The following is a 142020-nucleotide window of genomic DNA, read 5'->3' as shown; positions in this document are numbered from 1 at the left end:
CCCAGGTGCAGCGACTGCGCGGTGCACGTTGCGGGGAGCCCGGCAACTGCACGTCCTATGATGCACGTTGCGGGAAACCCACCAACTGCATTTCCCGTAATGCACGTTGCGGGAAGCCCGCCAACTGCATGTCCCATGCCGGAACGGTCCGGCAACGAGTATATGTTTTCGAGGCTCCAGCAGCCCCTTGCTCACAACCAAGTTTGAAAAGACACTTCCGTGCACCAAAAGCAGGAGACAGAAGGAGGAGGGAACATACAAATAAGCAAGTCAACCTTAGAGTTCAGGAACGAAATACTTATCTTTATTCACAATAACTAGTGGTTTACACACGGGGGCTGCCCGGCTACACTAGTTCGAGAGGTATGCATCGACGGCATCACCTGAGGGTCAGGCTCCGCCGCTTCACGGGTAGAACTTGCGCAAGTGCTCAATATTCCAACTATTTAGCACCGGCAAGCCGTCTTCGGTTTCCAGCCGGACAGCCCCTGGCCTGGTCACCTGCACTACCCGGAAGGGCCCCTCCCATTTCGGAGTCAACTTGTTCCCGGCCTTCGTTCCTTGCATCCGACGCAGGACAAGGTCTCCGTTCTTGAGCCCTCCGGGACGGACTCGCCTGTCGTGATAACGACGGAGTCCCTGCTGGTAGCGCACAGCTCGCACAGCAGCCCGGCATCGAAGCTCTTCGATGAAGTTCAGATCGTCGACCCGCTGCTCGTGTTGGCTGGAGTCGCCGTACGCGCGTACCCGGGGAGATCCGTGCTTGAGCTCGAGGGGCAGCGCTGCTTCTGCCCCGTAGACAAGGGCGAAAGGAGTTTCGCCCGTTACCCGACTAGGTGTGGTCCTGATTGACCACAGCAAGGGCTAGAGTTCTTCGACCCAGTGTTTCCCGTGGCCTTTGAGCTTGTCAAAGGTTCTTGTCTTGAGCCCCTGCAGCATTTCTGCGTTGGCTCGCTCCGCCTGCCCGTTACTCCTTGGATTAGCGACGGACGCGAAGTGCAGCTTAGTGCCCATGCCTTCGCAATAGGCTTGGAACACTGCGCTTGTGAACTGCGTGCCATTGTCGGTGATGATGCCGTTAGGCACACCAAACCGGCACACAATGCTTTTAAAGAACTTGATGGCCGCCTGGGCGGTCACCTTCCGCACTGGTTCCACCTATACCCACTTGGAGAACTTGTCGATGGCCATGAACAAATATTCGTAACCGCCAACTGCTCTCGGTAACTTGCCGACGATGTCGAGCCCCCAGACCGCGAACGGCCACGAGGAAGGGATGACATGCAGGGCCTGCGCCGGTTGGTTGCTCTTCTTCGAGTGAAACTGGCACACCTTGCACGTCTTCACCAGCCCCGCGCGAGCCCTGTCACGTCCCCGGGGTGGGCATTCCCGCCCCGCGCGGGGCTAACCGCGTCCCCCTTGGGGTTCGTCCCTGCCGGCACCATCGTCGGCTGGCTTTGGCCCCACTCTGGGGTCGTTTGGGCAGTCTTGGGAGAGATGCCCGATGTCGCCGCAGTTGAAGCAGGCGCCAGCCGCGCGGTGCTCCTCATGGCGCTGCTCGCGCCGCTGCTTGATCCCTTGCAGAATGCGGCAGTTCTGCGCGTCGTGGGTGGAGTTGCTGTGGATGGGGCAGTGGGGCGCGTCACCCTGCTTGCCGCCAGATCCACCACCCGGCGAGGCCTTCTTCGCGGGCCTCGCGGCAGGGCCTACTTGTGCGCCAAGGCGTACAGGTCCTGCGTCGTCCGGATCCGATGCGTGCTCAGCTTCTCGCGCATCTTGGGATCACGGACGTTGATGGCGAAGGTGTTGATGATGGCAGCCGCCTCCGCCTCCAGGATGGAATAGGAGAGATTAGAGAAGCGGTTGACGAAAGCTCGCAACGTCTCTGCCGGCTTCTGCACAATCGTGTGCAGTTCCGCCATGGTTTCCGGGTGCTTATGGCCGCCCTGGAACGTGCTGAACCTTTCAGGACCGTTGGGAACCAGGTTCGCGCTGGACCCGGCAGGCAGGTTGAGCAACCAGGTTCGCGCTGACCCTTTCAGGACCATTGGGAACCAGTGGGCTCTGACCTTGTCGTCAGCGCTGATGGCATGCATCCCCAACGTGTAGGTCAGGAGGAAATCCTTGGGGTTGGCGGTCCCGTCGTACGTACCCAGCGCGGGCGCTCGGAACTTACGGGGCCACGTCACCCGCCGCAACTCGCGTGTGAACGCGGTGCAACCGTCCTCGGGGCCCATGGGAGCATCTTCCTGCTCCTGTGGGCGTTGGCGCTCTACCTCGCGCCTGCGCCGGCGCTCCAAGCGCGGGCGCAGATCCTCCTGCTGGCGGGCATTCAGGATGCCGTGCGCGTCACCCCTCGGAACGGAGGGCGACGAGTTCGAGGACCCCTCCGGGCCCCCGTTTCCTTGGCCTCCTTGCGGAGGGGGAGGGCACGTCCCCGTTCTCCCCCTGTCGCGAGGCGGGCGGCACGTCCCCACGCTCCGGGTTATGTCCGCGGCCGGAGCCTACCGGGGCGCCCTCGCCTTGCGGCTGCTGGGCGGCCAGAGCGAGGAGCGCCTCCAACTCCTCGCCCCGCGTCACATGCGCCGGCGTGCCTTGCTGCGGTTCATACCGCACCATGACGCGTGCGGCGATGATGCCTTCTGCAGGGGTTCGCACGGGGGGCAGCCGATTCCCTAAGCGGCTGCTCTCCGCTCTGGCCCCGGACGCCTCCGGGTGCGCGGGGTGCGAGCCCCCGGGGGTTCACAACGCGGTGTGCTCCTGGTGCCGCTGTCGCTACGCATCCTCGACCCGCGACTCAACTCGCTGGCCGGCGCGGGCAGCACCATGCCCGCGCGCGCGACTAGCCTCGGCACTGGGGGCAGCCGATCCCCTCGGCCGATTGTCGGCAGACGGCCGAGGAGGCGGGGGAGGCAGCTGTGATTGCTGCACTCTCGAGTGCTCTGGGTTCTCTTGAGCCCCCGACTCGGGTCGCACGTCATGCGACCGCGTGTGCGCTGCTGGGGCCTCACGCGAGTCTATCCGGGGATCACACAGCCTGCTTGGGGGACATGATGGCTAGTCACGTCGGCGAAGAAGACGTAGCCAACGTTGAGGCAAATGGTGCTGCCGGCAATCACCAGCGAGCTCTACTCCCGTGCCCCCTACCTGGCGTGCCAGATGTCGTCGCGCGGGGCTCCGACACCGGGGGCGTGCGGTCACGGCCCCCTTTTTAGGTTCGGCAGGGGCGTCGGGGATCGCCCCGGCGATCGCCGGCGTGGCCGATGGACCTTCGCGACCCGCGAAACGATGTACTCGGGGTGCGCACAAATGAAGAACACATGCACGCACATTTTTACCCAGGTTCGGGCCACCCGGAGGTGTAAAACCCTACGTCCTGCCTGTCTGAGCTGGTATTGATTATGAATCAAGTGCCTACACCTTGCCGGGGAAGGTCCCCGGGCTCTCTCCCTTTCCTTGCTAAACGCTACTTGCTACCCTCGGATTAGGGCTAGTTGTGAGCTATCGGTCCGTGTGACCGTTGAACTATCCCACTGACCAACCTCTGAAAACGTGGAACCTGGAACCGGAACCTCCTGACCGCTGGCGGGGGTCCTCCTTTTATACTCAAGGGGATGCCACAGGTGCCACGGTGCATGAGCTACAAGTGTCGAGTGGGGAGACATACAACTCCCCCTCGGTGAGCTGGTGGCGCGCATGGGCGCCACATCCGCGGCTAGGGGTCTAAAACCCCTAGAGTAGGATTGGACATCCACTGTTTACTTTATTTGGACGGTTAACGCCCCTCCTGTCGGCTCATTTAATGAGCCGAGCGCCTCACTCCTCGCCCTGGTGGGGCCGCACACCCCACGCTCGCCATGCGCCCGCGTGGCGTTGTTGATCTGCTTGCTGGGTCCCACCCTTGAGGCGGGAGCCTGCGCCCGGGAACCCCTTCTCCTGGCAAGTTGCTTCCCCGGGAAGCGCCCAGGCCCAACTCACCGGGGAACCCCCCTCCCGGGAAGCGGCTTCTCGGGGGTTGCCCATGCGGGAATATCCCCGAAGCCCCGCTAGCCCTTCTGGGCTGATAGCTTGCCGGGGCTGCTCGTGGTCGCTGCCCGGGACGGAACCTTCCCCGGAACTCGAGGACGGGGGCCCACGCGTCGCACAGCGGTGGTACCCCGGGTGCCACTAGTGCGACAAAAGGAGATCACGGCCGGCGGTGCCGTTAACGGCGGGGCCCCCATGTCGGGCCTTTGCCGGCGGCCAGGAAAAAGGACGCCGACAAAAGCCTGACACGTGGCTCCTTTCGGGCCGGCCACGCGTGGGCGCGGTGGCCCACGGATCGGCGCCTTTGCCGGCGGCCAGCTAAAATGCCGTCGACAAAGGGAGGGCACGTGGCACGTCGCTAGCCGGCCACGCGTGCCGCGTGGTGGCCCCCCTGTCGGCCTTTGCCGGCGGCCAGGTAAAAAGCCGCGGGCAAAGGGACGGCACGGGGCATGCCGTGAGGCGGCCACGCGTGCCAGGTCGTGGCCCACCTGTCGGTCTTTGCCAGCGTCCGGCGAAAATGCCGCCGGCAAAGGGTGGACACGCGGCACGATCTGGTGCATGCCCGCGCTCAGCCTTTGCCGGCGGCCAGGACTGTGGCCGTCGGCAAAGTTTTTTTTTAATTTTTTTATCGCAGCAATTAGAAATATTTTGACAGCACATATATATAGATATATATTCAGACACATCACAACAATACACATCACAAGCATATAGACGCATACACATATAGCATTCACATCACAAGCATATAAACATCTCATGAAAGTCCGAAAACATCACATATCTCACAACAAAAGTATTACAAGTGTTCATCACATGGTAGCAACATATTACAAGTGTTCATACATGAAAAGAAGGTGACTCGGGCACCTTCAACATCCACCACCCATCGCACCAGTAGAAACCTATGAAATAGAGTTGGAATAGCATAATTAGATATAAATAAAGGCATTGAAGTGACAATTGTAGTATTTGAAGCGGAAATTAGCCATTTGGCTCAAAAATGATGCAATGGTCACATAAATAAGCCAAATGGCCCAGAATTGCCACCAAGGCACCATTTTGAAGCCAAATGAGCCAGAAATGGTTCCAAGGCACCATTTTGGAGCAATTATGGCTCATTTGACTCCAAGATGGTGCCATGGTAGCATAAATGGCCCAAAAATGCCACGAATGCACCATCTTGGCTCGAAAACGAGCCATTTGGCTACATTATGCCACCATGGAATCATTTTTGAGCAAATATGACTCATTTGGCTCCAAAAGTGGCACTAAGGCACCATTTTGGAGCCAAATGACCACTAAATGCTCTAAAATGGCACGATGGCACCATTTTGGAGCGAATATGGCTCATTTGGCTCCAAGATGGTGCCTTGGTCGCATAAATGTGCCAAATGGCACAAAAATGCCACCAAGGCACCATTTTGACTACAAACGAGCCATTTCGCTCCATTATGCCAACATGGCTCATTTGGCTCAAAAAGGTGCCTTAGTGCCATTTTGGAGCCAAATGGCCCAAAAATGGCACCAAGCCATTTGGCTCCAAAATGGTGCCTTGGTGGCAAAAATGCCACATGGGCACATGTAAAACAAAACATTGGTTTTCCTGATATTTTGCTATTACTTAGTGTTCTATTGCCACATGGGCACATGTAAAACAAAAAATCTATCCCAAGCCCTCACAGAATTCTTCTCCCTCGGTCCGAATTGCGTGTTTTCCTCACGAGGCTTTGATTTTAATGTTTCTTACTGTTTTGTTACTAGCTTTTCAACAAAACTTGGGTTTTCATGTCACTTTACTATATCATAGTGTTGTATTAGGACATGTCAACATGAAAAAGCAAACATCTACCCCATGGACTGACTAAATTATGTCCCGTCGGTCTGAATTGAGACTTTTCCCCTCAAATGTGGAATATTCATGCCCATTCGCTAGTATTGTTTGCAAAGGAAGTGTCACATCAAGGCTATCGATTTGATTTTACCATTAACACACCCTTCATTTATATATGCATGGCACACCATGCACAAGGGGAAAGCCGGGAAACCATTTGTTTCGTCATCTCATGCGTCGATGAACAGATCGTAACCAATAACTCACGGCCGCCGGCAAAGAGTAATTAGTTTTTTTTATTTTATAAGTGCAAATTGGGTTCAATCTAAACAATAATATATATTTGTCTATGTGTTTAAAATATGGTTGATTTACATCACAAACAAACAAAAAAAGGAAAAAAAATGCTTTGCCGGCGGCCAATCTATGCTCCTTCGGCAAAGCAATCTTTGCCGGCGGCTATTTATCGGGGCGCCGGCAAATAGTTATTTTCTTTTTTTTCGTTCGGTTCAATTCGAACGGGGGACTTTTGGGAAAAAAAAAATTTGGCCTTTGGCCGCGGCTTTCTATCGGGCCGCCGGCAAAGAGTTATTTTCTTTTTTTTCGTTCGGTTGAATTCAAACGGGGGACTTTTGAAAAAAATATAAAAAAATTGGCCTTTGCCGGCGGCCGGCCTCCAGCATAGATTTTAAAAGCAAAAAAAAAAAATTAGCCCGCCCGGCCTGACCGAGGCTCAACCTGGCGGGCCCGGGAGTCGACACGGCCAGGCTGGGCCCCACGGGGCATTTTTTTACCCGAGCCCACAATTCGAACCCACATGCAAAATACTGGGAGGAGAGGGCCCACTGGGCAGGTGAGTTGAGAGTGGGTCAAATTAGAAAGGAAGTCAAAGCATGGGGGAGGCTCACCTATTTATGTTGGTTGGCCTCCCCCTAAATTGGCGAGGTGGGACTAAAACCCACCCCGTCCGCATGAAGCAGTGCTCGGCCAGGCCGGCCCAGCTACACTGCTCACGAGCAGGCCGGCCTAGGAACAGCGCACACATCCGGCCCAAAACGCTTTGCCAGCGGCGGCCTTTTCTCGTGGCCGCCGGCAAAGGGTTATTTCTTTTTTTTTTAATTCGTACGCGCGCGTCTAAATTTGAACGGCACGGCGCGGGAAAAATGAATCATTTTGCCGGCGGCATTTTTTGGTGGCTGTCGGCAAAGATAGCTCTTTTTTTCCTTCCCCGCCGGCCGTTTCGCACGCCGTTAACCTCGCACGCGGGCCCACGTGCAGGGTTTCTTTGCCGTGGGCCGTCCTTTGCCGACGGCCTTTCTGAGGATTTGCCGGCGGCCCACCCTATGCCGTGGGCTTTTCTGCCGGCCCACGGCATACTGGCCTCTTTGCCGGCAGCCCGATAGAAAGCCGCCGGCAAAGAGTGTTGCTGCCGGCAACGTCATGTTTTCCCGTAGTGCGTCCATCTCGCCGAAGCCTTGAGGACGAGCCGAGGACACCACTGAGTCCGCGACGCCGGACTTAGAACCGGACGCCGGACGACCGTCGGCATCTTCCTCGTCTTCCTCAACTCCGTCGGAGGAAGGACGCCGCTGCTGTCCGTCTGCGCTGCGACCTCGACGAAATCCTTCGCTGCACCGAGCTGTCTTCCCCAGCCGTCGATTCCTTTTCAAGCCCAACGTGAGACGCCGTTTTCCCTTTCCCCTCTCTTCCGTGCGCCCTGCTCCTCGCCGCCGGCGAGCAGCAGCAGAACGAACGCAGCCCTCCTTCTGTCCTCTGGACGAAGGGGTACACGGCTTGTTGCTGGGCCTCCAGCAACATCGGCCCAAACCAGAACCGAACCTGCAGGCCGACTGGGCCTTTCTCCTTCTTTTCTTTTTCCTGGAATTTTGCCTACTGGACAACAACTAGTAAAATGCATAACTAATTGTAAGAAAATGCTATGAACGTAATTCCAGTGGCGTTAGTTAGATCTTTTCCTCTAGTTTCTGTTAGTAATATTTGTACAAGTTGGACAGCAAGATAATATGCATCTATAACTAAAGCTTGAACTATAGGTTAAATGGAATGGGAATACTTTAACAACTTCGCCAAATATTCTATGCACGTCCAAAAATTATGAAACCAACTTTGTTGGACTGGTAGTGAAGTACATGAACCAACCCCACTGTTTTTATCCATGATTGGTTTAAGTACGTATTAATGTGATGAATTGTTTGATAGAGATTATAATAGGAGAAACTGTTACTTCATGTACAAAAGGAGTTGCAAAACTCATTTGGAAAGTGTTTGTAAATCTTACATGAATGTACCGATGATGTGGTACTGTTAAGCATAAAATGGTTTCCATATTTTCTTATAAACCGTTTGATTGCAACGTCCTATTCTCAGCGGCATTGTGGGATTTTACAAAGTTCTGGCTCCCAGTGTTCAGTGCTTCTGTATCTGTTCCTGAACAGTCGGTCGCCACCCCAGGAAAGCTTCAGTGTCTTTGGGTCTCACTTTAGTTGGGAATGATTCTTTGCATGACGATGAGCTACTTTAATTTAAACCCTTGTCAAAAGTAAAAGTACTTACTCCTATATTCCATGCTTGCTACATTAACTCCTATATTTCATGCTTGCTACATTATATATGCAGTAGATGTATGAATAGGAGTTGAGTGCTTATTCATTATGTAATGAATTGTTGAGTTGATTTCAACGCTTCCAAAATGACCTGCCCAAATGAAATGGAAAACCATACCTAAGCCCTACGATTATTCTGTGTAGACGATTCTTCTAAACTATACTTTACTTGTCATCATCATGCCATGTTGAGTGTTGTATTCTTATTGTTATTCCTCGCATTTTCTGTATGTACGGTAGAAGTAGCTGAGGAACAGCAGGAACCTGAGCAGTACGAGGAGTACAACACCGAAGATCTCGTAGAGAACCCCGAGCCTAATCCAGGCAAGCAGCCATTCCTAAACTAGGACTCACCTTAATTGTGTGTTGTTAATATGCCATGGTGAATGATCTCGTTATTGCCGATGACGTGATTCCGGCTTAACATGATTATTCACGTACTGCCTTATTATGCCATGCTTATGTTGTTGTTGCCATTAATTCATACCTATGATCATCACTATCCAATAGGTTGGATCAACGATTTCACTCGGTCTAGGGATCCTTAGTAGTGGGCGTTGAGGTTCACCAGAAGGTGGAATTTGCAATGGGCTACTAGTGTGATCTGACGCGTAGTTGATTAATTAGAATTGCAACTAAAATGAATTAGACTTGAGCGGGTACCGTCATTTGGTTCTTCATCCCGTTTATGTCAGTTAAGGACCGAGACATGTGTGTGTTGATCCAAGCCATTAGCGTACTACCTCACGTGTTGTTATGGGCTGCACCTGACTGAGTAGCTTGACCTTACTTTAATATGGGAGCTGCATGTGTTTAGTTGAGGTGTTTCTGATTGCTATTGGAGTTGGCTTGCAGCCATGATTTGATTGATGCTCGCCGGTCTAGCCTGCAGTTTGGACTGCCGCTGGGTCGTTAAACTTCGGGTACAGATGCTGCCTAATGACCTAGGGGGCAGTACTCCGGCTAGTGCTCTTAGGGGTGGCTTCCCATGTTAGAGTCGGGTTCATGAGAAACGTCTTGTCATAGTTCCCTAGTAAACACTTTGTAGTGCGGCGAATCTGGTGCACGGATGGCGCCCTGGGGAACTACGTCGTGAGGGTAAAGTTGTACACCCTGCAGGGTTAAATCTATTCGAATAGCCGTGACCACGGTTATGGTCAGCTTGGTATGTATATGCCTGGTCATAAGTGCAAACAGAATGTGAGTCTGATGAGTCTAGTGTGTGCCACTTGTTGCAATTGGGGTTTGTTGCAAGACTGGTATGAGTCAGTTAGGAAACTGAGTTGATGACTGGATGAGTTGATGATGATGAGATGATGAGTAGTCAGTCTTGGTTACTTGATACTTGACACCTGAGCAGACACAGTGATGATTATATTGATAGCTTGTCTATATTGATATATTTGTTTAGCAATATCCTGCTTAGATATATCTATGTAGAAATAACTATGTAGACCTGCATGTGTAGAGATATATTGCTATCATTGTTATTATCCTGATTATAGTAGATCACCTGGGAAATGACCATTGTATTGTTATAGGCTTAACATAGTTGTACCTCATCTGGGAATACACCTATTTACTGTTGTGATTCATCTATCACCTTGGTCATAATCCCTTGTATTAACTATTGATGTTAATTGACTACTTTAACAATAAAAATTGGGCATAAGTCTATAACAAAGACTTATTTTGTTCAGTTTCTTCTGATTCTGTCCCCGAGGTTGAGTACTACGAAGACGATGTTCAGTAGATGTTTTACCCACGTCGGCTATGAGCCCTATGGAGTATGAATCTTTTGTGCTGAAGCCATCTTATGGCAAGCTGTATCTTTATTTCCGCTGCTACTATATTATGCAAGATTTGGTATTGTAATCACCCTGAATAATATTATCTTAAACTGGTTTTGTATGTATTGTGGTTTGTGATATGATTGCCATGCTGATATGTATGCATACTTGCTTATTACTGGGAAAGTACGATGAGCATATCCCGGTTCAGGAATACTTATTCTATATTATTCTGGGGTTGATTATCCTATTGCCCTTAATTGGACATTAGTATGGTTAAGCTTAGTATAATCTGGCGTACAGTAACCCCGTTCCGTTACAGGCCCCCAGACATCCGAAAAAACAAGTTCAAGAGGAGCTTTGACTACACGATCAGAAAGCGAAAAAGGGAGTTGATGACTTTTGCCTTGCTGACAGGCATCACACACGGACACATCTTTATTGGTAGACTCGACAGGAAGTGCATGCTGATGAAGAACATGACGGACGATGGGAGAAGCCGGATGACCAAGACACGAATGCCACCTGGACAGCGAAACATGAACAGCGCTGAAAACTTGGGAGACAGCAGGAACATCAAGCTTGTATAGCCCATGGTGGTAGCGACCTCTAAGAAGGGTGTCCTTCGTGACACGGTCCTTAACAAGAAAATCACAAGGATGAAATTCAACAGAGATGTTATTGTCACGGGAAAGTTTAGGAAACAATAAAAGATTACGAGTGACAGAAGGAACATGAAGAATATTACGAAGTTGAAGAGATTTAGAGGTGGCTATGGGAAGGGAAGCCTGACCAATATGAGAGATGTGCATACCTGCTCCATTAGCGGTGTGAACCTTGTCGGTGCCATGATAAGGTTCCCGGACAGCAAGCTTGTCGAGCTCGCCTGTGAGATGATCCGTGGCCCCCGTGTCCATGTACCAGCCCACATAAAAGGAGTACGATGGCGTCTAGCCCTGTGTGGCCATCGCAGCCTACCGCTCATTGTTATGCCCATCATTGCCAATGCCCAAGAAATCACGCTTGAAGCGCTTGTAGCATCGAGAGGCAAGGTGACCCGGGATGCCGCAGAGTTGGCAAACGTGGCGACCATTGGTAGTGACGGTGTTGCGAGGTGGCGCAGGCACCGGCTTGCCGTTCTGTGGTGGAGGCATGGGGAGAATCGGCTTGCCCCAACCCGAGCTCGGGGTGCCGCTATTGGAGCGGTTAGAGGCGCGATTGCCACCCCTATAGGCCGCGTTGTCCGACGGTGAGGCGTTGTAGATGTCGGCGGAGCGATGGGCTTCGATGCGCTGCTTGGTGCTGAGAAGATGGGCGTAGAGCTCGTGGGGCGGCATAGGAAGATCGCGCCCGTTGAGAACCTCGACAAGCGAGTCGTAATCGCTGTCAAGGCCATTAAGGACATAGGAGGTGAACTCCTCGTCACGGAGCGGCTGGCCGATGGAGGCCAAGGTGTCCGCTAGGGTTTTAACCTTGTTGAAGAAGATGGCCGCGGGTTTCTTCAGTTCGCCAAGATGTCGGTGGATCTGCATGGACCGGGCTGTCGACTGGGACGCGAAGCTGCTTGAGAGTGTGGTCCATGCGTCATGAGAAGTGGTGGCAATGAGGACCATGCCGGCAACACCCTCAGAGAGCGATGATTGAATCGCCGAGAGGATCGCTTGATCCTGTTGCACCCAGGAGTGGTGGGCGGGATTGGGTAAGGCAAGGCCCCCGGCCACGGTAGCAGGAAGGAGACCGGCAGGCAGGGGAACGTGCCGTCGACGTAGCCCATGAGAGAGTGACTACGGAGAAGAGGAAGCACTTGCGCGCGCCAGAATAGATAGTTGTCCGGAGTAAGCTTGATGGTGATGAGGTGCGCAAAGTGGAACGGAGCAGTCGGGGCAGGATCGGCCAGCAGAGCACTAGTAAGATGTAGTGCCCGGGGCCACCGTGGTGGCGGCGAAGACGGCAGGGACGTGGCCGCGGTGATGGCGGCCGTGGGGACGGCGGACGGGGAGAACATCACGCCGGCATAGTTTGTTTGGAGAAGGCCAAGGCCAAGGCCGGCGGTAGGGCCGAACAGGGCGGCGGTGGCGTTGGAGGAGGCGGCGGCTGCGGAAGACATGAGATTGGATCGCCTAGTCTGATACCGTGGAAAACTAGGGTTTAGAAATGTATTTAGGGAAACTGCTCAACGCTCCATGGCGTGGCTATCTCATATATTTATAGACGTACAAGGTGTACAAATACAGAGAATACAGAAGCTATACGAATACAATTCTAACAAAAGTCCAGCTTAAACTGTCCTAATTTAAGTTCAATTTGACTTTGACTTTGACGGAGAAAAATGACGTGAAAAAATACGCGACCGCTACCGTTAGAACAAAGCAGCACAACAAAAAGGTAAAAAATGAGAGAAAAGATTAGAAGTGCAAATATGATTCCAGTGCGGAAGTTAAAGGAAGGATCGCGTGAAGCAACGGCTCAACACTCTTCACCCCGAATCCATAGATTTGGAAAACCAACTGGTTTTTCCAAATCAGAACTATTCCCACATTTGAGTGCACGATTCCTGAAATTACGGACATACCTGTTTATGTCCAACATGGCATCAGAACTCTTGTGGCACGATGATACAACGGATGACGAAAACAGTAAGAAGCACCAGAGAAAAAACATAACACCAGAACATAGGCATGGCATCAGATATGTTTTTGGAGAATAAATTTCTATCGCCTCCATCGATTTAAGAAAACGAGCACAACATGATAACCAGAATGAAATTGTCTACAACTTTCGTGTTGTTATTAAAAAAATATTTCTGCCCCAACATAGAAAATTTCATTTGAAAAGGAATTTTCTTCTAGCAACAGATCCTACTACAGTAGCACTATTTTGGTGATAACTCTGCAACCATTAATCGGAATTTAGCAAACTCTGATCTATTGGAAACAGAATTATATATGAATTCTTATTTTTATGAACAACTTCATACGATCAATAGATCAATCCCAGGTTTCGATTTAGTGTAATAAATTTTTTCTAATCATGTCTCAGATTAGGGCTGGCTAACGAGCGCGCTCGGTTCGTTAAGTGCTCGGTTTGTTAAGAGCTCGGATCGTGAAGATCGTTAACGATATGATACATTGTTCGGCTCGGTTCGTTCAGAACTCGCGAGCGCTCGTTAAGTTCGTTAAAAACTCGTTAAGATAAATAAATGGCATTCTGATCTAATTTTTTTTGGCATGGCCTATTTATTTGGGATAAATTTTGACATCAAACAAAATAAATCAGAAACTGAACAGGGCTATAAAGATTGGAAATAACACAACAAAAGAGAAATAATAGCACAGTTCTAGCAGCAAAATAAGTTTTAGTAGCCACTCACAAATGATATACGAGACGAGCTCGTTAACGAGCTTAACGAGCGCTCGCCGAGCTTGTTCGTTAAGATCGTTAAGCTTAACGATCTAAAAAGGAATTTTGGTTTGGTTCTTTAGTTAACAAACCGAGCCCTTAACGAACCGAGTTAGCAAGCGTTCAATAAGATTGTCGAACATCCAGGCCTGTCTCAGATCACCAAGAATTTTCGGTTTCTGTACCTTCCAAGTACATCTAAACAGTTTGTCTCCAATTTGATGAAATTCGTTGATCCCTTCCCTTTCCTTCCAGGTTTCATCTTTCTCCTTCCATGATTCCAGGCTTGGTCAATGCAGCAGGAGGACAGCATCTGCACCTTCTATTTCCCCTTTCCTTGTTCTCTAATCTGTACCCCTCTCCTTGCTCTGCAGTGTGCACCTCCCGGAGCTCTCCTGGCAGCAGCGGCTGGAACAACCGATGGAGGCATGCATGGCTGACAGCAAAAAGGGTGGGTAGTGGAGCTCCGGCGACAGCTGGTCTTGCTTAGCGGCGGTGGCAGCAGCAGTAAGAGCGGGGATCAGGCGTGCGGCAGCAGCGGCAACATAAACTGGGGAGCGGCGCGCTAGGTTTTAGGAGATGGTGCTAGGTTCTCGACGTGGGCTTGCGGTGGCAACAGGGCCAAAGGAAATTTATGCTCGTAAATAACTGAATTGGATTTGTGTACATTATATATATCTAGATTCTAGACGCGTTTAAATGTATAGATACATTCAAATCTAAACAAATCTGAATCACTTATTTCGGGACAAAGGAAATACTTGGTTATCCTTGTTTGCATCAAGACACACAAACAAAGGTAGATTAAACTTTTTTCTTAAAAAAACAAAATTCATCCAAAGGCTGAGAATAAAAGGTGGTCCAAATGATTAGTCTGAACTCTGAATTTGACAAGCTTACAGTCATTTTGGAGACGAAACCAATGTCTTGGATTTTCCATACGGTTTACGGTTCAAAAAGTCAAATTTGGTGAACCCTTCTAGCTCATCCAAAAGTAACCTTTATAAATTTCAGGGTATTATAGATGTCAGGATTGGAGCTCAGTAAGAATAGTTGCTCCTTCATCTCCCAAACATGCATATGGTGTCATTTAAAAAGGGTGAAGACCTGCAACAGGTGATCAGCCTGAAGGAGCTCAGAAATCAATGAGTACTTCGAGTCCAACAAATTACATAGCATCCATCATATATTGTACAACCAAAGTACTTCGAGGCCAACAGATTACATAGCCAAGCCCGTCATATATTGTACATTTATTTCCCCGAGTAGTATACTTGGCAGAAAGACCAGCCAAGGAGGGCGAGCATGATGGGGAGTGGGAAATACTGGAGGAAAAGGAAACGAAGGACATGAGAACATGTTAGATGAATTGTGTCAGCCCATCCAACCGAGGGGGAGCGCTATTACCTGCGAGTTCTCCAAAACAACGCCGCAGGCGCCATGTCCTTCGGTGACATAAAGACTGTCGATGGAAAGATCCTGCCTGCCTGCCTTTCGGGAAGCTGCTCAGAAAAGGGGATTAATCGAAGGAGACAACACGTTAGATGATTCCCTTGCTGAATCTTCACAGTTCGAAATGGTATCATCTCTGCGAAGGCTCTTTGCAACCGTTGTAATATAATAAAATCCTTACATGGACCGGGCCGCGATCCTACTTGGCGATGACTAAGTCAACGAATTCCGAAAACCGGTCAAATCACCAACAAGGCATAGCCATGCCAACTAAGCACCGGTCAAAGGAGTCAAAGGGTCAAGCCCTCCAAGCCATGGTCAAAGGAGCTAGAGTAAGCGCCAAGAAAGATTTAGGAGCAAATTTACCACTTTACCCTCACTTTCCCTCTCCCTCAAGGGTAGCCATGGTCTTTTGTCATGGACCCCTAGGCTATAAATACCCCCAGGGTGGCATGTATCATTCACTCTCCATTGGAATAAGATCAAAGGGGAGAGGGCTAGAGCAACTCAAGGAGCCCGCTCTTGAGTGCTTGGATCGAGCCTAGTCTCGACTCGACCTCAGGGACGCGATTTGAGAAGCCTAGTTTCGAAGTTTCGGGCCGTCTAATACGACCACGACTCGAAGTAGAGGGATCGGGTTAGAGTCTCGAGGGTATCCCAACCTCGCTACCTAGGAAGATGAGATCGGCCCAGGTCCGAGGCGGCCCCTAGAGGTCTCTCGCTATAGGCGACTTGGGAAGACGAGTTCGGCCCAAGCGCTTGGCTAACGACCCCCTCGAAGCCTCTCCTAACATAGGACTAAGTCGTACCCGCAGGGTCGACCGAACCTATTCAAAAAATATCGACGTGTCAACTTGTCCAAGTGTACGGCGACCTTCGCTATAAGGCCGGCGTACACTCCCTACATACTATTCTCGCATTTGTGCCATCGTGCATTGGCACCCCGTACTCCTGTTGTTTTCTAGAACAACAACAGTGGAGCCGACCGTGGGGAACCCTCGCCGCAATTGAAGATTTGATGGCACCGACGAAGCCTACTTCATCGGGTGTCCAACTTGTCGCGAAATCTACACGGTTACAAACAAAGAAAGCAAGCACCTCGGGGGCTCCCGAGGAAGGAGAAATTCTCACCAATCTGGACGCCGCCGCAAGCATGGGCGCCACGACGGAGGTCGTGGCCGCACCCCCGCTCCCGGCCGTCCCCGAAGGAGCCGAAGCACTCGGAATTGACGTGGGCGGTCCTTCAACCCTCACCGACGTGGTGGCAAGGATCGGCGAGCTGCCTGCGGTTACCGCCCCCGCGAGGGACACGGAACTTGGTATGCCTCGTTCGATGGGCTTCACGCCACCTCCCCTGCGACCGGTGGTCACCTTGCCCTCGGAACCTACAAGAGGAAACAGTGTGGCCTCAGGAGGATCCGCGCTGGAAAACCAAGGAGTTCCGGTTTACGATCCCTCCAACCCAGAACTACCTCCATTAGCGCTCGCCGCAATCGCCAATGGAGCTCCTTGGTACCATCAGTATTGGGGGCTTCCGCCACATGGCGCTCTCCAAGTCGCACACGCTCCGAACCAACCTCGCTTTGCAAGCGCCCAACAAGCGCCCCTTGTTCCCCCCGCCGGGGCCGAACAAGGTGGCAACCAAGCTCCACCTCAAGGCGCGCCCCGCGGAGATCAAGATCCCAGCGTACACGGAAACGAGCAGGTGGCGGAGTCCGGAGCCCTCGCCGGCGGTGAAAGAAATCCTCGCCGACACTCCGACCCCCCAAGAAGACGCCGAGATCCCTCTCCGAGTGACCCCTCCAACAATGAAAGCGACCCCGACGAAGGAGGATCGCGTCACCGAAAAAACCGGAAGGGCCGACCATCTTGTAACCCGCTCACGCAGGAAATCCAAGACGCAGCTTTCCCACCAAGGTTCAAGCCGCCGACGATACGGCCATACGACGGAGAATCCAACCCTCTTCAATCCTGGACGTTTACTCCACCGCCATACGGGCGGCAGGTGGAGGCCCCACCGAGAGGTGCAACCTTTTTCCGCTCGTGATGAGGACATCCCAACTAATGATACAACCACAGCCCCTACAGCACCTACACCTTAATGTTGGAGATATGCCCTAGAGGCAATCATGTGATGATGTTATTTCCTATGTATTCATGAGTTATTGTTATTGTCCTTGAACATCATCACTGATATGTATCAATAAATACGTGATTTGTTTGTGAGACTATGTATTCTATGATGTTGTTCTAATGGTCCCTAGTCATTGAGGTTATGCGGACACATAATCTAGACTAGCAATGTGAATCAGTATGATGACTATGTTTCACAAGTCATAGGGCAAGGTGTTGCCGACTGATAGCATGGACTCGACAATGAGATTGTTGAGTCGGACAGACCCGCACTGAGACACAACGAGATGATTGTCATTTGTTAGTCTCAAGTACGATGTATATGCCAGTCCTAGACCTGAGGTCATCGTATGAGCTTGGGATGTGAATCGGCCTACTTAGGGGTTGCCAAACGCTACTCCGTAACTGGGTGGTTATAAAGGTAGCTTTCGGGTTTGCTGAGAAACATACTGCGAGTCATGGTTGATCAAGATGGGATTTGCCCCTCCTGTTCGGAGAGATATCTCTGGGCCCTCTCGAGTGATCAGATTCGGAAAGCATGGCCATGCGACTTGGGTTAAGTGTTAACCCGTTCGGGAATCTGTATCACAGGAACGAGAAGAGACTCGAGCTATCCACAAGGATGACACGCACTCGCCTTGAGCTCGACACACATATCGCGAGGCAAAAGGAATGTTGCATATGACACATTGTATGGTTCGTCAATATACCTTGTGGTTACTCGGGAGTTGGCACGTGCTGCTAGGCGCCGCTACCAACTATCGACTTGAGTCGGTGCCAGTGGACGAGTAAGGTGTTACTCGGGCCCGCAGTCCGAGCTCGTAGTCGTGGCCGACTGACCGCGAACCTGAAGGGTCACACGCTTAAGGGGTGGGAACCGAGTTGGATCGGATCCAACTCGTATCGGGCTTGGACTCCTAATGGGCCTCAAGTGTTGAGCCCACTAGGGACGTCTATATAAGTGGAGGAGACCAACCCGTCTAGGGTAACCCCAGTTCAGACGCGAGTTAGACTCGGCCGTCGCACCTCCACGCCCAAAGCCTTGCGATCGGATCTAGCAGTCCGCCGCACGGAGTTCCTCCCTGTACGTGTGGATACCTCGGAGGCGCTGCACCTGCGGCGCTTGGACGAACTGTTCGTGGGATCGGCGAGGAGGAGCAGGCTGTTCGACTACTCGGCATCGACGCGCTACATCGACTCTACTTCCGCTACGGGTCTGCGCGTCTAGTGGTAATCTCGTGATCCATTATCTACAGCATTGATCCGGGCGGAAGCGGTAGAAAATTTTATTTTGTGCTAGCGTAGCATACCGCGTTCCCCAACAGTTAAGTACCGGAGATACATAGACCAATTACTAGAGCTCGTGCATGACAACTAAATTATCAGGTACTTTCGTTCCTCGGTACTTGATTTAATATTAATGAGAATATGCTGCTGCCTAAGATGGATTCTTTTATGTGTTTTAGGAATGAAGGACCTAGCTTGGACCTCAAGGATCAGCGTTGGACAGCAAACCATGGAGGTGGCAGCAAGGTGGCGGGAGCTAGCTCAAGTGATGATTTCAGAACATTGAAACCGCCATAACGAGAGATGAGAAGAAGGCCGCATCTTCTTCATCAATGGGATTTCGGCCAAGTGGAGGATTCCCCCTCCAATGGGTATCTATGGGCCAAAGATGAGGGTTATAACCTTGCTTTATTGGGCCTAAGGCCATGTAATAGGGTCCAGCCAATTTTTAGATGTTTTCGTTGTGTTTTAGAAGGATTCCTAGGCCGTTTCGGAGTCCCTCAAGGGCCTGGCCGAAAACCACCTAGTTCCCCTCCTATTTATACCCCATGAGCCCCACTATGGAGCCTTGGGTTTTGATTAGATAAAGTTTAGCCTTTGCTACTTTCGTGTAATCACGTGTGTCGGTTAGACCACCTGTTTTACCGTCATCAAGACTCCAACTATATTGAGTATTCATATTCGTGAACCTTCATATCTCCTATTCGCAATTTCAGATTGTTTTTCATCTTGTTCTTGCTTGTTCTTCGATTGCTTGCAGGAACAAAGACCTTCGTGGTCAGGTTGATCGTGCCCCCACAGGATCAATAACCTTCTGGAGTTGGTGTATCGATCGCTAAGGCGCTGCCTCCTAGGTTGTAGTCGGATCGTCAACGTCACCTTCTACCAAATCGATAATTAGGTATCTCATCGAAAGATCGGGACACCCTCGAGGATATCACGTGGTATTAGAGCTTAAGGTTGCTCGGTGAGATCTTACAATTTATCCGTAGTTTAGATCTATTTTTTACCTATCGTCTAGTAAAAGCCAAAAAAAAAAATTTAGATTAGTTACCTTGTCCTAGAACCAATCTGAGCCTTGCAATTTTCACATTAGTTTTGCATTGTTGAATCTTTGCTGCATTAATCGTGTCGAGTTGCTGGATTAGATTGGATCTTTTTCATATTTTTTCTACTAGATCGAACTTGTTTTTGTCTTTTGATTTCGTGTGACACAGGCTTTCCATCAATCTTCTGCCACCAAACTTCCTGCCACACCACCGCGATAATCTTCTGCCGCCACCATTTCTTCCACCGAGTCCCTCTTCGAGTTCTACACCGAGTCCCTCATCGAATCCTACATCGAGTCGGCAAGTTATAGTTTTCAGCCGCGAGTTCGAGTCCGAGTCCAATCAAGAGTGCCTTTGGAAAGTGTTTCATAATAGATCAAATTTTGTTTAGAGATCAAGTTGTTCGGAAAGTTGTGAAAAAAATAGAAGGGAAAGAAAAAAAAGGAAAGAAAGGAAAAAAAACGAAGAAAAAAGAGAAAGAGTTCGAGTCAGTTTCGGACCCAAGTCCAAGTAGAATTCGCGTTTCGGGTGGGTTTGACCCGTGTTCACTAAAACGGGCGTATCTTTTGCATACGAAGTCGGATTTGGATGTTCTAGGACTTTTCGGAAAGCTCTCGACGAGGCGCATCCTCTAAAATTATCGGCTCCCTGACCCTCAAATTCGGCCTCTAATGTGGACTTTTCGAGCGCCGAAATTTCTGCACCCGTTTTTCGGCACCGGGGCAGCGCAGTATATCTCAGTTTTCTCCACCATCCGACCTCGGTTTCGAGTGATCTTGCACTTGTTGGAAAGCTTGTTTTGATACGCTGCTAACCCATATTTTCTCATATTTTTCTGAGTTTTCCTTACTACAGCCTTTGCTATTCTCCTACAGACCGACGTACAGGTTTCCGGTCTTAACTTCTTTTGCGTGAGTTTCTGGGGATTAAAAAAAAGAAAAAAAAAGAGAAAAGAATAATAAGCCAAATAGAAGGCCACAAAAAGAAAAAAAAATAGAAAAAAATATTCCCCAGAGATTTAGTTGTTTTACCTTTCATTTGATCTTTCCTTTCTACCTTTTTCAGTATCTACGCTTAGTTAATTTCTGTAATTCGTTCTTATCGACTCCAGCAGCTAGGACTAGCATTTTTTAGCATATTTTCAACTTTGCATTGCTGATTTGATTATTCGCTTTTTCTTGCTACTCACATAAGCCTCCAAGCTCCACAGATTCTACATCTAGGTTTGTTTGCCTCGAGGCATCGATATATTAATCTTCGGAGGGCTTGTTCTTGCAGGAACAAAGACCTTCGTGGTCAGGTTGATCGTGCCCCCACAGGATCAATAGCCTTCTGGAGTTGGTGTATCGATCGCTAAGGCGCTGCCTCTTAGGTTGTAATCGGATCGTCAACGTCACCTCCTACCAAATCGATAATTAGGTATCTCATCGAAAGATCGGGACACCCTCGAGGCTATCAGCTCATGCTCACCGGGATGGTGCAAACTTGGTTTTATAACCTGCGGAAGAATTCCGTGCATTCGTGGGAGCGCCTCCAGGAGGTCTTCATCGTCAACTTCTAGGGAAATTTCAAGGAACCCGTGCAAGCTCACGAGCTTTACGCCGTGGAACAAAGGCTGGGAGAGTCCCTTCGAAGCTTCTTCCATCGCTTTGCGAAGGTCCGGAGCCAAATTGCCAACCCACCGTCGACGACCGTGATCGACGCCTGCATGCAAGGCCTTCTCCAAGGAGAAGTGAATCGCGCTCTAAGTCGCAATCCTCCAAAGACGACTAAAGAGCTCTACCAAATCTTGCAAGAATATGCTCGAGGCGAAGATGGAAACATCGCCAAGGAGGATGCGCCGCGCGGCGCACCTGAAGGAACTCCCTCGTCGAATCAACCCCAGGCGTCCGCACCACCTTCCAAGAGGAAGAGGAGGCGGGGAAAGAAGGCGCCCGACAACCAAGCTCGAAAGATCTTCGCCGTCGAAGGGCAAAGCTCATCCCAAAGGACTTGGCAGCCCAAGAAGCCTCCTCGCCCCGCCGAGGGAGGCACCGGAAGATGCCTCATCCACAACTCGGCGAGGGAGTGCAATACCCTCATCGCAGCTCGTGAAGAGTTCCAAGCATGAATGCAGGCCCGACGCAAGGACGAGAAGGCGCCGAGGCCCCACGCCCCGCCAGCGTCATCCTTGCCGACCCTGTGCCCAAGGAAGAGAACAAGGAAGAGAACCTCCCGTTTCAAGAACCCGCTCACGATGTCGGGGTGATACTCGGGGGCTCCGCCACAGGCCGAGGGTCAAAGAGACAGCGCAAGGAGTATGCGCGCGAAGTTAATGTCGTCGGAACCTTCACTCCAACACCACCACCCAAGTGGGTGACTGTACCCATTTCCTTCACCGAAGAAGACACTAAGGGGATACGCTTCCCACACGACGACGCCCTTTTCGTGACGGCGATCGTCTCAAATTGCGACCTCAAGAAAATACTCGTAGACGACGGAAGCTCTGCCGACATCTTGTACCTGAGCACGCTAAAAAAGCTGATGGAGCCACAGGGAGGATACAAGAACGGTTCCTTGCAACCGTCGCTTTACCCTCTAACCGGCTTCGTCCCCGGCAAGTCCATCTAGCCGCTCGGCCAAATTGAGCTCCCCACGACCTTCGAGGATGCCGCTAATCATCGGACCGAGCTCGTACGCTTCGACGTGGTGGACATGGAGGCCTCCTTCAATGCCATCCTCGGCAGGACGACCTGAACCGCCTCTGCGCTGCCGTCCACCACAACTTCCTATGCATGAAGATCCCGGGCCCAAAAGGCGTGATCACGGTCCGTGGTGAACAATCCTCCGATAGGAAAACGCAATATCGCCACGAGACTAAGTGCGCCGAGAAGGGAAAAGCGTCCAAAAGCATCCACATGCTCTCGGGAGCAGGGGAGTCCAAGTCCGATCACTCGAAACGATACATCCCTAAGCCTCTCCCCGAGGGAGAGCTTAAGGAGATACGCGTCTCCGACAATGACGCCACGCGCATCGTGAAGATCGGAGCCGACCTCTCGATTGAACTCGAGAAGAAGCTCATCGACCTGCTCCGGGAGAACTCCGACCTCTTCGCTTGGTCCCCCTCCGACATGGGAGGAGTCTCGCATGATGTCATGGAGCATCGACTCGCCGTAAGGCCCGACAAGGCGCCTATGAAGCAGAAACTCCGGAAACTCTCCACGGAGCGAAGCGAGGTCATCAAGCAAGAAATTGCAAAGCTCTCCGAGGCCGGACTCATCCGAGAATTTTGGCACCCCGAGTGATTGGCCAATCCGGTCTTGATGAAGAAAGCCAACGGCAAATGGCGAATGTGTGTCGACTTCACCGACCTAAACAAGGCATGCCCCAAGGACGACTACCCTCTCCCGCGAATCGACCAGCTAGTCGACTCCACGGCGGGATGCGAGCGGTTAAGCTTCTTGGACGCCTATTCAGGGTATCACCAAGTCCACATGGTGAAGGAAGACGAGGAGAAGACCAGCTTCATCACTCCCGTTGGCACCTTCTGGTATCGCAGTAAGTGCGACTTTCCAACGCCTCGTCAGCCTTATCCTCAAAGAGCAATTGGGGAGAAACGCCGAAGTCTATGTTGATGACACCGTCATCAAAAGTCAAGCGGCGAGTACCCATCCCGAAGACCTGCAGGAAACCTTCAACAACCTCCGCAAATACGACGTGAAGCTCAATCCCGAGAAGTGTGCATTCGGAGTCCGAGGAGGAAAGCTCTTGGGTTTCCTCGTCTCCCAACGGGGAATCGAGGCCAACCTGGAAAAAATCTGGGCCATCCTGGAGATGGAGCCCCCTCGCTCCGTCAAAGATGTGCAGCGCCTAGCAGGGAGGATGGCGGCATTAGGATGATTTGTCGCCTGATCAGCCGAGAAGGGTTTTCCTTTTTTCAATGTCCTAAAGGGCCTCAACAACTTTGAGTGGACCGACGAAGCTCAAAGGGCGTTCGAGGAACTCAAGGCCTATTTGTCGACTCCTCCACTCCTCACAAGCCTGAAGCAGGGAGAGCCTTTGCTCCTGTACCTCGCCGCGACTCCAGTCGCCGTGAGTGCAGCCCTCGTGAAGGAAGAAGATGGGTCGCAACGCCCGGTGTATTACGTGAGCGAAGCTTTGGGAGGAGCAAAGGGTCGATACACGCAGATCGAGAACATCGCGTACGCCCTCCTCATGGCCTCTCGAAAGCTCCGTCATTACTTCATGGGCCACACCATCATGGTGCCGACGACCTTCCCCCTCAAAGAAGTCTTTGGCAACAAGGAAGCCACCGGGAGAATCGCCAAATGGACAACGGAACTGGCTCCCTTCTCGCTGGAGCTTACCGCGAGGACGGCTATAAAATCCCAGGTCCTCGCCGACTTCGTGGCCGAATGGCATGCGCCGCAAGCCCCGCCCGAAGAGACGTTGCCCAAGGCCGAGCCCCCCGAGCCACACTGGATAATGAGGTTTGACGGCACCAAGCGCCTCAACGGTGCCGGGGCTGGAGTCATACTCGTCAGCCCCGAAGGGAAGATCCTGGAGTACGCCGCCCACCTCGACTTCAATGCAACCAACAACATGGCGGAGTACGAAGCGCTCCTACTCGGACACCGATTGGCTAAGGCCATGGGTGTTCGACGCCTTCTCATCCAAGGTGACTCCCAGCTGGTGATAAACCAAATGCACAAGTCATATCAATGCCTTGATGAAAGGATGAAAAAGTATATTGAAAAAGTTCGCAAGATGGAACGGTACTTCCTAGGCATGGAGGCGCGACGCATCCCATGAGGAGAAAACCACCTCACTGACAGATTGGCCCGAACGGCCGGTTCCAAGGAACCTTTGCCACTCGGCGCATTCTTCGAGGTGATCTGCACCCCTTCCATAGGAGAAGAAGCCGATGCCTCTGACGAAACTTCAGAGGTCAGCATGGTCATCGACAATCCACCCTCTTGGATGACGCCAATTATCCACGCCCTAAAAGGAGAGGTGGACGAAGAGGCAGAAGGCCCGAGCGCCAAAATTTTGCTTGCAAAAGCAAAATCCTTTACAAGAAGGGGGCAGCCGCGCTACTCAAGTGCATAAACCGACAAGGGGGCTGAGCTCATCCAGGAGATCCACTCCGGAGTTTGCGGCCATCATCTCGCGCCAAGAGCCACTGCGGCGAAGGCTTTATGATAGGGATTTTATTGGCCCACCATGGTGCAAGACGCAATCACGATATTGCGAAGATGCGAAGCTTGCCAAAAAATGGCTATGTCCATCCACGTGCCGGTGACGACCTTGAAGAATATTCCAATAACTTGGCCATTTGCACGCTGGGGGATGGACCTTCTCGGGCCTTACCCCGCATGCATCGGGGGCTGCAAGTACCTCGTAGTGACGATTGATTACTTCTCCAAATGGATAGAAGCTGCGCCACTCGGCAAGATCACGTCATAGGCCATCCAGAATTTTTTCTGGGAAAACATCATATGTCGATATGGCGTCCCACGAGAACTAACCGTGGATAACGGCAAACAGTTCGACTGTGCGAAATTCATTAAATTCTGTGAATGCCTTGAGATCAAGCTGCACTTCGCATCCGTGGCCTACCCCAAGAGCAACGGCGCATGCGAGAGAGCCAATGGACTAATCCTCCAAGGACTCCGCCGAAGGGTAGAACACACGGCTAGCAAGGCAAGAGGAGCATGGGAGGACGAACTCGCCAGCGTGGTTTGGGGCCTAAGCACCTCCGTAAGCCGTTCCACGGGCCGAACACCATTCTCTTTGGTGTATGGCGCCGAAGCAGTTCTTCCCGCCGAGGTAGAGTTCCGCTCACCTCGGGTCGAAAGACTCCAAGAAGCTACTCCACTCGCCTTCATCGAAAATGAAGAGCATCACAAGACGGCCGTCGATCTTGCGGAAGAAGCTCGTGACAAAGCCCTCATGAGGCACGCCGTCTACGAGCAGAGCGCCGCACGGTTCTACAACACGAGGGTGCGGGAACGAGCTTTCTCCCAAGGAGACCTCGTGCTAAAAAAGAACGTCGACCCAAAACTCCAGCGCAAACTCGACCCTAAATGGGAAGGGCCATACCGCATCGCCGCGGTGTTGGGCAAGGGTGCATACCACCTCGAGAACATGGAAGGAAAAAACCTCGTCCATGCCTGGAACGGCGACAAACTCCGGCGCTTCTACGCCTAAGGAGGAATCTCAAGCACGACTCTCGCCACTCACGAAGGAAGACTATCAGCGCCCAACCGGCCACTTTCCTGCGAAACTTCGAGGGATTGTAAGCGCCAACGAGGCCACGTCTATTTAAGGCTTGTAAGTGCCCATCGGGCCATACCTTAAGACAAGCAGGCAGGGGATCAATAAAAACAAGTCCTTGATAAAGAGTGACACGAGACACTCGTACGACCCACCATCGTAAAGGGAACCCCGTCGAACAGCAATGTCACGAAGGGACGACCCCCGAAACCGAGTTGCTGCCCAAGTGCCGCTCGCCGAGGGACGCCGAAGGGCCTACGTTGGCTCACGCGTCACCCAAAAATGTCTCCGGACATAAGTCGCCACCAGCGACCCGTTCCTTGGTGGATCTTAGCATGCCTCGAGGCCATCCGCCAAGTAGAACCAAGTCCCCCGAGAGCTGGAAGCTCCTTAAAATGCATTTAAGGAGAACCGTAAATAAACGAGTTATGAATGAGCTTACTTACCTCGGAGAACCGTGCTACCCGCGTGCGAGACGTCGCACACGGGCCTGCAGGATAGTAACCGAGTTAAGGCTCCATAATAATCGCAGGAAAGCATAGCTTCCTGAAGTCCGAAGAGAAGGAATTTTGCATGAATTTCCCCGAACGGCAGGTCAAAGTGTCCGGATCACTACCAGCATATCGATAGCAACCCCCACCAGGGTATTAGGATCCATGGCTCGTAACCATGGCCTAAGGCGCCGAAGCCAAGTCATATCCCAACGGCGACAGCAATTGATTACGCAAAAGTGTGATCATAGCGAACGATCGCGAGCTGTATAAGCTAAGGAAATAAAGTACTTCGCTAAGAAGGAAATAGAGTACTCCAAAGAACACATGTTGAGCCAAGTTAACATTTCCGATAATGTTGACCACATGGCAAAAACATAAGAAAATACATGCCGAGCTAAGTTGACATTCCCGACAATGTTGGCTACATAGCAAAGCATAAAGCACATCAAAAAGGCTACCTTACAACCTCTATGTCTAAGCCTAGAACATGCAAGTCATGAGGCTATGTCATAAGTGGATATGCAACATCGCATAAGTAAGCAGCTGGGGTACCTTGTCGCCTCAAAGGGCAACAAGACTCAAGCCCCACCTTCGCTCTCCTGAAGAGTAGGCTCAAGGCAACGGACGAAGCATCGAGCCAGAGCGCGAAGAGGAGCTCCCTGGTCTGCCAGAAACTTCTTCGCCCCGTGAGTCATCTCACGTACTGAGAAGGCACCTCTTCACGGCGGGCTCAAGAAGCTCCACCTGTGAAGTAAGCACCCTACTCGCCTCATCCGTCGTGCGACACAGGGGAAGATCCGGCTGAGGGGAGCCCTTCAAACAGAGTACCATCTCTCGAATCTCCGAAGCCTGGGCAGGCAGGAGCGAGACCACCTCCGGGCGGCTATCCGAAGGGGCGCGAGGAGCGAACACCGGTCCAAACCCGGCGTCCTCCGACTCCGCCTTGAGAGAAGCAACCTCCGCTCGGGTGTGCTCCACGTTGAGGCTGGCCACCACCAAGTCCTCCTCGGCGCGACGGATCTTCGCAATCGCATCCTCCTAGCCCTCCTCGGCAAGGCGAGCCCTCGCCTCCATGGCCGCAAGCTCCGCCGACACCCGAGAAAGCTCAGCCTCAACGGCCTCCCGCCGCGCCCTCTCCAAAGCCAGCTCACTCAAGACAAGGATAGCCTTCGAGGTCTCGGCATCCAAGGCCGCCGAAAGCATCCCAACCTGAGCCTTGAGGGCGGGAAGAGTGCCCACGGCCTCGACCAAGCCTCTCACCTGGCGAAAGAAGAAGAATCATGAGTGCGGGCCGACAAAATGGACCTAGCAAGAAGGGAGACGAGGAGAGCAGACTCACAAGCTCCAACGCCTCGAGCGGAACTCTCGCCCCTCCCTCGGTCCTCGGAAGCGCCTCTCCCTCCTCCAGAATCGGGGGCTCGCCCCCGGAAGCATCAGGCGCCGCAAGTTCCATACCTGAAACAAGACAAGAAAACCCCGTGAGAACATTCCCGAAAGGGAATTAAAACGCTCAACAAGCGTGCACTCATCGGTGACGGGAAGCTCCTCCTCCACCGGCCCGCGAGTCAAAGAGAACACCGGAACACCCGCGCCGCTGGCTTCCGAGGAGGTATCCACCACAAGCTGAAGCCCGGTCCTCTGGGTGAAAACCACACGCTCGTGAGGCGACGGAGGCAGGATCTTCTCAATGTCGATCTTCCCATCTAGGTACACGTTCATGGACTCTCTCAAGGGAGACCTCGACTCAGCCACGTCGGCTAGGTCAGGAGAAGGAGCCTTCCTCTTGCGCAAACTCGGAGGACGAGGGATCTTGGGCATTGGGGCCACCGGCACACCCAACCCAAGCACGACCTGAGGCTTCACCTTCCCACAAGTATCCCTGAGGTGAGAACCAACGGCGATCATCGACGGAGTCGCAAGACGAGAATACCGCTCGCCAGCCTTGATGAGCTTCCCGAACTTGGGATCCGGGCGCATCGGTACCAGGTCGTCGAAGCACGCCGCTACAACGTTGTGGCATCCTCCCTCACTGATGGTATCGACGTGAGCCCGATGCTCCACCGAGTTGTACGGCCCGACCATATGGGAAGCCCACTCAACCGCCCTCTCTCGAGAAAAAGCCGCTGAAAAACAAGCACAAGCCAGGGTTAGTGTCGAGCAAACAAGAATACTTGAAGCGATGACTCAAGCATCGCGAAACTCACGCTTAGCCGCGCGGTGTGGGTGACGAAAGGCCACGGGGATCCCCAGCTCCGCCTGTGGTCGTGCCCTCATCATGAAGCGGCCCGCCATCACCATCTCCTCGAGAAGGTCACAGAAGCTACACTCCGAACGAGCCGACTTGATCCTGGCAAGCTCCCACTCCTCGACTAAGGACGTGCCCATGGGACGGACGACATCCCGAAGCCCCCCAGGCCCAGAGTGTCGAAGGAGTCTGCCAGAGTGATGCAAGCTCGCCTCCGAAACATCGAGGAAGAACCACTGCGAGTCCCACCCATCGAACAGGCGCACCGCGCTCTTCACCGGCATCAGGGGGAACTCGTCATGGAAGCCAGGATGAAGCCTCACGACGACCGACCCAAAGGCGCTCCAAGTACTCTCATCGGGGGTGCGACGCTCCTCCACGTGGATGGTGAACAGCAGCAAGAACAACCTCATGGTCGGAGGCTCCCTCAAGGCGGTCTCGCAAAGCCACCTGAACATGTTCAGGCGCAAGATCGCCGAGGGAAGCAACTGCGCCAACTCGATACCATAAGTATCCAGGAACTCTAGCAGGAACGGGTACACGGGCAGGCACAACCTGGCGTGAAACCAGCTGGTGAACACGATGATGTGCCCTCGACGCCTCTGCGGCTCCAGTCGAAGCTCGCTCTCATCAAGAAGTGAGGCAAGGCCCTTGCGGAAGTAGCCCGCCTCCACAAGGTCTGACAAGTCCTTCTCGGTTGCCACCGACGCCGGAAGGATGTCGGGGATCCGTCCCGGCATGGCCGAATGCGGCTCAGGCCTAGGTCCTCTCTCCGGGCGGGTGACTTTCTTCGACCTCCGCGGCTTGCCTCCCGACGTCCGCGCCTCACCCCCACTCCCATGGGAGGCTTCTCTCTCGGCGCTCCATGTCAGACCCCACCATCTCACCTACAAGAAGGCGCCAAAAGATTAGTACAAGTCGCAAAAATTCCTAAAGGAAGCGGCTAGGGAAAGTCTACTTCGCAAAGCCATGCACGACCGCCATAAAAAAAAAGAAAAGAAGAAGGTGAACCTAGCTCCCACGGAGCCCACGGTTCGCCAAGGCCCGAAGCACCCCAGCCTGCAAAGGTGAGCGCCTTCGGCCGCGTGCAAGCCCAGTGGCCCAAGACGCAAGGGGCCCCGGTCCCCCGGAAACTGTCAACGGCCCACGGCCCAACTACCGTTCCGGACAAAAAAAACGGGGAAGAAGAAAAGGAGGGAGGCCGACGGGAAAATGCCCGCGAGGCGTTCGGCCAAATGGGCGACGCCCTAGGCTCGCCCTGCTCCCCAAGCTCCGACACAGCTCAAGCCCGCGGTGCCTTCGGTGCTCCGTCTAGCGCGTGACCAGACCACGCCCCTTGGCCGAACGCCCTAGGCTCGCCCTGCTCCCCAAGCTCCGACACAGCTCAAGCCTGCGGTGCCTTCGGTGCTCCGTCTAGCGCGTGACCAGACCACGCCCCGCACGCTGCACCCCGCGCGCCGTGCCCCGTGCGCCGCGCCCCGCGCGTTGCAGCTCTACCCTCGCCGGTCGCGACGGTTCCGCGTGGTGTGCGCGCTGTGGCCATGCCCACGCCCTCCTTCGCACGCGGCTCTACGCTCGTGGCGCCCTCCACCTGACGCATGCCAGTGCCCCGCGCGCCGCATCCGCGGTCACCCTTCACTGCGCGCGCAGCAGCCTCGCCGCTCCGGGAGCACGCGCTGGCATGCCACTCGCCGCACCCTCAACGCACGCTCACCCCGCCCGAAACCACGCCCCCCACGTATTCGACGAAACGATCGGGGGCCGTCCGCCTCGCGTGGCTCAAACTGGGATGCACGAAGCTTCGCTACGATGGTGCCCAAGGGCGGTGAAGAAGTGCCCGCGGCCGCGGCTCACCTCGGCAAGGACACGAGAGCACTCGGGCGCCGCCTCTCCGTGGGTCGAATTGAAGACAACGCCGGCACCGTTCAAAGCCCGAAGCCCGCCAGAACCGTGTCCCCCACGACGGCTCAATCACCCTCAACACCTTTGGAGACAAGACGAACTGGCTAAACGCCCTCGACAGGGACCTACGAGCCACCGGTCTCGCCTCCGTCCTCGAGTGCCGCCGAAGCACGTCTTTGGCACCGGAGGAGAGGAAAGTAAGACTGGGCAATGCCCCCTTGCGCCCCCCGGCCTCGTTTTTATAACCCAAGGCGCGTCTCGACGTTCGGACCCAATGGCTCGCTGGTCGGCTCGGTCATAGCAAGAAGACAAGGGTCGGCCGACCGGGAAACAGAGGGCACAGAGCTAAAGGTGAAAAGAAGAAAAGGAGGAGGCGCAAAGGAGGAGGTCCTGACCACGCCGCGTGAGCGCCGGTGTCCTCCCGGTGATGACGTCGTCGCGCGAAGAGGAAAGGAGGACACCCTCCTTTTCCCGTCCCGCACAGAGGAGGAAGACGGACATGCGCCGTCGGATCTAGGGCACCCGTGCGCCCACGACCGTCTGATCCCCTCACTTAACTCGGTGAATCGGTAAGCAGGCCGGGTGGTGAAGTGTGCCTCGGCCCAGCAACGCACGGAATAAATAAACAAAACCGAAGGAGGCCTCCCAGGCCCGGTTGGGCGCAACCCGCACACCCGGGAGGCGCTTTAAGCCGCATACGGCCTGAGAGCGCCCACGCGTGCGATCGGGCGGCCCCGGGGGGGGGGGGGGGATTTTTCACAGAAGAACCCCCAAGGATGCAGAAAATCTCAGGCTGCCCCGGTAGCTCAGGAATTTCGCGCCGGAGCCCTCGGAAGGCCAAAAATTCGCAAAAGAGCCCTTGCAGCCTAATTACATTGCAAAAGGAGCCCCACGGCCTTAAAATTTTGCAAGGAAGACCCCGGAAGTGTCTGTTTCTTCAAGAATAGACCCCGTGACCAGCAAAACCTCGTAAAGGAACCCACCTAGGCTTGATTTCTCACCGAGAAACTAGCCTAGCCGGTGGTTCATCGCGCCGAAGACTCCAAGGCCGTAATTTTCCGCAGGAAAAATCCCTGGGAACCCTCGGGACGCATCAAATTTCACAAGGCCGCAAGGTTTGTGCCACCAAGGCCCACCTAGGTCTATCTTCCTCCTCGAGGAAGGTTACTTAGCCGGTGGCTCACCCCAAGGAGAACCACACTCGATGCACCAAATGAAGGACTTCGGCACGCCAGCATCATTGGGGTTGATCCGAAGGCATTCCCAACACCTCCGGCTCAAGGGGGCTACTGTTGTAATATAATAAAACCCTTACATGGGCCGGGCCGCGATCCTACTTGGCGACGACTAAGTCAACGAATCCCGAAGACCGGTCAAATCGCCAACAAGGCATAGCCATGCCAAGTAATTGCCGGTCAAAGGAGTCAAAGGGTCAAGCCCTCCAAGCCTTGGTCAAAGGAGCTAGAGTAAGGGCCAAGAAAGCTTTAGGAGCAAATTTACCACCTTACCCTCACTTTCTCTCTCCCTCAAGGGTAGCCATGGTCTTTTGTCATGGACCCTAGGCTATAAATACCCCCCAGCGGGGCATGTATCATTCACTCTTCATTGGAATAAGATCAAAGGGGAGAGGGCTAGAGCAACTCAAGGAGCCCGCTCTCGAGTGCTTGGGTCGAGCCTAGTCTCAACTCGACCTTGGGGACACGACTTGAGAAGCCTAGTTTCGAGGTTTCAGGCCATCTAATACGACCTCGACTCGAAGTAGAGGGATCGGGTTAGAGTCTCGAGGGTATCCCAACCTCCCTACCTAGGAAGACGAGTTCGGCCCAGGTCCGAGGCGGCCCCTAGAGATCTCTTGCTATAGGCGACTTGGGAAGACGAGTTCGGCCCAAGCGCTTGGCTAACGACCCCCTCGAAGCCTCTCCTAACATAGGACTAAGTCGTACCCGCAGAGTCGACCGAACCTATTCAAAAAATATCGACGTGTCAACTTGTCCAATTGTACGGCGACCTTCGCTATAAGGCCGGCGTACACCCCCTACATACTATTCTCGCATTTGTGCCATCGTGCATTGGCACCCCGTACCCCTGTTGTTTTCTAGAACAACAACAGCAACAATATTGGTATTTTGTGAGCCAAGCGACCATTGAATGTCATCGTCGAGTTGTCTGTTCGGGTAGAGATGAGGAATATGCTACAGTCAATGGGGAAGGACATTAAGTCTTTCCCTCTACCCAACATCATAAAGGAACATGACGCTATTGATGGTATGTTGCGGGAGATCTTGAGGAGTCGACCCTCCGGCCCAACTAGGAGGACAAAAGGCTATTGGAATCACTCAATAGCAGAGGGCATCCTATGATGAAAACATGTCCGTTGTTGACAGTGAGGACGATGGTGTGTTCTGTGGATGGACCTGGAGGCACATGAAAGGCTTTCCTATACATGGCTTTGCTCGCTACGTACACGGCCGGGGTAAAATTGCAGTGGCGATGGCTACGTCTGGTGTTGCGGCTTTCATAATGTATTGTGTGGAATTGTGCATTCACGTTTCAAGATACCGCTAAGCATTGACGATGGTGGGTTTTGTAGCTTCACCAAACAAAGCGGCACCGCCAAGCTCTTAAGGTTGGCTTCTCTTATTACCTGGGACGAGGCTTCCATGACAAAGTGACAAACAGTGTAGGCTTTGGACAGCATCATGTGTGAAATAATGGACAAACTAGGCCTGCCATTCTGTGGAAAGATAGTTGTGTTTGGTGGAGATTTTAGGCAGGTCCTGGCTGTTGTCCCTAAGGGGTCAAGGGCTCAAATAGTTGACACATCATTGCGCAGGTCTTACCTTTGGGACTGCATGCGTCACCTGAAGTTGATACAGAACATGAGGACACATAGCGACCCATGGTTTGCGGAATACCTTATTGCGCATCGGTAGTGCCTCTGAGGAGACCAACGGTGATGGTAACATCCGCCTTCCAGACAAGATATGTGTGCCATCTACAGGAGAGTACAATGACCTTGGTGCACTGATAGACCATGTTTAACCTGGTCTCGACGCCAACATGTCTGATCCAAGCTACATCACCTCTAGAGAAATCTTGTCGACACAAAATGATTGTGTCGTTAGGATTAACATGAAGATGATCGACCGATTTCAGGAGATGAGATGGTGTACCACAGTTTTGACACGGCTGTCGATGACCCTCACAACTCATATCCATCAGACTTCCTGAACAGTTTGACCCCTAATGGGCTACCACCACATTTGCTGAAGTTGGAAATTAACTGCTCTATCATTCTGCTCAGAAACATTGACCCCCCAACGGACTTTGCAATGGCAATAAGCTTGTGGTCCGACGATTTCATCGGAATGTCATCGATGCATAAATTGTTCTGGGATAGCATGCTGGAAAGAGGATTTTCTTGCCGAGGATACCGCTTTGCCCGTCTGATGATGACATGCTCCCTTTGAGCAAATTTAAAAACCTTTATTTGGGTCTTCCCTCCAATTCTCTTGCAATAGGCGGAAGTATTTAACATGTTTTGGAGTGTCCTTGTACTAGAGCAATATGGTATGCTATCATTCTCACCTTGGACTCAAAACTATTGCACCCAACCTGCATAACTGAAATTGTGCTCAACTCCTTCATCTCATGACAACCCAATTTTCTTTCCTACTTATAAAGTTTGGAGTTGGTGGTCGTCAATTCACTTCTTCCTAACCCTCTGTTGTCACCCCTGACAAGTAGATTGTACAAACTCATCAGTTAAAACATGAAGTCATAACCCTCCCTTACATAGTCTCTACTGCTGACTTTCCTCTTCAATTAATCTTCATGAGTTTGGGTTCAGAGTTCAAATTCAGCAAAGCCTATCATCAGGTTTTATGGCATTGGTTCATAGGCTGACTATCATGTTGTCTTTAGTTGTAAATTTTGTTTTCTTAACGAATCCGTAGCAAAGCACGGGCACAAAGCCAGTATTCTTCAAATGATGCTGACTACGGTTGTTACATGCTTTGGTATATTTACAAACCTCGATCCACTGTGTCTTATACGAAGCAAAAGCTGCTTTCAGTGCTATCAAAAACATTACAAAACAACATAATTCCACATCTCTCCAGCTTCTAATATGCAGGTCAATATACACAACCATGGATAGCAACACTAATGGAGTCAAGAAGATTAAAGCAGCTCCCTCTCTTTAAACTATTTTACTTATTTCTCTCACCACAACACAAATGTCTTGTAGAGACATTTTCGTTGAGGCAATATACTCTTTGTCTCTACCTAGAGACAATTTTGAGACAGAGTTTCATGTAGAGGCAATCTATGAGGCGCTATGGAAAATGTCTTAAATATAGAGACACTAGTTGAGACATTATGGTGTAGAGACATTTTTTGAGGCGTTGAATATATTGTCACAAAAGTCTGTAGAGACATGGTTTTGAGATACTTGATGAAATGACCTTATGGTATGGTTAGATACACTATTTTAGACACGTTTTATGTTGTGTAGAGACATTTTTAACAAGTTTGAGACATGTAGTAGACTACTCATAACAATTTCATTAGGAGGATAAGCACAAATTGGTATTAGGTTGAGATGGTTAGGTGAGTGTGGACTTTTCCTTAAGGTCTTGAGTTTGAGGATTGGCCTCAACATGATTTTTTCATTGTATATTTTCTAGCACATGGGTATAGAGACACAATGTAATGTGTTTACAAAATGTCGCATTGAATGTAAAGACAATATAGTGTCTTTATGAAATGTCTAAAAAGTATAAAGACACAATGCAATGTCTTTACAAAATGTCGTATTGAACATAGAGACATTATAGTGTCTTTATGAAATGTCTAAAACAACAGAGACGTTTTATTAGTGTCTCATCACACACAGCGACACTGTCCGTAGTGGCAGTATTGTGACACTGTACCAAGTGTGTCTAAAGTTATGTACAGACAATTATAGTGTCTCTATGAACCAAAAATAGTGTCTCTACGCGCTAGCTATTTCTCTTGTAGTGTCTGTCAGCTGTTCAGATGCCGTTTATAAGCAAACTCAACCTGCATCGGTTGGAATCACTATGTTTACACAAAATAAAAAATTGCAGCTACCAAGATTGAGGCTAAACGTCATAATGGCTTCTTGGTAAATCATGAAGAGGCGCAAGGAATCTTCTAGCTGCACAGATTATTGAAGCTCTCAATCTTCCAGGGTGCAAAGCTCCTCTCTGATAAGTGATAAGAAATGACTTACTGATCCAATCAACAGACCCAACCAGGTAAAATCCACCATGGGCAGGAGAATCAACCTAACTGTCCTCCTCATCAGGCAAACAGCAAGAAACAATCCCATTTCTATCCAGCGTGCAAGGAGGCAATACAATTGCATAGCACACAATTTAGAAAAAAGCAGCTAGGCAAAGGCAAGAAATTGTTTCTTGTATCACAATTTGATAATTTGTAGAAATAACCTACATGCTACTTGTCCTATCTCAGTAATGGGCTCATGAAAACCCTTGTCATATACAACTCTGTACAGTATCATCTTATCAGAACAAAGGACCCCATTTTGCGACCTTGTCTTCGAAATAAAGAGCACTGGATGAACATTAAGCAGGAATATCAAACCACTTCATGGTTCCTTTCGGATTTTAAGCCAACTCGGAGGATCACCATATTCCTTGGTACACTGCAAACCTAGCCCCATATCATGCACAGCCAAGTCTTTTGCAGGTCTATTATCATCCCGGGAACAATGAACCATAGAAGCCCCATACTGATCCATGTTAGTCAGCAAATCTTCTAACCCTGAAAAAGAAGCGAGCAAATGAAAGATGCTCAATTCCAGCATAACATTGACTGGATGCGGAGCCAATAATTTCCGAAGCGGTTCCACCCAAGTCAATGCTATTGTTAGAATTTGGTGGGCCTAATCAGCCCAAGCCCAATTTTAATAAATTCTGAAAATCTCAAAGGCCTATTCATGAAGTGGGATGAGAAGAGTGAGAATGGAAATAGTCCCACCTTGCTAGTTTAGAATGAGTGAGACCAACATATAAGAGATGTTGCTTCTCACCTAGTAAGCAAGTTAGCAAGGGAAATCTCCACGCGCGTTCCTCCTCCTCTGCTCGCCACGCCACGACACGCACACCGTGTTTCGTGGGTCGAGTTCGAGCCGGGTCGGTGCGGGGCTGGGTTTCTTATCTTTTTGTCACGCGCGTGAGGTATTTTTGGAATCTGTTACGGACGCATGCAGGTTCAAGTTTCCTAAACCAAACCGACATATACTTGTGTGACTCTATATATAGCCGCCCCGTCCCTCCGATCGGTACGCAACACAACCGAGTTAGGGTTTTGCCTGTCTCTCGCTTTTGCACCGTCGTCGTAGTCTACTCCATCCCGAGCGCCGGCGTGCACCAGCGATTGGGAGAGCAGGTCTCCGGAACCTTTCGCCTTCATGATCCTATACGGGAGAGGGCAAATAAGGTTTTTGGGAAGTGCTCCGCGCGACTGCTCGCTTTCCTGCAACAACGAGTCGTCTACCTCCTCGAACCGGTGGGTGCGTGACACGCCGCCGTCTTCTTCGTCAACAACTTCATCAAGCGAACGCAACAGCAACGGCCTCCTCTCCACCGAAACAGTACGTACACCGTTATTCGATCTACTGGTTAGCTATGATCTACGAGATTATACTATTGTTGATTGTGCTGTTGAATACCTCTAGTATATTCGAGATGCATGTGCTAGTTGCTACTGTCGTCGTGATCTATATTATGGAATTAATCATTATTTTTTCTCGAAATTGCTTAATATTCCAACAATCCAAAAGCTCTATTGTAGGCAATTTCCTGATTTAACTATGAGTTTAGCCGATGCATTGAAGCCGGATAAATTTTCCGGGATGTACTTCAAGAGATGGTAATTAAAGGCCATGCTCTGGTTGCAGACTCTGAAAATATTCTGGGTGACAGACGGCAAACCTGAGGGAGATTTATCTGAAGAAGCTCAGAATTTTTTTCCAGGATGCCAATGTTGCCTTTAGAGGATGCATTCTGAGTGTTCTTTCTGACTGTCTTTGTCATGTGTATATGCACATAGAAAACGGGAAGGAGCTGTGGGATGCACTGGATGCTAAATTCGGTGCAACAGATGCAGGCAGTGAACTGTATACCATGGAGTCGTTGAATGACTACAGGATGGTGGATAACCGTTCTGTAGTTGAACAGGCACATGAGATACAGATCATTGTGAGAGAGCTCAAACTTCTCAACTGTGAATTGCCCGACAAGTAGGTGGCTGGGTGCATTATTGCAAAGTTACCTCCTGCGTGGAGGAACTTCACCACGTCTCTGAAACACAAGAGACAAGAGATATCAGTTGAACAACTAATAGCGTCCCTTGATGTTAAAGAGAAAGCTCAGGCTAAGGACACCACTGAGAAGGCCGCTGATTTTCCGTCTAACGCCAATATGGTACAGAGGAACTTTCGCGGCAACGGAAAGAACAAAGGGAGGAAGTGCGATGTTGTTAACAACAACAAGCATGCGCAGACTACTACCTACAAGAAGAAGAAGAAAGTAAACAAAGGCGAAATGAATTGTTTCACTTGTGGAGAGCTCGGCCACTTTTCCAAAGACTGTCCTGATCGTGCAGATTGGAGAGGGAAAAAGGGGCAGAAGACTGTCAACGTCGTGACCGCCAGCAACACTGTGCTAATGTTCATGTATGTTCTAACATCTCTTTGTTTACTTCTTACCAGCATGGAAGAAATTCAACCGTCTTGATGGGGAATGGGTCACATGCAGCTGTTCGTGGTGTTGGTACGGTCTATCTGAAGTTTACTTCAGAGAGGATCGTGCGGCTAAGGAACGTGATGCATGTCCCCTCCATGAACAAGAATCTCGTCAACGGTTCCCTTTTATGCGGAGATGGTTTTAAGGTAGTTTTAGAGTCTAATAAAGTAGTTGTGTCCAAACATGGACAATTTATTGGTAAAGGCTATGAGTGCGGAGGCTTGTTCCGTTTTTCCCTTTCTGATTTTAGTGACATGTCAATGAACCATATTTGTGGCAGTGTTAATGATGATGCAAGTGTTTGGCACTCTCGTTTATGTCATATTAATTTTGGTTTAATGTCTCGACTATCCACTATGAGTTTAATTCCTACTTTCACCATTGCCAAAGGTTGTAGGTGCCATAGTTGTGTGCAATCAAAGCAACCTTGAAAGCCCCACACAGCGGCCGAGGAGAGAAATCTGACACCTTTAGAACTCATAAATTCTGATCTTTGTGAGATGAATGGTGTGTTGACAAAAGGTGGAAAGAGATATTTCATGACGTTAATTGATGATGCTACTAGATTTTGCTATGTTTATTTGTTACGGACTAAAGATGAGGCTTTAGACTACTTTAAAATCTATAAGGCTGAAGTTGAAAATCAATTGGAGATAAAGATCAAACGTTTTAGGTCGGATCGTGGTGGCGAGTATTTCTTCAATGTATTTGATGAGTTTTGTGCGGAACATGGTATTATTCATCAGAGGACGCCTCCTATTCTCCCCAATCAAACAGGGTCATTGAGAGGAAAAACCGCACGTTGACTTACTTGGTCAATTCCATGTTAGCCACCGTCGGTTTATCTAAGGCATGGTGAGGGGGAGGCTCTACTGACTTCATGTCATGTCCTAAATAAAGTTCCAAACAAAAATAAAGAGAAGACTCCCTACGAGGAGTGGATTGGAACAAAACCATCACTTTCTTACTTGCGCACTTGGGGATGTTTTGCAAAGGATCGTGAAGACAGGAGACTCTCACAGATGCTTGTGAGATCTCAAACTATGTCTGAAGACAACCGCGAGCTGTTGTCTCCCAACCCAAAGATGCCTATATCCTTTGATCGAGAGAAGGTTTACTTCAAGGCCCTGAAGAACGCTGAGCTTCGCCTCGTAAGGCTGGAGAATGGGCTGAAGTACAAGGAGGAGAGATCAGCTGAAGACCGGAGGTTTTGGTCTTTTGAGCAGCAGGACTACTATGCGCAGATTCTTCTGCCACGGACCCATTTTGCCAAGATGAAGTACATCAATGATGAATGATTCGCCACCAATTATCAGAGTGGAGTCATCACTGCTGCAAATGCTTTTAATAATATGCATCTGCTCATGTTTGTTCAGACCTGCCAGAATTGGAATGATGAGCTGATTCTTCAGTTCTATGCTACTTTCGGCAGAAAGGTCTGCAGATTTGAAGACAACTCAAAGGGCTACAACATCTACTGGATGACAGATGGTGACCGGGTCAAGATCGACCCCGGCCATGCCCGTTCCGGTCGTGGGCGCACTTGTGCCTGCAACAATGAGAAGCGTGAGGATCGGCAAAGGATGGCGCCTTCAAAGGCGGCCGAGAGCGGTCAGCGCGGTTACCTTGTGCGGCCGTCGGGCTTGCCGGGGCAGCCTCCTCTGCTTCGCCTGCGCCGGCGGGAGCATCCACGAGGATTGCCGCGGGAGAGCTGCCGCTCACTACAGAAAGAAGTTTTGTTCATGAGTTTGGCTAACGAAAATTGCGATAGTAGAGGCATAACGAGGACATACCGGCTACCGGCCCTGTCTCCATTGGGGCTGGGTCGCCAAGAGACACGCCCGTGTCACTGCCGGCCCCTGCGGCGGTGGGGTCGGCGGTGGCGCTGGTGTCGGCGCGCGTCCTCTTGCTGGGTGTACCGGGTGGGGAATCGCTCCTCGCCCTCTTGCTGGCACCCGCCGGCAAGGAGGACTTCGGGGGGTTACGCCGGAGTGCGAAACCCCGGAAGACCCCCCGAGCAAGTGGCGCCGTGGGCGCCCGCAGAGTCGTCGTGACCCGGAGGGCTCCAAGTGTCGTCGGCGAGGCCGCCGCGGCGCCGGGAGCCAAACTCGCGGAGGCCCCTGCTACCAGGGCGAACGCCGTTGCCGGGCGCCGGTGACCCCTGCAGGCGCTGGCGTTGCCGGGGTACCGGCGAGCACCCCGGGACCGGCTCCCGCCGCGGTGTCGGTGGCTGCCACCAAGGCAGAGGCCACCGCCGGGGCACCCGCGGCCCCTGTTGCTGCGGATGTCGTCGAGGTGCCGACGAGCGCCCCTGAAGCCGCCGCCGCCGCGAGGTTGGTGGCCGCTGTCGGGGCGGACGTTGCCGTCGAGGAGGTAGCCGCGGCTGCTACAAACGCCCTCGATCTTCTCACGATCAAGGGCACGCTGTCGCTGCTTTCCTCATCGTCGTCCTCCACGGCAACAACCTCCGGGGACGCAGCCGCCTGGCCCACCTCGTCGTCCAACGACTGGAAGGAGGGCTAGCTGGGATCGGATCCGCCCCTGCTCTCCTCGAGCACCTGCTTCTCGCGGGGTGCTTGCGGGGGAGTGTGCGGGACCCGGGTGGGGGTTTCGTCCATCAACCCCCACTCGTTGCAGGGCGGGAAGGCGCCGACGATGTCGCTGAGCGCCTTAACGCCGGCGTGAAGAGAGGAAACCCCCGGCGGGAACTCCGTCGATTGGAAGATCTCGCCGGAGATCCCCCTCACCCATGTCCTGAGGGTCTCCAAGTCCATGCCGTCCGCCTGGAGGCGTGTCCTGTCCCCGGAGCCTGTGTACATCCACGTGGGCCGGGAACGTAGCTGCAGCGGGGCAATGCGTCGATGGACGAAGGTACGTGCCACGTCCACGTCGGTGAGCCCCGCCAGCCGCAGCGCCTTGATCTTCTCCACGATGGGGGAAAGGTCGGCGTCGCGGTGGTACTTGTCCTGCCAGCCGTTCTGGGGTACCGGCAACCCCGTTGGTGACTGGATGAACTCCTGGGGGGTCCTCCACTCGGACCCAGCACCAGTCGCCCCGCCACTCTTTTTCAATCTTCTTCCCCGACCGGACGATGAACTCGGACTTCATCTGGTCACGGACGCGAAAGACCACCCCTGACGACATCGCCTTCGCGTTGTCGATGCGCGCGTAGAAGTAGTGGCGGAAGAGCCCCACCGACGGCATCACCCCCACGAACGCCTCACAGAGGAACTGGAAGGTGGCGAGGAGGAACAGCGAGGTGGGGTGGAGCTGCGCCACCCGCAACTGATAAGACTCCATCAGTGCGTGGAGGAACAGAGAGAAGGGCGGCACCATGCCGCAGAGGAGGAAGCACGCGAACACCCGGAAATCGTTGTCCTGGTGCTCGGCGCCCGTTGGGAAGATCTGCGTCTTCCCGTGCTCGTTGAAGCTGGAGGCGACGGCGTGCCGGAGCTTCCCCAGCGCCTCGCCGTTATAGCCGGGGCGGAAGAAGGCGACTGTGGCGCACATCTCCCGCCTCTTCTGGTCCTTGGCGGCGGCCGCTTTGATTGCCGCCTCGGTCTTGCTCGTCGCGGCCTTCTTTGAGGTTTGGACCTCCTTTCCCTTCCTGGTGGTAGGGGGCGCCATGGAAAGCTAGGGCGGAAGCTAGCAGGAGCGCAGGGATGCGAGATGCGGAAGAGGATGGAGGCGAAGGGGCAGAGTGTTGTTCCCCTTTTGGCAACAATGGAGGTTTTATGACGCCCGGCCGTTTGGTAACGGCCGGTTCCGTATCCTACGGGTGCGCGGGGATAACTCCTAATCACTGGGAGTAATGCCCGGAGTGGCCTTAACTACCCTATTTAGGGGGGAGAGTTAGGGCAAAAATCACGCGTCCACTGCTCCGCTTGTAACGGCGCCGTACACGCGGCAGCGAAGGGACGCGGGCCCTCGACTGATCGGGGCCCACGCGTCGGTTAAGGGCGTAGCCCGGCAACCAACCAGGGGGAGACCCTTCCGGGAACAGGTGATGCCGGCCCACGCCCGAGGGCTACTGTCACACCAATGGCACCCAGGGTACCACCGTTGCGCGACGCGTGGGCCCCGTTCCTGAGTTCCCGGGAAGGTGTCATCCCGGGGGCGCCTATGAGCTCCCCGGCAAGCTACCAGCCCGGAAGGGGTGAGCGCGGCTTCGGGGAACATTCCCGCCTGGGCACCTCCCGGGAAGCTACTTCCCGGGGGAGGATCCCGGGTGCGCTGGGCCCGGGTGCTTCCCGGGGTCGACTTGCCAAGACTGGAGGTTCCCGGGCGCATGCCCCCGCCTCAGGCGCAGGGCCCAGTGGTCAGATCAACAGCGCCACGCAGGCGCGTGGCGGGCACGAGACGCGCGGTCCCACCAAGGCAAGGAGTAAGGCGCACGGCTCAGTAAACAAGCCGACCGACGGGTAGTTACCCGTCCGATCAAAGAAACAGTGGTTGTCCAATCCTACCCTAGGGATTTAGGCCCCTAGCAGCGGAGGTGGCACCCATGCACGCCACCAGCTCACCGGGGGTAGTTGTATGCCTCCCCGCTAGACACTTGTAGCCCATGCACCGTGGCACCTATGCCTCCCCGCTGGACACTTGTAGCCCCACACTGCACACCCCCGGTGTCGGAGCACCGAGCGACGACAAACCACCTGAGGAAAAGTATGTCTAAGGAAGGGAAGTTACCTGTTCTTGGCAGTACCAATTATGCTTTTTGGAAAAATCGCATTAAGACTCACATCATATCTACTGACCCTTGTGTTTGGGAAGCAGTCACAAATGGCCTTGTTGTTCCTCAGGGACCCATCTCTGGATATGACTCTATATCTCTGAAGAAGTATCAAGCAAATGCCAAAGCTTGTGATATCATCTTCTCAACTGTCAGTGATGGTGAGTTCAACAAGATTAGCAATCTTACTGATGCAAAGAAGATCTGGGATCTCCTCGCTTAAGTCCATGAAGGGACAACCACTGTCAAAAATTCTAGAGTTACTCGCCTCATCAGTCAGTTTGACCGTCTCATGCTTGAGCCTAACTGTGGCAAGAAAGGCCACTTCATTGCTGAGTGCTCCGAGAAAGCTGATGAAGACAAGGAGAAGAATTCAAGAAGCACTCTCACAAGAAGAACTATTGAAAGGGAAACATTGCCCCTGTATGGGTTTTGATGAATGATGACAACATGGTTGAGAAACTAATGAGTTACACTGAGTGTTTCAGGTTTTAGTTCCTCAGAAGAATTGGTTTAACCAGCATCGATGACCCCTAAAAATTGAAGTACAGGTACTGGCGTGAAGTATGAAGAACTCAGTGAAGAACGTGAAGCATAGCATTCTTCATAGATTTTTCCGTAGCTTTTTCTTTCACTTGAGTATAGGAACGCTGTACTATTAAGAGGGGTTTGAAGTGTGAAGCTCGTTTAGGTGAAACCTTATTCTTTATGTTCAGCTTAGGCGAAAACCATTTTCTGTGTGTGTTTTTCGTCGGAGTGAAGAATGAAGCATTTCAGGCTTCACAGAAACTTCGGCGTGAAGTCTTCACTCTGAGTTCAAATGTGTTTGAAAATCTGTCGCTTTCGTGTTTGACCACCTAATCTAACCGTTGTGAGACAAAGTGATAAAGTGTGAGCTGGAGGCTCAAAGTTCACTTTATCCAACGGGTCACAATGGCTAGATCAGCCGTGGCCAAGGCTATATAAGACGACCCACCCCGAAGGAATTCGGTGGTGATCCCGAGTGAGTTGTTTTGAACAACACCTGATAAAACCCTTAGAGCTGAGCTGAGCGTGAAGAATGGGATCCCCCCTCTAGCCGAGCACTTGAAACTTGTTACTCTTGGTGATTGGCATCACCTAGACGGCTAGGAGTCAGTGTTGAAGAGCAATCGAAGATTGTGATTGGCCATCAACCAGTCTGTGAAGGTTCGGAGATCACCTCAAAATCTACCATGAGTAACTGGGCGAGACTTCGGTCTTAGCTCAGGAGGATTGGGTGGACTTGTGTGTTCGCGAGTCTTGTGTGACTCAGCCCCCTCAACGGAGACGTAAGATTGTGCCAACAATCTGAACTTCGGAAACAAATCCCTGTGTCTTCAGTCTTGGTGATTTCGCTCCTCAACTCTTACTCTCAAGTATAACTGATTCATTGTGTTCTATCTTTATTGCTGCTGCTATAACTGTTCATTTTTCTTCTTTCCGCTGCAACTCTAAAATTGTTGAAGTATTGTGACTGTCTTCAGTCTTCATTTTGAAGAAAGAATTAAAACTGGTCACATTCACCCCCCCCTCTGTGACATACTCGATCTTTCACTTGGTATCAGAGCAAGGCTTTCTTGTTTTGGTTTAACCACCTGAGGAAGAAGTATGTCTAAGGAAGGGAAGTTACCTGTTCTTAGCAGTACCAATTATGCTTTTTGGAAAAATCGCATTAAAACTCACATCATATCTACTGACCCTTGTGTTTGGGAAGCAGTCACAAATGGCCTTGTTGTTCCTCAGGGACCCATCTCTGGATATGACTCTATTTCTCTGAAGAATTATCAAGCAAATGCCAAAGCTTGTGATATCATCTTCTCAACTGTCAGTGATGGTGAGTTCAACAAGATTAGCAATCTTACTGATGCAAAGAAGATCTGGGATCTCCTCGCTTAAGTCCATGAAGGGACAACCATTGTCAAAGATTGTCAGCTCTAGTGAAGAATCTGAAGAATCATATCATCTGATGAAGAATCCAATGACGAGCTTGCTCTTTTTGTGAAGAGGTTCAATAAGAAGTTTGGAAGGAAGTTTGGAAACAAACTGAAGTATCAAGGTGAATCCAGCTCCTCCAAGTTTCGGAAATCAGCTCATCGGAAGAAGTCTGATATGGCCAAGAGAGCTTACTTCAACTGTGGCAAGAAAGGCCACTTCATTGCTGAGTGCCCCGAGAAACCTGATGAAGACAAGGAGAAGAAAGGCTTCAAGAAGCACTCTCACAAGAAGAACCATGATCGTCACAAGAAGAAGGATTGGAAAAAGGACTCTGCTCACAAGAAGAATGGCAAGTACTTCTCTAGAGCACATGTTGGTGAATGGAACTTGGATTCTTCACCATCTAAAGAATCATTTGACTCTGAGTCTGAAAACGGTGTCGCCGGATTGGCGATAGCTATTATTACATCTGCCAGAGAGAAGACTTCACTGTTTGACTCTGCAGGTTCATCAGAAGATGCCTCCGGAGACGATCGTTCCTCACCATCATGCTTCATGGCAAAATACTCTAATGTATCATCTCCTAGTGAAGAAGTAAAATTTAGTGATAATGATGAAACTGATAATGAAGAATCTGAACCCATGACATATGAAAGACTTCAGTTCATCGTTGAGAAGCAAGAAGATCTGCTTATCACTGAGATCAAGAAGAACACGAACATGGCTAATGAACTCAAAAGACTCAAGTCTAAGTTTCGGGCCATGGAAGAGGCTCATAAGGATTTGAAGAAAACTCATGTTGAGATTAGTCTTAACTATGTTTCGATTAAACTCGAGCATGAAAATCTGAAGATTTCTCATGAGGACCTCAAAACTGAGAATCTTGATCTCAATGCTAAGCTAGTTGACTTACCTCAACATGGTGATTCCTCTGCAGTATGCCCTAAATACAATTCTTCATTGAACAACATTTCTCAAATCACTACTTCACATGTTGTGACTCAAACTGATTTTCCCGATTCACCCGATATTGCTTCTAGCTTTACTACTATTGGTGAATCTTGCTCTATTGTCACTAACCCTTCACCTACTGATCTTTCACTGGCTAAAGAAAATGCTAAGTTGAAGAAGCAGATTGAGGCTGGTATCCTCAAGTGTCACCAAGGGACTGAAACCTTGAACCAGATTCTTGGTCTTCAAATTCCTCGCCGACGCAAAGATGATATCGGCTTTGAGAGCAAGTACAATGTTAATGGTGATGCTTGGCTCCCTGAGCAATATCCCCCTACACAGTTTGTCCCGGGAAGAGGGAAGTATACTGAGGTTCCTCCATTTGTGGGAAATCTGAATCCCCGCAAGGATGCTTCGAAGCGTCCCAATACTTCACGTGCTTACCCGATATTCCATGTTGATGAATCTTACATTCTGAAGATGGGTAAGGATAATAAAGTGAGAGCTAATTTCACTGGAACCATAATGCGTGCAGAACATGCAAAACCACAAATCTGGGTGCCAAAATCTGTCATTGCATTTTTCCGTGATGCCTTGTGTTCTTCAAGTTCTACTAACATGCAGGAACCCATGAAGACATGGGTGCCTAAACGAGCCTAACTTTTTTCGTAGGCATATGCATCCGGAGGAAAAGAATGGACTAATCGTTTGTTGAATCACTTGGATATAATCTTCTATCAATTGCTCAACTATGTGATAATGGACTAATCGTTTGCTTCACAAGACCATATGTGTATGTTACTTTAGAAAAGGATAACTCTTTTGTCTTCAGAGGGCGAAGAAAGGGTAACCTCTATCTTGTAAATTTTGAAAACTCCTCATACTCACCCTCTACGTGTCTAGTTGCAAAATCCTCACTAGGGTGGCTCTGGCATAGAAGACTCGATCATGTGGGCATGAAGAATTTGAACAAGCTTGTCAAAGGCAACCACATCCGAGGCTTGAAGAACGTTTTCCTTTGAAAAAGATCGTTTATGCAGTGCATGCCAAGCTGGGAAGCAAATCGGAGCGTCTCATTCTGTGAAGAACGTCATGTCTACTTCAAGACCTCTCGTGCTGCTTCACATGGATCTTTTTGGTCCTACAACTTACATGAGTATAGGAGGTAACTCATATGGCTTTGTGATTGTTGATGATTATTCACGTTTCACTTGGGTGTTCTTTTTGGATGACAAGAGCACAGCAGTTGAGATCTTCAAGAAGTTTGCACGAAGAGCCCAAAATGAGTTTGAAGTATCCATCAAGGCCGTGCAGAGTGACAATGGAACAGAATTCAAGAACCTACAAATGGAAGAATTCCTCGATGAGTACGGCGTGAAGCACGAATTCTCTGCACCTCATGTTCCTCAACAAAATGGGGTGGTAGAGAGGAAGAACCGTACGTTGATCGAAATGGCCCGGACGATGCTGAACGAGTACAAGACTCCTGACAGCTTCTGGGCTGAAGCCATCAACACCGCTTGTCGAGCTAAGTTTGATTCTAAATGTGACGAAGGTTTCTTCTTGGGTTATCCCTCGAATGCACATGCTTATCGAGTCTTTAACAACACTATCAAAATTGTTGAAATTGCTAAGGATGTGCGGTTCGATGAAGCTAACGGCTCCCAAGAAGAGCAATTACCAAAATCTAGAAGGATCATCCCGTTGATCAAATTCTTGGAGACATCAGGAGAAATGAAGTCTGGACCCTTGTGGAAAGGCCAAGACAAAATGTCATCGGCACCAAATGGGTCTTCAGGAATAAGCAAGATGAAGACGGAATCGTTGTGAGAAACAAAGCACGATTGGTTGCACAGGGCTTCACTCAGGTTGAAGGTTTGGATTTCGGTGAAACCTATGCCCCCGTTGCACGTCTTGAATCCATTAGAATTCTTCTTGCATATGCTAATCATCATGACATAACTTTATATCAAATGGATGTGAAAAGTGCATTCTTAAATGGTAAAATTGAAGAACTTTCTATGTTGAACAACCTCCTAGTTTTGAAGATCCAGAACATCCAAATCATGTCTATAAACTTGATAAGGCACTCTACGGCTTGAAGCAAGCACCTCGACCCTGGTATGAATGTCTCAGAAAGTTCTTAGTCAAAAAGGGTTTCAAAATTGGTAAAATTGACCCAACACTTTTTACAAAGAAATTGAATGATGATCTCTTTGTGTCAAATATATGTGGACGATATTGTGTTTGGTTCCACTAACCCTAATTTCAGCGAAGAATTTGGAAAGATGATGACGGAAAAGTTTGAGATGTCTATGATGGGAGAATTGAAGTTTTTCCTCGGTCTTCAAATCAAGCAAATGAAGAATGAAATCTTCGTCTCTCAAACGAAGTACATCAGAGAAATGCTGAAGAAATTTGGGATGAAATCTGCTAAGAAAATTGAAACTCCAATGCCCACGAACGGTCATCTAAACCTCAACACCACCGGTAAACCTGTAGATCAAAAAGTTTTCCGTTCCATGATTGGCTCATTGCTTTACTTCACCTGCATTGTCTTCAGTTTTCCTATTCCTCAGTTGTGCTATCTGTTCTTCGTTTTTTCGTTTGTCTTCAGTAGGTTTAGAAGCCTGTTACTTGTCTCTTTTTTCAAATTCATCTGCACAGTTGTTCTTCACTGCTGTTGCCTCTTGCTGACAGATGAAAATGAAACTTAAGGACACCTTAGAACCTATCTATCTTATCTATTTCTTTTCTGTACACAAGTCTGTTCATCGTAATTCAAGTATCATCGAAATCCTTGTCGGTGATGCAAGAATTTTCATTTTTCAAAAATGAGTTTTGTTTTCAGTAAAACCGACAGTCTTCAAAGTTCTGAAGAATACAACTTTAACGGAATCTCCTTTTTAGCCGTAGTCTTCACGAATCTTTCCGAACGGTCAAATCTTATCTCTAAGGAAATTTAAACCGTCCAGGGAAATCCTAACAGAAATTTTGAGATAAAAAAATACCGATAAGATTCTCCTTTTTCACCTCCCTATATAAGGACTTCCACCTCTCCTCGGAAAAATCACCTCAGCCCCCAAAATCCACCGCTCTCGCGACCTCCTCCTCGCCGCGAACGTCCGAACGCATTCTTCAAACTCGATCTTCAAGCTCGAATCTTCAGCGCCGTTGCTGTTCTACATCAATTCAAGTCGGGAATTCCAGGCAAGCGTCGTTTTTCCCCTCTTAGATCGATTCCGCGTAGCAAACGCATCTAAAATCCTCGTTTGATGCAGTAGATTGGCCGCTCTCGCCGAGTTAGGGTTTGCGGTTAGGGTTTCGGTGATTCCTCTGTTCTTCACCAAGCTCACCCTAGGTACACTTCAAATCTTCATTAGATGAATTCTCACTCCTGTAGATCGCTATGTTTGCGTAGATTGATGTGCTCCTTATTTTCGAAGTTCTAGCTAAACAGATCTAGATTGAAACTTTAGTAGTTGTACAGTTTATATCTGTGTAGCTGCCTTCGTTGAAGAACAGAGCTGTCATTCTTCACAAACGTAGTAAATCTGCTTCAACTAAAAACTCTTTGTCAAAATCGTTTTGTTGCTGAGAAATTGTGTACTTCTTGCCTATTCTTCGTATCCTCTACTTCACAGGTGTCACCATGTCTGATTCAACCCGCTTCAGCAATGACTCTGACAGAGAAGAACGGTACCAGTTTGACTCAACGCCTGACCCCTCACCACCAGTGTTTACCAGAGTAAACATTGAAGACTCAGATGAAGAAATTGAAGATCATGTGCCTCTGAGAGTGACACCCTCTCCTGGTGTACGCCTGAAGTATGCTATCAACTCCCCACGGCCTGGTGAAGTTTTGCCCAGTCGTGGAAAGAAAGTGGCGTCTAAGCCCAAGGCAGAGAAAAAGGAGAAGGTGAAGAAGTTCAAGGATGTGCCTGCTCCCACTGTTGAAGAAATCTTTGTCTTCTATTCTTCAGAAGAAGATGTGGAAGAGGAGACAAGAATGAAGAGAAAGCACCGTCTCCAGCACATAATCCGCAAGCACTCTCATATGTTAGCCGCTGAGATTTGGAGAAGAACGAAGGAAGCGGAGAGTGCCAACCTGTATTTTCTGGCTCCCAAGCTGGGAAACTTCAAGATTGCCCGCAAGGAAGGTGGACCTCACCGTGAGGAATTCAATAGAAGAGCTCTGCAGATCATCAGAGATATCAACTATGTTGATCTCTCCAAGAAGCCCAAGTCAAAGAAGACTTCAGACACTGAAGACAGTGATGTGTTCCCGTCTGAACCTGCCGTTGAACTGCGCGGTCCTGCCAGAGCATCCAGGATCAGAGGTTCTTCACTGCCTCCTCTTGCGCCTCGCAACAAGCCCAGTAAAGACTCCAAGGGCAAGACAAAGATGCCTGAGAAGAGGAAAGCCGCTGAAGACGCAGAGAAACAGTTCCAAAAGGATCTGAAGAAAGCTAGGAAAGCCTCTGCTGTTGGACCCGGTTCCTCATCCAAGGATGCTACTGCTGCTACTGCTGCCGCCATGGCCTCTGGAGAAGTTCCATATCCTTCTCAAGTTGTTCACATTGATCCAGTTCCGCTTGCTGCTTTTAATGAAGGAACGCTCCCGGATTCCCTCATGAGCCATGTTGAAGGCCTGATTGTTGCCAAGACTCAAGCTGAAGAATGGGAGCAGAACCGCAGTTTGCGTGTTGCCAGGCGGTTAGAAGAAGACCATGCTGAGAAGAAACGTGTTGAGAAGGAGAAGAAAGCCGAAGAGAAGAAAAGGGCTGACCTCACCGCCCTGAAGAAAGAAAAGGAACTTGTGTTGAAAACTCAAGCTGAGCTTGAGAAGAAGAAGAAGAAAACTATGCTCGCTGAGCAGATGAAACAAGTAGCCGAAAGCATGAAGGTTGATAAGACTAAGAGTGAAGCAAGGAAGAAAGCCGCCGAGAAAACGCCTGAAGTACAAGGCGGAAATGAAGAAATTGATCGGGAGAAGACAGAATATGAGACCCGTCGTGAGATTGGTCTCAAGGCCAGACATGATACAGCTGACCCCTCTGACACTGAAGAAAGTCAGGATTTACCTCAGATCGTTCCATCAAAGAAGATCACTATGACTCGTCAGGCGTCTCAGATTGCTGAAGTGAAGAAGACTGCCAAGGAGTTTGGTCTGAAGATCAAAGTTCTTGCCAGAAGAAGTTCCTCCACTTCATCATCTGCGGCAATTCCTCTGAAGAAAGCTTGACACACTTGTGCCAGATACATCAACAGTCAAGCTTACTTCACTTGCTGAGGAACAGGAACAAGCTGCTTCATCCCCCACAGTACTGTCTGAACACACCGCTCAACAGGAAGAAGGAGATGGGTGTTGGGGAAGAACCAAGAAGACCTCACCCGTCCTGAAGAAGCCCCCACCAGCAGCTCGTTGCCTCGCACTGAATCAGTGGATGCCTCTGCTGAAGAAGAAAGAACTTGTGACTTCGAAGCTGAAGCCACTTGTGATCTGAATGTAAATGACGCAAAAACTGATGCAGATGTGTTGGGGAACGCGGTATGCTACGCTAGCACAAAATAAAATTTTCTACCGCTTCCGCCCGGATCAATGCTGTAGATAATGGATCACGAGATTACCACTAGACGCGCAGACCCGTAGCGGAAGTAGAGTCGATGTAGCGCGTCGATGCCGAGTAGTCGAACAGCCTGCTCCTCCTCGCCGATCCCACGAACAGTTCGTCCAAGCGCCGCAGGTGCAGCGCCTCCGAGGTATCCACACGTACAGGGAGGAACTCCGTGCGGCGGACTGCTAGATCCGATCGCAAGGCTTTGGGCGTGGAGGTGCGACGGCCGAGTCTAACTCGCGTCTGAACTGGGGTTACCCTAGACGGGTTGGTCTCCTCCACTTATATAGACGTCCCTAGTGGGCTCAACACTTGAGGCCCATTAGGAGTCCAAGCCCGATACGAGTTGGATCCGATCCAACTCGGTTCCCACCCCTTAAGCGTGTGACCCTTCAGGTTCGCGGTCAGTCGGCCACGACTACGAGCTCGGACTGCGGGCCCGAGTAACACCTTACTCGTCCACTGGCACCGACTCAAGTCGATAGTTGGTAGCGGCGCCTAGCAGCACGTGCCAACTCCCGAGTAACCACAAGGTATATTGACGAACCATACAATGTGTCATATGCAACATTCCTTTTGCCTCGCGATATGTGTGTCGAGCTCAAGGCGAGTGCGTGTCATCCTTGTGGATAGCTCGAGTCTCTTCTCGTTCCTGTGATACAGATTCCCGAACGGGTTAACACTTAACCCAAGTCGCATGGCCATGCTTTCCGAATCTGATCACTCGAGAGGGCCCAGAGATATCTCTCCGAACAGGAGGGGCAAATCCCATCTTGATCAACCATGACTCGCAGTATGTTTCTCAGCAAACCCGAAAGCTACCTTTATAACCACCCAGTTACGGAGTAGCGTTTGGCAACCCCTAAGTAGGCCGATTCACATCCCAAGCTCATACGATGACCTCAGGTCTAGGACTGGCATATACATCGTACTTGAGACTAACAAATGACAATCATCTCGTTGTGTCTCAGTGCGGGTCTGTCCGACTCAACAATCTCATTGTCGAGTCCATGCTATCAGTCGGCAACACCTTGCCCTATGACTTGTGAAACATAGTCATCATACTGATTCACATTGCTAGTCTAGATTATGTGTCCGCATAACCTCAATGACTAGGGACCATTAGAACAACATCATAGAATACATAGTCTCACAAACAAATCACGTATTTATTGATACATATCAGTGATGATGTTCAAGGACAATAACAATAACTCATGAATACATAGGAAATAACATCATCACATGATTGCCTCTAGGGCATATCTCCAACAAGATGCCCCAGTGCCAACGCTGAAAGTTCGTGTGAATAAAGTTGTTAAGAAGAAGAAGATTGTTGCCCCGTCCGACCCGTCAGACCCGTCCAACCCAAATTCCTCAAGTGATGAGGAGAAAGAAGAAGAGAAGGAAGAAGAGAGAGACCCCGCGCAGTCTGATGATCTAATGGAGATTGACCGTCTGCCAGAAGATCTGCTCAAGCCTGTGCCGAAGAAAAGACGATCCGGACTCGCTAAGGATCGTGAAGACAGGAGACTCTCACGGATGTTTGTGACATCTCAAACTATGTTTGAAGACAACCGCGAGCTGTTGTCTCCCAAGCCAAAGATGCCTATATCCTCTGACCGAGAGAAGGTTTACTTCAAGGCCCTGAAGAACACTGAGCTTCGCCACATAAGGCTGGAGAATGGGCTGAAGTACAAGGAGGAGAGATCAGCTGAAGACCGGAGGTTTGGGTCTTTTCAGCAGCAGGACTACTATGCGCAGATTCTTCTGCCACGGACCCACTTTGCCAAGATGAAGTACATCAATGATGAATGATTCGCCACCAATGGTCAGAATGGAGTCATGACTGCTGCAAATGCTCTTAATAATATGCATCTGCTCACGTTTGTTTAGACCTGCCAGAATTGGAATGATGAGCTGATTCTTCAGTTCTATGCTACTTTCGGCATAAAGGTCTGCAGATTTGAAGACAACTCAAAGGGCTACAACATCTACTGGATGACAGATGGTGACAGGCACAGCTGCACCTCCAAGCACTTCAAGGATTTCCTTGGTCTTGCTGAGTTCGACGGCCAACCCAAGATCCATGAAGAACAGGCTGCCTCAGATGAAGACATTGCCATTCTCTATGAAGAAGGATTTTCTGGCGCCTATGAAGGACTGGCTGGATTGAAGCCTGGAGTGAAGATTCTCAATGACATTCTCCGTTTCACTCTCTCCCCCAAGCAAGGCAGCTCTAGTGAGATAGCCGGTCTTCACCGCAATCTGCTGCTTGCCATCTTCAAGGGTGAGAACAAAGATTTTGGAGACTATATTCTTCAAACCATCACCCATGCCTCAGCAGACTGGGTGCGTGCTGTGCCCTATGCACCCCAGATTATGAAGATCATCCTGCAGTTGTCTGAGAAGCGCTCTAAATTGGAGCATCGGCACAAGTACTTTTCGCTGAAGCCTCAAGATTCAGAGCCGTCTGTGCTTCCTCCTACCTCAGTTTCTGATCGTCCTGAGTCTTCACAGCCCATCCCATCGCAACCGCAGCCGAAGCAAGCACTTCGTCCATCTGACTCACAGTATGAGACCAGCTCCGGCACGGATGGTTCCTTGAAGAATCTCGTTGTGAAGCTCTTCCACAAGATTGAAGATCAGCAGGATCTCCTTGAGAAGCAGGCTGCTCTGTTGAAGAATCAGCAAGTACTCCTTAAGAAGCTGGTGTCAGCACTACCCCGACATTCTGAAGCCTGAAGACAGCGACGCTACACCAAGCCAGTAGTCTTCAACCTTTTTGGTGTCTTGATGCCAAAGGGGGAGAAGGAGTCAAGGAGTCAGGGGGAGGTTTCGCTTTGTTTTGATGCTGGGGGAGTTTTGCCTTTTTTGTCTGGTTCTTCGTCATTCGTCGTCCTAAAAACTTTGTCCTATTCTCTGTGGTTTAAAACTCTTGGTTGTGTTGAAGTACACTAAATATTGCCTGCAAGAGGATTCTGAAATGCCTGTAATAAATTTATTCTTCATGCATCTTCATTCCTCATGCATGCATGTTTACTTCAATACTTGTTGGTGATGCATCTGTTTACTTCAATTTATGAGCATGTATGAATTCTTATTATTTCTGCTCTAACCCTGTACACGATGCACACCCTTGCTTCTGAAGAATATGAAGATTTCCTCACACTTCTAAAGCTTTTTGCACTTGCATTCAAATGCAATCTAAATAGTGCATATCTTCACTTCAGGGGAGTCTTCATATAACTCAGAAGCTAAAACCTTCACAATTATTATTTTTTCCCATCTTTGAAGCTTTAACCAATGTTGTCATCAAACACCAAAACGGGGGAGATTGAAAGGGAAACCTTGCCCCTGTATGGGTTTTGATGAATGATGACAACATGGTTGAGGAACTAATGAGTTACACTGAGTGTTTCAGGTTTTAGTTCCTCGGAAGAGTTGGTTTAACCAGCATCGATGACCCCCTAAAAATTGAAGTACAAGTACTGGCGTGAAGTATGAAGAACTCAGTGAAGAACGTAAAGCATAGCATTCTTCATAGATCTTTTCGTAGCTTTCTTTTACTTGAGCATAGGAACGCCATACTATTAAGGGGGGTTTGAAGTGTGGAGCTGGTTTAGGTGAAACCTTATTCTTCATGTTCAGCTTAGGCGAAAACCATTTTCTGTGTGAGTTTTTCGTCGAAGTGAAGAATGAAGCATTTCAGGCTTCACGGAAACTTCCGCGTGAAGTCTTCACTCTGAGTTCAAATGTGTTTGAAAATCTGTCGCTTTCGTGCTTGACCACCTAATCTAACCGTTGTGAGACAAAAGTGATAAAGTGTGAGCTGGAGGCTCAAAGTTCACTTTATCCAACGGGTCACAACGGTTAGATCAGTCGTGGCCAAGGCTATATAAGACGACCCACCCCGAAGGAATTCGGTGGTGATCCCGAGTGAGTTGTTTTGAAGAACACCTGATAAAACCCTTAGAGCTGAACTGAGCATGAAGAATGGGATCCCCTCCCTAACCGAGCACTTGAAGCTTGTTACTCTTGGTGATTGGCATCACCTAGACGGCTAGGAGTCAGTGTTGAAGAGCAATCGAAGATTGTGATTTGCCATCAAACAGTCTTTGAAGGTCCGGAGATCACCTCAAGATCTACCACGAGTAACTGGGCGAGACTTCGGTCTTAACTCAGGAGGATTGGGTGGACTTGTGTGTCCGTCTTGTGTGACTCAGCCCCCTCAACGGAGACATAGGATTGTGCCATGCCAGGCCCGTTACGAGCTCGGCCCGTGCACGATTATAAACGGGCCGTGCCGGCCCGTGACCCGTCTTGGGCCGTGCCTGGGCCTTTGCCTCGTGCCGGCCCGTTTAACACATTTTTTATATTATCTACAGCCCATGAGAGGGAAATCAGGACATCACCAAATACACAGGATCTCCACCTCACTAGCAAGTGGCCTGATCACTTGACCATGTGATGTTTTGTGACTAATACTAGCGTGCGACATTTTTGTATGCTTATTTGGTCGGAAAAAATTAACTGGGCCGCAACTGGACCGCTACCAACGGTGAGTCCCACCGTGCTAAACGGGCCCAGGCCGGCCCGACCGGGCTCGTGTGCCGTGCCTGGGCTGGGGTTTCGCCGGAACGGGCTGGCACGTCATGGCCCGTTTTTAGGTGGGCCTCACGGGCCTGGGCCGTGCCGGCCCGTTGGCCAGCGATACCTATTCCCCGGTGGGGAGCCCGGTCCAGCACGCCAGAGGCCACGGTGCCCAAGAATCCCCCAAACCCTCCTTCCTGTTTGTTCTTCTATCGCTTTCCCTCGAATGGAAGCTGCGCCACGCCCTCGGCAGCAGCACCACCACCACCGGCGGCGCCGGCATCTCTAAATGCGCCGCCCCCTCGCTGCCGCCGTCCTCCGCCTCCGCCTCCTCTCGCCCTCCTCCCGTCCCCTCGTTCACTCTCCATCCCCTCTCCACCTCCTCCTCTCCCGCCGCGACGACGACCTCGAGGACCGCCACCCAACCCCTCCGCCTTCCCCATTCTCGCCTCACCCGCTCATCAGCTCCCCCTCCGGTGCCGCCGGCCTCCTCGGCCTCCGTGGGTGGCGGACACTCCCCCCCGCAGCTTCACCGCCCAGGGGCACCATCGCGGACGCGCCTCCTGTCCTGCTCAATATCTCCCGCAGTACGACGAGTGCCCTTTCTCTCCCCCCCCCCCCCCCCTCTCACCCATTTTGTTTGGTAATCTATCTTACGTTCTGTGTTGTTGCTGTTGTTATGGGGGCGCAGGTTATTCTCTGCGTGTCGCCACAAGCAAGAAGAAGCCACTCTTCGACGATGAGCACAGGTGATCCGGATGCCCACCTCGTGTTCTATAAAATGCATATCTGGCGCAATGCTATTAACTAAGTGACGGATATGTGTGTTTCTGCCATGCTTTCCTTAAGGAACCGTTTTTAATGCTCTTTGTACTGATACTAGTAGTCACGAAAATTATTTTTTCCATCCGTCCGTCAAACTTGACGGCCGCGCTCCATTCAAAAACATAAACGGAGCACAAAGTCTTACAGAAGTTTTAAACAAGAGATTTAAAGACTACAGGTCTCTAATAATGGAGTAAAAAGAAAGAACAAGGAAGGTAAATCTCTCTCAACTGAACAAATCAGCTGACCACGCCCCCAAAAACATTCTCGCGAAGTCGCGCAAGCATTTCCATCGCCGAAAGACATCACAGCATTGAGAAGATAGAAAAGAGCATATCTCAGCAGAGCAGCATCAGCCTTGCACAGCACCCAGGGTCTTCTAGCTTCCAGGTTCTGTAACAGCATCCTCCAGCATCTTTGCTTCTTCACCCGCATGTATGCCCAGCGCCACTCGCTGAAGAACAGCAGCTCCTTCCAACAAGGCCTCCTTGTCAGCTTGCTTGTGGAGTCCTGCCCAGTATTTGAGAAAAACACAGGTATAACAAATAAGATCCACAGGATGCTTGATCCATTTATTCTCAAAACAAGCATTGTTACGACTCTTCCAGATTGCCCAACAAATTGCTGCAACCCCAGCCACTTGCACATCAGTACTAACACAAATATGTTGTGGCAACCAACGAAAAACTTGAGAAAAGCAGTTAGAACGCATCTGAGCACCAATGATTAAGCTAACAATGCTCCACACATAACCAGCAGCATCACAACCAAAGAACAAATGATGTATAGTTTCATTTTGAGAACAAAAACGACATTTATAGTCACCCTCCCATTTTTGTTTTTTCATATTGTCTTTTGTGGCAATGGCATCATGCCAGATTAACCACATCCAGATCTTTATTTTGAGTGGGATTTTAGCTTTCCACAGGTGTCTAAAAGTTCTGTCAGGACCCCGATTAGTTAAGTGAGAATACATGCTCTTCACAGAGAAGATGCCTGCTTTGGTCCACTTCCACTTGGGATGATCTACATCAGCATTGGGCCCCCATTGGAATAACAGATCATGCAACATCCTAAGTTGTTCTTGCAAGGAGCAGTCCAACCATCTCCTAAAACGAAAATTCCACCTCCTACTGTGCATGTACTGAACCGACACCTCCTGTTCTTCACAGATCCTGAACAGATCAGGGAACAGTTCTTTAAGAGGTTGACTGTGTATCCAACAGTCCCCCCAAAAGTCAGTATTTCGTCCATTCCCAGCAACCATCTTTCTCCCTCTAAGATAAAAGTCTCTAACTTTCAATAAGTTTCTCCACAAAGGAGAGTTATTAGTGTTAGGTTGTATGTGTCTAATACTACCTACAATCCCATATTTACCTCTGACCAACTGTTGCCACATCCCATCACCAGCCTCTAAACGCCACCACCACGTGCAGAGCAAACTGATATTTAAAGTTCTCAGATTCTTGACACCCAAACCTCCTTTCTTCTTGGGCCTACATATAAGTTTCCATTTGACCAAATGATATTTTTTCTTTTGCTGGCCACCCTGCCACATGAACTTTCTTCTAGGTTTATCCAACTTCTCAATCACAGTCAAGGGCAAAAGATACATAGACATGTGATATATTGGGGTGCTAGTCAAGCAAGAATTAATCAATGTAGTTCGCCCCCCGATAGACAGACAACCCCCCTTCCAACCATCCAAACATTTTTGAATTTTATCTATCAGCATATTCAGATCAGATACATACAACTTGGATCCACTCACTGGAACTCCCAAGTATTTCAATGGCCAGCTCCCAGCTTGACAGCCAAACATATCAGTGTAAAATTGTAATTTCACATCATCATGTAGCACCATCAGCACCTCACTCTTCTGAAAATTGATTTTCAAGCCAGACATTTGTTCAAACAAATACAGCAGCAGTTTCACATCCTAATTTGCTCCACATCCTCCTCAACCATGATGATAGTATCATCAGCGTATTGCAACAGAGCAATTCCTCCATCCACAACATTAGAGGCCAGACCTACAAACATATTGTTTGTCTGTGCCTCCCTAAACATGGTGGCTAGACAGTCAGCTGCAACATTGAACAAAAATGGCGATAAGGGATCTCCTTGCCTCACACCCTTAAAACTGCCAAAGTAAGGACCTTCCTTTCCATTTACTTTAACACTTAAGGTCCCCCCCATCACCACAGATTTAAACCAACTACACCATCTCTCAGAAAAACCCCTAGCACACAAACATTTGAAAAGAAACACCCAGTTGACCTTGTCGTAAGCCTTTTCAAAGTCTAATTTTAAAATCAGACCTTGCTTCCTCCTCAGTCTGGATTCATGGAGAACTTCGTGAAGAGAAACAATCCCATCCATAATATTTCTTCCCTTGATAAAAGCATTCTGACAACTGTCAATCAACTTATCCATATCTGTTACCAAACGTAAAGTCATGGCTTTAGTAATCATTTTCAGAAGAGTGGGCAGCAAACAAATTAGCCTATACTTCTGGATTACATTAGCATCACTCCATTTGGGAAGCAAAGATATGCTACCATAATTGATCCTAGACAGGTCAATCTTATTGTCATGAAAAGCATGAAACATATTCATGATATCTTGTTTAATAAAATCCCAACATTTCTGAAAGAATTCCACAGGAAAGCCATCCGGCCCTGCTGCCTTGTTACAAGCCATTGAGAAAATCACCTCTCTGATTTCAGATTCCTCAAATCTCCTGTCTAAGGCTATTGCTTCCTCCCTAGTTAATTTCTGGTTTTCAGACCAAATGTTGTCTCTTAAGAATAGATTGCATTTATTATCATTACTGAATAAGCCCTTGTAATATTCTGTAGCATGTTTAACCAACAAGTCAGTGCCAGAAATTTCATTATCCCCATCCTGCAGCCGGAAAATAATGTGCTTCCTTCTTCTGCCATTAGCAATCCTATGGAAGTAACAGGTATTGTTATCCCCATGTAGTAACCACTGTTCACTTGAATTTTTGTTCCAAAATAGCTCCTCTTCATCATATATATCAAACAACTGAATTTGCAAATCAATCCTGAGGGCAAGCTGTTCATTTGACAGGTTATTCTCTTCCTCCAAAACTTCTAATTCATCCAATTCAGAAAGTATTCTCTGTTTCTTTGCTTTGATCATACCTCTCCTATTAGCTCCCCAACCTTTCAGTTTTTCTTAACCTTTTTTTGTTTCTGCACAATGGCATCCAAAAAATCCCTAGCTACAACTGGTTCTCTCCAGATCTCAGCAATCATTTCCAGAAAACCATCCTCCCTGAACCACGCTAATTCAAATCTGAAAGCTCTAGGTGTTTTGTCCACCATTTGATGTGTGTCAAAAATTAAAGGGCAATGATCAGATAAAGTTCTAGTGAGTTTTCTTAGTGACGTGAGAGGGAACAGAGTTTCCCACTTTTCAATAAATTAAAGCTCTGTCCAGTCGTCCAGTCGTTCCAAAGTAGGATTATCCTGCTGATTCGACCAAGTGTACTTTCCACCATTTAAAGGTAGCTCCCTCAACTCATGGGATTGAATAATGGAATTAAAATTTCTAGAAGGCCTTCCCAAACGAGCCGGTTTGTTCTTATCTCCCAACTCTCTAAGCAAATTAAAATCCCCACCAAGCAACATGGGAAGAGACTGATCACTACACAGCTGTGCCAACTCAACCAAAAAATCTGCCTTATGTTCCTCCTGAGCTGCACCATATATAAAAACCAGATATAATTCCTTTTTCTCTTGCATATCTTCCACATGCACCTTGATGTGAAACTGTCCCATAGAAACACCCTTAGTATTAAATCGCCAAGAATTAACACCTCCCAGGATGCCACCTGATTTTCCAACTGAAGGCAACCAATGCCACTGGTATTTCCCTTGCCAGTCAATCTTCCTCAAAAACTTATCAGAAAAATCTTTCTTCATTGTTTCCTGGATCCCAACAAAATCCACTTGATAATCATGTAAAATTTTAGCAAGATGGGAACTAATCCCTTTTTTAGCCACCCCCCTACAATTCCACAACACACCAATCATGAAAATCTATTTGGTGGGTTCCTTACCCTAGGACCATCTATCAACAACTCATGTGATAAATGATCCAAACCCCTCCTTCTAACAGAAACTTTCTTACCAGCAGAACCTCTCCTATCTCCTTTTTTCTTAGCTGATCAGTCACGAAAATTATGTATGATTCCTTTGAATAAAAAGCGCATGCTGGTGACTTGATACCATTTCTTTATATGGGGGGAAGGGTTCTAGAATATATGCTTATGTGCTGCGATATAACAGAAATGCTAGTGCCTCTATGCTGCGATATGACAGAAATGTTATCCCATTTGCAAAACTGGAATAGTAATGGAGGTAAGTGGAGTGATGATGTTATCTAACTTTGAGAAGAAAGACTGTAGGATGTGTACCTTATCTTTTTCTAGAGGACAGATGAATGTTATTCCTCCAATCAAATGAGGAAGAAGGTCCACTTTGAAATGTTCTCCGATTCTCGTGAAGTATGAGTTATGATGCTTGCTCTCCAATAAATACTTACTGCAGATTCATTAAGGGTATTGAGTAGTAGCATATTAGTTATTCGAAGTTTGCATTGGCAGATTATTTGAAAAATGGTGATCATCAATTCATTATTACGTGCGTCGATTATTCTCAAGTTTCTCTATTGATATACATTTTGTTTTATGTAACTGCTATTCGGGTGACCTCAGCCACCGGGCAGTTAACACAGCACTTTGGTGTAACTTTCTTGTCTTCACGCTAAAGTTTGGTGTGTGGTTTTCAACGTCTAGTCATGTTATGCTGGCTGAGCTAGTGCATTCAGTTGCAGACTTTGCTAACCAGGTATCTTTAACCTTTTCAACTCAAGTTGGTGTTTGTTCTTTTTTCCTGTTCCTTTCTATTTCTTGCTATGGAGTGAAGATTCTTGCTAAGGCATTAACTGTATATCAAACTTCAGGCCCTTCTTGCATACGGTTTGAGAAGCTCAAGACGTGCTCCAGATGCTCTACACCCGTATGTATAACTCATCAATTTGTAATGCATGCTTTGTCAACAAATATCAGTGTTTTTTACAGAAATTTTCTCACCCCTCCCTTTTATATGGAAAAGTGTGGTCCTTTTCTTGGAAGTACTCCCTCCGTTCCATAATATAAGGCGCCCACGCATTTCAAGGTCTAACTTTGACCATCAATTAGACTAACAAAATGTGAATTATGTGTTATAAAAATTATACCACTAGATTCATATCTGAAAGAAGTTTCTGATGGTATAGTTTTTACAATACAAAATTCACTTTTGTTGGTCTAATTGGTGGTCAAAGCAAAACATTGAAATGCGTGCGTGCCTTATATTATGGAACGGAGGGAGTACAATTTATTTGAATTGAACTATTGGCGGTAAGGAGATATTTAATTTCTAGAACAAGGCTATTTGAGATATGCCACAAAACTGAAGCGGTGCCCTATGTTTTGACTCAACAACTGCTCACCATAGCTTAATCTCTTTTGCAGCTATGGTTATTCAAAAGAAAGATTTGTATGGTCCTTGATATCCGCAGTTGGAATATTTTGCTTGGGTTCAGGTGCTACTATTGTGCATGGAGTTCAAAACTTATGGAGTTCTGAAGTATGATGCCAATTTATCCTTGGATTCTCTAGAAGATTTTTCACATTTATTCCATTTTATTACCGAATATTATCACCCAAGATTAGTTTTCATAATAGTTCTATTTGACAGTCTCCGGAGAACATTCAGTATGCTGCATTAGTGATTGGTGGATCGATCCTAATTGAAGGTTTTATTTTGCTAACACTTGTTCTCTTTGTTTATTTTAGTTATGGTTATAGTTGAGTAATCATGTTGCCTCTTAGGTGCTTCACTTCTTGTTGCTATAAAGGCTGTTAAGAAAGGTGCAGCAGCAGAAGGAATGAGTATCAGGGACTACATCTGGCGTGGTCATGATCCAACTTCGGTTGCTGTTATGACTGAAGTGAGTAATGTGTCCTAGAGTACTTTAAGACAACTTTTCATGTAGTCCAATCGCTTCATGCAACCACAGTACTGAACCTGCATTTATTTTATTTTAGTTACTTGTAATCAAATTTCCTGTTCAGTTAACACTTAATCCTTATGTCTTAACTTCCTTGGTTTCCTAATCGTACCCCAATGTTGTGGGACAGGATGGGGCTGCTGTTACAGGTCTTGCTATTGCAGCAGCATCTTTGGTGGCTGTTCAAATGACAGGAAACCCTATCTATGATCCAATCGGTTCCATCATTGTTGGTAACTTACTTGGAATGGTATGCTAGTTTTTGTTGGTTCATATTTCTTTTACTTGGTTTATATTTTTTCTGTTCCTACAAATGAAACGTTGATACTAATGGCTTTTTGTACTATTCGTGGCGATGTGCCATTGGATATACTTCTAATCGTAACTACCAATAAATGTTTTCATCTGGATAATGTTTTCTCCTCTGATTGTTTGGTTATATTTGCTACCCTTTGCTCATTCCCGTCCATGCCTTGCTTCAAATCATGATTAATAATTGTGCTGTCTCTGTAGGTTGCGATTTTTCTCATTCAGAGGAACAGGCATGCTTTAATTGGCAGGGCCATTGACGATCATGATATGCAGCGGGTTCTTGAATTTCTCAAGTCTGATCCGGTAACTTTCGGATGACTATAATTTCATACAATGCTCAAAACTCAAAAGCTTTCTCATGAAGCTGATTTTATTGCACCTTTCAGGTTGTAGATTCTCTTTATGATTGCAAAAGTGAGGTTATCGGGCCAGGGTTCTTCAGATTCAAAGCAGAAATTGGTATAACTATTATCACCTGCCAATGCCATATTCCAGCTTACTGTTATTCTATTTTATTGCCACTTTCACTTCATAATTGGGACAGCAAGGTAGTTCCAGATTGAGGCGTTAGTTTCAGTTCCACCCATCGTGCCTTAGTCTCAGATATCTCTTTTTGGAAGTTAAAAATTATGAAGCACTCTTTTTGGCTAACCTTAGTTACTCTTACTCATCGTTCTGTAGTCTAGGATGTCTTCGTTTGAAAGTCAATAATTCTGGATTAGTCTTTTTGATTAACCTTGGTTGTTTCTGTTTGATGAATTGTATTTTAATTTGTAATTGAGTTGATTGGATCTTGATCCATCTTCAAAGAATAGTGGTACCATCTACTAACTACTTAATATCGAAGCAACTGTGTTACAAACATGTTATTTTTGTTGCACTACTAAGAAAGTAATTTACTGAGCTAACTTCATGACTTGGCAATTCACACGAAGTCAGTTGATGAACTCATAGGTGCTGTTCTATTACAATGGTTATAGATGTCCAAATTTCCCATTGGGGTACTGCCTCGTCTGTGTTAGAATTAATCTCGAATTTGAGTCTAAGTAGGTTTCTTAATTAGAGAAGGTTCTTTGAGTTTCGCAAATTAAATTTCCATATGTGTGAGTTTGAGTTGGAGTAGGTTTTGTTAGGCATGTTCATTTCACACTAGAAGTCATGTACGAGTACGTTTGGTCCTTGTTCTTGTGTGTGTATATACAGATGCAGGGGCTACAGCCTTGTATCGACCTGTAAGACCGTGAGAGAAATAAAAATAAGAGGAAGGCACGTTAGGTGCCTTCGGCAAAAGTCTCTGACTGTGTGTGTTTGTGATATTTGATTCATGTGATCGATCCTTGGGGCTAAGCAAACAGCCCGCATGGATTTCTCCTTTGGGTGGGTATGGGTGGTAGAGGGTTCCGTACATAGTTTAACAAAACCGGGCTGCCGGTCGAACCCGCAGAAACCAGAACCGGCAGTTCCATGGGCTCAACTCAGCTCAAAGACCGCCTGCACAGGTTTCTAGAATAAACTTGATGAATCGGCCAGTTTTTGGTGAAACCGATGAACCATCGGCCAATAGTACCTGAAACTATCGTACATGAGGAGAAAAGTTTATTGCCTTAGGTTGGATTCGAACTCAGGTAGGGATTCCTCACAATCTCCATTTCCAGTATTCCGGTCAACATCCTCCCATCCAAAGTTGCGATCTATATACTTGCTTGTTGTCTTTTATCTTGCCCTATTCTCCCTTTCTGTTCTTATCTTAACAATTTATTGACCTCATCATATCACAGATTTCAATGGAGTAGTCTTGGTGCAAAATTATTTGGAAAGGACTGGGCGTGGAGTATGGGCAAAACAGGTCTCTCTTTTACTTTAGAGAATGTAGTTTTGCCTCCATTTTGAGTCCTGTTGCTAGTTAGTGCGGCATTTTCTACTTTGTCTGCTCATCTGTTATAATTAAAACAACTGCTAAAATTTTATATTTCCTCCGTCCAACAAAGGATGTCTCAACTTTGACTAAATTTAAATGCATCTATGCACTAAGTCTTGTCTAGATACATCCAAATTTTGACAAACTTGAGACATCTTTTGTTGGACGGAGGGAGTATTGAAATTTTAGGTAGTCTGTAACTTCCTATTGCTCTTCTAGCAATTATAGTTTAAACCCAACTAGGTTGATGTTTAGTGGCTTGTTCAATACGCTGGTATTTTATTTAGAGAAAGGAGCAATGCTCCTGATTTCATTAATGAAATCGATTACAAGGACCTAGTTCAGCAGTCTTTCCCATCAAGGGGAGTAGTTCGACAGGTAAATTGCAGAAAGTAAAATACAGAATCAAGCACTTGCTTGAAACTGAAACGATCTCCAGCTCTTAAAGTACCAGCACTCCAGAAAATAAACCAATAGGCAAAAGTCTTAAGCATTAGTGATGCGCCTGTTTGCAAGGCTCCAGCCATGTCGTCAATTCAGCACCTCCGACACAACCAATTAATACGCCGGTATTAATCAGGCACTCACAAACACAGGAGTCATTTAGCTATTTATTAATGCTAACTGCACATGAGAAAAAAATGTATTAACTACATGTCCTTGTTCTAAGCTGGGGAAAATATCAAGTGCAAACCATCATTCTGATGTAAAATTGTGTGCACTTCGCATATAAGATTTCAAATAATCCTCCTAAGAAGCAAGGCATAAATGAAATGAGGATTTATACCCAAAGTTTCATCCAAGTAAGTTGCTTTACAATATGAGTTGCATCTTTGCAATACAAACCTTTTGAGATGGTTATAGCCCAACTAAACAGAAAGAGTTAGCATCTTTTCTGTTGCTCATCGATCTTTAACAAATCTTCAATAGATAACATCTATAGAAAAAATCATATAATTCCCTTTATTACAGTTCCGGGAGGCATCATTAAACAAGGACGACGAGGAGTTACGAAGGGTCATGGCTAACTATGGTATGTTGCTCTAGTCACTGAATTTGTGTTGGTTATCTTTTTTCTGAGAGCAAATGCTTGGACAGGTGAGGGTGTCGTGGATGCTCTGGGATACGAAGTGGATCGGCTGGAGTCAGAGATCCAGAAGATTGTGCCTGGAATTAGACATGTTGACATCGAGGCACACAACCCGGAAGGGATTTCTATTTAGAGCAGCAATTTTTGTACAGTATGGATGCATTCGGTTGGTTGATCACACTTTTGCTCTATGCCAATCCGATTAGTATTATTTTTTGGCGCCCGGATATTCTATTCCTCGGAAGTTCGGCCATTGTTTACCCCATGTATGAACGAGATGCTTCCAGATTGTCTTCGTGAATGCTCACGTGTGCTTGTAAAAACTCAATAGTCGACGGCGGTCTGTTACCTCCTCAGTTTGTTTGCATCTTGTTTTTTGAATGACTATTTATTTTACTTTCTTTGATTCTAAATTCTTGTAGTGGTTTTAGTTGAAAATTGTATTCTCTTCGTCCTATTAAGACTACTTTTCATATATAGATACATTCATTTTAAAAAAAAATTGAAAAAAATTTGAGTCACTGGGATGAAATGATTATTAAAACAATTACAAAAATTTAGTATCGGTAGGGATGCCGTTTGGGAGGGTATGGACATACCCGTGCTTTGCCTTACCCATACTCAAATACTAGTTTACCCATCTCTTTCCCTACCCAAATCCCCCAATTAACCAAATTACCCAGACTAGCCGGCCATGGAAAAGGAGGCTGCGGTCATCTGCAGGACGGCGAGCCTCCTTGGCCTCATCGCCTCCATCCCAGGCTTTGTCGGTGAGAGCCTGGTGGATCTCCGCCTCCTTGGCCTTCACTAATTTGAGCCAGAGACCTCGAATTTGAGATCAGCCGCCCGTTGCTACGGCGAGAAATTGCCGGCGTTCTGCTGCGAGACTCAGCGTGCTGACGCCTTCGCAAGCTTCATGAGACCACCGCGAACGTCCTGGACCTCTCCTTCGATGACGCCGACAACTGGAGGCCCAACCTAGAAACCACTCGGTCTCGCCGTTGCTCGTCCTTGTCACCGGCCATCTCCGCCGCACTCCGTGGTGAGCCGAGCCCACTGCCTGACTCCTCACACTTCCCTATCCCTCGTGCGCCTCCCTCCACCCCGTCCGGACTGCCGGAGCTTCACCGCCGGCGACTGCTCTACTCCCATGCTTGTCTCCTCTAGGTATTATGCATACCCAACCCAATTTTATGGGCAAAAGTGATCCTTCCCCATACACGACCCGTTTCTCTGGGTAACGGGTAGGGGAACGGGTACGGGTTACCCAGCAGCATCCTAGTCCGGAGGTAGTACGTCACATTCGGCCTTTGTTCTCAAATATTATCTGACTAAATATCTGTTAATTGAAGACGTTCCCGTTTGCCTTGCTCCCGTATTTGATTCAGAGTATTTTTGATCGATATAATCGGCGCTCGTATTTATTTCGCAGTACATCTAACACTGCCCACTTCCATTCCAAAAATTGAATGTAGTACAGTGGATATGGTTGAAGCACGCACATCACCGAGGAAGGGCCTCGATCGCAAACGCAAATGCAAAACAGGACGAATGTTAATGGCCTTCGAGATCGATCGATCATCGGTCAGTCGACTCGTCGTCACTGGCCTCGAAACACCCATACGGCACTGCCACCCGCGCCATTAACTGCGGGCATTCAAGCCGCCACGCTGCGCTCCAACCACTTCCTCTGCTCCGCTCCGCACCTTAAATGCGCGCCTCCCCCCTTCGTCCTCATCCAACTCCAGACGAGACGAGAGGGACATCCCCAGGAAAAGGAGAGTGAGAGTGTTGTGGTTCGGGTCGACAACATCATGTCGAAGATGGCGGACGAGAAGGTGATGGCGGCGCCGGAGAGCGCCGGGGTTGGGGAGGACGCGGGGGAGCAGACGGTGGCGGAGGCGCGGGTCCGGCCGGTGGAGACGCTGCTGCGCGCGGTGCCGCTGGGGCTCTGCGTCGCCGCCATGGCCGTCATGCTCCGCGACACGCAGACCAACGAGTACGGCACCGTCTCCTACTCCGACCTTGGCGGATTCAGGTACGGCCTTGCTTCCTCCTAGCGGTTTCCTTTCCTCTTTTGCTGCTGCGCTCCTCGCTGGGGCTTAATTCTTTCGGTTTTTGGCGCAAAATCCAAAGGTACCTGGTGTACGCCAACGGGCTGTGCGCGGCCTACTCCTTGGTCTCCGCGTTCTACACTGCCGTGCCACGGCCGGCGACCCTGTGCCGCTCCTGGATCGTCTTCCTCCTTGACCAGGTTATTCACTAATTCCCTCCTCCGATGCATCATCTCCCTAATTTACCGCCTTCACAACAGCAACAAAAGAGTAGAATGATTTGGAGCTGTTTAGTTAGCTCGAGCAATGAGTGTAGCAGCACAAGTGAAGTTCAGTTGGAATTTATTTTCCAACCTATCCTCTTTTTTCACTAAAAAAAGTTGTTGGGAGAGCAGGTTAATGCAGTACGAATTCTGTTACGATGTTAAGTGTAGCGGCAGCTAACTTCCTGTTTTAGATCACAGCTTCGAACTTAGGGAGTAGATCTGTTATCTTATAAGTACAAAGTACAAAGCTCATATAAAATCCATGCATGCGCCTTTGCCGTTTATTCTGTTGGTATTATTGGTATAGATTGAACCACACACAATGAACCTGTTATTACTCCTTGCTGAAAGAAAAACCCCTCTTATCGGGTGTGGCTATATCTCATTCGTCCGATTTTTAAGAAAAAAGGTTAAATCTCCACTTATCAGAGCAGTTAGATTATGATTTGGATGTTATTCTCACTCTTTCACCCCCAACGTGCTGTCGTTGAATTAGGATCTGACGGCCAAGCACGGCAACTGACTAAAAACAGGCTATTTCTCGGTGACAAAACTGATTATGTTATTACTTCTCTGTCAGTACTGCCGCTATCTCAGTTTGTTCATGGTCTAACGGCCGCCACTTCTAGTACTCGTACCAGATCATTTCGCATGAACCCCAGGACTCCCTTTCACTCATAACGGATGGATGGATGCAGGTGTTCACGTACCTGATCTTGGCGGCCGGTGCGGCGTCGGCGGAGCTGCTGTACCTGGCGTACAACGGCGACAAGGAGGTGACGTGGAGCGAGGCGTGCGGCGTGTTCGGGGGATTCTGCCGGCAGGCCCGGACGTCGGTGGGCATCACCTTCGGCTCCGTCCTCTGCTACATCCTGCTCTCGCTCATCTCCTCCTACCGCCTCTTCAGCGCCTACGACGCGCCGCTGCCGGCCGGCAGCAAGGGCATCGAGATCGCCGCCTTCCCGCGCTAGCTGACGCGTGGCCGATCGGACGACGACAATGCGACTACTGGCTACTAGCTTAGCTACTTGATTGTGGATCAAAACACGGACGTGCTACTGCAGTATCTATCGCTCAGTGTGTGTGTGTAGGTGAACAAAATAAGTATGGATGTGTTCATAGTACCCGTACTTGATATGCAGCTACATATAATGGTGCATCTGCTCCTCGTTTGACTTGATTATTTTGCTCACCACGTTTACCACGTAGTACTGCTAGCTTTGCTTCTTCGATCGATCATCTGCTGTGATAAATTGATGCTTTCCAAAAATGCAGACTTTTTTTTTGTAAAGAGGCAAACACGAGTGAAACTAAGGAAATGGGTATGCCAGCTGTTAAATAAAAAAACAGGAGATGCTGAAATGCTAAGCAATTTCATGGTTAATTTTAAACTATTAAACATGATTAAACTAATGACCGGTGGAGTGGGAGCTGTTCCAAACACACCAGTACTGTCTTGTTGGGCTAGCGCACACTCCAGACGCAGTACACGAGTTGTGATCTGATGGAACTTAGAGAGATCTATGGACTATGGTTGACATAAGTCCATACTACAACTCTAAACACCACGCATGCTAAACACTACAGAGTTTAAATTACCGCCTCAACTCTAATATCGGTTGGAACACGAACTCCATGCATGTGTGTGTCTACATGTGTATGATCTACTGTCTGTGTGCGTGCACGACCAGAAATGTCTTTGATCTTTATATAGAGATACTAGACAGATAAATATATCCAGATGCATGCAAATAATGGCAGTATGGAGCTTACCATACACATTCTCCTCCAGCTATACAGGGAGCTATAGCACGCACAGCCAAGCAAAATATGCTGCTACTCTATTTATACGTTTAAGTTACCCCTCACCCAACCAATAAATGGTTTTCACATATGTGACAGGTTTTGACTGAGTCAAGTAACCTTTTTTTCATTTTCAAAAAATTCTAAAGAATGGAGAAAATCAACTTTCATGTTCTCAACCTACTATTAAACTTTCAGCATCGTCGGGCAAACAATATGTAGAAAATGGACATATTATGTTTGGGGGAATGCATTTTGGCCTGTACGTTCAGTGGCTTGTACATCCGGTGCCGTCCGATCTGTCCGTCATTTCGCACCGGATCGCAGCGGGTTCATCTTTTGCTTTGCTAGATGCCTACCGATGGGCGCTGGCGTGGAGACCGATGCGTAGCTCCGTCGTCAGGGACACGTCATGTCCCCACTTTTCAGGCCCCAGCGTGCAAAAGCCCCGTGATGCCTGTCTCTCTTCCCCATCTCTCTCATCTCACTCGCTCTCTCTCCTCTGTCTTTTCTATCAAGTTCATGGCGACATAAGGGGTGGTGCCACCATGGATCTGGCCGGCGCGTTGCCGGCGGCGGCAGTAGGACATTCTCGACACCTCGCAAGAACGGGAAGGTCACCTTCGCCTCCGCCGTGCCCTTCTCCAAGTTCTAGCCCACCTACACCAAGTCGCACACATCGAGCTGTCGTGCCAAAGCGCGCAGAGCTCATCGAGATCCGACAAACGAGACGCGGAGGCCGGGGACGAGAGGAGACAGGAGAGGCCTCCAACGATGGAGGAGCGGCGGGAGGTGGCTCGCGATGAGTGCGCCGCTGTCGCGCGGGCCCATAGCCGAGGGAGCTCCTCTCAAGCTCCGACGAGGCGTTCAAAGTGTCCGACGGTTTGGTCCAGGCGGCTCGGACGCGGACGTCGACCACGTGCAGACGGCAGAAGCCACTCGTCTTCCTCACCGGCATCATAAGCATGCCCAGGGTGCGGTGGCGCGCGCGGCTGCGGAGAGAACGGCGCGGCTACATCTCGAGCGCCCGCTGCACGGTTCCATCGAGATCAAGGAGGGGCCAGCCCTCCGCGGATGCAGCTGACCAGCAGGCTTGCGGGAATTTGGACGAGCAGGAAGCAAACCACCACAAAAGAAGTCGTTGCCGCTCCTCTCTCTCTAAGCAAACCACCACAAAAGCGTGTGTGTTTGATCCGCGTCATTTTTCCCCTTCTAGTTGTTCATGGACACTTCATCTGGAAGTTTTCTTCTTCATTCAATTTGTGGAGCTTCGTCCACGATTCCAGTTTTTTCCATCTGTACTTGTCCACGGAATGAAATTTGTGCCCGATGTTGATTCATTTCCAGACCCAAAATAGAAACTATGATGATTTTCTTTGACTCTTTGATCATCGATCGTCCTGATGGTGAGGTCGTTATGGAGCGGTCAGTGAGCATGTCCTGGCATGAGGACGGCCGCTCATCATGTCTGCCATTTCATGCATATGTTGAGGTTTAATTTTAGCATGTTTGCGTTTAGATTAGAGCTCTGTCTTCGTCGTCTGTACAATGGCATCGATTTTTTCACTTCTAAACTGCAGCCACTAATCCAATCCAATTTGCATACACAACTGGTGCATGTCATTTCATCGAACAGGTAACGTGCAACTGTACTAGCTAGTTGAGTCAAGCAAAATCAAGTTCATCGAAGAGAAAACAAAGAACTAGATATCAAAATCACAGTGATAGGAGGCTCGGCTGGTAACGAATCCGTTTATAATAGAAAATAGAAAAAGCAGACAAACAACAATAGGAATCAAGAAATTGGAGGAAGTAGAAGCATGCGGCCTGCTGGCTTGCTGCTCCCCCACGCGGTACTGCATGCTCTGCTCTGACGCTCGCCTCCCCCTGTGGGCTGTGGCATTGCAGCTTCCGCCGACCATGTCACCGCAGCCCGAGCCACACGACGCCCCGGAGACGGAGACGACATCGCTCACGGCCTCACGCAGCTCCCGGGCATGGTCTTGTTGAACACGATGCGGCCCCTCCCGTTGCTGCTAACGGTGAAGCCGGCGCGACGGGGCCAGGACACGCTGCTCCCTCGACGTCATCTGGTCATCTCCTTCAACTCAATTTGGACATGAAACAGATCAAGGAAACGAGAGCAAGTAGATCGACAGAAAATTAGGGGAAAACAAAAAATTGCTCCCGTCAAGAAAAACAGTAGCAGTTGACGAGCCGCAGAAGCGTGACGCGACGACAGCCTATGGAGGCCTGCCAGATCGAAATTTAGCAGATCGGTTGCCTCGTGAGCTTCGTCACGGTTCTCAGATCCTGCACCAGCCGGATCTGCACCTCAGTCGGGGGAAAATTGGAAATCCCCGTCCACCTCCATCTGAGAAACAGTAAACTAAAACAAGATGAGCGTCCCCGGGGAGCAAATCGGGCAAACGAAGAAAGATGAACCTGCAACAGCCCACGCCACGCCCAGCACGCAGAGAACACCCACCACCCCCAAGTCGCACTAACCTTTTAAGATGACGAAGGTGGTCTCCGGTTCCTTAATGGATCCAGGCTCCTGGCCGGCGCGTCCGCGAGCAGCGTGCCCGGCGGGGCCGTAGCTATAGAGCGGCGCGTTAGGCGAGTGGAGAAATTAGGAATGCTTGGCCGGCGCGCGAGTTGTTCTGCGCCAAGCACGCGGCTCGGATGCGAACAAAAAGCACGCGCGGGGGGCACACGATGGGCTGCCCCCGGAAAGCCGCGCACGCCAAGCCGGTGTCATACCGTAAAACCTGGGAGAGGACGGGTGAGACTAGTTGGTCGTGGAGGGGCTGTCAGGAGGCAGGGGGGCGTGGGCGGTGCACCACGGAGCCATCCTTCACCGATCTTGACGCCCGATCTTGACGCAGGAACCTGTGGTCTGATATTACAATCCACTGAACATACACGCTAAAAATCCGCGTTAATTATGTTTGATGCCAAAAAAAGTTTCAGAAATTTTTGAAAAAAACAAAAAACCTTAAATGTCATAGTTTCTCTGCTTTAAAATTTCAGCGCATTTCGATTGACAATTGAAGAGTAAATGTTAACGTCAACTCGGTCAGAAGTTGCCACACATGCAAAAACCATATTTTGGATATATCAGGAGGTAATTTAAATGGCATGAATTATTGAAAATTGTGTAAGGGACGGTATTGGAGTTCATTGGTAATTTAAACTCCGCGGTAGTTGTTATAATATGAACTTTCTCTCTCAGTAATTTGATTCGATACCTAATGGTATCCGTAACCGAATCTTATTTAAAATTTGTTTGTGTTGAGTAAAGAAAAATAGGAGAGAGAAGAGAACTGACTATTCGTGAAGAGCCAGACTCTTAAGAAAAAAAACGAGTAAAAGTCAGCTAAGAGGTCAACATTTTAACCATTACACAAGATCACATTAAATGCTAATAAATCATCAAGAGTCAGTTTGAAGACACAAGTCATTGCGCTAATCCTCGCCATGTTGATTCTAAATGACGTGTAGAGTCTACAATTGCGCTAATCCTCGCCATCTAGATTTTGGATTTTCATCCATCCATGGAGCCCATAGAATTTGAACTGAGAGGCCTACCGGACGGGCCCTAAAAATGGCCTAGGCGCACCTGATCACGAGCGGCATCGGCCGATGCATTTTGCTTTTTTTAGAAGATGCATTCCATTTTACTTTCATTTCTCTTAACGACAGGCATTTTCTGATAGGAGAAAAGGTCTAGGCCGCCGGCACCGGTCGCCTCCCTACTGTTGGAGATATGCCCTAGAGGCAATCATGTGATGATGTTATTTCTCATGTATTCATGAGTTATTGTTATTGTCCTTGAACATCATGACTGATATGTATCAATAAATACGTGATTTGTTTGTGAGACTATGTATTCTATGTTGTTATTCTAATGGTCCCTGGTCATTGAGGTTATGCGGACACATAACCTAAACTAGTAATGTGAATCAGTATGATGACTATGTTTCACAAGTCATAGGGCAAGGTGTTGCCGACTGATAGCATGGACTCGACAATGAGATTGTTGAGTCAGACAGACCCGCACCGAGACACAACGAGATGATTGTCATTTGTTAGTCTCAAGTACGATGTATATGCCAGTCCTAGACCTGAGGTCATCGCATGAGCTTGGGATGTGAATCGGCCTACTTAGGGGTTGCCAAACGCTACTCCGTAACTGGGTGGTTATAAATGTAGCTTTCGGATTTGCTGAGAAGCATGTTGCGAATCATGGTTGATTAAGATGGGATTTGCCCCTCCTATTCGGAGAGATATATCTGGGCCCTCTCGAGTGATCAGATTCGGAAAGCATGGCCATGCGACTTGGGTTAAGTGTTAACCTGTTCGGGAATCTGTATCACAGGAACGAGAAGAGAGTTGAGCTATCCATAAGGATGACAAGCACTTGCCTTGAGCTCGACACACATATCTTGAGGCAAAAGAAATGTTGCATACGACAGATTGTATGATTCGTCAATATACCTCGTGGTCACTCGGGAGTTGGCACGTGCTGCTAGGCGCCGCTACCAACTATCGAATTGAGTCGGTGCCATTGGACGAGTAAGGTGTTACTCGGGCCCGCAGTCCGAGCTCGTAGTCGTGTCCGACTGCCCGCAGACCTGAAGGGTCACACGCTTAAGGGGTGGGGACCGAGTTGGATCCTCGTATCGGGCTTAGACTCCTAATGGGCCTCAAGTGTTGAGCCCACTAGGGACGTCTATATAAGTGGAGGAGACCAACCCGGCTAGGGACACACCAGTCCAGATGCGAGTTATACTCGACCGTCACACCTCCACGCCCAAAACCTTGTGATCGGATCTAACAATCCGCCGCACGGAGTTCCTCCCTGTACGTGTGGATACCTCAGAGGCGCTACACCTGCGGCGCTTGGACGAACTGCTCGTGGGATCGGTGAGGAGGAGCAGGCCGAACGACTACTCGGCATCGACACGCATCATTGACTCTACTTCCGCTACGGGTCTGCGCGTCTAGTGGTAATCTCGTGATCCATTATCTACAGCATTGATCCAAGCGGAATCGGTAGAATTTTTATTTTGTGCTAGCGTAGCCTACCGCGTTTCCCAACACCTACACAGCACCGCCCCGTCGTCTCCAATCCCACTCTCACCATAACATCATCCATGGAGCGGGCAGATGATTTGGTCAGTGCATCGAAGCAATCTCCGATTGCCATGCAAGCAATTCTTCCTGCCGATGGTAAGCCAAATTTTCTATGCACAAACTAAATTACACTACCAATGCCAGCCGTACTTTCTTGTTGGCCATCACACGCTCCAGACGTCGCTGGTCATATAGAACACGAGTGGTGATCCGATGGAATCTAGAGACACTTAGCTTGATTCGATATCTAGTCCTCGCCATGGAGATGGAGAGTTTTCATCGTCCATGGAGCGGGCAGATGATTTGGTTTCTTGGGATGAAACCAACCCAATCCAAGTAAGTTTAAGTCCTGAACTTTGCGGTTCCAAAAAAGAAGTCTTGAACTTAGCATCATTGTCCACATTAACTGGATATAATTTTGCGTCGTAGATCTCCTTGATAGCACGAAGCTGCTCCGGATTTTTTTTAACACACGTATGTATCAAAGTGTTTAATTGTACTAGTTGATTTCATATATTCAAATTGTTATGTAGATCAAAATAATTTTTCAATTCGCAATTCGTTTGCACGACTGGCTTCGTATCGACGAGATCTTCAGAACTAGACCTCACTTGGACATGTTTCGACAAATTATTTTTTGACCCTTTTGTAACCATACGATAACATACAAATTACCATACTACTTTTAAAAAAGTTACCACATGGTAGATTTGTTTACTAATAGTGTGGCAACTTCGTATTATTGGGGTGCTAACTATATTTGTTAATTAGTGATAGGGTGGCAACTCCTACCACGTGCTAATTTGTTACTAATAATGTGGGTATCTTCATATACGTACCAATGGATGGTTGGGTGCTAACTATAAATATTATCTGATGGCAATTTTGGTGCACAAATCGCATTCTATTTATATGAAGCTACCACATGGTAATTTGTTACTAATAGTGTGGCGACTTCATATACGTACCATTGGGCATGGCTGGGTGCTAACTGTAAATATTATTGGATGACAATTTTGGTGCACAAATCGCCATTTTATTTTGTATGTAGCTATCATGATAATTTGTGAACTTGCCACTCTATTACCACATAATAATAGGTGGCAACTTCATATATCGTTGGATGACAACTTTACATATTATCGAATCTCAACTCTTTTTTTTCGCCTAGAATATATCGAATGACAACTTTGATGCAAAAATCGTCACCTATTTCGTGTGAAGTTATCACGCGGCAATTTGTTACTAAAAGGATGACAATTTTATATACTATTAGCTGGCAACTTTTAAAACAGAAAAAAGTTTTGAAAAAATATCAAAATGAGATCTGCTTTTGAAGATATCGTCGAGGACAAAACTAACCATGAAGACATATTTTGAAATTAAGTTAACGGTTTAAGAGTTATATCATTTAATGGCACGAGTCTGCATGCTACAAGCTGATCGATTTGTCTACATGCTACAAGCTGATCGATTTTGATACAAACTGATCGATTTTGCCATTACGTATTCATGCAGCAAGCAGCTTCTTGCCGCTGGCCACCGACGCCCCAGTTCGCTAACGAGGAGACGTGCGCGCACTAGCTAAATGTCCGTGTTCTGCTACGAAATTAAGAATGTGTGTTATACATGAGTTGTTATGTGTCGCTCATATTTTTAACTTTTTTGATAAATAAGAATTATGTTAAAATATTATTTTTGAAAAATACAATTACTTTTGAAAGTCATGAAACCAATCGAGCATAGTCAAAAGATCGTGATACGTATAGAATGAGTGACAATTAGATGATTCCATAGTCTTTAAGAGATAGTCTTGTGGGAGTGAACTCGTGACCACCAACTCAGATCTTTATAAGTGTAAAGATAATGTGAGCATGTTATGTTTCCAATGGTAGGTGAGATACAGTCAACTGCGAGGTGCATGTGTTTACGTCGTAACCTCTCAAGACTCGCAGTCAATAGCGATGCGTCTGTGTTTACTACTTCATCAATCTCTCAAGACTCGCCGATTCAGTTTCTATGAGATGTTCGTAGGAGTAGGGTGTGCGTGTATGTGTTCACAGAAGTGATTGTTCACGCGTGTTTATAAGAGTGCGTTTGTACAACTCCCTCCGTCCCATATTAATGACGAAATATTACATGTATCTAAATTTTTTTATATATAGATATACTCCTACTTCCCATGTAAACTGACTCAAATTTCTATAAATATATAAATATGGATGTATCCATATACTAAAATATAGAAAGTAACTTAAGATGGTCGGAGGAAGTATTTATATTTGATAAATTTGAGTCACTTGATATGGAGCGGGGTAATCCTTCGGTCCAAAAACAACGTCGCTTATTTTGAAATGGATTGAGTATATGTCTTTTTTAGAAGAATTGGTAGCACGGAACAGGATTTCCGGATTTTGTGAATCGAGAAGAGAGGGCCTGCCGTGCTGCTCGGCTGCTCACGGGCTGCATCGGCCGATCCATTTTGCTTTTCTTTTAGAAGATGCGTTCCATTTTGCTTTCTTTTCTCTTAATGGCGGGCATTTTCTGATACTCCGTAGAAGAAAAGGTCCAAGGGCCGCCGGCGCCGGCCGCCTCCCTACACAGCACCGCCCCGTCGTCTCCAATCCCACGTCTCACCATTATCTATCATCGATGTCCTCGTCCCAGTCTCTCGTCCCCCTCTTCCGCCCCTCCCTCTCGCCGCATCCGCTTCCTCGCCTCGTTGCCTCCATCCCACCCTCCTCGGCCTCCACCACCGCTCGCAGCGTCCGACACCTTCCGCGCCTCGCCGCGAAGCTCTGCCTCCCGCCACGTGCGGCCTCCGGCTCCGGCGGATTCGGCGATGGCGGCCGCATCGGTTCTGGTGGAGATGGCGGCGGCGGAGGACGGGGGTGGTGGCAAGGGGGAAGCGGAGACCCTCCCGACCCCGGAGACGGGTGGCGCCGGTGGCTTCAGTCTCTCCACCCCGAGCTCTTCCTCTTGTTCTTACTATTCCAGTCCGACGCGTTCGCTTCCATCCCATCTGCCCTAGCCGAGGCCCTTGGAGCAAGCGGCGGCGATGGCGCCAGCGTCTGGGAGGTGAGGGGCAGCTCGCGTACGCTGCTCGTGCCGGACCCGGATGGGACCTCATACCGCGTTGCAGAAGACGAGAAGCACAAACAAGAAGAGGGGATGGAAAAGGTGTGGGCTGGCCGTGATGATTTGGCCGCGCTGCGCTGGCAACTTGAACAGTCATGGCGGCGGTGCACCGATGTTGCTCTTCAGTTGCTGCTGCCTGATGGGTACCCCAACAGCGTGAGCAGCGATTACCTGCACTACTCCTTGTGGCGAGGCCTGCAAGGGGTCGCCAGCCAGATCAGCGGCGTGCTCTCCACTCAGGTATTGTTACGCATGCGTCAATTATATGCAGTGCGATTCTCTGGCTGCCGATTAGCATTTAGCATTTCACCGGGTAATTGTATCCCGTAGGCGTTGCTGTATGCAGTTGGTTTGGGGAAAGGAGTGATACCGACCGCAGCCGCGATAAATTGGGTGCTGAAGGATGGACTTGGCTACCTTAGCAAGATACTGTTGTCTAAATTTGGGAGGCATTTCGATGTTAACCCGAAGAGATGGCGGCTGTTTGCAGATCTTCTGGAGAACACAGCTTATGGGCTGGAAATTTTGACTCCAGTGTTTCCTCACCTGTTTGTTCCCATTGGTGCAGCAGCTGGAGCTGCCCGATCAGCAGCTGCTCTGATACAGGTCAGAATTGGTACTTCTTTGATTCCGTTACAGGATTATCAGTATTACAATATTCCTAACCAGTGCATGCCACCACGTAAACCATCACACTATTTTCTCTGTCCATTCAATCTGGATCGTGTGAACAGAAGTATGCATAAGAAAAATAACTGAATGAACCATACAATGTACAACATATTATAAACTTCATGATGTACTATGACTACGCATATATCTGTTTAGATCTCGTAAGCACACCTAAACAAATAAAGTAGTTCCGATGCTTTGAATAAACATTTCCTCAGACAGTTTATAAGTAACAGTACATATTTCCCATCTGAAGTAAAACTTAATATAATCATAAAACAGGAAGCAGGTTCAATCATAACTTTCTGCTGCACCAAAATCTAATACTCCCTCCGTTCCTGATTTCACTTCAACCAAGAGGCTTGTTGAATAGACCACAACATCCCTGTTAATTAGCCCTCTTGTTACTCTTGAATGGTGTGTGTTACTCTACCCAGAGTTATATATAATAGCGGAGGTACCAAAGGACGGGATACAGAAAGGAGCATTTGGTCCAGTTATCCCAAAATGGTAGAAATAAATAAATTTGTAAGTTTGGAACAAAATTTGAAAGAATAACTTTTTGGGGGAACTTAGCGAGAATCTGCACCAAAAACCGATAGATACTTCCATTTTCACTTTGACTATGTTCTCTAGTGCTTTTTACCTTACTCCTAGCCTTGCCCAGTTGCTCCAATTTATCTTCTTTCTTAAAATGTTCTTACTAGAAAAAAGGAACTAAAAGTAATACATGTCCTCTGAAGTTTAGGATTGACAGTCAGCAATCTGCAATATGAGTAAACCTGATAAATATTAATAGTGCTAATTCTTTTTGTTAGATGTTGAGTTTGTAAGGATATTTAGTTTCAGGATGGATGTAATAGCATTGTCCTTTGTATTGTTCAAGACTGCCTACTAATTAGTTAGTTTATTTTATGTGCGCAGATCTGGCCTCCATTCATTACTAGCAGTCTAACCTCCTATCAAATGATTATATGGTGGTGTATGTGCTTGGACTATTTAACTGTGTGGTCAAATTTAGTGAAATAAATAAACATTGACCGGTATTATATCTTCTAATACTACTGTACATAGTCATAACTATCTGATACTTGGTGTGCCAAATAATAAGTTCCGTTTATAATACTGCCTACTGCCTAGTCCAATAATTGTGCGATGGTGTATATGCTTGGACCATTTATCTGCCCTGTCACACTGAGGTGTCGGTCGCGGACCCAGGGTAGGGAAGCCCTTAGCGGTACTTTGCTTGCTTACCAGAAACCCCCGAAATCCCCTGCATTTCGCAAATCCCAGTGAATGACGGGGCGACGGCTCCCGAACTCGACAGGTCAGGAAAGAAATCCTGAGCAAAGCGCAGCCCCGCTGACCTTCGCCTTCCAATCTCCGGCGATAGCTCCTCCTGCCGCCAGGCCCTCCACCATACGCCGCTTGCCTGCAAACAGCTAATCCCGCAGCCCAGGCTTCCCTACCCTGGGTCCACGACCCAACGAAGCCTGGGTGAAATAAATAAGCATTGCCCAGTGTTATACTCTATTGTTTGCAATTCATAACCTGTTCTCAAACTTGATATGGCATATTATTTAGGCACTGTCATCTGTTAATAAGGTGATACATTTGATTTAGTTCTAGAAAGATCTCATTTGTAAACATCTCTGACTATTTTTATGTGCAGGCTGCCACAAGAAGTTGTTTCTATGCTGGCTTTGCTGTCCAGAGAAACTTTGCTGAGGTGAAGTCCATCTATCCTTATTTCCGAACAATATTTTCTGAGCGTTTGTTTTCACATGTTGGTCCAACAGAATTGTTTCTTGTACCCAGATATAGACGTGGGAATGGATCGCTGTGCAAGTCCAAACTTGAACTATCCAATTGTTATCGAAATGTATTAGCTCAAGCCCAGGTCTCGTCCAAATAGCAGTGATAACATCCATATCCAAATAGACAAAGCCCAGGGATATCCAAATCCATTTGGACCCTGGCAATTTTGCCCCTTGTGGCCGCAGCCTGGATGCAAGACATTGGGGAAGGAAAGCTTAAACCAAATCTTAAGGATGAGATAAGCACTAAAAAGCTTGGAAACAAATTAGATATTGATGCAGACGGTAACTTGAGGATCAAGCGCTCCCTGTTCCTTCTTATCTTCAATCCTGAACATCTTGGAGGAAAGCGTTGCGTTCCGTAATCAAATGCTGCACTGCTGGAACATGAGCATCGCCTGCTTCGTAACTACACAAGGACGGGAGATCATGCCTATACCTAGGCATTCGTCTGGCCGGGCTGGGCCAGGCTTCGTAAAGCCCGGTAGCAAATCCCACAAGCCCGGCCCAAGGCCCGGAAAACACATGTTTTGGCTATAAAAAATATTAGAATAATCATTTTCGGGATAAAAAATTGATGTTCTGTACGTATTTTCAAAAAACATTATTTTTTATTCATTCTAGGCTTTTTGGGCTTTTGGGCCAGGCTTCAGGCTGAAAAGTGAAGCAGCCCATGCCTAGGTATAATCATGCCCATAGATAATGCAGGGTGGGGGTGTCACAAAGCACTGTGTGGGACGAGGTGTTGTATCAGTACTCTGCCCTTGGACCCAGTGGTTTGGATGATCTCCAGTGAGGCAGCGAAGATTAGGGGTGGAAACAAATCCTATAAGAAAGATGTATATATGAGTCTATCTCCGATCATGCTTACATTTTATGTATCTGTCATTAATGTTAGGGAATGTATTGAATGGTGTGCACACACATATTTCTTATGGTTTGGATGTTTGTTATCAGGCCCACCTTGCTGTGCATGAGTATAGGCGTATAGCTGCACGAGACCATTTTGTTTATTTCTTCTAGACTGCACTCCTGGCATTTATCTTAAAAAGAACTCAACATAAAACCTTTACCTCTATCTTAAAAGGAAGTATGAGTGACTGAAATCAATTGAATTATGTTTCAGGTCATTGCAAAGGGTGAAGCTCAGGGAATGGTTAGCAAGTTTCTGGGCATAATGCTTGGCATAGCGTTAGCTAACCAAATTGGCTCATCAGTACCATTAGCTCTTATTTCATTTGCTGGTGTTACTGTAGTTCACATGTATTGCAACCTCAAGTCTTATCAATCAATTCAGCTGAGGACACTGAATCCTTACCGTGCAAGTAAAATAAAATCTCCTCTCCTGCAGAAGCGCATTATTTTATGCTTACGTCTTCATAGTTCTGAATCCTGATATGTTCACAGCTTTTATATGAGTAAAACGTAAAATGGTTGGCTTGATAGACCATTATCTTCGTGATGCATAAAAACATAACTGAACTTGATTGAACCAGGCAAAAATTCATGTGCAATTCTTGTTAAAACGGTGCACAGGAGGGCCTATGAATCACCTGCTGGTGGGTGCACGTGCTGTCAACTTTTGAGAGGGAGGTAATGGGGGTAGAAGAGGCAGCAGGAGATTAGGAACTAAAACTTCCTTATTGATTGCTTGATTAAACCAGCCGTGTCTGCCTCTTTACATAGATGAAAAGCCATACACACGACCGACTTGGAATCAAGCTAGGATTCAGACTCTCTTCCTAACATACTTAAACTTTGAAATAAGAACTGACACTTCCCATCAAGGATCATTCTGTCCTGCCACCGGCTGGGCTTTGCGCCTTTTGAAGGGAATACCCCACATAAAGTAACACAATATAGAACTTTTAATGTTGGAAAGTTAGACTTTCCTTGTTAATGATGATTTCCACTCATAATTTTCCTTTCTTTTACTGCCACATTTGAGGTTCACACTTTATGGCACATTGTGGTTTTTTGTTTTTGTCATATTACTATATATATATATATATAAATATATATGCTTGTACATATTAGCTCATCCCATGCTTTTCTTTGGCATTCAATATTGCTCAAGGTGTCTTTAAGTCTTTTCCTAAATAATTCTTTTCCGTAGGTTTGGTGTTTAGTGAATATCTATTAAGTGGACAAGTTTCTTCAGTCAAAGAGGTTAATGACGAGGAACCACTTTTTCTGAATTCTTCCATGGGTGCTAAACTTAAAGTAAGTCAAGAATACTTTTGACTATCATATCATCAACTGTTCTTGTCCTTTCCCAACTGATATAATGCTTAGTTTAATATTCCCACTTTCTAAGATATTTTTTAAAATTTTAATCACCTGCTAGAACAGACATGTTTAAAAAGTATATTTTCTTGAGGAGATATATTTCATTTCGTTTTAGAGAATAAAGAATGAGGAGCACATTCTACATGTGTTTGTTAATGTCCAAGTATAATAATTGCCCCTTTTTTTGTTGGAATCACTTGTACTTATAACTATTTTGTTTAATTGATAATAGTAAAGTAATTTTTCAATTAAAAATTTGTCCTGCTTGATTTTATTTGTCTCTCATTATGTTTGGTTCCTTGAATTTTTTCACCAGCAAAACAAGATTTTGTCAGCAGAAGCAAAAGATGCTGCAGACAGAATTTGTCGACGGTTACAATTGGGCTCTAAACTGAGCGAAATAATTGACAATGAGGAAGATGCATGTGCACTGTTTGATTTATACAAAGATGAGCAATACCTTCTTTTGGAATACAAGGGGAAATTTTGTGTGAGTTCATCTTAAAGCAACTGTTTCCTCAACTTTATTCTTAGAACTAATTGACAAATATGTCATTTGCAGGTTGTTCTTAAAGAGGGATCTTCTCCAGAAGACATGCTGAAATCTGTATTTCATGTTAACTATCTCTACTGGTTGGAGAAATATATGGGGCCCAAACCATGCAATGTTGCCTCAGCGTGTAGGCCAGGGGGGAGGCTTGAAGTATCACTGGATTACGCTCAGAGAGAGTTTAGGCATGTCAAGCAGGATGGTTCAGATGGTGGCTGGGTGATGGATGGTCTGATTGCTAGACCCTTGCCTGTAAGAATACGCGTTGGAGATGTTGTTCCTTCATAGGACTCCCAGATTCATTTTGCTGACAGCTATGCCTAATGGAATTGTAAATCGCTCTCATTCTTTGATCAATTTAGGGACACTAAGTTGTCATGATACTGTTTTTGTTTCAATGAGCATAATGTCTGAACTAGCAGTCTTCAATCTTTGAGTTTATCCTCTGATGGTTATCATAAGCCTGGAGCTGCACACATCTTTTGTGTCGTTATCCCCGGACTTATTTTTTAATACCGGATGCTTGAAGCCTGTAATGGTTACTCGTTCTGGCAATTATAGTGATCAATACATTTGATAGGGTATCACTGCCAGATCTGTGTTTGAGACAGATCTTAGTGGTAGTTCTCTAGTTGTGAATAAGAGAATATGTACGGCATGATTATTTCTCTCGTAATTAGTTATCTTGAAGGGAAGCTTAAACTTGGATTTCAAGTGTTTCAGGTTATGCACAAATTCCAGTGTGGCTAAGCATGGCAAATATAGAATGTGATGAGAGAAGCTATTTAATCTCCTAAGATCTGTTGCGGATTGATGCGCTTGTTGTTTTCCTCTTGTTTGAATCATGGCCATGCTGTAGATTGCGTGTTCTTGTTTGCTTTGTTAGGTGTTTGAATTTTTGTTTATTGTATTTTACTCCGATTCATAATCAGTGTCTCAGATTTAGTACAATTTTGTTAAACTAGGTCATCTACTTTTCACTGTTTATAATGCGGATACCCTACATTTGTGGCTCAGTGCCCTCCAATGGCGGCTTCGGTTTTAGCTAACTCAGTACCGCCACTAAAGGGGTATGGTGGTTGAAAGGTGCTAGTGAAGTATGGTGCAGGCCGGGGCGGCTCGGCCCTTCAAATGGTGGATTTCCATTTTTCAGGGGTAACAACCACGTAAGGGTGAGTCTCCTTGTGGTGGTGTTTGAAAAATGGTGGGAATTTCTTACGAGAAGAAATGAAGGACGGGCTAACAAAGCCCTACTCAAAAGCTGCATGTTAGGCACATTCTCGGGTTTTTCCGGACCCTATGCGTTTGTTGGAACACTGGATTTCGAAACATTTCCGGACTCCGAACTCGGGCCCTCTGAATTTTCGGAAAGATGCTGAAAACTAGGTTTTGGCATCGCTCAAGTATGTGTTGGTGTATATCTTGGTTATATTCCACCTCATCAGCTGTTCATCGACTCTTTGACGGTACTGCTTTCCTTTTGAGTCAAACTGAACAAAGTTAACCAAAATACGGAGTTCTTTTTTATAAATAACTTGTACCAATCCGTAGTCTTTCTTCATACGGGTCATCGTTCATCCTTCTTTTCACTTCTTTGGGGATGTTCGCTGTTCATATACTCATGAAGCTCATTGGTCCCATAATCGATTATCATGAACCAACAAAATCAACTTAGGGCATGGATGCACTTTCAATGTCATCTTGTTAATTTTTGTATGGTAGACCTTGCCAGACCCCATTTGAGTTGGTCCGAGACTGGGAAATAAGCCTGTTCGGTCCTGACTTGATCATGGAAGACGAAGAGAGTGCCAGGATAGTCAGAAAAAAGCTTAAGGCAGCCTAGTTCTATTAGAAGAGTTGTGCTGACCGTTGTCGTAAACATGTGTTCTAAATTGGCGATTCATGGTATGGTCAAAGAAGGCACATAGAGATCTGGCCTGAAAGGTAAATTAGCACCTCGATATGTTGGATTTTTAAAGATTCTTCACTAGAGAAGTGAGGTATTTTATAAGTTTGACTTTCTTTAGTAGTAGATGTACATGATGTATTCCATATCTCTCAACTAAAGAAAATCTTTGTGTACCTGAGAAACTGATTTCTTAGATCGACGAGGTAGAAATGAAGAAATACTTGACCTCTCGTAAAGTTTCTCCGAAGATTCTTGAGCATAGTGAACACAAGGCCAGCACTCTAGACCATTCATTTTCTTAAGATTTAGTGGAAGTATCGTTCCGAAGATGAAGTCACTTGGTGATGTGAAGACTATCTTAGACCGAGTTCCGTTCCTTCTTTCCATCCTAATATTGGGAACATCTCACGGAACAACGGTACTTAACTAATTAATACTGCATTCCACACCTAATTACGAGCTAAGTTAACAACTAAGCAACATCATGAATGTGCTGATCTAAGGGACGAAAGGTGCTCCTCCCTGTGATTGACATAGGCCTACGCTTCCTCATCCCGTTGCTTGGGAATCCGATCACATCAACAGAAAAAGAAAACACGTTTTTTCGCAAGGTATGTATTTCCACCCCGCTCGTCAATGGAAAGGCAGCCCTCCCAACCTTGTAATCGTAAGCGAGCAATGCACGGGGTCCACTTCACTTTCTGCCAGCCCAGTTGGCCCGGGACGACCGTCACCACTTGAGAAGGCGGAAGGTGTCATGTGTGGCGGTTGCTGGGACTCCATAGGACATTTTTTAGATGTGTTTCGGTGAGCATTTTTTACAATGATCCACGGGTGTGATTTTATAGAAAGACAAAAAAAATCGTATTTCCACGGCCATGAGCCATGTGTGATAAGTTGACTGGCTCTGATCGGTGATCGGTAAGGCCCCGCTTGGGAGCATGGGAAATATATTCCCTCGTAACTCATTACAGGGGTATTATACTAGGCCCCCAAAATACCACTCCAATACAAAGGTATTTTCTTCAGCTCGTGTACCGTTGATTGGATCGGAGGTATTTCTCTGGGCATCCCATCGTTAGGCAGAAGGAAGCAAAAATCTCATCTTCACGCGGCAAGCCGCAGGCACCGTCGGTGACCGAGGTTGGGTAGAGGGAGCGGCGGAGGTTGCGGGAAGCCAGGAAGCTAACCTCGCCGCCGACTTGCGCCGCCGGAGCTGCTCCGGTTGCCAACGCCTCACGCCGTCGGAAGCCGTTTTGCTGCCGATGCCTCGCGCCGCCGGAATCGCTCTGATATCCGACACCCAGCGCCGTCGGAGCCGTAGCAGAACGCGTCCTGATCCTATTCTCGTCGCCGGCGGCGCGGGTTTTCTAGATCTCTCCCATCCCGACGGCGTGGTCGCCCTCTTCCTTCTCCTCCCGTTTTTCTTTTCCGGTCTTCCCACATCCGTAAATCTTCTCGCGTGTAATGGGCTAAATCCGGACGGAAAGTAAAACGAAAACGCCCAGCAAGCTGGGATTGTATTCTTTTACAGCCCAGGCTAATACCCGGTATTGCACCCGAAAACGACGTCCCAATCAGGCCCTAAAAAAGACTTCCCGTACGAAGGAAAACCGAAACGGAAAACGTACAACGTCCGCTGCACGCCTGCAGCCTCGTGTCGTCGGCCATAGCACAACCTCGCGGGAAGCCAAGCCAGCGCGACAACCAAACGACGCAACCGGGCGGCGAAAAAGATAGCGAAAACCCAGCGGAAGAGGGCGAAGAAAAAAAAGAAGTAAAAAGTGAGTTCCCGATCCTTCCCCCCAACGAGCGCCGGCGATCGCCGCCGCCGCGGATGCGATGCGCCCCCCCTCCTCCTGCTGCCGCGGCGGCACCGTGGGGCGCGCAGGGTGAGGGATCCCCGCACCACGTCGGCGCCGCCTCGTTCGACCCCCACGCCGACGCCGCTGGGCGCAGCGGATTCGCGGCCATGTGGCTGTTCTGGCGGACCAGGAACCGCTTCTCCATCGAAGAGCTCCGGTGTGTGCCCCCCTCTCTCCTTCCCAGTCTCGTTAGGTATTCGGAGGCCGCCGCTTGCAGATCTGTGCCGCTTTAACGATTGTGTAAAGTCTCGCCTCTGTTCTGTTCTGTTCTGTTCAATTCTAATCGGGTTGGGGAAAGCGGGAGGACACTTGGGCCGCCAATTGCTTCTCACTCGGGAACCAATTGCATGACCTTTGACAAGGTTCTCTCACCATTTTCAGAGTTGTTCAGCTTGGTTTAGTGCGACGGAACTGGTCCGATGATGCGTATCATTGCAACAGGAGTATAGGTAGTCATTTTTTTTAATGAATGAAGACCAAGGGAGGCTGTTAACTTATCCAAGTTAACCAAATGATGTCCTGTAGCATGGAGCTAATGTGCACTAGCTTTAAAAGATTGTGTTTCTTTAACAGTTTTCCTTGAGACTGAGAGTAAAAATATTTTCATCTATTTATTGCTTTTGCATTTGTAAATAGAGAAAAACAAGTTGGACAAATATAAAACATCTATGGAGTTATTTTTTTCTCTCACATAATTTTTAGAGCTCAGAGGATTAATGACAATAACAGATCTTTTTGTACTAGGCGATCTGCAAAGGAAGAAACATATGAAATACATACACAGATTAAGCGCACAACTAAAATTCTTATTTGTTCAGCAATATTAGTCTCCACTTGGGCATGTAAAGTTTGTTTGCTGCTATGTTCTTGTTATCAGCGACAATTGTCTCTAAATAATAATAAACCCCAGTTTTTCTGTTTGCTAATATAAGGCATGTACTTGCAGGTGAAAAGAAAGACAAATCTCACTCATATAGATAACTTGAACTTGTCTTTCTCTTCAAGTATTTGGTTACAGATTTTGTCTAGTCAATCTGCTGGAAAAAACGACCAAGTCCCTGCTTAGCAACCCTATAAAGTTCTCCATGTGTAAATAACTTACCCTCATATGCTACTGTGCACTAAAAAAACATTGAATACAACTGAATATCTTTTCCCTCTTAAAATGGTGTTTGGGTACACAGGGTGGCTTGCCTGCTAGTAAACTGGGCTAGTTGAGCAAGCTAAGCATACACATACCCAACACCAGTTTTTAATACTTCTCAGTGAGCTAAACATTAAACTATCAACATGTTCCAGTGAACGCCCGATGTATATTACAGAGATCTAAAATAACTAAATGCCGCAGGTAAAACCCAGACGACAAATCCACACATAAAACCAGCATTTCAAATTGCATCATTTGACTATAGTTTAAAGAAATTACAGATGCATATCCCCAATCATATTGCAGATTGAGCCTCTGGAAGTGCTCCTTGGAGGTTCAGAATCTGCAATATGTTATTAATTCTGCTAATTTGTTACCAGAAGCTTACAACATTCATAAAGAAAAGAATAAAATTGTGTAGGAGCAGTTTCTTTCAAAAATGCAACTCAAATCATATACATATGATTGCCCATGGACAAATTGACTGCAACTGAATCTGCATGACTTGATACGCATTTGCTCAATGTCCCATGAGAGCGGTTCAGATTGCACAGGTTCTTCATTCTGCATTCTCCATGCAGAAGTAATAAACAACACAGAAACAAAAAAAGCGCACACAGATAACATGGCAGGTCGGGCCACATCAGCAAGACAGCTGAAAAACATTCAAGAAGAATGGAGGGACAAACAGATTTCCTTGCTTCCTCCATGACCAAGGAACAAGTTCAAATGTGCTTGCCTTCAACAGGTTAGAAGGTGTAAAGTGCTCACATGGAAGGAAGATGGAAGACCACATATCCTTGAGTGGAGGGGTCGGGGAGCAACCTGCCACTGTAGCCTTTCGTCATAATGGAATAGATTAGAGGAAGAAGGTTTGCGTCAGCTACGGTGCAGAGGATGTCGGGGTTGAGGTCCCGCAGAGGAGGCATTCAAATTCATAATAGGGGGCCTGGTGTTGGCTTGGATGAGCTCAGTCGTCACTGGGAACCCAATGGAGAATCCAGGTGGTGTTGGAGGCATGGCCGCCCTACCTCCCCTTGCCGTGTCGCCTCGCCCCTCGCGGTGTCTCCCCTACCTTGTATAAGAATTGGGGGGGGGGGGGGGGCACCTACTAGTGTTCTCCGGCAAGGTTATTAGGCAAACAGTCAGTTTCAGCCCAGCAAAAAACTAGCCATCTCCTTCTGGGCTGGCATGGAAAATCTACCTGTATTTTACACCTTTTTTGTGCCAAAAACCTCACCCAAGAAGGTCCTCGATCTTATTAGGGTTTGTGTTTCTGGTTAATAATTACTGTGTACATTTGATATTTGTTGAAAACCAAAGTCCACATTTTCTTTGTGCTGCTCACTAAGTCGGAACTTCTTCATCTTGGTTCTATTCACGCTATATGTTAGAGTGTTGTTTTTTTCTTCTATTTGTGTGGTTCTTCCATATTAATCCTAAGACATGACCCCTGCTGCAGGTATCTAACAGAGCAGCTACAAAAGGTTCATGTCATTTATGAAGCTAATAAGGTAGTGCAAGCTGGCCATCCTCGTTATTTTAAGTTTTTTTTAATGAATTTTTCTGTTGATCCATTAGCTTTGATGCTTTATGAAGGATTTTGTGGTTGAAGCGTTGAGATCAATTGCGGAACTGATGATATACGGCGACCAGCACGATGCATCATTTTTCGAGTAAGTATTAGACAAAGGCACATAGTACGTGATAGCACATTTAATCGGCTATGCAGTGGAAGGTGACCAGCCTGTAGTGTAGGAACTTTGCAGGGTATCTATTTATGTAATTGAAATATGTTTCAGATTCTTCATGGAGCAGGAGATCATGGGTGAATTTGCTCGTATTCTGAGAATTTCTAAGCTATCCAGAGTGTCACTACAGCTGCTGCAGACGATGAGTATCATGATCCAAAATTTAAGAAATGAACATTCAGTTTGTAAGTTCATCAGTATTGCAGTATATTTGCTATGGTTGCAATACTGCACGGTTGAATGATCTAATCTTCCACTTTTGTACAGACTATATTTTCAGCAATGAACATATCAACTTCTTGATAACTTACTCATATGATTTTCAAATAGAGGAGATGCTATCATACTACATATCCTTTCTACGGTTTGTAATGTTATTACTTACATCATGTTTTTTTGTGGCCACTGGTTATCATTATGTGTTGGCTAACTTGATTCTTCTCTCTTGAAGGGCAATAAGTGGAAAGTTGAACAAGAACACAATTTCCTTGCTTGTGACGACAAAAAATGTATTTTTCTATTTCCTTTCACTACACATACAAATTAACAGTGTTGTGTTTCCTTGCCTTCTTCTTTGGATCATTTCTGTGTTGTGTAGAATAGGGAAAATTCCTAGCTGCCAATTCCAAACAGGCCTTCTCAGATTAAATGCTACACTCATTGAACTGAACTGCAAAATTATTTTTTTGAGCAAGCTTCAAAGCTTGACATCTCCCTGCTATGTACAAGCTACGTATAGGCAAAGCCACGAAGGCTATGTTAGATGCCAATGTCAGGTAGAACGTATCTTCCTGCCGTGCCTTCTGTTGGCCAAGATTTTGCTTCAGCTTTTTATGGTCTCCAGAAGTTTGGCAGCGTCATGGCGCCCCTGTCAAAAGTGCACCTGTTATGGTTCTTCCAAATGCAGTAAGCGGTCGATGGGATCATCTACGAGAGGCCCTTGCCCTGGCCAATAGGCGCGCCACAGTATCACGGAGGACCACCAGCTCCCGAAATCCTAAACGGCGGGTGGTTGAGCCGTTGATTTGAGCTAGGAGAGGGCTTCATGCCATGCCAGCCAGGAGAATAGGCAGGCAACCTGCAGTGATTGCATGTTTCCAAAGCCTGGTCTGTAATACCCCGACCCAGTAGTATGGTGCCACTAGTCTCACAGAGGGAGTTTAGATAGGTTTAGTCCAGCATATATATCCTTATGTTCCAACACCAGGATAACACTTTTACAGGAAGCGTGGATTAAGTAAACTGTTGGAGGGTAGAGTGCTATGCATATTCGGGCCTGCCTGGTGCCATCGTGCCTAGGGCACATTGGATGTCTGATATTCATGATCGCACATCGAGGGCCTTAGCCACAGTCCATGTTTTTGTTTTCTTTGACACAATTTGGAAGATTGTTAATATGTCATCGATGCCAGCAATCCTATTGTAATATCAAGAAAGTCCTAAATGATACGAGGGAGCGGAAAGAGAGGGATTCGAACCCTCGGTACAAAAAAATTGTACAACGGATTAGCAATCCGCCGCTTTAGTCCACTCAGCCATCTCTCCCCGTTCCAAATCGAACGGTTTCCGTGATATGATAGAAGCAAGAAATAACGATTGCAAAAAACCTTCTTTTTTCTTTCAAAAGTCTATAAAAATTATATTGCCAATTCCATTTTAGTTATATTCTTTTTTCTTAATGTTAATAAAAAAAGAAGAAAATTCTTCTTTTTTATTTTGAAAAATAGATATGGGCCGAGAGGCAATCAGATAGATTTTCTCTTTAGCGGGTATTTCCATATAGGACTTGTTATAATAAAAAAAGCAGGTTGCAGGTTATAGAAAAAAGAAAAAACGCTTTTTTTCGATTTTTTATCAAGAAAGCAAAAAGGGTTCTTATCAAACCCACAATAAAATAGGAAACAAGGATAAAGTTTCTTGGATCGTTATTTTTTAAGTATTTTTTTTAAAGTTTGTATTAGTTGAGCTAGGCTGGCTCTATAGGAACTGTAGGTTCCTTGTTACTAATTTTCTCTATGTGATATGCAGGATGAGGTCATTTCCTTTCCTTTATATGTCGAGGCTTTAAAGTTTGCTTTTCATGAGGATAGCATGATACGAGTTGCTATACGTACCTTGACACTTAATGTCTACCATGGTAGGTGGTAAGGCCTCAGTGGCATATTATAGCTCCGTTATACATGCACTTGTATTTTCTACTTTTTTACTTATCGTGCAATTCTTGTTTCAGTTGGAGATGAATCTGTTAACAGATTTGTTTCGCGTGTGCCACTATCAGATTATTTCTCTGACATGGTCAAGCATTTTCAAAAGCAATGCATTGACCTGGATAAGTTGGTTGTGCGTTCTTCACGGTAAGCTTGGTATATAATAGGTTCAGAGATGTCAACTTTTGAGAAGCAACTCTTAAGTCTTCCGTCTGTATTCTGACTTGTAGGAATGCAAGCTCCTCTGTGGCAATGGCCTCCATTGAAGATGCAATTGTGCAAATTGAAGATGCACTGTATTATTTCAGTGACGTTATGTCTTCTGGTATTCCTGATCTAGGAGATTTCATCACTGAAAATATCCTGCAACTTTTGGTATTTCGGATCGTACTCCCATCATTGCAAAGGCAGAGCACTGTGAGTATAACGAGGAATACCTTTGCACTTATATTGTTCTGACAACTAGGATAATTTCTTATGTTTCATTTCTGTTCCCTAGGAATTATTGATAAGTGTCAGTACTTCAATGTATCTGCTCTGCTGCATACTTCACATTTTTAAAGACAAGGATATGGCAAGCACTGTTGCTGCTGCTCTTTTCCATCAGCCTGATTGCCCTGATAGGAAGCAAGGGGCACCTAATGGTTGTATCTCTGGGCACGGTCATGGCATCTCTGACAACCAGGTCAGTAGTACATCTGCAGCGGATCAGACACACGAAGACAAGTTGACACCTTTGTCTTCTGCAAATTTGCAATACTTGCCTGATCATCCATCACCAAGTGATTTCTGCCAAGGCAACACTCTGAGGTATACTGTTGTTGCTGTACATGCGTATTTATTATGCAAACTCCTTAGTTGGAGTTCTTATTGGACTTGTTCCATCCAGGTTAAGTTGTGTGATATTTTCTTATTGTACTTGTTCCATACATGGTATGATATTTTCTATTTCCCCTTGTATAGTGGTGCACATAAAACATGGTGAAACATGTAATAGCCGTGGAGACTCGTTGTTTATTTAAGCCAGAGGGGTTATGAAATGAAATATAATTTCCATGCTATTATTTTCTTTTTTCTAGGAAGTCTTCTTTGAGGAGCACTATAAGAAAATGTTCGCCAAAAAATATTTTTCATAAATTCCTAATGGGTAGAAAGTTGGTACATGGTGATTAATAGGGTTATGGTTAATGGGTAGAAAGTTCTTTATTTCTATCTCATGCGAAAGAAGAGAATCCAAGGAAAAGGCGAGGACAACAAAAGGATTCCTTCCTTTTCTTAGGAATTGCTTAAAAATTAGGGCCTCCAAAATCTAATTTAATCTCCTGATTCCAATTAGCAAAGTCCTATATACAATTAGCACCGGATTTTCTAAACATTATGGCCCAATAAAATGAAAGGAAAAACAGTCCAGAAGGAGGACGAATCCCTTACATGAAAAACATTTTGTTAGGTTAAAAATTAAAATAATATAATGAACTAAACAGCAACTAGTCTATTCATATGTTCTCAGTATAGCCAATCTATATATTCATTAATATGTTGTTGGCGAACTTATAGTTTGTTTGCATGGAACCTAGGATGTCACCTTTTTGTTGCTGGAAATAGTTGTAATTATTGTAGATGTTATCGATGGGTAATTATGCTGTACCTTTTCCGTGGCTATATTGGCACTGCGATGCACATTTTCGTTATGTGGGAATACATCTAGAGCTGCTTAATTGTTTGATGTTGGTGTAATGCTTAAAGAATTTCACATTTCAGATCGTTGTATATGAGTTTATTTCCTTATTTTCAGGGAACACTTGCTATCATATATCACAGGTGGGGATAACTTCCAAGCTTTGGGTTCTTTGTGCTTATTTGCTACATTGTTGCAGACAAAAGGTATCTTTAACTGATTCTTATCTGATTATCATTATCATTGCTGCTTGGAATATATAACTATTAGAGTACATGTTGGGTTTACAGAACTTGATGAATCAATGCTAGATGCACTTGGAATTTTGCCTCAAAGAAAGCAGCATAAGAAGCTTCTATTAGTGAGTTCTCTTTACTTCCGTTTGCTTGCTATTTTGGAAATAGTGTATTCACCAGTACTGCCTTTGGAAAAACCAGCAATTTAATTACCAGGTTGATTTCTTTGGAAATAGTGTATTCACCAGTACTGCTATTGTGATGCTATTTCTGGGAGTATTTGATTCGTGTCTGTATCTGATACCAGTTTGCCTTTTGAGGGTAACCATGTATGTAGATGCCAGCTGCACACTTTTGAGTCTGTGCAAAGGTGGCTCACTGGTAACGCTACGTATTATTTGACACATGGTTGCTGGCATAGGTAGTTTATTACGGAGTAGATATCTTACAAAAGTTTCTGATTTTCTGTACCCAAACTTAAATCGGATAATGCTCATTGGTTAAAGTCACCTGTCTCACAACTTTCTGTTATTAAGTATTGGTCCTGTTTACTGTGTTTTGTTATTGGAGGATCAAAACTTTGGTGTTAACCCCATTTTGATCATCTTGGATTGTATTTCAAAACATGGTTATGGTGCTGCATTTTAATTTAATTTTCTGACACTTGTATTTTCACCTGTAGCAAGCTTTGGTTGGTGAAGATATAGCTGAAAGGCAGTTATTTGCATCCAGTAGCGGTCTTGCAGATGACAGCATCTGCAGTGATTTTGATATTTATATAAGAAAGCTTCAGGTATACTGCTGGTTCTTTCGCCAAACATTGGACATAATCATCTTTGGTTTATCTCAATCTGCTACTTTTCAGCATGTCTTTTGAGTCCACAGTGTACTACCCTGTCATATAAGAACAACCATAATTATCCTCTTGTCTCACTTACGCAAGGTGCAAAACCATGGTTTTGGGCATAAAAGCCTGCCCTTTCCATTTCCTACAAACAAAACAGTGAGTGGTCTATGAAATTAAGTTGACCTTTGAAATTTTAAGGCCATTCTCAGTGTTGTGAGAAACAAAAAGAAAAGTTTGACGCTTTTGAGTTTGAACTGTAAATTATATGGTTAACTATGTTCTTGGGAAAATGCTATTATATTAGGTGTGCTTCGATGACTGAACCCTCCACCGTCTGAGTTTTGGTGCCAGATTATTACTCAGAATGGAAAATTTAAGCTTTGTTACAGACGCTTTAAGAGCCAGACATATAGTGTATGGATACCTATGGTAACCCTGTGGCCCTCGGCTAAGCTGCAAAGGGCAGACGGGTAAACCTCTGCGACCACGAAAGAAGGCATATCTTTGAAAGTTACCTGCCTATATTAGGAAGTTATCTATCCCTCTTTGTTCCATAATTAAGGATTCTATTTGCTTCCAATTGAAGATCTCCTCTGTGCACATGAGGGTGAGCCTGTGCTCATGAGGGTGAGCCTTGCTATTCCCTTCGCTCAAACCCTATCTGATGACTTCTCGCCCCACCTCTTTCTTTTACGCTATTGGGTAGCAGTAATGCTGGTCACCCACGACGAGAGGAGCCACAATCGGAGCGCTATAGGGAGGGGAGCCGAGGCAGCTCGGACGTCAAGAGAGATGTGAAGGATCATGGTGGGTTAGGGATCTTTTCTGTATATATGTGGTTTTTCTATCCACAATATGATGCCACTTGGCAAAACTGCGGTTATGTGGAGGCCCCATGCTAAAATCAAGGTCGCGTCAAGGGTTGCTTTTCACCACTTTGTTGTTGTCACTTGTCACATCCACTAATCCACCCGCAGAAGATAAGTGTAGTCGCAGGACACTCTATCCAGGAACATGTGCTTATTTGTTTTTTATCAGATGGGTACTATAATGTATTAAAATTGGTTTTAGAAGTGGGGCACTAAGAATATATTTTTATCATATTCCATCTGTATTCTTTCAGTGATTATATTCTTCTCGTTAATATAACTACTATTCTTTATCTTTTTCCACAGAACAAATATGGGCTACAGTGTTTTCATCCACGACAAATGACTTCCAAAGTTCATAGATATCAGGTTTACTTGTTGAACTTTGTACATACACATTACCAAATTCAGTTACCTCTGGAGTATACTTTTCAAAAAGGAAAACTAATTATCCTTTTTTTCTCCAGTTTTTCTTGTTTAGCTCACTATGATTCAAGAACAGACTAATTCAACCTTTTCTGCACACTGATTGTTTTGTAGGTGCTCGATGCATTGGTTGCCCTTTTCTGCAGGTCTAATATAAATGCAGATGTTCGCTTAGTTGGTGGCTGGCTTTTTAGACAACTGCTGCCTCATGGGGAGGAAGAGTTTACTACGTTTCATTTAAAACGGCTAAAGGTACTCATAGTGCATTATTATTCCTTTGATATTGTCGATGGGGGTTCAGAGATAGTAGTGTCTCCTTCCTAAATCCTAATGGTATGTTCTTGTGTGCGCCTGTGTGTTTGTATGATTCTATAATTGGCACATAGTAGTCTCATAGGTTAGGGTGTCTGGTTTCACGGAACTTGTGAATTCTTGCTTGTTTTTGGTCCAGGCTTTGGAGTAACATCGTCTGCTGGTGCTAATTTTTCTCACTGTCTTCTAATGTTAATACTAATGCTTGATTCAGTTGACATATTGAAAATCTAACGAAAACATAAATTGAAGGTGGGAGTAAGAGTTAATTTCTTGCAAGATGATTGTTTTGTAGTATTTGCATCCCCCACCTTGTCCACACATGTATAGAGATGACCATGTCCACGAGTACTAGAAAAGTGAGAGTTTTCAGAGCTAGGATCGACTCTGGTAGACCACCTCTTCATTAGGACCATCGTTGATTCGGTGGACTATATTTAAATGCTTATCACCTTGCTCAGTCTGGTCAAGTTACTGAACCAGACTTTGCCTGCCAGCAGTCCTAATCTAGATATTCTCAAACTCTTTCATTTGCACAACTTCCCTACGTACTGAACAATAATTGAAATCCATCATGTGTATGGATTATGCCTTTCTCATATGTGGTTGGAATTGCATAGTCTTTGGTCCAACCATGTCATGGCTGAAACCATTGATATATTTGAACCAGCCAGATCAGTTGTGTTGATATGTTACATGCTTTTGTTTGTGCCATGCTGATGATATGGCTTGCTTCTTGTAGGCTTCACACAAGGATTGCAGTGCAAAGCTTTTGGAAGAATCTGGAGGATGCTGGTGTGATTTGCTTCTTCCTATCGTTAGAGAAGCTTGGAAGAATTGCAAGAAAGGTGGATTTCAATTTTGAGTTGAAGTTCTGTATTTTTATGTGTGTTGCAAATGAGAACTGTCCTAATACTCTCTATTTTTTTCTTTGGAGTTAGCAATTGAGGCATCTTCACCACCAAAAGGATCCAAGTCTATTATTTCACCCTTGGATCCTTGCTCACTCGGAGGTCGGAACTCATTGATCATGCTAACTTAATTTGTATTTTAGAACTATGGACGTACATTGTAATTATTTATAAACTTTGTATCACAGGTGATTCTTCTGTTGCTATCGCGGAGAGAATCTATGAGATGGTTAAGGTATTGGCTTGATCTTCCCTGGACCTGTTCATATTATAAAGTTGTTTAATCCCAACTGTTAAGCTTGACTAGTGGATTAGTTTTCTTTACATCAAGAGAATATGTAGTGACACAAAAATGCCCTTATTTTGTTTGCAAAAATTATTTTTAACTTGGTGTGCTCGTGCTTACCAAAACATTATTCATGCATGGTAATTGTACTTGTGAATAAAAAGTATGTAGGATCGCTTGACCAGCTTGTTGGTTCTATTGCTGTTGATGGGTTGTACTAGTGTCATGCGTTCTCTCGGAACAGAGCATAACCTTAGAATAATTGCATTTTGCCATAGCTGTAATAACAATACAGTCAGTGTTGGAACAGAGCATATTGGCTCTCAGTGTTATATTGTTGCGTTGGTAGCTGCTGCTGTCCCAATGCCGGCACTATTATCTAATATGCTCCGTATCTAGTAAGCATTCTCACTGTGATGATAATTTTCAGGGTTTTGTGCTACAGCATCAAGTTATACTCTTCTGTCTTGGAGAAACTCTCACTGATCAGCCACCCACTTACTCTCCAGTGGATCTGCCTGTAAATAAGCGAGCAAATGCAGCAGGTCTCGATGGTTCAGTGCCCAAGCCTGGACTTGAAGTCAACTTAGGTCCGAGTTTACTTGAAATTTGTATGTTTATTTGTACCTTAATCCCTCTATATTTGTGATACATTGGATGTTGGTGATGCTATTCTTGCAGTTAATGCGGTTCCTTGTCGGATAGCGTTCGAGAGGGGCAAAGAACGCCACTTCTGCTTTTTAGCTCTATCTAATGGATCCTCTGGGTGGATTCTTCTTTTAGAAGAATTACCTCTCAAACAAAATGGAATTGTTCGCGTCACTGCTCCCTTGGCTGGATCTGATGTATGTATTTGAATTTATCATGGCATAGAATACCTTGCTTAGTTACCCTGTCGAAGCTATCCACATACTTATTATTAGCATTAAGACAACACTTATTTGTTGTGAGTAACACATCTGATGCAGAAATTCTTGGCCTTTTTTCAGCCAAGAACAGACGAAAAACATCCGAAGTGGCTGCATTTACGAATTCGTCCTTCAACCGTTCCTTTTTTGGATCCAGAAAAATTTAAAGGGAAGGCAAAGAAGTATCTTGTTGATGGGAGGTGGACCCTTGCTTTTAGAGATGAACAAGCTTGCATGGCAGCAGAGGCTATGGTTATGGAAGAGATGAAACTCCAGCAAGAAGCTGTTGCGAAACAGCTCAAGCCATTGGTTGAACTTGACATGCCCGAGGATGGATTGCAGCATCCTCAGCCTTCCCAACAAACCCTTTCTGATGACAGCCCATGTCTGAATTAAAAGTTTCATCACATATACTGTTGAATTAAGAAATGGTGGCATCAGATCTAGTTTCCTCGGGCTTAGTAAGTCGCCATGCCCTGTATATTACATCGGCAGACTAGAGAGATCTTGTTAACACACTGTAGAGTTTCAACCCTTTTGATGTGAGTTAGCTCCATAGGATTCTTTGTACAATAGTATGAACCTGTCCCTTGTAATTTTATACATATCACAAACCATTCTTTCATAGGCTTAAGGGCAAAGTTGGGCTTTCGATGTAAACTTATTGTTCCAAGTAGCCTTCCAACAATACTGTTGTTAAAACAAGCAATAATATTGGAGCCTTTTCATGATTTTCTATTTGCCAAAGGCACTGTTAATGAAAGAGATTGTAAAATATAGAAAATGCTGTATACGCATTGTGTCATCAAAAATTGACACTCTATATTATTGTTGAGAATAATTAGTTATGATCAATCATTAGTTAATTAGGCATTTAACCTTGAAACCGTTCACGTCCTAATTTTTCTAAAACTTAGGACATCAATGCATGTATTGGTGTCCCTTCTCTTTGTATATATATGAACATCATTCAATGGAAAGATCACACAATCATTCATTCTCATTCATTTCACAACACGGTATCACGCACGCTAGACTCTGCCATTACAGAGCAAGAATAGAGCGAGAAGAATCACAGAACAAGAACAGAGAAGAAGAAAGGTGAGAAAAAGATGGCAATCTACGGTCTGCCCCCGATCTTCACTAATCTCTTCGAGTTCCTATGCCACGGAGCACTTCACCGCCGGCGAACTTACCTTGGCCGTCGCCGCTGGACCAAAGGACCTCGGCGGCCTCGTCGCCGCTGGACCAAAGGACCTCGGCGGCCTCGTCGCCGCTGGACTCGTCGTCGCTGGACTCCCCCAAGAATGGCGTCTGCACCAGAACCGCCGGTTATGCCGCTCTACTCGCCAACGGACGGCGTGTACTGTCCGGTCCACGGGTACGGCCCGTGCCCGACAAGGGACGGCGCGACGCCGCCGCTCCCATCGCCAACTCCGGCAGAAACGATCTTCATCGTCAAGGAGGAGCCCCAGACCGACGACGACTAATCGACCAAACAACTTCAAAGGCAAGTAAAAGGGCAACAAGAAAAACAAGCCACGTGTACAGGAAAAGGGGAAAGGCACTTTCAAACCACAATACGACAAATCTAAAGTTTGTCAGAAATGTGGGTGCTACAAGCATATTACAAAGAAATGCCGTACCCCTCGTCATTTGGTAGATCTGTAGGACGCAAGCAACATGCTCATCAAGGACCAAGATTTGAATCACACTTCAATTTCCAATCCGACAATTCCAAGGAAGCCGGTTGTTCGTCAAGCAACAACCCGACAATCCGATCGTCTGAGGATCTAATGAGCATGGAAAACATGATCATTGAATTTAGTTCTAATGATATGTTTGGAGACCTAAACTAGTTCACCTACCTCCGAAATAGATATTATCTATATTTACGTTCCTAAGTATTGTTGTAAATAAATTATAGTGATCGTTGTCATCTATATTGTAATATTACTTTATTGTATCAGCACTTTGGTACCTACATATTTGACATATGTATTGTAAATTACGATATTGTATTATCAATTTAATACATAAATAAATTTGTATGTATTCTATATATCTATTAAGAATGATATTAAAATTCTTCCTTTTCCATATATAGTTTCTACGGAAATCAATCCAAAATGGACGAAGAACTTTGCCTTGTGGACAGCGCCACCACAAACACTATACTTAGGGAAACAAAATATTTTCAAACCCTTACTAAAACGCAAGGGAATATTTTGACAATCGCTGGACGCGATACATTAATTGTTGGCTCTGGACGTGCCATCATCACACTTCCTATGGTTACACAAGTAATAATCGAGGACGCTTTATTGTATCCCGATTCAACTCATACTCTAATAAGTTATAGGGATATCCGTCAAAATGGGATTCATATTGAAACCCACGATGACAATAATGAGGAATTTCTTCTATTTACAAAAAGTAACGGATATGGCAAACAAATTCTTGAAATTTTTTCTTCTTTATCGTCCGGATTGTACTATACATACATAAAACCTGTAGCCCATGTTACGTATAAAATAATTTTTCAGAATGTCAATACATTCCAGACTTGGCATGATTGCCTTGGTCACCCCGGTATCGGGATGATACGGAAAATTATTAATAATTCTGTTGGTCATAATCTTAATTAATTTTTTTTTCCCCAAAATCTCCTGATTTTGTATGCACAGCATGTGCACAAGGCAAGCTCATTTTAAGACCTTCTTATTTTAAAATATAAGCGGGACCACTCCAATTCCTTGAACGAATTCAAGGAGATATTTGTGGCCCTATCCAACCATTGTCTGGACCATTTAGGTATTTCATGGTCTTAATTGACGCATCTATGAGATGGTCTAATGTGTGTCTACTTTCCACACGTAATCATGCATTCGCAAAGATAATGAGCCAAGTAACTAAATTAAAAGCTCATTATCCGGAACATCGAATTAAAACAATTCAGACAATGCCGCTGAATTCTCCTCACGCGTCTTCAATGATTATTGCATGGCATTAGGAAACGAAGTTCAGCACTCAGTCCCATATGTCCACATACAAAATGGTTTGGCCGAATCTTTTATTAAGAGAATTAAGTTTATTGCAAGACCTTTATTACAGAATTGTAATTTACCAATAACTTGTTGGGGTCATGCGGTTATACATGCCGCTGATTTAATTCAATTGCGACCAATTGCATATCATACTACTTCTCCCCTTCAATTAGTACATGGAAATCCACCAAGTATTTCCCATCTGCGAAAATTCGGTTACGCTACATACGTACCAATCTCACCACCACAACGTACATCAATGGGACCACATAGAAAATAGGGGATTTATGTGGGGTATAAATCACCGTCAATTATCAAGTACCTACAACCTCTCACAGGGGATCTATTCACTGCCCGATACGCTGATTGCATTTTTAATGAGGATCATTTCCCGGCATTAGGGAGAGAACTAAAGTAACAAAAATAAGAATGCCCGGAAATCAACTGGAATGTCCACCGCCTCAGATCCACGTACTCAAGAAACTGAACAACAGGTTCAGAAAATTATAAATTTGCAACATATTGCAAACAATTTACCAGACGCATTTGTTAATTACAAAGGTGTAACTAAATCCTATAATCCTACAAAGAACGTACCCGAAAGAGTGGAGGTACCTATAAAATCTACTCAACCTCCTGCACCTACCGTTCAAAGGAAGAGGGGGAGAAGTACGACAACTAAAAAGGATCTAGCTTCCAGCAAGCAACAAAAGGAACAAACGAAGGCAAAGAAAACAGAAGAATAAACCTTCTGAACCTCTTTCTACAACAACAAATGTGAGTCAACATTTGATTGACCGAGATCAATTGGGTAATATACACCCAGTGGATAACCAACATCCACAACCCAGCTCAATAGTGCACTCAATTATTGATGCTGGGACATCGGAAAATCTGGACCTAACCGCAACGGGAAATCACGAACAATCACCAAAGGTAAACGAAATTTTCACAAATTACTTAGACACTGGAGAAATATACAATAGAAAGACTACGTTTGTCGACACTTATTTCTCTACTAAGATTGCGAACAACCTTTAAATGATCATGATCCAAAGACCATAGCCGAGTGTGAAAAACGCTCCGACTAACCTAAATGGAAGGATGCAATTCAAGCAGAAATAGCCTCGCTCAATAAAAGGAAGGTATTTACAGAAGTAATAAGTGTCGACAATGTTTTCCCAGTGGGATTCAAATGGGTTTTTGTCCAGAAAAGGAACGAAAACAATGAGGTGGTGAGATACAAAGCAAGACTAGTAGCACAAGGGTTCACGCAGAGACCCGACATTGATTTTAATGAAACATATTTTCCGGTTATGAGTGGAATTACATTCTGATATTTAATCTCATTGTCTGTTCAAAATCGTCTTTCTATGCAGTTGATGGACGTCATGACTGCATATCTTTATGGGTCATTTGATTCGGACATTTACATGAAGGTTCCCGATGGAATCCAAATTCCGAATACTAACGCAAGACGCAACATGTATTGTGTAAAGTTGAATAAATCTTTATACACTACAAGGCGTACACCCTGGAGCCACGGCTGGTTTTAGTTGCAATAGTGCGCAGTCGCAACTAAATATTTTCGTTGGTAGGCGTGGCAAGAAACACCGATGCTATATGGTAACGCAACCGAATTTAGGGTGTCGAAATACCACATGCTTTATTGCAACTAAGGGAGGCGTGACAATAGGGTATTTATGCAATGATCTTTGCGATGCATAAGTTGTATTGCGGAGTTGCTATAGATCTAATGGCAACAACCCATGCTAGTTGTGAAAAAGCATTATTGGGACGCCAGAGTATGGTAGCAATACAATAATTTGCAACGATATATTGGGTGTGGTGAAACCCTCTTGGGTGTTGCTATAGTCGTATAGGATATCACGACGAAATAAGAGGCATGGCTATAGTTCATAGGATATCACAATTAAACAAGAGTCATGGCTATAGTCGTATAGGATATCACAACTAAACAAGAGTCATGGCTATAGTCGTATAGGATATCACAACGAAATAAGACTCGTGGCTAGAGGTATAAAGAATATCGCGACGATCCATAAGAGGTAGCAACATGCCTACATAGTATGGCAACGACACATCGCACGTCGCAACTAGCCTAAAGGGTATTGCCACAGACCATGTGCCGTCGCAACAGGCCTACATGTTGTCACAACGTCATATGACACGTTGCTGTAGGCTGACTACCTATAACCACGAGGAACATGGCGTCGCTACAGTGAAGGGCTAACGCAACGTTCTAAGAGTCTGGCTATAGGCTCAAAGGATAGTGCAACAAAATTATAGTAGTGGCTACAGGCTCAAAGGCTAGGGCAACGAACTCCGGGATGTGAGGCAACAGGCCCAAAGGGCTACGACAATGAAATTATAGGAGTGGCTACAGGCGCAAAGGCTAGGGCAACAAACTGAGGGTTGCGAGGCAACAGGCCCCTAAGGGCTATGGCAACAAAATTATAGGAGTGGCTATAGGTTCAAACAAAAAATGATCACCGATAGGACATAAAAAAAATGTGACGTTGCTATAAGCTCTACATCGCAACGAAATATGGCACGACGTTGTACGATCTAGGACTGGTGCAACGGCATTGTTTTGGATGTTTAACTGGTAATTTAACTGCAATTATACGACCATAATAGAAATGATGCAAAAATATATATTCCACTGTTGAAATAAATCCAGCATTCACTCTTACAATCTCATGGACATAACGATCATATCCATAATAAATACATTGTATATATGAAGCTATGGAACCTAGCAATTACTGTCCACTCATCCAATCGAACAACATGGCAGCCTTCATGGGATCACCAATCTTGAGTGTTGTGATTGTGGAACATCTAGCCCCATTAGGCCTTCATTGTCCTGTTGAAGAGATACATGAACCAAAAAGAACATGTCTTGCAATTAAGCAGCAACAAAATTTAAAACTGAAGTGGCAATGCAAAGTTTGATTTGCATTAGAAAACACAGTTCTAGTTACCTGATCTTTGAACTTGCTTGCTGATCGTGTTTTAGCACGCTGTAACGCCAAATGCTGTGGAGTCATGTATGTTTGATGTGCCCCCTTAGCTGCTTCCTTAGAGAACGCCAGACCTTTAGCTTTGGAAGATTTAGTATTGCGATTTGTGGGTGGCGTATTTTCTTTTTGTGTCTTGGCAGTGATTGCTGGCTGCTTCTGGCATTTTAAAGTTGTTGGAACAATGTTAGCACTGTATATTGAAATGCATATATCCTTGATGCTTGGAAGCATTGTTATATGCCATTACCTGAGGGTGTGTTCCTGTTGTCTTTGCATCATTTATATCCTTAGTCTTTGTAGCTTCAAGTTGTGTTGCATCATAGGTATCTGTTGTCTTCATAGCTGCAGGGTCTCTTGTCTCAATGGTTGCAGGGGTACTCTACGCTTTAAAACAAGATGGCAGTTATTAAAAATCGTATGCTGATTTCAAAATTACATAGCCAGTGCAGATTGTTAGCTCTAACGAAATGCATAAATCCACGATTGTTGCAAACATTCTTCAATTTCATTACCTTCGGCAATGGTTCTTGTGTGTGTTGTTCTTTTTCATGAATGGTTGCAGCTTCATGTTCTGCATTGTTGGTTTCAGGGGCACTCTACATGTTTACAAAAAAGGGCAGGTGAGATAGCTTTCATATGGATAGGAGTGTATCACAACCATTTAAATATGTTCATTGCCATAATAAATCAAAGTTGATTACCTTCTGGACAAGTGTTGATAACCCGTGCTGAGCCAACAAAGCATGAACCTCTTGCCTCATTTCTTCTCTATGGATTTTTTTAGGTCTTCCTTCTCTGCTTCCCTTTCAGCAGCTTCCTTTGCAAGCTTTTCTTTTAATATTTCAACCTCACGGGCTTGTAGTTCCAGTCTTTCTTGAAGCAGTTGGTTTTTGGTTGGATAGGTCGACAAATATCCACGACCATGTAACTTGGTTGTTTTGGTTCCTGTTGTCTCCTTGTATGCAGACTGCAAAACAATGTCTTCCTCACCTGTTGTGAGCCTCATCGTTCTTGATTCTCCTTCCAGCAACTCTTCTAAATTTACCGCACCCAACTTTTCGCGTGCATTTAACTGAGGGAAAGAAACAAGTGCGTTTCATAATTTTGGTCATGTTGTGAAAGAATATTTGAATTTAAATGTGAAGCAATAATTTGAAGAATTTTGTACTCACTTAAATTCTTTCAGAAACGTCGTTTGACCATTTTCCTTTCTTGCTGTGAGTGATTTGCCAAAGTCCCACGGGACGTGGCTCGACACCATTTTCATCTCTCCACGAAGGCAATATTGAACGTCAGTACATATCACTGTTGGTTGAATCTGAAGTTTTAAAAAATGCAACTAATATTTACTTGTTCCCAGCTGCACTGAGAGAAAAGTTTTGAACCCATCACATGTTGGGTCTTCATCTGTTTACGATTAGTGGAGTTTTGGCTGCTAACCCTCTGCAACAAATGAACAATTACTGTTAAGCAACAAAAACCGCACGACCGCTTGAGTTCTTAATTTTAGATGATCCATGGATGGGAAAATCGAAAACCTAATGATCGAGCAGACGAATAAATTGAAACGTCACGATCAATCGATTTGAAAACAAAAAGAACAACAATCCAGATAGAGAATCAATTTGGGATAAACTATGGAAAGTGTTTTTATGGCAGATACAAACCTTATGCCTCCTGGGATCATCGGTTCTTCCTCAAATTCGACCTCATGGGTTTGGGCCGTCCCAGCTCGTCGGGTTGTGTCGGCATCGGTGTTTCTGGAATTGGGGATAGACGCCATGGATCGAAGCCTTGGTAGCAGAAGCAAGCAGGGCAGAGAGGAGGAACCGAACGCGACGGAGACTTGCCTTCTCGATCGTAATTATCTCGTCTCCTACGGCGCTTGTTTAGCAGGGAAAGTGTTGGGGCGGGGGAGATAATTCGGGGTGGTTATGGATCTTTTATATGGAAAAACCGGCGGCAAGTCGTGGGCCTGAAAATTTTCTTGGGCAAGACAAAATTGAGGGAGTATACCAGAGGGAGTACTAAAAATTAGGAACAGAGAGAGTACTGAAAATTAGGAACAGAGGGAGTACTGAAAACTACACGGGAGTATTGAAATTGGGGGAGCAAATCATCCAGAGAGCAAAACGAACCGAACGAGTGAAATAGAAGGAGCAAACTCACCGGTCAACCGGTAGGACCTCACCGTCGACGAAGCAAAAGGATAGAACCACCCACCTCGCCTCTGCCGTCTCCGCCACAGCCGAGCCACCGGTAAGACCCAAAAAATCAGCGAGCTACCGAGCCATAGAAACATGGTCGGCGAGGGGTAGAAACGTCAGGAAATCACCAGAGGCGGCGCGAAAGAGCTCCGCTCCCCTGCCCATGGCGCCCTCCCCACGGCTCCGCTCCCCTGCTCACGGGGCCCTCCACCGGCTCCGCTCCCCTGCCCAGTTCCGGCCAGCCCTTCTGCCCGTCGAACCCTGCCAGCTCAGGCCGGCCTCCTGCCCGTGGTTTGTGCTGATGGTGGGGATTGATAGGAACGGGGAAGAGATAGCACTGGGCTGCGTCATGAATAGAAAGGGAGAAGAAGAAAGAAAATATAAAAAGAAAAGACAACTCTCATTGACAAGTAGGTCTCACATGTCATAAACGAAATAGGGGGTGTGGAATAGGGGGTACCGCTGAAGATGTTGGTAAATTTTAGGACCCTAAAATTTGAGGGGAGCCCCTAAAGGCTGTTTAGGGACCCTGTTTTGAAATTTGACACGAGCCAAGAGAAAAAAGGGAACGAGCTGACGCCGCGCTTCTTCAGGCCGTCGGAGTCGTCGCCGGCGGCAGCGAAGGGAGCGGCGCGGGGCGGGAGGAGGAGGCGGTCCTCGAGGTCGTGGTCCATGGCGGCTGGGGATCTTTGGTGGGGGCGGGGTGTCAGTGGCGTGGTGGGGGAGTCTGGGTAGCGTAGTGAAGGAGCTGAGGTGGTGTGTGTGCGGAGGGGAAGGGATGCCGAACGGCCGCCATGGACCCGGTTTTTTTTTTTTGACAGCAAATGCTACCCGACTTTATATAACAAGGAAAACAAACACATACAAATACGCCAAAGAAAGGAAACAGAAGGAACTGCAACCTGCACCAAGAAACAGAGAAGCCCAAAAGAAACTAATCCATCGGCACGGATCATACTAATCGTCGTACGAGTATGCGATATATTTGCAAGTGTAATAAACACCTAAAGTCTGTTGGAAAATTTAAATTTGTAGAGCCGGTCGCAATCAAATCTTCGTCTCCTAATCGCTGAATCAACACCTTAGTCTTACTGTCATGGTCAAGCCCGGTATCGTTGAGTAACTATTGCTAAGGGGATTTTTGTATGAGTGGAAAATTTACAAGATTGCCGTTTTATTTTGATGGTTTAGACTTCTGATTAGTTTACGCATGAATGAGTTATATTCCATATAGGAAAATCTTCGTTGCTATAGGCTCTATATTTATCTCAAACCATATAGGAACTTTTACTAAAGATTCATTTTACTATATTCTATACATTCTATAGGAAAAATTACATCCACTCCAACCTCTTGGAAGAAATCCTATTTGGTCCAATCAAACAAAGATACATGTAATATTTCAACAACTAATATGTATCGGAGAGAGTAGCGTAAACCCACATCACAATTTGTCCAAAAAATGACTACATCCATACGGGTGAAATAAATCAATCGAACAATTGATCCTGGTGTTCTCCGATTCTCACTCCGATCGTTTTTTACCTGTGCTTTGCGATTGTGTTTCACTTGTGCGTGGGCCCTCCAGACGTGGGCCCCACAAGGCAGTGACCCAAAATCATAAGGCACCCACGTGAACCCTCCATCTTATCCCACGGTTTTTTTTCCTGACCACGTTGTTTCTCTCTCACAGAATCGATCCCCAATCTCGTAGAATCCCCAGTCTCGCACAAAATGCCGCCGCTCGTTTCCCTCACGCCGATGAGTTCTCCCTCACCGGCCGCCGCCCCTTCCCCAAACTCCTACTCGCTGGATCGGCCGCGTCGCCACAGAGCTAGGCACCCCAACCAGCAGGGCCACCACGGCCTCCCCTCCTCTACTCCCACTGCTCTCCTTGCCTCCCGTCTCCCCGAGCTGCGCGGGCGCCGATCGCTTCCCCCCTGCCGAATCCGGCCATCGCGCCGCCGGGTCGCCTCTCCTTCCCGTCCTCTCCACCCTCCGTCCCTCCAAACTCAGATCCGGACCTCAAACACATACCCGAAGGCCGGCGACGGCAGAAGCCATGGTTAACTCCTCCCCGAATCGTCTCTCCTCTCCCAATTTCGCGTTGGAGTTCCTGAAGCTTGATTGTATTGGAGTTTCTCGCTGCACCGCCATCCCCAATCTCGGCCTCTCTCCTCTCCGATCTCGTATGCGCCCACCTCCCTTTCTCATTCGAGGCCGAAGATCCCTGCCCTTCGCCCCCCTCCCTTTCTCATTCGAGGACGACGCTGCAGCCTCAGAGGCCCCGGCTGCTTCCCCGCGTCACCGCTACCCAAGGCGAGGAGACGCCGCCCCATTCGCCTACCCTCACACCCGTGAGGACAGGTATTTTTCATTTACCCTCTTTCTTTTGACAGATCTCTGGAGCTCAATTTACTTGTCCCTCTTGGTTTTCTGATGGAGCTAAAAGATTGCCAGAATTCTTGATCCTAATCCTTCTACTGTAAGTTTTTCTTACATGGCCGCAAACTATCCCTCAACTAAAAGATCCATGGTTCAAAAAAGGCTACAAGCCACCTGTTTTTTACGAGAAATACCAAACTAGCTTTGATGATGTTGATGCTTTTGGAGATTCAGAGGTGTGTTATCACTGGAAAGACCATTAGCCTTTTATGGTTGAAATAAGATTACTAAACAGATGGTCACTATTTTTTTGCCAGGAAAAACATGTGAAAGAGGAAATGGAAGTCCTGTTTTTTGGTGTTGACCAAAAATATAGGTTACCTTGTTCTGATATACAGGAGTGGGAATCTGGTTTTCTCAGTGTTTTTGCAGAAAAAAAAGAGATCTGTTTTTGCAATATATAGGTTACCAGGTTCTAATATATAGGTTACCTAGTTCTAATATATAGGTTGCCTAGTCTTGTCCATTTCTGAAATTGTCAACTTAAAAACCTTGATAGAAATGCAGAACAGTATAAGGTGTACACAAAAAATATATGAAAAGCTTAGATCTAAACAAGCCTTTTTTCTTAACCGGCCCTTTTTGCTAGTTGATTGGGCTCTTGCCTCGTCAAAATGCAGAACAGTCAATGGTGTACAAAAAAAATATATGAAAGGTTTATATGATTAACTAAAAGTAAAGATATCCTTAAAGACTTCAAACTGTCAACTCGAAACTCAAAAGAAATGCCAACCAATCTAAGATTTACACAAAAAAATCTTGGTCATCTTCGTCTTGGATATCGACTGGAGCGACAACTCCATCATCAATGTAGGTGTCGTCAGGATCAAGGTCTTCGTCTGCTATGTCCTCATCACCAGGTTCAGGCATGGGTGAAGCACGCGCATTCTCAATAACTGAAGCATCACCACTGACCCCTTCCACGTCGGTCCTACGCCAAACTGTCAACTCATCTTGATTATGTTGAACATTCATATGTTCCACTCCTACTACGAGTGAGTCAGCATCGGTATCAGCAACAATATTAGAATTGTCTTCTCCTTCAGGCATTGCAAACAGGTTCCTAGGTTTCAGTCTAAGGACGCTGCACCAATTAGCTCTCTTAGCGGTTTTCACATAACACACCTGCTCTGCCTGTGTGGCCAGGATGTATGGCTCGTCTACATATCGATGCAAAGTGGTATCAATATCGATGATCCCATATTGATCTTTATTGAACCCTCTTGATTTCGTCCTATTTGCTCCAGGAACATCAAACCACTCGCACTCGAACAATACGACTTCCTTCTCGTCAGGAAATTCAAGGGTAATGATTCTTTTAAGAACTCCGTACCACTCCATGCCATCACCCATGACAACAACACCACTGTTCTGAGTGACTAGGGATTTCTCTAGATCAATGGTCCGAAAGAGAAAGCCATTAATGACACACCTATTGGACACACGAACTCGATGATCTGGACCACGAGATAGATTATATAGATTTTCATCGACTTCTCCCTGTTCATGCAATATCCTAATCTGCAGTTACATGTGAAATATATTAGTAATATACATAAAAAATTGACAAGGTACAAATGATCTGAGATATATCGCTCACTTTACGTTCAAACCAAGACACAAATTGTTTCTCGTGCCTTTCTTCAACTTTGTGCGTGCTGGTTTTCCTCAAATCAGCCATATGCTGTCTGAAAATTTGTTAATAATCTCCTCAGTTAAATGTATAGTCAGCACATAAATACTAGAAATTTCTAATAATAAAAATTTCACATGAAACTTACTCTATCCAATCGTTGGTCTCTTCACTGTTTGAAAGTATGTAGTACCTCATCTTCTGCAAGACAGAATCAGGTACAGTCTCGAGACTTACTATGGCACGATCGAAGTCCAATTTCCCAAATACACTTAGCCCAGAAGGTGGTTCATCAGTGCTCTATACATGACGATCTGCCCTGTTCTCCTTTGTAGAAATGTCATCAAAGAACCGAGAACAGAATGTAGTGCACTCCTCCGAGATATACCCCTTTGCTATTGAACCTTCTGGCAGCGCTTTGTTCCTCACATAGCCTTTCAGGGTACGTAGATACCTTTCTACTGGATACATCCATCTATAGCAAACCGGGCCTCCAAGTTTAGCCTCTTCAGCTACATGAACTGGTAAATGCACCATAATATCAAAAAACGCTGGTGGGAATATCATCTCTAAGCGACAAAGGGTCTCTGAAATCAAACTGCTAAGTTTTTCGAGTTCAGCCACCTCCAGCTCCTTCGAACATATTGAGTTAAAGAAGCTGCTGAGCTGGATCAATGGGATCGCTGTAACTTCAGGCAATATATGGCGTACCACCAAGGGTATAAGTTTTTGTACATAACATGGTAGTCATGACTTTTAACTCCAACAAGCTTGCAACCGGCGACGTCAACACATCGCCTGATATTTGAGGCATAACCATCTGGCATCTTCACCTCTCGTAAAAATTTGCACATGATTTGCTTCTTTTCTTTCTCTAAGTAGTACAACCCTGGCGGCAAAGTGTATTTACCTTTGGCGATCTCTGGATGCATATCCGTCCTTATACCCATATGTTGCAGATCAAGTCGAGCCTTCTCACCGTCCTTAGATTTACCATCTATACCAAGCAATGTCCCCATCAAGCTCTCACATATGTTCTTCTCAACATGAATCACATCTAAATTATGGCGTATAAGCAATGATTTCCAATAAGGAAGCTCAAAAAAAATACTCTTCTTCCTCCAGTTGTGCCACCTATTATCTTCATCACGCTGCTTCCTCTTACTTGAACCAATTCCGAAAGTTACTTGCTCAAAACTAGTGTACTGCTGCAATACCTCCTCACCACTGAGCGGCACCGGACGCTCCCTGGTTTCATACCTGTTATTGAAGTTGTCCTTGTTTCTTCGCCACCTGTGGTCCAAGGGCAAAAAAGGGCAATGCCCCATGTAGCAATGCTTCGAACCAAATTTTAACCAAAGGTGATCAGTATACTGGTGACAATAAGGACAAGCAAACTTTCCTTTCGTGCTCCAACCAGATAACATTGCATATGCAGGGAAATCGTTTATTGTCCAAAGCAGTAGCGCACGTAGAGTAAAATTCTTCTTCACCTTCGCATCCCATGCTTCAACTCCTTTTTCCCATAGCAATTTAAGCTCATCGATAGAGGCTGCAAATACACATCAATGTTCATTCCTGGAGATTTAGGCCCAGGTATCAGCATGGACATCATCCAGTAAGATTGTTTCAAGCACAACCAAGGAGGCAGGTTATAAGGAATTAGGATCACCGGCCATGTAGTGTAAGTCACATTGAGCATCCCAAAAGGATTGAAGCCATCTGATGCAAGTCCCAACCTAACATTACGTGGATCCAATGCAAATTCTTTATACTGCTCGTCAACGTGCTTCCATGCCAGTGAGTCGGCTGGGTGCCGCATTTTCCCATCCTGCACTAATTTTTCCTTGTGCCAACGCATATGCAATGATGTGATCTCATTCATATATAATCTTCGCAGACGAGGAACAAGTGGAAAATACCTAAGTATTTTACGAGGAAGCGGCTTCTTTGCTCCATCGAGATCTCTCGTTTTCCACCTACTCTCCCCACATGTTGGACACTCGTCCATATCTTTGTAGGCTCCATGAAATAACACACAGTCATTCACACAAGCATGAATCTTTTCGTAGTCCAGACCAAGATCTGGAACTACTTTTCGAACTTTATCCAAGCTATCTGGAACACAATGTCCTTCTGGGAGCAAAAGACTGAACAAGTGAAGTATCTGCTCCATGCCTTGGTTGCTAATACCGAACATGCACTTAATCTGAAATAGCCTGACAATGAAAGATACTTTGGTAGCCTCCTTGCAACCTGGGTACAATTCTTTCTTCGCTTCTTGCATTAAGTTGAAGAATTTCTTTGCAGATTCATTTGGCTCCTCCTTATCACCACTTCCTGTTATTTTTCCATCTATAGCACCACTGATTAGTGATGTAAGAAGATCTTTGGTAGAGCCTGAATCGTCTCGTGCTTCGGCTTCATTGAAGTCACAATCATCATCCATAGGTTCAGCAATGCGACATTTCTGTTTAATAAAATCCTTATCAAACCCTTTTGTCAGCAAGTGCTGTTCAACCTCTGTTTTTGTTATGTACAGTAGGCAACGACACCTATGACATGGACATGCCGCAGTCTGGCCTGGATAGTTCCCTTGAAATTCTTTCTCAATGAATTGCTGGAAACTGGCTTGCCACGCTTCATCTGTATGTGGCAATAGCATCCAACTCCTATCAGCATCGTGTGACATCTTAATTTACAGTTCCTGCAGCGATGGAAAAAGAGCGACCAACTGATTTAACACATGCCAAACAAATGTTTCCATCTTCTCAAATTAATGAATGTGAATATGTAAATTAACCATATATATATTGACAAACTTATTTGGGTTGAAACTCATAGTGCTGGTAAAGAAAAATGGACAGAGTTTCTGTTAATTCACTCTCTCAACAGCCAGCTTTACGGGTGATACTATCTGAACAACCTGCTTTACCATTGAGAGAAATGTATCAGTCCAGCAAATTCATAGACCTGGTCAGTTTCTTGTCTTAGTACTAGCTTTTCTTTTCCCGTGAATTATAACTCATTTCTGTAGAGAGTTATGTTTCTTACCCTGATCTGTTCAATTTAGAAGCAAAAAAACTGTTTGAATATGTAGTGCCATTTAATTCAAATTCTACCCGTCCTAATTTGTGGCATATAATTTATTTTTATGTAATCTGTTTAATTTTGCACTAGCGTTAAGTTCAAATTGCGCCCATATTTTATTGATTGCAAGTTTTATGAAACTGCGGCTTGTATATTCATTTATACAGTCTGTTTCGAAGCTGTTTATATTGCCATCTCATAGATCATGGAAGCTTTTTTACTGCTAATGATACATGCATGTTTCTGCTTGAGCAGTACACTTTCATACCTTCTATAACTTAATTTCTATATGTAACCAATGATGTTTCTTTTTGCTGAATGCCCACCAAGCCTAAAATGTGTCTTGTGTAACAAATGCAGGGGAGTGATGTAGTGTTTCTTTGAGCTGAGATTTAAGAGGTAACTTGGTCAGGCTCATCTGGCATCGATTTCTCTGTTTTTACCTCCATAGCCCAACATCAGCATGGCAACATGCCTTCAGAAAAATGAATCCTTCCAAGATCACCTCCTAGTAGTAGTCTCTTTTTCTATCAGTCATGTGGTACTTAGTTTTATTCTGTTTTGTGACATATGTGGTGGACCAGAATTGAGGGTCTTTGTTATGATAACATGCACATAATTATGCTGCCGGGGATCCGTTATTACAAATTTTGAAGTTATATTTTCTTGGGGCTACACGTGGGGGTATGTGTTGCTTATTTTGTAGTAATAGGCTGGAGGGAGGACTTGCAGGAAGTGTCTTTTGTATTTGGCCATTAGATTATAAATCTATGGATCAGGAATCTGCCTGTTTTCAGTAACAAAACCAGGCGCCTGGTTTTTACACTGAAAACAGGCACCTGTTTTCAAACACAAAAACAGGCGCCTGTCAACTAGACAGACCCCTTTTTTATCTGAACTTTGTGTTTTCCAAACATGGCGAAATGCTATTGGATGTAAAATTGGTTGCTGAGATTTACCTGGCTACAATAGGAATTGAATTAGACAAAATTGTAGCAGTAGTTTTAAGTTGCCACTTACTTTCAGTAAGGGAGATGTGAATATATTTGGAGCATCCAGTTTTGACCAAGATGTTCTTTTTGGGGGCGGTTTCAGATGCTAATTCAAAGTTAAGCTGGCTACATCTAGTCCGGTGGGTACCTGTGAAGCCCTTCTAGTGATTCATGAAGCCCCTTCCATTACTCCTTCGTGAGCTGGGTTCAAAGCTAACTGCTAGTTGAGGCAATTAATTAAAGGTGCTAACAGCTAGTGAAGTCCTGTACATTTTCATAGGATTTGAGTGGTCCGGGCATTCTATTTAGTTCCTGTTCCTATGAATTGTAAACCGAAGAGGGCTGTAATCATATATTCAAGAACATATATGGATAATCGATCTCATACCTGGGCTTGCGATTCCTGCGGGAGGCGTCGTCGCACGTATCGTACGTGCGTCTGCTTTTGTTCTCCTCTCGATTTTTTGTGTTGCTGTTTAATTACAAGCAAGTTTGTCCAATATATATAGATGCAGTACCATGAGCAATCCTAATAGATGTTGGACACAAATTGCATCACAAATTCTAGTCTGCATCTAGGTATACTCACATGAGCAATCCTAATAGGTGTTGGACACAAATTCTAGTCTGCATCTAGGTATACTCACATGAGCAATCCTAATAGGTGTTGGACACACATTGTATAGTCAGGGTTAGACAAGAAGGCTGTGTGCGTGCCTTGTACGTGCTGTTCTTTAAAAATGAACCGGAGAAAACCGGGTGAATCGGGCGGTTTTACTGAAAACCGGTGAACCGGACAGTTTAGGCCAAACCGGCCGGTTCAGCTGCTGTTCTGGAAAAATGAAGACCCACAACTAAATAATTCACCAGAAGCACAGATTGAACTCATGACCTAACTCTTCCCCACAAGGATGCACCTGCTAGCCACCTGAGCTATCAATTCTTGCTTGCTATTGAGCGGAAAGCAATTGTTTTATCCTGTTTACATCGTTGGGCATGTTCTTGAACATTTGTTTCAACTGGGCTGTGCGTCAGTTGGGCTGGGCCAGTTGCGGGCTTCCGGCAAACACGAACAGGATGACCTTCATAAATATGTGCCTTCGCAGATTAAATTAATGTCATGTTCACAAATGTGCAACTAATTCATAATTCCGCCGGCACACTGCGCCTGTCTCCGTTATCTCCCCGCTGTTTCTCCACTTGGTGGACACCAGGACTCGATTCGGTCCCATATAAAAAAAAGGGTTGGGAATTTTTCTTTTTTTTGCCTTACCAAATAGCGGCCGCTTACATGTGTTGCAATAGAACTTCGATTGTTGCGACCCAGTAAGAGCATGGTTGCTATATCGAAAACTCTCTTGCATCCATTAAGGGTTGCATTGCTATAAAAAATATGTTTCTGCAACGACTACGTCATGTTGCCATTTCCAATGGCACGTTTGCATCGATTCTGATTTTGGTTGCTATATCGAAAACTCTCTTGCATCCATTAAGGGTTGCGTTGCTATAAAAAATATGTTTCTGCAACGACTATGTCATGTTGCCATTTCCAATGGCATGTTTGCATCGATTCTGATTTTGGTTGCTATATCCAATAAGCGTTTGCCACCATTCAGCTTTACGTTGCTATTTCTAATGGGTCGTTCGCAACCAGGAAATATTGGTTGCCATAGAAAATCCTTTTGCAGCAAGTACCGTTGGCGTTGTTATATCGAATAGGTCCTTCGCAACGCCCAACAATTGTTGCTGTATCAAATGCTCTTTTGCAACCCTTACATAACAAGTGGCAATAACGCAGAACTTAAGGCAACGCAAACATCTATTGGGGCAATATGTCATAATTATCGCAACCCCAATAATTGAAAACACAACAATACAAATCCGTTGCAACATTACCCGCTATTGCAACCACCAGACCCCATATCGCAACCAACACCGAATAATGTTGCAGTATACCCTATCTATTGCATCCGAATTCATCTTGTGGCTAACATTTCCGTGGCACAAGGGTGAAAACCTTGTAGTGATACGGTTTAAAATAGTCGGGTGAAATGTGGAACAACCGACTAAGTGAGTTTTTCATTAAAAATGGTTACTCTAACAATGATGACTGCCATGTGTATTCATCAAAAAATCCAAAACAAGATTTTGCATTATCTCTGTATATGTTGATGATTTAAACATCATTGGCAACAAACAGGATATAGATGAAGCTCGTAATCATCTAATGACGAAATTTGAAATGAAAGATTTGGGTAAAACCAAATTCTGCTTAGGTTTACAACTTGAGCACCTTCCTTCGGGAATGTTGGTTCACCAAGCTACATATATCCAGAAAATCTTAGAGAAATTTAACATGGACAAATCCTATACATGCAAAACACTTATGGTAGTTCGGTCTTTAGACGTAGAGAAAGATCCATTCAGACCAAAAGGTGATGGAGAGGAAATTTTGGGATCTGAATTCCCATATCTTAGTGCAATTGGAGCATTAATGTACCTAGCAAATTGCACCCGGCCGGATATTGCATTTGCGGTAAATTTACTAGCTAGACACAGTGCAGCTCCAACAAAACGCCATTGGATAGGAGTCAAGCAAGTTTTTCGCTACCTACAGGCACTAAAGATCGAAGTCTATATTTCCAAAAGGAAAACCAAGACTCTGAATTAATCGGATACACTGATGCTGGCTATTTATCTGATCCCCACAATGCCAGATCCCAGACCGTTTTCGTGTTCCTACACGGTGGGACAACCATATCGTGGAAATCTTCTAAGCTGACTCTAGTGGCTACATCCACAAATCATTCAGAAATAATAGCTTTATATGAAGCATCTCGTGAAATGTATGGCTACGCAGAATGATTAACCACATACAACAATCATGTGGTATTGGTTCGATTGAATCACCAACAATTATCTATGAAGATAATTCTGCTTGTGTTGCCGAGATGCAAACATGTTATATAAAAAGCAATATAACTAAACATATTGCACCTAAATTATTCTATCCTCATGAATTACAACAAAATGGGGAGATAAATATCTTGCAAATCAAATCATGTGATAACCTCGCAGATTTGTTCATTAAGTCCTTACCCAACTCCACATTTCAAAAATGTGTATATGGGATTGGTATGCGCCGACTTAAAATTTTACAAGCATCAGTGGGAGTATTCACCTGAGTTTAACCTGTTCATAACATCATATTGCACTCTTTTTCTATTATGAGTTTTACTCAATAGTTTCTCATAAAAGGTTTTTAATGAGATAATATTAACATAAGATTATATGTCATATTTTCTATTTTTCCCACCGGGGTTTTTGTGGATAATATACAAGGCATATTTATTGTTGACATAATTCGATATGAATTATCAAGAGACAATATTCAAAATATGTTATACCATTTTCTTCTTATTTTCCCATTGGGTTTTTAAAGAAAGTTTTCATAACATATCAATATTATTATTATTTCCTCAATATTTTTCCCACAGGGTTTTTGGAGGAAATTACAAGATTCCATGATGATTAAAAAATATGCATATCAACTGAGCAAATTGATCAAGGGGGAGTGTTGAGAATAATTAGTTATGATCAATTAGGGTTAATCATTAGTTAATTAATAGTTAATTAGGCATTTAACCTTGTAACCGTTCGCGTCCTAATTTTCCCAAAACTGGGACGCGAATTATGAGTGTTATTCTATGAGAACCTAAGATAATTGTATTGGATCTCGATTCTTCGTTCCACGAAAGCTACCAGATGTGCTAACGTGCAATGGCTTTTGTGCTAGTTGCTCATTCCGTTGCTTGCTTCTCTTCTGTCTCGGTGAAGTGAGATTTAAAGAAGCTTGGGTGGTCTACTTATGATCGGCATGAATTGAATTATAATCAAATTGCTTTAAGCCGGTTACCAATCTCCATAATGGGGGATTACACAATTCAAACAATTCGAAATTCGGCTGAAAGTCAAATAGACGAAGATTTATCTTCAAATTCAAGAACGATTACTGATTACTAAACTAGGATTTTTTCTTTTTTGTTATAAAAATCGAACAATTCTTTACTAACTATAAAGAAAAGCTAATAACTACCGCTTATTTTATTGACCTTCGAGGATCGAACTCTGATGGGCTGCCAAGCCCGCCTGACCACCCAAGCTTCTTTATAGTTAATAAAATGTACTGTCGGACTGCAATCGTGCAACTCTTACAGTTTATAGTAAAAAAAAAGTGAGGATTTCCTATCTGATCCAATGGAAGGAAGAGAGCTGGGTTGTTGTGTAAATCGAGATTGTGTGGGTGTTCAGTCTACTGTTCATGTTCGACGCTAGATCCTGAGCAAAGTTAGGGTATGTGTGGTTCCTGGCCAACATAACCCTACCAACCAAGTCTTAGCAAAATAGGCTTGTCAATTATTTTGCCAACAATTCTTGGGCTCACACCTGACCAAAGATCGGACAAAAATGGTAAAAAAATCTGTGAGACAGATGGCTAGTAGCTCATGACAACCAAAGTTTTGACAACAAAGCAAACAAGTAACAAATTTTTATGGGCTGCCAATATTTTGACATGGCCGAACAAACAACTTTAATTGAATTGAAATTGGATTTCCATCTTCTGGCACACTTCCTGAGCCGTTCATCATGACTTGAACTCACCATCTTCAATATCAACCGTTCGTTCTTTTTTTCTGAAATGAATACTTGTGTTTCTTCTGTTAAAGTTTAGCCATCACTCTGTTCATTACTTGACAAGTATTTCCTTTACTTCTACTCCATATTTGGTAAGATTGCCTTACACCTACTCTTTTCTTCACTTGTTCCAACAATTGTCACGAAAAGAACAAGATAAAGTAGAAACAGGAGAGAATTCCATATTTGCCACTCAAATTTTGTCCATATGCTCAAATACCACTCATAATTTTCTTCCTCCAAATTTGCCACTCAAATTTTGCATGAGGTACAAATATCCCATTACCGTTAGTAAGAGATGAAAAGACAATTTTGCCCCTACACAGTATGTTGATTTCCTTTACAACAAAGTACTTATTTAAGAAAACTTATAATTCCAGATTTTTAAGATGTCAGTAACACAGTGTTTCGGAGTAAGTTTCGGCAAAAAAATTGAAATGAGTAATGCTTCTTTTTTTATATAAGGAGCATAAAAATTTCTACCGGTTTTTTATTTTGAAACTTACCGATTACCTAATTGCAAGGTGCACCAGAGTTGAGGAAAAACGGGAGTCCACCGTTGCTTGCTGCATGCGCGGTGGAAAATTGGGAGTTTTCTTCTACGTGAATGGATGATGGGGTAGTTAGAGCATCTCCAGTCGTCCCCTCTAAAGGTCCCTTAAACGGAATCGGGGGGCGCCGGCGTGAAAATTCCAACCGAGCCGGCCTCCCCAATTTGTTTTATCATCCGGCGCGGCCTAGAAAGTTAGCCAGCGCCCCCGGCCGAACCCAACCCACGGGGGGCGAGCGGGGGTGCCGGTTCGGGCGCAAAACCTCGCGGGCCAGCACTGTCAGTGGCAGAACCCCAAAAACAAACCCTATTTGCCCCTCTTTGTGTGAGCTTCGCCGACTTCCACCTTGAATCGCCGCCGGAACCACCCCTCTCACCGGCGACTTCCACCCCAAAACGTGCCGCCGCGTAGAGATCTTCCTTTGCTGCAGTTCCAGTTCCGCCGGCCGCCACCGGCCAGTTCCAGCACCACGTCGGTGCCCACCCAACAGCCACCTCCTCGCTTCTTGCTCGCCAGGTGTTCGGCGATTTGCCAAGGTCATGGATTCGGACGACGAAGAGGTGCTCGCCACGCTTTTTGACGAGGAAGTTGCCGCTGCCGGTGATGCTGCCTCTGGCGGCGAACAGGAGCATCAACTCATCGTCTCGTCGCTTCGTGGCCTCATCGCCGAAGATGCAGAGCGGCCGGGAAGGGGAGGATTGAGGAAGGGCCGCCGCAAGAGCAAGGCCGGGCAAAGGATGAAAGGCTACTGCATGTTGTATGCCGACTAATTCGCCTATGATCCATTGGCGCACAACGATGTGATCTTTCGGCACCGTTTTAGAATGTCTCGGGAGCTCTTTTTGAAGATCGCCGAGTACCTCCGGGAGTACGAAGATTACTTCAAATTGAAGAGGGACGCCGTCGGCACACTCGGTTTCACATCAATTCAGAAATGCATGGTATCCCTCCGTTTGCTTGCTTATGGAATTCATGCCGATACACATGATGACTACCTCCGCATGGCTGAGTCCACGGCCATCGATTGTATGTACAGGTTTTGTAGGGCAGTTGTGGCGGTGTTTGGAGAGCAGTATTTGAGGACACCCACTGCAGAAGACACAGCTCGGATCATGTCACAGAATGCAGAAAGAGGATTCCCATGTATGCTTGGCAGTATCATCTGTATGCATTGGTCATGTAAGAACTGTCCATTTGCACACCAGGGCATGTATAAAAGCCACAAAGGATCATGCAGTGTGGTGCTTGAGGTGGTGGCCGATCAGGATCTGTGGATTTAGCATGCTTCTTCGGTATGGCAGGATCGCACAATGACATCAATGTGCTGCAATGGTCGAATGTGTTTGCCAAGCTTGTTGAAGGCACTGCTCCTCCGGTGAAATATGAGATCAATGGCTATGTGTACAACAAGGGATACCACCTGGCAGATGGCGTCTATCCAAGATGGTCGACCTTGTGAAGACAATCTCAAACGCACCCGCGGGAGGAGCAAATCTTGGTTCGCGATGCAACAAGAAGCATGCATGAAGGATGTCGAGCGGGCATTTGGTGTGTTGCAGGCTCGATTTGCCATCGTCCGGTACCCTGCTCTCACTTGGTCGAAAAATCAGATGTGGGAGGTCATGACTGCCTGTGTGATCATGCACAACATGATCATTGAGAGCGAGCGGGAATGTTCGGTGTTTGACATTGAACCGTATGAACGGATGGGTCCTCGAGCCAATGTTAATCACCAGGTGCCGACTGCCTTTACTGCTTTCCTCGCCCGGCTGCAAGAAATTCAAGACGCCGGTACTCATCAGCAACTTTAAGATGATCTGGTCGAGCATTTGTGGAGGCTCCGAGGAAACATCTAGTTTTTCTTATTTCTTTGCTTGAATTTGATTAAATTTGGTGAAATGTGATTCAAAACTTATCAAATAATGTGCTTCTTTCAATTTGCAATATTTGTAAAATTTGGTTTGGGGAGGCGTTTGGGGGCGCCGGATGGATCTTAAAAACAAATTCCAGACTCCCCCATGCGACCGAAAAAAATGACAGGCCGGATGCGAAATGAGGAGCACGGCTGGAGTTTCTCTTAGTTAACGGTGGATGGAAGGAAATTAGGAGATTCCTTCTTCGTGAATTGATGATGGGGTAGTTAGTTAACGGGCGTGGAGAAAAATTAGCAGGCTTAAAGTTCATGCGCTGGTTCGACGGACTGCGTTAAAATTCGTGGAAAAAAAATATACGCCATACAATATAAACGGAGTGAGTAATGATTTTGGCATGAAAAATTTAAGCAGCAGCACTTTCCTTGAATTTAGTAAATTACCAGTTTGTGTTGGAAAAAACCGCCGGATTACACTAAGCATCCGGTTGCTAGTGAATAACACCGAAACTGACAAGATGGGCCCACATGTCAGGTCCTAGCTGGCGCCACGTCAGCTCGTGGGCTATTTGACTCACCGAGTCGACTCCTCCGCACGCCGTCGCCGCTCATCCCCGCACAGGCGACCACCTTCGCCTCCGCACGCGCACGCGACCGCTGCTATGCGCCGTCGCCGTCGCCTCCGGCCACCTCCTGCTGCTGTCCTGGAGGTCGGGAACGCAGGCATCGACGGCCTTCTGCTCATCGGGGGAGAAGACGGCGGTGTGCAGCTCGAGATTCTGGAGAACGTTGAGCATCCGACGCACCCTGTCAGCCCCCTGATTCCGCGCCCGAGGCGCCCTGCTGGCCCACTCCCGAGGCGCCGACGGCTTCTGGTCTAGCGGCGGCGCACGGGGGCGAGCAGGGCGAGCAGCGCGAGCGCATGGAGCGGCGCGCCGGCTGGAGCGGGGGCGAGCGGCGGCGAGCAGACGGGTCGAGTGGCGGCGCAGGGGGCGCATCGAGCGGCGCAAGCGGCAGCTTGGAGCGGCCACGCCGCTCCAGCGGCAGCCAGAGCAGCGGCTCTAAGCTTCGGCCTAAGAGAGAGTGGACGAAGGAAGAAGAAGACGGTGAAAGAGTCATGGTCAGGCTCGCAAAGAGACTTGGGCTACGACACGCTGGCCCGACATGTGGACCACAGCGGTTAGAAACATGTTTATTCGCTAGCAACCGAGGAGTTAGACTAATTCGGTGGTTTTTGCAATCAAAACACAAACTTGTATCAATGTGAAACCCTAGCATATAATGTGGTGGTTTTCTGTAATTTACTCTTGAATTTAGTAGGAATTGTGGGTGTCTTGCATTTAAAACAATTTGGTTTGATTTTCTAGGAGAAAGGAGCAGATGTTAGAAAGGTTTACTTTAGCTTGGTTGCTTCAACCCGTGGACCTAGGGGTATTTTGGTCGATATGAAAAAATTGACAATTGTTCATCTCTTACTTAACGGTCAACTAACGGTAGTGGCATATTTGTACACCATGCAAAATTTGAGTGGCAAATTTGAAACAAGTAAATTATGTGTGGCATTTGAACATATGGGCAAAATTTGACTGGCAAGTATGAAATTCTCTCTGGAAATAGATGAAGCAAAAAGGAACGAGGAACAAAATAGAAAATCAATCACTTTTGTGCATACGCCAAAAGAAGTCGCCATGAAGAGAGTTCGTGGGTTGGGTTGGCAGTGCCCATCGATCTGCGGCTGCTTCTCGCTATTTGCCAACCTAACTGTGAGTTATTTTCGTGCTTGGAGTTCTTTGTTTCATCTATTCCATTATTTGAACGTGCCGGCTAAATTGCGGGCAACATATGTCCCTACAAGGTAGGGGCATACCTGAAGCCGCGGGGCATCAGCTACCGAAGTACAAAACTAAAAACAACACGAAGTAAAATTTAATAATAATAGCTCGAATCTTCTTAAAGAGAGCGCCCTTGGGAGCTAAATCTTGATCACTCCCATTAATCGTCTGGACGAGGATAAGGGCATCAGACTCCACCACAACTATTCTTGGCCGCTTTCGATGCTCAAGTGCATTCATATGCTCCATAACACGATGGATTCTTCTTTCCCCGCACCCAACCCCATCCGCCGGTCTGGGAAGCAGATGTTCATTTTTACAGATCGTTTGGCATCCATTATTTGGATCTAAAATTTTAGAATTCATTTTGAATTTCAGAAACCAACTTGTTTAGTTGATACGGAATTGGCCGCAAGAATTTAATTTCAAATCTCATGGAGTCACACTATAGCTAACTCCAATTCATTTATAAAGCCATCATTTCTTTGGAATTGTGTCTCACTTTACAAATCCATATGATAGACAAACATGATTTTGAACGCGGAATTCAAATGCAACCAAATGACATCCTATTAAAAATTAGATTTCATTTCATGTCCTCCGACGGACTCCGGTGGTTGCAAGGATTTCTCGCGAGTATTTGAACTCACACAACAACGCACACTCACATGACACCACACGGCTGCGCAAGCTAGATCTAGCAAAATATATCTAAACCGTGCTTTGGCACAGGAGCCCGATTCACCCTGCACGGTCAAGCCGCAAGCCTGCTGACATGAGCGCGGCACCCAAAGAATTCCAATAAAAAGGTAGAAAATATGACTCAATTGTTGACATATATGAGACAGAAATAGGAATGAGAAGAAAACCGACCATTTGTAAAGTGTCACTCTTAGCAAAGAGTCAATTAGTCAAATTTCATGCTAACAAATTATGTAAAGTCAACTTAAAACACACTGACTTATACGACTTATTGTATGTATTATTTCACCATCGTAACACGGTGAATCAATGCTAACCCTACCATCACGGATGCCTAACACTTTGTCACAGTAGTAACGACTGAGAAAATGGGAGAAAGTCAGAAAAACTTGCATGCCAACACCGAAATTTCATCGCGAGACAGAAAAAGTGGGAGGTAAGTAGAAACCTTTCGTCTACTGAAGAGATCAAAAATATTTTTTGTCAGAGCACGTCTAATGAAAAGTTGTTTCTTTAGAACCTAGAATTTACAGCTACTTTATGCAATAATCAGTGTGTTTGGGCTCCAGCTTCTATAGCCCAAAAACTGTTCGAGCTGCTTTTGCGAGCCCAAACAAACACACCTTAAATGGGACCGTACAGACCTGCAACATAATGTTCTCCGTGAAGAAAACTATCCGAATTCCCCCAAAAAAATCATGAAATTGTGCTTGAAAGTTACCTGACAATTTCAAGACAATCTGTGAATCCTGATTAGAGGTAAAGACAATATTTCTCAGAATTTGATTTTTCTCTGGAGAAATAGGTCCGTAAAAAACAAGATAGTACCTTCTCAGAAATCAGTTGCACAACTTGAACACTGATTCGACAGTCATGTACCGGAAACCAAGACAACAGAACATGCCATGCTAAACGTTTCTCTTATTTGGGAAGAATTAACGCCAGAAAACTTGGCTAGCTCACATTATTTAGCTTTAAGCGACTATCCTGCCTTGGCGAGGTCCTCCAACTTCTTGTCAATCTGGGCTTCTGTCAGGCCGCCCAAGCTCACGCACCTCTCCACACCCATGTCTAACCAGCAGATCAATGGCAGGGTTAGTATAAAAGGTATGTTCCACATAACAAATAAGTCAAATATGTAGTTACATAACAGATTCGCTTCAGTATAATAATCCAATAGTTCAGCACCACCCGCTATGTCCATACAAGACTTATATCATAATAATATCCATGAAGCAAAAATAGGCAAGTACTGTCTTTTAAAAATTGTACATGGAAAGCAGAACTGAATCATGAAATGTATTTTTCAGAAAGTTTAGGGTTCTTAGTAGAAGTTCATGCTTTTAAGTTTTTACTAATTACTCAAAGAAAGCCATCTTCTAGATGAACTGATGAAGTAAGCTCCCCGAACAGCCGCAGTACAATCTTTACCATATGCTTATTTGCTAAATATATAGGCTGAAGCTGAGAACAGGTAGAGAGCTGATATGACCCTTTTGGATGATGAGGACAAGATCCAGTTCCCAAGGATGTCCAATGATGACTATTACGGACAAGAAAATGCCTTCAGGTATAACTGGGATAAGGTGATAGTGGTGTAGTAGCCTAAACTAACTCTGATATGCTAGCATATATAAGAATTATCACCATTGGAGCGAATTTTTTAGTGGAAGAACTTGTACCTTCTCAAGCTGTTGCCTTCAACCACACACGCATCTACGTCTCTCCCTTTACCTCATGTATGCATCTGGCTACTCATCTTATGTCTCTCCCGTTGATACTTTTATCTACTTGCACCGGAATTAAAGTTGTGTTTTAAACCGAAGGAATCTTTACTCTTGTTTCTTGTATCCTACGAGACATAAATGATCAGGCTATTTTCTTGATTGGACAAAAAGTGATGCTATAGTCCCTTGCTCCCTTATCTTTTCACTTATAAGCTAAGGTTCCAACTGAACATCTCAGCGTTTATCAAAATTAAGCTAGAACTTTGGACTTATATCAACTTGTCTGATGATCTAACATCCCAATTGAATTCCCAATTTTTCATAATCATATATAGTAAAAACTATCCCCATTTACTTAATGGCGTAGCATGTGTTTTTGTTTTAAGTCACCAACTGGTTGTAGTAATTGTCTTGATTGTCGACATATTATACTTCATTGTACTTGCTTTTCTGCTTCAATTGCAATACATTCTTAAACTAAATTAAGAATGTCCTAATGAGCTATAGTTTACATATATTTAAGCGTGACAGAGTAAGAGCAGGCCAAATTCAAACAGTATTGCTGCATGATAGAAATCATGAAGGTCAAATTTGAGACAGTGTAAACTTCAGTGTAAAATACACAATAAGTGGGGAAGCCTTATGCCCAACCAACACCTAATCATGCAAATTCATCTTCATTTCATTTCATTTCACATGTTAAACATTTCCAGATGAACAACGGAATCTATCTCAAACTGCAACCTCCGAAGCATACTGAGACAGGTAAGATCTCCCGAGATAACAAGATCCGGTAGTTCCAATGGAGATATTTCATCAATCCCCAAAATGGCAATAGTTCCACGAGACGGCTAACGCAAACAGGCCAGACCAGACCATCCTGTGATTCCGTGAACTATGCCAAAGAGTACGATCTCGGATTTCCTGGCAAAGATGAGATCGAGGGAAGCATACCGTAGCGCGCCCACAGCTGAGGCTCGACGCCGGAGCACTCGCGGACGAGGAAAGGGAGGGAGGGGTTGCTGGTCTTGATGTCCGCGTAGTTCTTCTTCACGAACTCCCTGCGACGAGATCACAGACCCCAACACACCGACATGAGCGGGGAACCAATTTTAGGGAGAGGGGAGAGATTCGGGCAGAGGGAGAAGGAGGGGAAGAGGAGCGGGTGGGTTCTACCGAGCGGGGGCGCTGGCGGGGGAAGACTGGCAGAAGAGGAAACGGATCTCCTTCACGCTCCGGGACAAGCTCGCTCGCCACGCCATGGCCGCCGGCTCGTTTGGCTTCTTCACTTCTGTTCTCTTCTCTCTCTCCCTCCGCTGACCGACCGCTGTATGTTCGTCTGCGGGCGAAGGAATGAACAACGCCTTCTCGTTTGATCCACGCCGTCCGATCACGAAGACGGTCGCTGGGCGTTGATTAGGGTTCCTCTCGTCCTACTGTCCGAAAAGTTCTTTGGATTTTTTTTTAAATGTTCTCTGGAGGTACAGTGATGTTTTACAATCATTAACCTTCCGTTAACCGGTAAATGAAACAGCGTGTTTTCTCAGGCCTAGTTCGGTTGATCCCAACCGGTGGTGATGAAAGCGGATTGTTGAAATTATAGTTCAATTTTCCACAAATCCCCCTTAATCCCCTCCTATACCGGTCAGGAAATCAGAAACCTCAGAAACCGAACGAAGCCTTTCAGCAAGTCATTACTTTGCATTCCATGTCATCACTTCTCTCTCTATCCATCACTTTTTTTTCTAATTAAAAAGTATTCTTTGTACTAGGATCCATTTGTCATACCCCAACTTTTTTTGGTACCTGTGAAATAGCAGTTTCTTGCAGGAGTAACTAGTACAATACTTCTTCCTACTTTTTCTCTTCCACCTAAGCAAAAATCTGACACATGGCGTTAAGTAACGGCAGCAAAACAACAGTTGGAGATGTCCTTAGTGTGATGGTTTCACTTGCTGAAACGTTGTCTACAAATCCTACCATTTACCATCTTTATGGCCATCCGAAGGTTCTGCATCTTCAAAAGAGTGAAATACAGCACCAGTGCATGAATTTGGAGAGAATGCACAGCTTAGTCCACAAATTCAGAAAACACACACATAAGGACCTAAACTATTATTATTGTAATAATTGGGTTCAAAAACGGTTCGGCGGGAATAATTCCGGCCATGTGGCAGTCACGTCGGCTTAACCGAGAACCGCGGGTTGCTGTTGGGTTTCTCGGGGGGTTTTCTCACAAAAATTGAACATAAAACTACGAAAAATTTACCATAATTTTCCGTGGGTTGTTGTTAAATTAGCAAAAGAGGAAAATGCACCCGTGGTATATTAACTTGGCAGTCATATGCAAATTAGTCAACGTACTAGCAAAATGCAAAATTTGAGTGTTCCAATTTGGTACGTATGAGCGCGGGTGGTCACAAATAAGATTTCGTAGGTTTCAGCGCCGACGTGGCATGCCGACGTGGACTAGGCGGGTGTAGTGAGGGCTTTATGGCCCGAAATTATTCTACATGGGGTTATTTCGCAAATACATCATCTTTCAAAAACACCCTTCTTCCTCCCTCGCTAAATCACCATCTCCCAAATCCCTAATTTTTTCCCAAATTAAGTGCCGTTCTCCTCTGCGACATCGCCGGTCTTGGTGAGGAGCAACATAGCTCCCATTCCCCATCTTTCTCTCACACGACCTAGCGTTGCTCCTCTGCAACACCACCATCGCCAGTGTCGGTGCCTCTCCTCTACATCGCCACCCTCATGAGCCGCCGCTGCGTCCCCTATGCTGCCAGCTCTTTGACGGAGGCCGCACGCCCGCACCTCCACGGCACCACTGCATGTCCATGCCCCGTCGGTCCTCTCACCCTGAGCCACCACTCCGCTAGACCTCGGAGTCGTCTCCTCCTCCCTGCGTCGGTCCACCTCACTCTGTCCCTCCTAAGCGCGAAATAGCGATGCCATGGGATTTGCAACAACAGAAGGAGGAAGAACACCATGCTGATTGATGGGTGTAGAAATGGTGCGTTACTGATTGCACGAACTACCTCCACAGTTGTCGACGTCGCCTACACTTTCGCGAGAGATGTGTTGAGATTTGGGGAATTGGGGCGATAATAACGAGAAAAATAGAAGGAGTTTTTTTTTTTTGCTAAATTTCCAGTCCGGACAGACCTGTCGTCCACGTCGGCGTCAAATTCTAGAAATCGTATTTTTGACCACACGTGTACATACGTGCCAAGTTGTAAGACTTGGATTTTGCATTGTACAAGTAGGTTGACTAATATGCACATGGCTGCCAAGTTAATATACCACCGGTGCATTTTCCTCTTAGCAAAAACTTAACATAATTCTCCGCAAGTTGTTGTTAAATTTTTAGAAAAACCCCCAAGAGAAACTCCAACAGTAACCCACGGTCTTGGCTTAAACCAACGTGGCCGGAATTATTCCCGTCGAACTGTTTTTGGAACAAGTGTTACATTAATACCAGTTTAGGGCTTTATATGTGTGTTTTTTGAGTTCGTGGACTAAATCGTGCATTCAATCCGAGTTTATGGACTACTATTGTATTTTACTCTATTAAAAAATGTGGTCCACCTGATTCATATCTAAGTTAATGCTAAAGTGTGTAATGGTTAGGCAGTCTATTTTCCCCCGTTGAACCTATAGAATTTGAACTATGCTGGGTTTCATTAATGAAATCGGGAGCTGAGTTCCTCAATTCTAAAAAAAACATTTACCATCTTTATGGATATAATTGGATATCCATCTTGGCTCTACTCGTTAAATCACAGATTCAACTCGATTCAACATGTTAGCTTAATGAGTTTAAGACTTTATTTGACTTGGCTTCTTAAACTTAATGAGTTGGCTCACTAAAATTAAAATCATGTAGCTTGGTACTTACCGTGGGCAATTTACTATATTAAAAATAATACTTCCTCTGATCCATAATAAGTGTGTCTGATGGAGCAAGTATTATCATATATCAAGATAAGCAACGTACTAAATCAAAAACCCTTATTATAGTTAGAAACTACTTCATGCTTCTTGAAACAAACATCATTAATAAGCAATTTTGTACTAATACATGCTTATTACCGGTAGACACAATATACTAATTCCTCCGTCCAACAAAGGATGTCTCAATTTTGATCAAATTTGAATGCATCTATACACTAAGTCATGTCTAGATACATCCAAATTTTAACAAAGTTGAGACATCTTTTGTTGAACGGAGGGAGTATATTACATACGCCGTATAAAAGGCCAGGCAGATCCAGAAGCATGTATACCATTGGCGCTACCATGCAGGGTTCGCAAATTATCTAGCTAGACACGTCCTAGGTTTCCAAAGGATCTTTCGGATCACTTGGGTGGGAGTAAACAAGAAGCCTGCTCGCATGCCACCCGTAACCAACTTGGCACGTCATGGATTCGTACTCGAAGAGTAGGACCTAACTACCATTTTGTGGCAAAGGGTACGTGAAAAATAGTAAAATCAATTGGAGAACCACCAAAGCCGATTATAGCTATGATTGTTCTTGTAAGTACACTTGGGCATTGGTCAACGCATGTATGCAACAAAATTATTTTTCCATCTAGGAAAAGACAGGGGACATTAGAGACAGGACTAACACTAGAGAGGACTAACTGAGTGCCCTATGCGTAATGGTCATGCTATGCTTAAGTTTCCCATCGCAGGTATTTAGGGACAATAAAGATAATGAGAAAATACTTGAGTTTCCGACTAACACTTGATAGGACTAGCTAAATGTCCCTGCGTTGCTAGGAATAAAATAATAATCACACTGTTTCCGAGTGAGTATTTGTAGATAGCAGCGATAGAATAACATCAGAAACGGTTAGGTTAGTGTTCTAGACATTGTCACGAAGAAAATAGTGGTCACACTATTCTTGAGTTTTCTATCACATGTCTTTAGGGACAACGGAGATATAATAAACAGTAGATATAGCTGGTTAAATGTCTTATGAGTCTCTATAGGAAAAATAATGGTCATACTATTTTTGAATTTTCCATAACAGGTTGTAGGGGATCCGACATGTCAGATATGAGCGTGCAGTAAGACGTACTATCTCCGTCTCATAATTATTGTCTTAAATTTGTCCAAAAATAAATGTATCTATTTCTAAAAAGCGTTTTGATACATGTAATATTTCGACAAGAATTATGGAACCGAGAGAGTAATTGTGATTTTTGAATGGGTCCTCTTTTCTATTTATACGTTTGAAACAGTGGAAATCTTTTGTTTTGTCAATAAAAATACTTTATTCAGAAATTAGTGAAGGAAAGTGACAACGCGGCGTGGAAGAACGCCGCGGAACTCCACCTCTGACCTTCTCCGTCTTCCTCCACCCCGTCCCCTTTCCCCCTCTTGGCCTCCTATCTGCAATCTTCTTCCCCCGCCCTCTCCCTTGGCGTCGGCAGAGGACGACGTTGCGGTGTCGCTCCTCGTTGCCCCCTTGCCGCTATACGGAGGCGGCTGGGCTGTGCCGACGGCGGCGGGGTGGGGAGACATGCACAGATCGGCGGGGGTCGCGATGGCGTGGAACGTCTTTAGGTTCTGCACGGCGCTCAGGGGTCTGGGATCCATCATGATACTACTCGTCCTCGCCATCGTCGGCGTCACGTACTACGCCGTCGTCCTCTGTAACTACGGCCCCGTCCTACTCGTTGGCGGCACAAGCACCATCCCGGCGCTCGCCGTGCTGCTCCTCTTCCACTTTCTGGTGCGTGTCGCGTAAATTGAGGGCGTCAGGTTTGCAAGATATCATTGATTGGGTGGAAAATATGCAAATTGCAGCAGGATTGAGTATCATTAGATGTTAATCTTAGCTCTTTGGGAAGCAATGTTGGGTAGATCCGTTGGTAGGCCTAAAATCTCGATTTTGACCTTTATGCTGGAGGTTGGGAGCTATGATGTTTAACATGCTATATTCTTGAATTCTTGGTGCCAGGTGTGCTGCTTTGTAGGGCATTTTCGTTTCGTTATGTTAGTTTCTTGTTGACTGTTGCTTCCCTTGGTGGTATTTCTTGGTATGTAGTATGAAATACTAGGAGTGATTGTATTCTATTCTACTTGATAGCACTGTACACTCATTGGTGTGATTGAACTGCTGTGCCCACGGTTTAATCATTGCTTTCCTCATATGCTTTGTGAGAGTAGCAGAGTCTAGAGTAGATCTCTGTACGATGTGCACCCTATGTGACCAGAGAAGTTCAGAAAAAAATGAGGTGTTGCGCTGTTTAAATGCATTTTAATGCTATTGATTGGTGCGCACAATTCAAACTGTTTCTTTGCATTCCGAATCAGTTGACTGTAAACAGCATCATATTATCCCTGTTTTTTGTTATAATGTGTATTAAGGAAATAGTTCTTTTGGCTTTGCAGCTCGGTATGCTATTATGGTGCTACTTCTCTGTTGTATTCACTGATCCTGGTTCTGTTCCGCCAAACTGGAATCTTGATTTTGATGAGGAAAGGGGAGAAACTGCACCCCTCTCTAGCTCAGAATTCAGTAGCCAGATGAACTCACAGCAATCTATGGTCAGTGATACGGGAAATCCAAGGATGAGATACTGCAGGAAGTGCAACCAGCTGAAGCCGCCTCGGTGCCATCATTGCTCTGTTTGTAAGTTCATGATTTATTCTACAGGAGTAACTCTATGCTGGTCCAGTTATTGTGGATTCATAGCTTACAAGCACACTGTTTATTTATGCTTGAATATTTTTTCAGGTGGAAGATGTATCCTTAAGATGGATCATCACTGTGTATGGGTTGTTAATTGTGTTGGAGCACTCAACTATAAATACTTTCTTCTCTTCCTGGTACGATTTAGTTATGCTGCAATGCATGAGCTTCTTCCTTTGCCCAATCTGTATAGTATGCTGCAAAGTTGATCTGATGCTTCATAATAGCAACATAGTATTAGAGTTTTACCCCCACAAGCTCAAATTAAATATGACTTGCACTAAAGAATTGGAAACTCACTTAAATGTTTGATTACCGTCTCTCTCCCAAAATCTGAATTGCACAATTTTTTTGAAGGAATATTGTTTGCAGTGGAATGATGAGTTCTTGCAAATCAGACCCTCTTAAAGTTGATGCTTTTCACTTTTAGGGAGCAAATGAGCAATAAAGCCCTATTTCTTGAACTGAAATTTCATTGTACTTGTACAGTACCTTGCCCTCTAAATAGTTGACTTTTGGGAGCAAATGACCAATGGGTGCTGACTGTTTGTCAGATTCTAGTAACAAATTGAATCTCTGAAGTAGTCAGGCCATGCCATCTAGTCGAGTCTTGTTAGAGCATCGTAAAACTATATGCATATGTTTGTAGATGTTCTGAATCTATAACACTAAACAGTTTCAGTAGCTGTTCGTATGTGCAACTACATCAGCTTTAGGAGCTTCTCAAGTGCCTTCATGATGGCCGATGTATCCCATGATATATTTTTTCCTCGAACTGGCAGTCGCAACTTCCCATGCATTTTACTTGTTAAAAAACTATATTTCCCTTTCTTCCCCTACTACTTAGAATCAAGCACTTAATAAATCAAACATTGATCAAGTCGCACATTTATATTTTGTGAATAGTAACACCTATTTCTCGTAAAGAAGCTAACCATCCGCGAAACCACATTTGTTCATAAGTTGAAGCATTAATGTTTTGCTCTGTTACTTGAAGAGTATATCTCACTTCTGCAACCCCGAAAGCGAGAGTATATGCAACATGCAAGTGCACCAATGTGTTTTATGTTATTTCCATAGTCAGTGATTTGTTTATTGTATTAGCATTGCAGGCACTGCTTCTCCAGTATTTGTTTTTTAGGTTTCTTTTGAACCAGTGTATTCTTCCATGCTTTATGTCTATCCTTAGGTTACTGAAATTTTTATGGTGCTATGCAGTTTTACACCTTCCTTGAGACAACGCTTGTCACCCTCTCTCTACTGCCTCAGTTCATAGCCTTCTTCAGCGATATTGATATCCCAGGAAGTCCTGCAGCACTGGCAACCACATTTCTCACATTTGGTAAGTGCATTACTAGTTTCTGTAAAGAAAAATATGGTTGAGCATGATTGGTTGAACATCGACTAGAACAATTCTCTTTCTTGCAGTGTTGAATCTGGCCTTTTCCTTGAGCATTTTGGGTTTCCTGATAATGCATGTTTCACTTGTTTCTGCTAATACAACAACGATTGAGGCAAGTATCTTGCAATATATCACTAAACATTTTCATTAACCATGGATTATGGTGCATGATGAGATTCATTTGTTGCTTTGTTGTGCAGGCATATGAGAAGAAAACTAGTCCACGTTGGATGTATGATCTTGGCCGGAAGAGGAATTTTGCTCAGGTTAGAGTAGTAAAATCTTTATTTATAGCTGCACGAAATTAGCTTATTTTCAAGACAATGATACACCTCTCACTTGTGGTGACTTTAAACTCCCAACAAATATGGGAATTACATGTGGAAATGCAAATAGTGATGATAGTTTAGCTCACTTTCAGTTTTCATGTTGTCTTGTTATAGACTTTATTCATAATAGCTTTCCATGAGAGTAGGGTATGTGGTTACACAAGATTTCAAATGGCATAAATTGCAAACTTCGATGTGGCATGTATAATCCATAGAAACTTTGTTAACTGTGGAAGGAAATTAAGCAAAACAAGTGCAGAATTTCCTTTTATGCAACTATGATCTAACACTTCTGATTAAAAACCCATCATGTTTTTGGAATGTTCCAAGAAGTCATTTAAATGGTCTTCCATAAACTTTGAGTGTGCTCTTTCTTGGAAGTTTTGCCAAGGTACATCTGCTTCATATTATTTTTCCTGTGATTCTCTATAATCTTATTTCTGTTCCGCATACTGACTATGGTTGTCCCGAGGGGAATATGAAAAGTGGCATGTCCTTGATCAGGTCGGTACTATCTGTGAGCTGTAACATCTGAAACAGGACTTCCCAATTTTTATTTCCCTTTTACTGCTAGCCATTGTACTGCCAGATTGCAATTTCTGTCTGTTAAAGACAAACATATCACAAAGTTAACTTCATCCAAAACTTTCCTTGTAAACAATGATTTTGTTATCAGGTCTTTGGAAATGACAAGAAGTATTGGTTCATCCCTGCATACACGGAAGAGGATTTACGAAGGATGCCTGCTTTACATGGCCTTGATTATCCTGTCAGGGCAGATTTGGATGGGCAGGAATTGTGATAACATGAAATTTTCTAGTGCCCCTGAAGACACAACATTTTGGATGTGAGAACGTTCTTTGTAAAATTTGATGGTTTTCATAACTGTATGTCTCGGTGCTCAACATCCACTCGTACAAGCATTGAGCCGGCTTTCACGGGATGGCTTGTGCAAGAAAATTAGAGCTCTATAGTGTTACTCCGGCTCTCGTGCTCTACTGGTTCTGGGCAGCCGATGTAAATTCTTCATGTTCTGGAAAATCTTATTTCCCTTTTAGATTGGCTTGGAGAGATACAAGATGTACTTTACTTTGACTGAGATTAGCCAGTTTAGAAAGTAAGTAGCACTATTTGTTGACAAAGGCTGCGTTTGTGATTATGGTGGATAATGATAATCCTTTTTGCTCAACCAACTTTTTTTCAGAGTATTTCAGGAATCACACCTCACCCAAAATAACTTTTTTTTTAGAGGACTCATAGATGCTTAAGGCCTAAGGACTCGGTAGATGCAAATTTGACTAAGGTCATATTTCACCACATCTCAAGTTATGCAAATTTGACTAAGTTAGTCACATGTTTGATTCATGCCACACTTGTGGCAAGATTCTTTTCAGGCATTTGGCATTTTCCTTTCATCAAGGTATGAGGGCTTCTTATTCCACAAAAATGAAAGTAATTTTTCATGCACAGGGGTTAGAGGTGCGAACTGGTACCTTGACAGTATCATCTGACCCTATTAATCACGTCACCCTTGACAGGAGTAGTTCATTTGTCCGAAACAAAAAAGGCTGGAGGGTAACCCCTCCTTTTTGTACCTCTACTAATAAGTGTGCACGTGCACGTCCTTAAATCTCAAACCCTCTTTCGAATCTATTTCTCTTTAAGTTAAATTTGATTACCTCACTAAGCCATTTAAATAAGTGTCATTTTGTAATCATGTAACCTTACAGGCGAAGCTATCATTTCACTTTAAATGTGCACGTCACACACTTCTAAAATATAAAAGACGTATTTTAAATCTTACTTTTCTAGAAGTTGTCTTTATTGCCCCTGTTCTTGTTTAGACACTTAAATATACATATGTCATGATCGATGTAAGCATGCATAACACTTGCTCAAAAATAATGTCCATGCCGGCGAGCACGATGTCGGAGGCGACCATGCGGAATTGCGGATGGTCTCACAGAACTGGGATGCAATGCAAAAATCTAGTCACCAACTAACTCTTTTTTAGAATTACATCAGAGAAAGGTCAGAGCAAATCACAAAGGTAGTAGTGACCTGGTTAACATATTGCAGTATCAGCTCCTTCGTTTTGTTTCACGAAGCTGGTTCTCTATCCACACAATGGCCATCTCACAGGCTGTGCAAATAACGACCGAGCCGACATTTTTTTTACCCACAACAGATTCAATTCCGTTACTGCAGAAGTTCATGGAAAAATGGAATTTATCCCATCATGAAAATGAGTTAGTAATGGAACTGAAATTGCAGTTTAAAATATTTATAATGAACTAATCTGATAGAGTACCATCAAAGACTGCACACTTTCTGTGGCTTTGTCTGCTCAAACATAGAACAAAATCATCTCAGCAAATCTATTCCATAGTTGGAAGTTTGAACAGAAGATGGAAAATGCAGCAAAACGCAAACCTGTACCAATAACAAGTGAAGGGTCATCTCTCCGTACTGGCTCACCTCTTCTTTACATTCTGTGTTGATAATTCTCTCGGCACCGATTGCATGGTTCACCTGAGCAACTATAGCCTGGAAACAGCACAAAGATACGATTATTATCATGGAATATTGGCATTAGTTGTAATGTTATCAACATTTGCGAGCATTTTCCTTAAAAAAATAATACTTGCAGGCCTTTCTCCAAACACTATCTAGCATTATCTCGATGCTAATAATTAATCTGAGTCAAGTGTCCATGATCACGAAAATATAGCACCAGATTGATAGAATAAATGGATCCTTGATTTCAAGATACAGATACATATTGGTCCGGCCAGCAGGGAAGTCCCGGAGTACACAATATCAGCACACCCTTTGGCACAGAAACCAGTCGACTGGTCATCAATCAAAAGATCCCCCATGTTAAATTGCCATTAACCTCTGCGTCTCACAGGGACATAGGTGTGGTTTCCCTTATAGTGATTCGAGTCCAAAGACGAGCTCACCACCAGAAGATGCATCAGCTTCACGGTTAAGCCAAAATGTGAAAATGTCGTCAGCGAGCAGTTTCTGCTCCTGCATGCTCAGCCTGTTGCTGCACACAAGAGAAAACCCATGTTCAGTTGGTAAGCAGCAAGAAATACTACGACAAAAGATAACTAATACTCCACTAATGTGGCCAGGCCTTACCTGTCAGTGACTCTTCTTCCTCCTTCTCAAATCCCCTCTTCTTCCTCTTCCGCAGAGGCGGGCCGCGGTGGAGGAGCCAAGGAGGCGGCGCCCGCAGGAGAAGGGAAGGAGGTGGAGGCGGCTGGCGGCATGCGAGGCTGGTCGGGTGATGAGAGAAAGAAAAAACGTTTCGGGGCGATGAAAACGCGGCGGGCTGAAAGATTCTCCTGCGGGTGGAATTTCAGGCTCAACAGGTAATCGCTAAGCGCACACTGTTAGCAAGTAATTTGTGTTTAGTGAGTCTGATTGTGGGACCATTAGTACTTTGTGTTTGTTTAGTGGAATGGACGTTGGGATGAACATGTTAGTGCCTTTATAAGTAGTAAAGAATAAAAGGTAATATTTCATTCTAAAAGATTCAGTTGCATAATAGCCACGAGTTCCAGTAGATATTGTAGCACTTGGCACGGAGAATAATATTCCACGTAAGAAATTTGTATAGAAAATAATACAATTTGATCTGCTATTCATAGACAAATTTAGGTTTTGCAAGCCAAGGTAAGTTGTGCTCACAATCATGGGACCTTTTTCTATCAGATAGGAGGAGCATAAGAGTGGCATAAACATGGTGCCAATTTTGATTGATTCACAATAGGCATGCTGATAAGGGGTGATCCGATCTTCTCGTTGAGCTCGTTGTGGATGGATGATAACTCGCGAGACGCTGACGAATTTCTGGTTGGTCCCTTGCTGCCAATGCAACAATTCTCAACCCTATTTGATATTCGCAACACCACACGCTTGCGCACGTAGCCGCCGACACCACGAAACGGTTCTGCAATCTACCAATTCCCAATGGAACAATAGATAGCACTTGAATCTTCAGTAGCAAAAACACCAGATCGCAACAAAGTGGTGAAGGTAAATTCCTGATCGAATCAAAGAAGAATATAATTTCAGATGAATGCTTAGCAGTTCAACGAAAGGTTCTGAATAATCTAAACATGGTCTCACCCTAAATCGTGGGCGCCCCTCAACTTATATAGGAGGGTGGATGTCCAGCAACCTAATTGGACTCGGAGTCGAACTTGGTTCAACCCAAACTTGATACAAATGTTGGGTTCATCCCAAACTATGAGCACGCAGGCCCAACTCACACTTAGGCAAACAAACCATGTCGTAGGCAGCCCTATGTGTGTCACATGCTTCTCGACGTGCACTGATGCCTTAGACATGTTTGACGTGTCGTAGGACTTGTCCTAGCATCAGCCAAGACAACTTCTATTGCTGGTTGATTTCCTCCTCTTCATGTGGTGCGCCGGCCTCTCTCTCCTCCCTCGCGCTCTTCTTGATATTGGAAATCAACGGGAATGGATCTTGCTGCAACTTTCCTCCTCCACGTGCAAGGCTTGAAACATCTTCAAATCTGATCATACATAAATGCATAGACTTAGGTGGTATAAAGCTCTCATCAATTAAAACATCAGATTCAATTAAGAGTGAGTTCACCTGTTGTTCAAGTAACTTCGCACGTGCTCTTGTTATTGGCCCAAGTCTAACTTCATTGGGTTTGTCTTGTGCAGCAACATCATTAATTGGAGTTGATGATAAAAAATTAGGAATGTCCTCATCACATGCATGACAAAAATGTGTGGCAGATATTAGCAACCTAGTACAGCAACCAAACATAAAGATGGTTGGAGGGCAGGAAGAAAAAGACCAAAGTGTGATCCCCAACGTCCGCTATACTTCTTTTTTTCTTCTGTTCACCATCTCCCTGCTTCTGATTTCTCGCCTCAATCATGCTCATTATCCTTCCAACGTATCCCAAGTTTCGCTCCTCATGTCGCGACCCAGCAGTCTTTGGGTTAGTCTTTTGGTTTGTCTATCATTTATGTTTTGTGTATAGAACTTCCCATAGAACTTTGTAAATCCATGTCGCACCCTGGATAAACTTGGCGTTTGGAAATTACGATAATCTCGTTTTGATGCTCTATGTGTTTGCTTTCATATCTCATGGGACATAAATTTCACAGTAAGAAATCTTCAGGGAACTATGTATATGTGGTTTCTGCGTGTTCACTTTCACCTGGATAATGGCATGCAAGGAGTTTAAAACAATTTCCTCGTGGCAAGTGAGTGTACAAATCTAAGTGAAACATAGGAATGCAAAAACAGAGGAATTTAGAGCATCTCCAGCTGCGCCCCCCGTTTGGCATCCAGCGCGGCCGATTTTTAGGGCTTTTTTTGCACCCCGCCCCCCAATTTTTTTTTCTCAAAAAAACAAAACTTTGCGAAATTTGATAAAACTCGGCAACATTTGATTAAACTGAACGGATTTTGATTAAACTTGGCAAAAATTATACAAAATAAATAAAAACCTCGTCGTCGTCGGTGAGGTTGTCCCACCAGGCGACGTCAGCAGCGGCAGGCCGGCGCGCCTGCTTGGCCACTCTCATGTGGCTCGGGGGTGGCCCGATCTTTCGATGAGATTGGTAACGCTTGATTTGTGTAAGAGGTGACGTTGACGATCCGACTGCGGCCTAAAAGGCAGCGCCTTAGCAATCGATACACCAACTCCAGAGGGTTATTGATCACGCGGGGGCACGATCAACTTGACCACGAAGGTCTTTGTTCCTGCAAGCACTCGAAGAACAAGCAAGAACGAGATAAATAGCAAATACAATCTTAAATTGCGAATATGCTGTATTAAATCGATGTCTCAACGAGATGATAAGTTGGGGTTCCGAAAGCGGTAAAGCAGGTGGTCTAACCGACAACCACGCTTACACGAAGTAGTAGCAATGGCTAACTTTTAACTAAACAAAACCCAAGGCTCCATAGGGGGGGGGGGGGCTCGTGGGGTATATAAAGGAGGAGCGAGAGAGATTTTCGTCCACCTTGAGTAAGGAGGCCGAAATCCAATTCTATCTCTAACTTTCCGAACAAACTACAACTCTTTAGGAAACAGAAAAACAGATCCGTCAGCTTATTTTGTCTGCCACGGTCAGCACGCGTTGAATCTCCTTGTGGGGCCAGATCCGTTGGAAAGGTCTTGTAATTACATTTCCAACAAGTACTTGTTTGCTTGATTTGGACTCCGGATACGGCCTGGGTGATTAAAACAAATCCGGGTCTCCTGACAGCTCGGACCCGAATCGGATTCAAC

General features: G+C 45.8%; 7 protein-coding genes, 3 long non-coding RNA genes and 1 other non-coding gene across 12 annotated transcripts; 7 read left to right on the top strand and 4 right to left on the bottom strand.

The window, feature by feature from the left end:
- The first annotated feature begins 49577 nt into the window (after positions 1-49577).
- LOC106865507 lies at positions 49578-53361 on the top strand. The gene is made up of 3 exons (XM_014895648.1): positions 49578-51107; positions 51460-51476; positions 52803-53361. Exons 1-3 carry the CDS (start codon positions 49578-49580, stop codon positions 53359-53361), a joined length of 2106 nt encoding a protein of 701 aa, XP_014751134.1.
- Positions 53362-56297: 2936 nt separating this feature from the next.
- Positions 56298-66774, top strand: LOC100844040 (metal tolerance protein C4). Its single transcript, XM_024455787.1, has 13 exons — positions 56298-56723; positions 56828-56885; positions 61709-61841; positions 61957-62012; positions 62510-62624; positions 62736-62793; positions 62870-62988; positions 63179-63298; positions 63562-63663; positions 63747-63819; positions 65139-65206; positions 66251-66311; positions 66377-66774. The coding sequence occupies exons 1-13, from the start codon at positions 56426-56428 to the stop codon at positions 66499-66501; spliced, it is 1386 nt and encodes a 461-aa protein (XP_024311555.1). The 5' UTR covers positions 56298-56425; the 3' UTR covers positions 66502-66774.
- A 1277-nt stretch (positions 66775-68051) lies between these two features.
- LOC100825777 (CASP-like protein 2A1) lies at positions 68052-69880 on the top strand. The gene is made up of 3 exons (XM_003579466.4): positions 68052-68406; positions 68505-68622; positions 69387-69880. The coding sequence occupies exons 1-3, from the start codon at positions 68183-68185 to the stop codon at positions 69657-69659; spliced, it is 615 nt and encodes a 204-aa protein (XP_003579514.1). The 5' UTR covers positions 68052-68182; the 3' UTR covers positions 69660-69880.
- A 2271-nt stretch (positions 69881-72151) lies between these two features.
- On the bottom strand, positions 72152-73235 carry LOC100841791. Its single transcript, XR_138506.3, has 2 exons — positions 73000-73235; positions 72152-72865 (listed from the first exon to the last, which is right to left on the bottom strand). It is a non-coding gene; the product is annotated as an uncharacterized LOC100841791 (long non-coding RNA).
- A 4889-nt stretch (positions 73236-78124) lies between these two features.
- LOC100843736 (protein root UVB sensitive 1, chloroplastic) lies at positions 78125-84689 on the top strand. The gene is made up of 7 exons (XM_003581052.4): positions 78125-79008; positions 79099-79374; positions 81113-81169; positions 82384-82582; positions 83374-83480; positions 83863-84036; positions 84109-84689. Exons 1-7 carry the CDS (start codon positions 78283-78285, stop codon positions 84382-84384), a joined length of 1815 nt encoding a protein of 604 aa, XP_003581100.1. The 5' UTR covers positions 78125-78282; the 3' UTR covers positions 84385-84689.
- A 2971-nt stretch (positions 84690-87660) lies between these two features.
- LOC100843426 (protein TRANSPARENT TESTA 9) lies at positions 87661-100186 on the top strand. Of its 2 annotated transcripts, none has more exons than XM_010241450.3 (21): positions 87661-88027; positions 90480-90531; positions 90617-90693; positions 90820-90953; positions 91036-91132; positions 91220-91277; positions 92797-92905; positions 92999-93122; positions 93206-93392; positions 93475-93785; positions 94771-94859; positions 94965-95014; positions 95572-95682; positions 96912-96974; positions 97146-97283; positions 98086-98191; positions 98285-98356; positions 98443-98489; positions 98971-99130; positions 99222-99385; positions 99530-100186. In XM_010241450.3, exons 1-21 carry the CDS (start codon positions 87843-87845, stop codon positions 99842-99844), a joined length of 2649 nt encoding a protein of 882 aa, XP_010239752.1. In that variant the 5' UTR covers positions 87661-87842; the 3' UTR covers positions 99845-100186. The 2 variants fall into 2 exon arrangements, with proteins under 2 accessions (XP_010239752.1, XP_010239753.1); XM_010241451.3 differs by having other exon boundaries at positions 94944-95014.
- TRNAS-GCU lies at positions 92226-92313 on the bottom strand. Its single transcript has one exon. It is a non-coding gene; the product is annotated as a tRNA-Ser (tRNA).
- Positions 100187-109410: 9224 nt separating the features above from the next.
- On the top strand, positions 109411-116313 carry LOC104585297. Its single transcript, XR_002961068.1, has 3 exons — positions 109411-110116; positions 115278-115316; positions 116013-116313. It is a non-coding gene; the product is annotated as an uncharacterized LOC104585297 (long non-coding RNA).
- Positions 116314-126287: 9974 nt separating this feature from the next.
- Positions 126288-128641, bottom strand: LOC100829755 (NADH dehydrogenase [ubiquinone] 1 alpha subcomplex subunit 2). The gene is made up of 3 exons (XM_003579475.4): positions 128463-128641; positions 128241-128347; positions 126288-126630 (listed from the first exon to the last, which is right to left on the bottom strand). The coding sequence occupies exons 1-3, from the start codon at positions 128546-128548 to the stop codon at positions 126542-126544; spliced, it is 282 nt and encodes a 93-aa protein (XP_003579523.1). The 5' UTR covers positions 128549-128641; the 3' UTR covers positions 126288-126541.
- Positions 128642-132590: 3949 nt separating this feature from the next.
- LOC100827024 (probable protein S-acyltransferase 14) lies at positions 132591-136918 on the top strand. Its single transcript, XM_003579469.4, has 7 exons — positions 132591-133031; positions 133694-133934; positions 134040-134131; positions 135213-135336; positions 135423-135508; positions 135597-135662; positions 136402-136918. The coding sequence occupies exons 1-7, from the start codon at positions 132819-132821 to the stop codon at positions 136525-136527; spliced, it is 948 nt and encodes a 315-aa protein (XP_003579517.1). The 5' UTR covers positions 132591-132818; the 3' UTR covers positions 136528-136918.
- A 798-nt stretch (positions 136919-137716) lies between these two features.
- Positions 137717-138585, bottom strand: LOC106865587. The gene is made up of 3 exons (XR_001404746.2): positions 138159-138585; positions 138037-138068; positions 137717-137927 (listed from the first exon to the last, which is right to left on the bottom strand). It is a non-coding gene; the product is annotated as an uncharacterized LOC106865587 (long non-coding RNA).
- Positions 138586-142020: the final 3435 nt, after the last annotated feature.

The sequence above is a fragment of the Brachypodium distachyon genome, chromosome 5, assembly GCF_000005505.3.
Source record: "Brachypodium distachyon strain Bd21 chromosome 5, Brachypodium_distachyon_v3.0, whole genome shotgun sequence".
Taxonomy (NCBI): Eukaryota; Viridiplantae; Streptophyta; class Magnoliopsida; order Poales; family Poaceae; genus Brachypodium; species Brachypodium distachyon.
Note: the sequence above shows the minus strand (reverse complement) of the source record. Positions and strands in the feature narration are given on the sequence as shown.

What these genes read in the sequence shown, in the direction of transcription:
- LOC106865507 (XM_014895648.1), top strand. Translation starts at nt 49,578, where the DNA reads ATGTCTGATTCAACCCGCTTCAGCAATGACTCTGACAGAGAAGAACGG.
- LOC100843736 (XM_003581052.4), top strand. Translation starts at nt 78,283, where the DNA reads ATGTCCTCGTCCCAGTCTCTCGTCCCCCTCTTCCGCCCCTCCCTCTCG. An exon ending in ACTGAATCCTTACCGTGCAA is followed by an intron (nt 82,583 to 83,373) that starts GTAAAATAAAAT and finishes TCTTTTCCGTAG; the next exon opens with GTTTGGTGTTTAGTGAATAT. An exon ending in CCATGGGTGCTAAACTTAAA is followed by an intron (nt 83,481 to 83,862) that starts GTAAGTCAAGAA and finishes TTTTTTCACCAG; the next exon opens with CAAAACAAGATTTTGTCAGC.
- LOC100825777 (XM_003579466.4), top strand. Translation starts at nt 68,183, where the DNA reads ATGTCGAAGATGGCGGACGAGAAGGTGATGGCGGCGCCGGAGAGCGCC. An exon ending in TCCGACCTTGGCGGATTCAG is followed by an intron (nt 68,407 to 68,504) that starts GTACGGCCTTGC and finishes CAAAATCCAAAG; the next exon opens with GTACCTGGTGTACGCCAACG. An exon ending in TCGTCTTCCTCCTTGACCAG is followed by an intron (nt 68,623 to 69,386) that starts GTTATTCACTAA and finishes GGATGGATGCAG; the next exon opens with GTGTTCACGTACCTGATCTT.
- LOC100843426 (XM_010241451.3), top strand. Translation starts at nt 87,843, where the DNA reads ATGCGATGCGCCCCCCCTCCTCCTGCTGCCGCGGCGGCACCGTGGGGC. An exon ending in CACGATGCATCATTTTTCGA is followed by an intron (nt 90,694 to 90,819) that starts GTAAGTATTAGA and finishes AATATGTTTCAG; the next exon opens with ATTCTTCATGGAGCAGGAGA. An exon ending in CATTGCAAAGGCAGAGCACT is followed by an intron (nt 93,393 to 93,474) that starts GTGAGTATAACG and finishes TCTGTTCCCTAG; the next exon opens with GAATTATTGATAAGTGTCAG.
- LOC100829755 (XM_003579475.4), bottom strand. Translation starts at nt 128,548, where the DNA reads ATGGCGTGGCGAGCGAGCTTGTCCCGGAGCGTGAAGGAGATCCGTTTC. An exon ending in CCCGCCAGCGCCCCCGCTCG is followed by an intron (nt 128,348 to 128,462) that starts GTAGAACCCACC and finishes ATCTCGTCGCAG; the next exon opens with GGAGTTCGTGAAGAAGAACT. An exon ending in TCAGCTGTGGGCGCGCTACG is followed by an intron (nt 126,631 to 128,240) that starts GTATGCTTCCCT and finishes TCTGCTGGTTAG; the next exon opens with ACATGGGTGTGGAGAGGTGC.
- LOC100844040 (XM_024455787.1), top strand. Translation starts at nt 56,426, where the DNA reads ATGCGCCGCCCCCTCGCTGCCGCCGTCCTCCGCCTCCGCCTCCTCTCG. An exon ending in TTGCAGACTTTGCTAACCAG is followed by an intron (nt 61,842 to 61,956) that starts GTATCTTTAACC and finishes ATCAAACTTCAG; the next exon opens with GCCCTTCTTGCATACGGTTT. An exon ending in TTGGTAACTTACTTGGAATG is followed by an intron (nt 63,299 to 63,561) that starts GTATGCTAGTTT and finishes CTGTCTCTGTAG; the next exon opens with GTTGCGATTTTTCTCATTCA.
- LOC100827024 (XM_003579469.4), top strand. Translation starts at nt 132,819, where the DNA reads ATGCACAGATCGGCGGGGGTCGCGATGGCGTGGAACGTCTTTAGGTTC. An exon ending in CTAATACAACAACGATTGAG is followed by an intron (nt 135,509 to 135,596) that starts GCAAGTATCTTG and finishes TTTGTTGTGCAG; the next exon opens with GCATATGAGAAGAAAACTAG. An exon ending in GGAAGAGGAATTTTGCTCAG is followed by an intron (nt 135,663 to 136,401) that starts GTTAGAGTAGTA and finishes TTTTGTTATCAG; the next exon opens with GTCTTTGGAAATGACAAGAA.